General features: G+C 36.7%; 19 protein-coding genes, 1 long non-coding RNA gene, 1 other non-coding gene and 3 pseudogenes across 29 annotated transcripts; 13 read left to right on the top strand and 11 right to left on the bottom strand.

Moving 5' to 3' along the window:
* The first annotated feature begins 3,157 nt into the window (after positions 1–3,157).
* LOC103331996 (receptor-like protein EIX1) lies at positions 3,158–6,461 on the top strand. Its single transcript, XM_008234689.3, is given in 3 exon segments — positions 3,158–5,687; positions 5,690–6,012; positions 6,245–6,461. Coding segments are annotated over 2 exon segments (2,790 nt in total). The 3' UTR covers positions 5,950–6,012; positions 6,245–6,461.
* Positions 6,462–6,756: 295 nt separating this feature from the next.
* Positions 6,757–6,829, bottom strand: TRNAK-UUU (transfer RNA lysine (anticodon UUU)). Its single transcript has one exon. It is a non-coding gene; the product is annotated as a tRNA-Lys (tRNA).
* Positions 6,830–15,868: 9,039 nt separating this feature from the next.
* Positions 15,869–17,767, top strand: LOC148917295 (uncharacterized). The gene is made up of 2 exons (XM_089051921.1): positions 15,869–16,197; positions 17,462–17,767. The coding sequence occupies exons 1-2, from the start codon at positions 15,981–15,983 to the stop codon at positions 17,674–17,676; spliced, it is 432 nt and encodes a 143-aa protein (XP_088908047.1). The 5' UTR covers positions 15,869–15,980; the 3' UTR covers positions 17,677–17,767.
* A 146-nt stretch (positions 17,768–17,913) lies between these two features.
* LOC103332023 (receptor-like protein EIX2) lies at positions 17,914–21,362 on the top strand. Its single transcript, XM_089051922.1, has 3 exons — positions 17,914–18,593; positions 19,214–19,551; positions 19,707–21,362. Exons 1-3 carry the CDS (start codon positions 18,555–18,557, stop codon positions 21,325–21,327), a joined length of 1,998 nt encoding a protein of 665 aa, XP_088908048.1. The 5' UTR covers positions 17,914–18,554; the 3' UTR covers positions 21,328–21,362.
* A 1,295-nt stretch (positions 21,363–22,657) lies between these two features.
* Positions 22,658–23,904, top strand: LOC148917296 (receptor-like protein EIX1; annotated as a pseudogene).
* A 1,264-nt stretch (positions 23,905–25,168) lies between these two features.
* LOC148917297 (receptor-like protein EIX2) lies at positions 25,169–26,372 on the top strand (annotated as a pseudogene).
* Positions 26,373–31,272: 4,900 nt separating this feature from the next.
* Positions 31,273–32,195, top strand: LOC148917298 (receptor like protein 21-like). 2 transcript variants are annotated; one of them, XM_089051919.1, is made up of 3 exons: positions 31,273–31,600; positions 31,688–31,747; positions 31,862–32,195. In XM_089051919.1, exons 1-3 carry the CDS (start codon positions 31,315–31,317, stop codon positions 31,981–31,983), a joined length of 468 nt encoding a protein of 155 aa, XP_088908045.1. In that variant the 5' UTR covers positions 31,273–31,314; the 3' UTR covers positions 31,984–32,195. The 2 variants fall into 2 exon arrangements, 1 of the variants encoding a protein (XP_088908045.1); XR_016126849.1 differs by lacking the exon at positions 31,688–31,747.
* Positions 32,196–40,003: 7,808 nt separating this feature from the next.
* Positions 40,004–43,653, top strand: LOC103332021 (receptor-like protein EIX2). Of its 3 annotated transcripts, XM_008234710.3 has the most exons (3): positions 40,004–40,176; positions 40,295–43,146; positions 43,366–43,653. In XM_008234710.3, the coding sequence occupies exon 2, from the start codon at positions 40,300–40,302 to the stop codon at positions 43,141–43,143; it is 2,844 nt and encodes a 947-aa protein (XP_008232932.2). In that variant the 5' UTR covers positions 40,004–40,176; positions 40,295–40,299; the 3' UTR covers positions 43,144–43,146; positions 43,366–43,653. The 3 variants fall into 3 exon arrangements, with proteins under 3 accessions (XP_008232932.2, XP_016650056.2, XP_088908043.1); XM_016794570.2 differs by lacking the exon at positions 40,004–40,176 and having other exon boundaries at positions 40,284–43,146; positions 43,361–43,653; XM_089051917.1 differs by lacking the exon at positions 40,004–40,176 and having other exon boundaries at positions 40,284–43,146.
* Positions 43,654–44,080: 427 nt separating this feature from the next.
* On the bottom strand, positions 44,081–46,701 carry LOC103331998 (F-box/kelch-repeat protein SKIP4-like). The gene is given in 4 exon segments (XM_008234690.3): positions 44,081–44,802; positions 45,081–45,351; positions 45,354–45,572; positions 46,560–46,701. Coding segments are annotated over 3 exon segments (1,077 nt in total). The 5' UTR covers positions 45,562–45,572; positions 46,560–46,701; the 3' UTR covers positions 44,081–44,204.
* A 2,047-nt stretch (positions 46,702–48,748) lies between these two features.
* Positions 48,749–54,855, bottom strand: LOC103331993 (Acyl-CoA thioesterase family protein). The gene is made up of 17 exons (XM_008234683.2): positions 54,608–54,855; positions 54,411–54,503; positions 54,170–54,237; positions 54,008–54,089; positions 53,572–53,618; positions 53,193–53,318; positions 52,756–52,833; positions 52,005–52,092; positions 51,794–51,906; positions 51,368–51,430; positions 51,234–51,289; positions 50,198–50,302; positions 49,987–50,043; positions 49,558–49,659; positions 49,402–49,450; positions 49,254–49,322; positions 48,749–49,167 (listed from the first exon to the last, which is right to left on the bottom strand). Exons 1-17 carry the CDS (start codon positions 54,621–54,623, stop codon positions 49,093–49,095), a joined length of 1,287 nt encoding a protein of 428 aa, XP_008232905.1. The 5' UTR covers positions 54,624–54,855; the 3' UTR covers positions 48,749–49,092.
* An 856-nt stretch (positions 54,856–55,711) lies between these two features.
* Positions 55,712–59,016, top strand: LOC103331991 (alpha/beta-Hydrolases superfamily protein). 2 transcript variants are annotated; one of them, XM_008234682.3, is made up of 6 exons: positions 55,712–55,892; positions 56,732–57,442; positions 57,741–57,799; positions 57,936–58,064; positions 58,214–58,349; positions 58,485–59,016. In XM_008234682.3, exons 2-6 carry the CDS (start codon positions 56,738–56,740, stop codon positions 58,800–58,802), a joined length of 1,347 nt encoding a protein of 448 aa, XP_008232904.2. In that variant the 5' UTR covers positions 55,712–55,892; positions 56,732–56,737; the 3' UTR covers positions 58,803–59,016. The 2 variants fall into 2 exon arrangements, with proteins under 2 accessions (XP_008232904.2, XP_008232903.2); XM_008234681.3 differs by lacking the exon at positions 55,712–55,892 and adding an exon at positions 55,939–56,355.
* Positions 59,017–59,287: 271 nt separating this feature from the next.
* On the bottom strand, positions 59,288–65,330 carry BAM7 (beta-amylase 7). Its single transcript, XM_008234680.3, is given in 12 exon segments — positions 59,288–59,603; positions 59,882–60,101; positions 60,273–60,491; positions 60,801–61,061; positions 61,179–61,343; positions 61,572–61,766; positions 62,089–62,292; positions 62,500–62,564; positions 62,567–62,576; positions 63,307–63,582; positions 63,903–64,544; positions 64,941–65,330. Coding segments are annotated over 11 exon segments (2,106 nt in total). The 5' UTR covers positions 64,359–64,544; positions 64,941–65,330; the 3' UTR covers positions 59,288–59,568.
* A 526-nt stretch (positions 65,331–65,856) lies between these two features.
* Positions 65,857–70,131, bottom strand: BAM2 (beta-amylase 2). The gene is made up of 9 exons (XM_008234679.2): positions 69,667–70,131; positions 69,504–69,581; positions 68,853–69,056; positions 67,819–68,013; positions 67,393–67,557; positions 66,929–67,189; positions 66,635–66,853; positions 66,245–66,464; positions 65,857–66,117 (listed from the first exon to the last, which is right to left on the bottom strand). Exons 1-9 carry the CDS (start codon positions 69,934–69,936, stop codon positions 66,095–66,097), a joined length of 1,635 nt encoding a protein of 544 aa, XP_008232901.2. The 5' UTR covers positions 69,937–70,131; the 3' UTR covers positions 65,857–66,094.
* An 8,556-nt stretch (positions 70,132–78,687) lies between these two features.
* ATMYC1 (basic helix-loop-helix (bHLH) DNA-binding superfamily protein) lies at positions 78,688–83,259 on the top strand. Its single transcript, XM_008234678.3, has 8 exons — positions 78,688–79,275; positions 79,844–80,098; positions 80,264–80,360; positions 80,513–80,527; positions 80,872–80,928; positions 81,041–81,931; positions 82,278–82,715; positions 82,922–83,259. Exons 1-8 carry the CDS (start codon positions 79,151–79,153, stop codon positions 82,991–82,993), a joined length of 1,950 nt encoding a protein of 649 aa, XP_008232900.2. The 5' UTR covers positions 78,688–79,150; the 3' UTR covers positions 82,994–83,259.
* An 842-nt stretch (positions 83,260–84,101) lies between these two features.
* On the bottom strand, positions 84,102–85,667 carry LOC103331987 (2-oxoglutarate (2OG) and Fe(II)-dependent oxygenase superfamily protein). Its single transcript, XM_008234677.3, has 2 exons — positions 85,253–85,667; positions 84,102–84,972 (listed from the first exon to the last, which is right to left on the bottom strand). Exons 1-2 carry the CDS (start codon positions 85,612–85,614, stop codon positions 84,348–84,350), a joined length of 987 nt encoding a protein of 328 aa, XP_008232899.2. The 5' UTR covers positions 85,615–85,667; the 3' UTR covers positions 84,102–84,347.
* A 2,553-nt stretch (positions 85,668–88,220) lies between these two features.
* Positions 88,221–89,897, top strand: LOC103332020 (Calcium-dependent lipid-binding (CaLB domain) family protein). Its single transcript, XM_089052400.1, has 5 exons — positions 88,221–88,287; positions 88,566–88,631; positions 88,742–88,880; positions 89,059–89,194; positions 89,886–89,897. The coding sequence occupies exons 1-5, from the start codon at positions 88,221–88,223 to the stop codon at positions 89,895–89,897; spliced, it is 420 nt and encodes a 139-aa protein (XP_088908526.1).
* Positions 89,898–91,315: 1,418 nt separating this feature from the next.
* ROPGEF3 (RHO guanyl-nucleotide exchange factor 3) lies at positions 91,316–94,171 on the top strand. Its single transcript, XM_008234676.3, has 7 exons — positions 91,316–91,980; positions 92,085–92,201; positions 92,304–92,458; positions 92,545–92,619; positions 92,721–93,020; positions 93,318–93,662; positions 93,877–94,171. Exons 1-7 carry the CDS (start codon positions 91,596–91,598, stop codon positions 93,997–93,999), a joined length of 1,500 nt encoding a protein of 499 aa, XP_008232898.2. The 5' UTR covers positions 91,316–91,595; the 3' UTR covers positions 94,000–94,171.
* Positions 94,172–95,851: 1,680 nt separating this feature from the next.
* Positions 95,852–109,216, bottom strand: CCT (RNA polymerase II transcription mediator). The gene is given in 14 exon segments (XM_016794599.2): positions 95,852–96,708; positions 97,253–97,577; positions 98,641–100,709; positions 100,711–101,260; positions 102,059–104,472; positions 104,569–104,916; positions 105,028–105,177; positions 105,889–105,996; positions 106,130–106,183; positions 106,335–106,403; positions 106,757–106,862; positions 107,197–107,256; positions 107,678–107,904; positions 109,076–109,216. Coding segments are annotated over 13 exon segments (6,834 nt in total). The 5' UTR covers positions 107,806–107,904; positions 109,076–109,216; the 3' UTR covers positions 95,852–96,255.
* A 4,974-nt stretch (positions 109,217–114,190) lies between these two features.
* Positions 114,191–115,117, top strand: LOC148917299 (uncharacterized). The gene is made up of 2 exons (XM_089052401.1): positions 114,191–114,262; positions 114,693–115,117. The coding sequence occupies exons 1-2, from the start codon at positions 114,191–114,193 to the stop codon at positions 114,984–114,986; spliced, it is 366 nt and encodes a 121-aa protein (XP_088908527.1). The 3' UTR covers positions 114,987–115,117.
* Positions 115,118–115,213: 96 nt separating this feature from the next.
* TRM15 (GPI-anchored adhesin-like protein, putative (DUF3741)) lies at positions 115,214–121,226 on the bottom strand. 4 transcript variants are annotated; one of them, XM_008234672.2, is made up of 7 exons: positions 120,035–121,226; positions 119,633–119,846; positions 119,303–119,370; positions 117,505–119,158; positions 117,236–117,399; positions 116,597–116,783; positions 115,214–116,490 (listed from the first exon to the last, which is right to left on the bottom strand). In XM_008234672.2, the coding sequence occupies exons 2-7, from the start codon at positions 119,781–119,783 to the stop codon at positions 115,844–115,846; spliced, it is 2,871 nt and encodes a 956-aa protein (XP_008232894.2). In that variant the 5' UTR covers positions 119,784–119,846; positions 120,035–121,226; the 3' UTR covers positions 115,214–115,843. The 4 variants fall into 4 exon arrangements, with proteins under 4 accessions (XP_008232894.2, XP_088907828.1, XP_088907829.1 ...); XM_089051702.1 differs by having other exon boundaries at positions 119,648–119,846; positions 120,035–121,012; XM_089051703.1 differs by having other exon boundaries at positions 119,648–119,842; positions 120,035–121,007.
* A 5,011-nt stretch (positions 121,227–126,237) lies between these two features.
* PRD3 (putative recombination initiation defects 3) lies at positions 126,238–130,856 on the bottom strand. The gene is made up of 12 exons (XM_089052718.1): positions 130,597–130,856; positions 129,554–129,704; positions 129,183–129,336; positions 128,846–128,980; positions 128,431–128,483; positions 128,139–128,342; positions 127,811–127,882; positions 127,661–127,713; positions 127,339–127,492; positions 126,990–127,071; positions 126,716–126,818; positions 126,238–126,540 (listed from the first exon to the last, which is right to left on the bottom strand). Exons 1-11 carry the CDS (start codon positions 130,659–130,661, stop codon positions 126,718–126,720), a joined length of 1,224 nt encoding a protein of 407 aa, XP_088908844.1. The 5' UTR covers positions 130,662–130,856; the 3' UTR covers positions 126,238–126,540; positions 126,716–126,717.
* A 1,118-nt stretch (positions 130,857–131,974) lies between these two features.
* LOC148917300 (uncharacterized) lies at positions 131,975–134,464 on the top strand. Its single transcript, XR_016127497.1, has 2 exons — positions 131,975–133,050; positions 133,246–134,464. It is a non-coding gene; the product is annotated as an uncharacterized LOC148917300 (long non-coding RNA).
* Positions 134,354–135,787, bottom strand: LOC103331981 (F-box protein FBW2-like). The gene is made up of 3 exons (XM_008234670.2): positions 135,627–135,787; positions 135,162–135,538; positions 134,354–135,055 (listed from the first exon to the last, which is right to left on the bottom strand). The coding sequence occupies exons 2-3, from the start codon at positions 135,536–135,538 to the stop codon at positions 134,497–134,499; spliced, it is 936 nt and encodes a 311-aa protein (XP_008232892.2). The 5' UTR covers positions 135,627–135,787; the 3' UTR covers positions 134,354–134,496.
* A 734-nt stretch (positions 135,788–136,521) lies between these two features.
* On the bottom strand, positions 136,522–138,319 carry LOC148917301 (F-box/LRR-repeat protein At3g48880-like; annotated as a pseudogene). The gene is made up of 3 exons (XR_016127341.1): positions 137,745–138,319; positions 137,276–137,652; positions 136,522–137,043 (listed from the first exon to the last, which is right to left on the bottom strand). The product of XR_016127341.1 is annotated as an F-box/LRR-repeat protein At3g48880-like (transcript).
* Between the last annotated feature and the right edge of the window lie 1,782 nt (positions 138,320–140,101).

The following is a 140,101-nucleotide window of genomic DNA, read 5'->3' on the forward strand; positions in this document are numbered from 1 at the left end:
AATTGTGAGATTTAAATAGAAAATCTCTTTTAGTTTTTATTTTTTTAGTTTGGGGTGTATTTAAGGGTAGTTTGGGAAGATAGTGGGGTTTTCTTAGAAATTGTGAAAATTTAAATTAAAAGTTGGGGTGAACTAAGAGAAGTGTGGGGTTTAAATAGAAAATCTCTAAAATTTTCAATTTCAAATTTCAGATAAATTTAAAAAAAAAAATTGGCTGGTATTTATAGAAATTCATTAATTTTTTGGCATTTTTAAAAAAATTTCTGAATTATTTTCAGTATTTTATTGCAAAAAATTGGCTGCCGTTGGATTGGAGGAAAAATCCGATCGGAGAGCCCAGACGACGCCATGTGGTAAATGTAAAAAAAATCAAAGAGTGGGGTCGACGCCTTGACTGGCCAAGAATGACTTCACCAACCCTTGGGCTTGAGCTCAAGCCGAATCGCTTGAGGGCCCGACCTGTGGGTCCTACTCCCAACCCGGGCTTGGGCCTCACCGAATCGGGTTTTTCTCCCTAGCCTCTGGTGGGCTTGCCGGAGTTGCTCTTAACAATCAACAATGAACCCGAGAAAATTGATATTCCTCTCTCCTCCTATAGAGGCAATTCAGCGGACCTCAGCCACGCCTCAGCACGGGCCATGGCCCACACTCAACTTTTATTAATAATTAAATTAAAAAATATACATTGTCGATTTTTGAGTTTATTTTGGGTGTGTTTATATACATTAAATATGATAAGGTATCTTTATAGTTTTATGTCTAGAAATGAGTATTTAACTAATTTTGTATTATATATGGTTAGGTCTACATATTTTTTTCTAAACATAAAAATAAGCCCACACACAATTATCCATTTATTAAAAATGAATGAAAGAAATATCTAGAAAGCCACAACCCATCACGTTAAGAACTGTGTGCTGCCTTTCTCCCTATATCCCGAGTCTCTGTATTTATTATCTGTGCATTTACACACATTTAAGATAATGTTAATCATTAGCTTAATCTAATGAACTTTAATAAATCAACATCATCATAATTATATTTATCTAATAACTCTGAACAAAATAAATTTGTCCCAGCAAGCAGCAACCCTACCCCATTGCATTGGTATAAAAACGAATGTCGTTGATGATTTGATCAATTGCAATGGATGTAATGTTTTCATTAGAATGAGTTACACACCATAAGGTGATCGTAATATTCTTATCAGTTTAGTATATATATATATATATATATATATTTCCATGAATTTGCTTGCAAGACAGCTAACTTGTTGCTCATAATCTTAGGCCCGTATCCCTATCTTAGGCCGAAGAGAAGGTTTCGGGAAGAAAGAAGAAAGGGGAGGCACATATGACTATCTTAGGCCCATGATTGTAGGCAACTCCCCAAGATAAATTGGGCTTTTCTCATAAAGTGAGAAGAATTTCATCTTTTGTACTTTTTGGGGCACAAACAAGAGCTTCATTTTTCGACAGTTGCACATTCATCCCAAATTCAGTGTTTCACTTTTGAAAAAAGTGTTTTCGATTAAAAAAAAAAAGAAGACGACAATTTTACAGGTTGTGAGCCACGCATTCAGTCTTCCAATACCAAATTTCCACAAGTCTTCTCACCCATTTATTTCTAATTTATTTCCATGGCAACGTCTATAGTGCATCAAGTCCACCGTAGAATTTTCGTTATTTCCAAAAGTCTTCTCTCATCCATTTATTTCCACAAGTCTTGTCATCCATTAATTTCCTGGCTCTGTCCCTGTGTGCAACTATCTCCCTGCAGTATGTCCTTTGGAGTTTTAAGCACGGGCATGGCTCTTTGTGGGTTGAAGACTTGCACCGTATGAAAGATTAGAACGAAAATCGTAAACACAACGAAAGGCAACAACATTTAGAACCAACAATAAGAAGCCAAGAATAGCTAGCTAGGAATTCTTGCTTTTACCCAACTTTATGAAAAGACTATAAGCACGTCAATCAATTTTACGCGTTCCAAATTAATAATTCTAAGATGCATTCAATCACTAGCACAAGTGCAGATCATTGCTGTGGTCCTGTTTGGTGAATATGTGGCTCTGTTTTGGTCACCTGTTGCTACTTTTCTTTGCAGCGTGTTTTAGACGAACCCAGTTTCGGGTGAAACAATTAAGTCCATTACTTGTCTACTTCAGTCAGGGAGAAATTTGAAGCAGAAGACAATAATGCCACATCGCCCGACAGACTGGACTTTTTTGACTGTAGCAATCAGCTTTATTTCTGTGGTAGCAGTCTGCTTAATTTTTGTGATTAATCATAGATGCACTAAATGTGATCATCTGAGGTAAGATATTCATCTCTCTCAAAGCAACTTTCATCTCTAATTCAAGAGTTCACACTTTCACTTCTGAAAAACGTGGTTTTGGCAGAATTCTTTTTTGGGCTAAACAAAGGGGAACATAAGTTTACTAGGTGGAAATGTTGTAGTTTACTAGGTTGAAAGTAAGTTTGCTGAGGAGTCACCCATGTTTGGTGAATTATCTGTGTCAACCATGTCGTTTAGTAGAATTATTATACACGAGTTTAGGTTATGGTAACCACTATAAATATCATTACTAATAACAAGTTAGAACTCGAAAATTGTTACCATGATAAATTGAGATTTAGAAATAACCACACTACAATGCAAACCAAAATCGAGTAGAATTTTAAAACAAAAAATAAAAAACAAAAAAAAGGTTAAATATTTTTGTTGGTCATTAGATTTTACACGAAATTTTAATATGGTCAATGAAAAAAAATTTAACCAAATTGATCATTGAAAAAAATAAATTGTCAGAATTCTGTTTTAGGATAAAGAGTCAAGTCAACCATGTTTCGTCAATCTTTGTTGGTTTTTGCAAGGTATTGCAAACATGTTTGAATTGAAATTTGTCCCACATTGAAAAACTATAGTTCCTTGAATATCTTTATAAGGCCTACTCTTGGAAATAGAATAATTAGTTAATTATTTGAATTATTTTTTAAAATTCTGTTTTAGGATAAAGAGTCAAGTCAATCTTGAGATATCATACAAGCATATATATACGTACTTCACCAGTTTTGCATGTATGCTTACTTTGGTTGTGCTTTACATTTTTCCTAAAGAGTTTCCCTTGTTCGTCTTGATCATGACTGTACCTAACATGGCTGAAGCAAGGTGCTGCTTCAAACTCCTCTATGCAATTGTGGTGGTGCTTTTACTACACATGAGCAGCCCTTGCATTGGATGTAGCGAGAGGGACAGGCAAGCACTCCTTGCACTCAAACAAGGCCTCGTGGGTGACGACGGCGATCGCCTCCTTTCATGGGGAACAGAAGCCCAAAACAAAAATTGTTGCCAATGGGAAGGAGTCTACTGTAGCAGCAACCAAACTGGCCATGTTGTTAAGCTTGATCTTGGAGACCAATCTTTGCAAGGTAAGATTAGTCCTGAACTCATTCACTTGCAGCATTTGGAGTATTTGAACCTGAGTTACAATAATTTCAGTTGGGGCAAAATTCCAGATTTCATTGGATCTCTGAGCAATTTAATATACCTCGATCTTTCTTATGCAAATTTTGGAGGTCAAATTCCAAGCCAACTTGGAAACCTTACACACTTGCAATATCTCGATCTCAGCTCTCTTTCATCTTCTGAAATGAGCCCACTCCCTGTGAACTCTATTCATGCAAAAAACCTCAATTGGCTCCCTAATCTTTCAGGTCTGAAACACTTGGACCTAAGTTACACTAATCTCAGTGATGTTGTTGGTTGGCTGGAAGCAGTCAATATGCTTCCTAAACTAACAAACTTGATATTAGATGGGTGTAATCTTCCTCCTCCAATTATATCCTCTGTTTCTCTCATGAATTCTTCTAACTCTCTTGTTCATGTTGATCTCTTCCGCAACAATCTCAACTCTTCAATTTTCCAATGGTTGTCCGGTACTCATACCAACCTTGTTTATCTTGATATCTCTGGGAACAATTTCAGAGGTTCCTCAATTCCTGCATCTTTTGGAAACATGAGCTCTCTTGAATATCTTATTCTCCAGGGTAGCAAACTTGAAGGAGGGTTCCCGAATTCCTTTGCCAAGTTATGTAGGCTGCGAGAGTTGGACCTTTATGGAAATAGTCTTAGTGGACAACTTTCAGACTTTGTTGAAACATTGTCCAAATGCGCTCAAAAGACATTGGAGAGTTTGGATCTCTCTGACAATAACATTGTAGGTTCATTGCCTGATCTTACGAACTTCTTGTCATTGAAACACTTGAATCTCCAGAGCAATAACTTAAGTGGAAGAATACCTGAAAGTATTGGACAGATGTCCAAGCTGGAGATTATTCGTTTTGGTTGGAATTCTTTGGAAGGAGTGATTTCAGAAACTCATTTTTCAAAACTCTCCAAATTACAGAATTTGGGTTTATCATCAAACGCACTACTTTTAAACTTCAGTTTTGATTGGATTCCACCCTTCCAATTGCAATGCATACAATTGAAGTCTTGTAAGATGTGGTCGTCGTCTTTCCCAAAATGGCTTCAAACTCAAAAAAATTATACATGGCTTGATATTTCTGATGCTGGAATTTCTGATACCATTCCAAGTTGGTTTTGGGATTTGTCACAAAAATTAGCGGTTATGGAGATCTCTCACAATCAAATGAGAGGAACAGTTGGAAATATTATATCGGAGGAGTTTGCACCACGCCTAAATTTGAGTTGGAACCAATTGGAGGGTCCAATCCCTTCAATTCTATCAAAAGCTTCAATTCTAGATCTCTCCCATAATAACTTTTCAGGGCCAGCTTCTTTTTTGCGTGCAAGCAAGGATAGTAATTTAACCTTCCTCGATCTCTCAAGCAATCATGTATCTGGAGAACTTCCTGATTGTTGGATTCATTTAAAAAAATTAGTCTTCCTTGATTTGAGCAATAACTATTTATTTGGAAAAATTCCCACCACGATGGGGCATTTGTTTAGTATCAAGACACTAAGACTAAGTAACAATAGATTTGTGGGAGAGTTGCCTTCACAATTAAAGAATTGTACGAAGTTGATACTTTTTGATCTTGGGGAAAATAACTTATCATCCTCAATACCTGAAGGGTTATGGGCTAGTCTTCCAAATTTGGCTATCTTAATCCTTCGAGGTAATGAATTCTATAGAAGCATCCCGCCCCAATTATGCCATCTGACACGCATTCAAATTTTGGATTTGTCTATGAACAACATCTCTGGAACTATACCCAAATGTCTCAACAATTTGACTGCTTTGGCTCAAAAAGGAAATTCAAATCTAACTATCGAACATTCATATATGACTCAGCTGATGGGAGAAGTAAATTTTATTTGGGATTATGAGGAGGAAGCATCTTTAATATGGAAAGGAGTAAGGTCTAAATACAAAAGTACTCTGGGACTTGTAAAGAGTATTGATCTCTCAAGTAATAAGTTGACTGGGGAGATTCCTAGTGAAATCACTGATCTTGTTGGTTTGGTTTCTTTAAACCTGTCGAGAAACCAATTAATAGGTCAAATACCTCCAAGGATTGGAATGTTGCAGGAGTTAGATTCCCTTGATTTATCAAGAAACCATATTAATGGCAGAATTCCAAACAGTCTATCTCGGATAGATCGTATTGGTTACTTGGACTTGTCAGAAAACAACTTGTCTGGAAAAATTCCAATAGGGACACACTCCAAAGCTTTGGTCCATCTTCTTATGGTGGAAATCCTCTACTTTGTGGACTGCCACTCCTAAGGACATGCGATGAGGAGGAAAAAGGTCCAGGACAAACTGTGTTGGTGAATCAAGACGATCAAGATGGGCTCATATCGCAAGGATTTTACATCAGCTTGGGGCTTGGGTTTGCTGTTGGATTTTGGGGAGTTTTTGGCACTCTTCTATTCAACAGGTCATGCAGATATACATCCTTCAATTTTGGACTTGTTTAACAGATTGGTCTGTACGTGAAGGCAGAAATCATCAGGCAAAGGATGCCTAATACTAGATAAATGGTAATTACTACTATCTCTCTCACATACTATTTTTGAAATTCAATGAAGCAAGTTAGTTTTTCTTTATCCTGAAATGCATGCAGATATTACAGAACATAATTAACATTTATTTATAAGTAATAAAAAATAAAAATAAAAGGAAACATGAACTTTCTTTCTTTTTGCTATATAAAAGGAACATGCATGCATGATTTTGTTCACTGGTTATAATCTTGCTTCCCTTCGTGTTCAGTGCAGGCACCTTTGAGACGACATGCTTCCCTTCAGTTGAAGATGGACGAGACGAAAGACTGCTATTTGTACTAGCTTTCGAGTGCTTGAGTGATGATGATAAAGGATCTCACCGAAATAAAGGAACCATTATTTTATAGTAAATGAGTTGTACCGTTATTTGTAAGAACGTAATGGGAACTTCACCCATGAAGTATTTGGTATGATGTTCTTGTGTACCTCATGGTTTTTTATGGCTCGAGCATGTTATCTCAATGTAGGAAATGTAGATTGCCTTTTAATGTATTGCTAGTATGAATAAAACAATGGAATAATTTAAGTTAAGTGATTCAATCACAGAAATAAAAGGGTTGTAAATCTGGTAAATGCACTTTACTAACATTATCTTTCGTCTGTGTAAGAAAGAAAATACTTACTTTGAAAGTCCAGTATTTTTTGTTTTGTTTTTGTTTTTAAAGGTTCTCTGTATGAATACCCAAAAAAAAAAAAAAAAAAAAGTAAAACACTGATAAGCGCCCACTATGGGGCTCGAACCCACAATCACAAAGTTAAAAGCCTTGCGCTCTACCAACTGAGCTAGACGGACTATTCCTTTGCTTAAAGTCTCAGGAGATACATATAGTAAATACACAAATCTTACCACAACATCACAGCCATTCACGTCGTGTTCAAACCCTGGGGTTGTCTGCCGGTGAAAGTGTTATAAATAGCTTCACAGCTTATACTTTTTAATGAAGAATGGTAAACCAACAAATCTTATAAATAATTTCATGGTTATGAGACATCCAAATACATCCAAGCATGTTTCCAAGACTCCTTCGGCAACAATAATTTCAAAACAAATTGATAAACATTTACAGCTGATTACATCATCATCAGAATGTGGATCGCTTGAATTTGAACCTAAACCACCAATGGAATATATTTTTCCATCCAATACTTCACAGGCGAAATAGCACCCGCATGCACAAATCCAATAAAGCAAAGGCTCTTTACAATTATAATAATAACAAAGAGCAAACTAATTTGCAAGAGTTTTTACTATTCATCACGACAGCATTCAATAATGAGAAATCTATATGCTCTGACAGGTCAAAAGATGAAATCGCCAATCTTTAACATTCCATGAAATATGGTGTTTTCTCAGCAGATAATGTGATAATTTGAACCTGGGAGAAATTATTCCAGCTTTAACCCATGAATAACTCCGCAGAAAGTACAAGTGAGAAGTATTACCTAGCAGTGGATAATGGAGAAGCTTCACTCCAAGCGTTCAGGGAAACATCATAACAGTAGACCTCGCTGGTAGCATCTTCACACCAACCACAACCACCCAACAGGTAAACTTTGTTTCCCAGCACTTCGAAACCCATGCCTTTTCTCTTCAAGACGCGAGGCGGAAGTCCATGAACAAGCTTCCATGACTTTCTTGATGAGTTGGGATCCAACACATAACAGCAAAGTCGGTCCAACTTGTCTCGACACAAAGCATAGATCCAAGTCTCATCAAGTTTGTGTTTTTGACGGTAAGAATGCCACTCTTCACTGCACACTAAGTCTCTCCATCTTTTTGAAACACACTTTAGGAGTGTATGATACTTCCGGGGAACCCTAGCCAGGCAAAAGAGAGCAATGTCATCTGGAAGGCCAGATATAAGCGACTGTTGGCTCAGTTCCATTTGACTGATCCCCTCTGATACAACACCTGGCTGGTCCATTCTAATGTCGCCTGAAAAATTAAAATGGAACCATAAGGATTTTAGATAAGTAAGACTGATATAAGCCAACAAGCAGCTTGTATGTTGAACAATGGATTCACTTTCTCAATCTTAGTAATATGCAAGCCAGCTTACACCTTCAGCTATGACTCCAAGACTAGAACTAGGGACACCAAACTTTCCCTTTCCACCAATAAAGCTTGCAATTTCAATAGGTTTTTCTACAGCTGATTAATTTTGGAGAATCTATTTGAAATTTACCCTTACCATCTGCAAATCAAACACCGCCAAAACGTTTCCTACCCTCCCCCTCTCGATGAGGCATTCTTTCTCTAACCTTGCATTTATTATTTTATTATTTTATGGAATGGAAGAACTTATATGTTTCTCCAATCTAGTAGCTTAGCATATAGCATTGCATGTAATTACCATATTTTCACCTCAATGTAAGTTCTGAATAAATAAAGCCCTTAAAGAAATTGAATTGAAGTTAAAGTTTCTCTTTTTCTCATTAGTAGCAGCAGAACTCGTCAAATCCACATTAACTTAAACACTCAGTACACTACTAAAAAGCCACAATTCGACAAAATAGGCAATAGCAACAAGACCAAAAATCCAATTCGAAGTCGCACAGTTCGGGAACATTCTCTCTTTCATTTCTCTTGTTCTTCATACCAGTTTCCCATTTAAGTTATTCTCAGAATGGCCATTTGTCACCGAAGCTATGTCTTCGATCCCCGGAAATATATAGAACCCAGAAGTTTCTTCAAACCCAATAAAATTCAAAAGCAAATTCATACCAATTGTCAGGAAACAATTTCAATTCGATTTTGTTTGTAGAAACTTTTTTTTTCACAGCAACCAAGTGGATCAAATACCAAACCTAACGAGTTGAATTGAAACCCTAATTTGACCGAATCGATAAATGACCGTTCGCAAGAGAAAGAAAACATATTTGATAAGAAGACAAAAAAAGAAACGATTTGGCGGAAACTGGCCTGTGAGTCTCAGAAACGGGGATTTGATTGATTGGTTACTGGAACCACATTCTTCTTGACCTCCAATTGATTCAAAATGAACCTGAGAATGGCTCAAGAGCTGAAGAACACGTCAAGTTATATAATAATTAATTACAAAACCTTTCTGATTAAGCTCTGTTTTTCTTAATTAATAGAAAGCTTACCTTTTTTTTTTCTTTTTGGTCGAAGCTTACCTAATTCTCGGTAAGTTTAAACTAAAAGGAAAGAAATAGTGCAAAAATGCAGACGACTTGTCGTTTTCTGGAACATGGTAGAATAAAATAGAACTTATTTGTTTATTCATATTGGGAAATTTGCATAAATACCACCTGAACTTTTAGACATGTGCGCTATTATGACTTGAACTTTTTAAAGTATTGCAATTCACCACATATGTCTAACTCTGTTAAAATTTCTGATAAGGGTATTTTCGTTTGTTCATTATAACTTAAAAGGGTTAATAGTCTTATTAGTCCTTGAATTTTGACATGATATGTATTTGAGTCCCTCAATTTCTAAAATTGTTCCAATGGTCCTTTAACTTCACTTTCGTTAGGGCAAATGGTCTTGTCATCAAGTTTGTTAACTTTTTCTGTTAAATGAGGGCAAAATGGTTTTTGTATTTTAAAAAAGTATTTTTGTATTTTAAAAAACCAAAAAAATAAAAAAAATCTCTCTCTCAGGGAATTACGCAGACACTTCCTCAATCCCGGGCCATTATGTACTGTTTTGGGAGCTTTAAACCAAAGAAAAAAAAAGACCTCATAGAGCTTGACACTAATATAATGGACCAATGCTGCTCCACAGTGGAAGAATCACTAGACTCTCTGTATATGAGGTGCGCTGAGGTGCCTTTGTTGCAATTATGTTCCAGAAGAAATTGAACTAAAACAATCTACCTCTCCAATAAGCGTCGCTTCATCCATGTTCACCTCAGTGTGTTCAATTTCATAAAATGATTACATTTGCCAGTAAGTACATTCGAATTTCGAACAATATGAAAGGACATGTAAATGAATCGATTGAGAAGAAATGCAGACTGCAGACTATAAAGCAAATATAATCTGTTGATCTTCGTAACATGTGTGAATGCATTAGGAAAGTGAAATGCCGGATCTATTCCACCTCTAGCCTCCAATATCTTGCAAATCGCCTCATGACTGAAGCTACGAGCATCTGACAGTGGCTGCAAGGTCACTCATATTAACAACAAATGGCTTAATCCTTTATATATAATTGGAGAAATTTTTTTGCTAACTATGACATACCTAAAGGATTTTGTAAAATGCTTTAGTATTTGTTTCTAACTATGTGCCAAAGCATCTTATTAGTATATAATTAGAAAATTTTGGATGAACTTACAGTGCGGCCCCAGCGATCCGTGGCGTTCACATCAGCACCTTTATGAAGAAGTAGATCAACAATCTCAGTGCAGCCTTCACAGGATGCCAAATGAAGAGCTGTTCTCTTATCATAGTCAGCCAGATTGGGCTTCACACCTTTCTCTAACTCATGCATCACCCCTGCTTTGTCACCCTTGCTTGAACAATACAGCAGCCGATACGGGCTGTCCAGGCCAACTTTTTGACCCTTCTGCATGATGATAAGTAAAAAAAAATTCAAACTTTTTGCATATAACTTTGTAATAAATGAAAACTCATGCTGCATAACACTTCAATCACCTCTTTGCTTAACATCTATACCTATAAGCTAACAATTTGTTGTAACTTCAGGCTGTGAAATTATATTGGAATTTCAATCCAACCCTCTATTTGCTCTGCTTTCCAATGTTCACCACAAAAAACAGAACAAAAAACAAAACAAAACAAACAAAAAAAAAAAAAAAGCAGACTGGTTTGACAATATGAGAATTGATCACCTTGGATGACTGAGATGATGAAAGAGGTCTGCAATCTTCCATGAGATGAAATCAGGAAAACACTTTTAAGCAGAGAAGTGTGATTTTGAATATGTTTAAGGGAATGTTTAGAGTGATTAATTAGAGATAATGCTTGGAGTTGCATGTCTGAAGAGCATTTCTAATGTTGTGTCGGAGTCGACAAGGTCTCTTAAATGTCTGTTTCTGGGGTTTTATAACGAAAAAGGCAGGAGAGTCGCCTCGTAGTATTCGCTGAGTTAAAGTTAGGATTTGGTTGACTTCTTGTTTGGTTCCTGCGAAAATGGAAGGGGATAAGTTTGACCATGCTGAGTTTTCTCGGGTTCGATTTTACTAAGGTTTCTCCCTCAGAGGGCAAACGGATGAGCGAGCGAGGACATTCAGAGTTGGCGGGGTTTTCTGTTTCCCAAAGGAGGAACGACGCGGTCTCACTGTATACTAACGTTGCAAACAATATTAGCGTATAATACATTTTCAAGGACGACGAATACAAAGGTGTGACACACATAAAATTTCAATATTTTGTCAATTTTCTACAATAGTGATATTTCAAAGCATTTATCCTGATTTAATGCAACTTAAAAGGAAACAAGATAATGAAATTTAGGTAATTTTTCTTTTCTGAACAGAGACATTTTACTTTGTATCATTTCAAAAAAGGTTGCCAAACTGGGGGTACGTAAAAGATATTCTTTCTTTTCCATAAAATATTTTTTTTTTAGAGAGAGAGAGAGAGAGAGAGAGGGGAAAGGAATGCAATGCATAGCCTTCATTGGATCTCAAGCCTCTACATTTAGAATCCACCCATTTTTCTGCATTTGGCTTCATCTCAGCTGTTATAATAATCCAATGATCTACAACATGACATGGCAAGTATCATAAGTTCAATTTAATTTTAAGAGTCTAAAAGTCCAATTTTGCCCTTCCAATAAAATTAAGAAAGAAAAAAACAAACAAGAAACCAAACCCACCCCATCCCAGCATCGGCGTTGTCGCACCCACACCACCACCCCCAACCTCCCTTATTTTTGTCTTGGGTAACGATGGACTCCCTTGTGCACCAAGTGTATAGGCTTTCAAATGGCTAGAGGTCCCGAAGTGCTCTATTGCTGAGACGTCAGTTATGTTATTTTGTTGTTTCGACTATTACTGCTTTTCAATCTTTCATATTGTTATGTTTGTTTGTGGCACTTTGTTGCTTAAATTCTTTCTCTTAGAGAAGTTCTAGTGTTGCATGTTCTTCTCCTTTATGTTGGTCGTTCTTGCAACCTTTCTAGCTTTTTAGTGAAAGCATATCTTCGAACCAAAAAGAAAAAAAAGGGAATGCAATTCAACTATATGATTTGGGTTTTGATTTCTACTTGAATTGGCTAATGAATTGGATCCATGCAAACTTTTCTTGTCAAAATTCTTTTTGGATTATGATTCCTTTATGAATTGGGTGTTGATTTTGTTATTTTATGTGTTTCTAGGTATGAGAATTAGGTTATTTTCATGTGAGAAATTTTCTGGGTATGGTTTTTGTTGGGGTCTTTTGTTGAGAGCTACAATGGGCTTGTTGGACTATCTGCATCGAGCTCTCTTGCGCCTCTGTCGAGTTTATGGACCATTTAAACCCCAAAACACCCGAAAGAGTTGAAACCTTAGGGAGTGCTTTGGTCTTCTTTAATGGCTCTTCAGTACATTGAAGTTTTGATGAGAATGGTACATTAGCTACTGTGAAGCTATTGCTTAATAATAGAGGTGGAGCAGACGTTGGAAAGGGTTTGCTTGAAACATAGTGGAATAGGTGTTCTAGCAGCTACTACTTGTTTGATTGGGCTTCTGGCAGCTTGACGAATGCTTGGTCGCGCCTTTGGATTTCTCACCAAAAAGGTGATGCCCGTGATTTCAACTCGGCTTCAGAAAATAATTGTTTCATATTTGGAATAAGGTTTTTGGGAAGAGAGAGAGAGAAAGGGATATATATATATATATATATATAATGATAAGATGGAAGAACCAGAGCTTGAATCTGGTGCTTCTAATAGTGGGGGAGTACGCTTGCCCCTATGCTTGAGTTTAAGAACCAGGCCCTAAGAGTGCTTCCAAAAGCTTGTGGAGCCTTAGGAAACACTTTGGTTCCTCTCACCAACAAGATAGACAATTGTTACAGATCAATATTATGGTTTGGCATGAGAAGCTTGTGGCATGGAAGCTAAGCTTTCACGAGTTTAGCAGTAGCGGGAAAGAGCTTGAATTTCTTATGGAAGCGAAGGTTTAGAGCACGGGGTAGAGAGAAATTTGGGGGGATTTTGACTAAGGAAGAAAGAGAGATATGGAAATAAAGAATGGGGCTGTCTTGAGTAAATTTCCAGCAGCTTGACAAAGCTTGGTCACGCTCCAGGATTGTGTCTTTGCTGGGTAGAAGGTGCCTCCTTTTATAGGTGTTGGAACCCTCAATTTTATCAGGCATTTCTCTCCTTTTCCCTTCCCTTTCTTCCATTTCAACCTCATTTGGTGAAACTTCCCCAGCCTACGCACCTAGACACGAAGCCTTTTTTAGGGTTTCAAGATCTTCACGCAACTGGATTTCTTTATGTGGGTGAGGCGCCCTCCACTTTTCTCTATGGTTTTCCTATTTGAGCTTGCATAAGAAAGGAACATGGGTAGGGGCATTAGTCTAATGGGTATTCCTCCTGCGCATATGAATTTCCTTTGGTTTTTGCAATGGCTTACCATTTGACTTGGTTTTGAGGCTTTTGACAACGCTAGATTTGATGCTAGATTTTTATGAGGTGCTAGGCTGGGCTTTTTTTCTAAGGTATTGGGTCATTGACATTCTATTTCTAGCGGCCTGTGAGTTTGGTTTCGTCAAGTTGCTGGAAGTAGCTTATTTACTTTGTTTTTGACAATGTGCTAGATGTCTTAGCTGATGTATGATTTTTTTAAGTGTTGCAGACCATTGGATATTCTCCTAAGGGATTGGGTCACTTTGCTCTCTCTCTCTCTCTCTCTCTCTCTCTCTCTCTCTCTCATGCTTACCCATATGTTTGGGCTCAAGAAATAAGCTTGAGTTTTGGTTCTCCCAAGCAGCCCAAAACTTCCATTTCTTGAACATTCAATGCGCCTTATGAATACTCATAACCATCTATACTACAACCTACTCAGCAAGCCCTAGGCATTCGTGTGGCTTGGGGCCACTTAAGCTTATAGCGTGGCTTAGTACCAAAATGACGGTTTTTCGCTTGGCGTTGCACGTTACTTAGCGTGTTTGTGCTCGAGCTTTCCCATATTACAGTGGACTATAGCCAGGTTAAATGGTGCTTGACGAGACAATAAGCGCGGATTTATAGAACCAGTACATTTTACAGGCTCGTTATGGCATCTCTGCATGACGGGTTGCATGTTTGCTTGGCATGGCATGTGGACCATAACTTGCGTAAGCACATACAAAAAATTCTTGCATACCCAAGTCAGGCTTCTTTCCCGGTTAAGTGTTGTATTGGGCCAGAAATATATTTGGGCCCAACCTCGGATTTTTTGGGCCTCAACAGTTTCTACAGGTTATGGGGTTGTGTTGATAAAAAAGAAAAGAGAGGTTGTGGCCATAGTCTAAAATATCGATAGTATTGATGAAATATCGATGATATTATCTTTTTCTCGAATCACGAATATTTCGGAACGTATCCATACACATATCATATAAAGATTGATAATATCATAAAATATCAATGTTGATAATTTCGCTCACATTTTAGCAATATTTTGTCAAAACATTGCTATAATATCAAAAATATCGATGTAATAAAAAGAAAGGAAGAAAAAAACACAAAGCATACAAGTAAAGGGGATTCGAACACCTATCATTTCACTCCTCCAACGCCTAAATCACTATCTTGCTTATGTTTTTGTGAAATACGCAAAGGAGAACTCAATGTGGTACTAAGTCACTCATGTATCTTACCATGCAATGTATAAAGTGTAAAATATTGTAGTAAATCATTAATGATTATAGTGTGTTTAATCTTCTTTCATTAATTATTATTTATTTTCTACACTCAAAGTGTTTGTCAGTTCGCTATATAATCAACTTAAATCAATTAAACCTATCATGCAATGCATTTCCTTCCATTTTTGTGTGATAAACTAATAGATAATTGACTAAATAAACATCCTTCAAAGTTTCAATAAAAATTCTCAAGTTTTTCTTACAATTTATGTGGTTTTTATTTAATTTTTATTGATATTGATAATATCCCGATGTTTTCATGGAAATTTCCTTGATTTTTTACTACCGATATTTCCAATACTATTGATATTTTAGACCTTGGCTGTGACAAAGAGAAGATGATAGAAAGAAAGGAAGAGATGGATAGGGCCACCAGTGACCAATGCCAATAATGGGAGGAGGGTAGAGGCGGTGGGTCCCCGATGGGGGAAGTTTGTTCTCGGTTTGTTTTTTCATTTGGTTTTTTTTTTTTTCAAGTTTTGAATTTTTTTTTTATTATAACGACAAAATTGAACTTTAGGTTGTTTAAAAAAACATGGTGGTTCTCATAAAATACAATTAAATTTATAGTTGTTGACGTGTCATGTTATATTTATATTATAATGACGACTAAGATGAAGCAAAATATGAAAAAATGCGTAAATTCTAAATGCAGAGGGTCGGATCCATCTTCATCATGTTAGGAAATAAATAAGTAAAAACAATAGCAAAATTTCTCAATAAAAAATGAATCCCACAAGCGAAAAGTAGGAAGAAAGAATTTGGAAAATCTCAAAAATCCTCCTTCGGATTTTCAAATAGGTTTTTTAGGTTTTATATAAAAAAAATTTCACTTTAAAAGCAAAGCGCTTTTCAAAAGACAAAACCACTCAACTTTCAAATCAGACGTACGAACGATTGATTCTGGAAATCTAAAAATAAATAAGGGATTTTCATTTTTCGCTTCTTTTAAAATTTTTTCTCTCCTTATGCTTTTTCCAAAATGTCCCTTTTCAAATTTCAAAAAATCCTGACGTCGAAATAAAAGCACAATTACCCTCCAAATCAACCCCAACCTGATTTTGACTCACACTCTCTCACTCTCTCACTCTCTCTCCCTCTGGATTTGAGACATGGCGTTGAACGAGCGTCAGGTCTCCGAAAGCGGACCCGACCCAGAAGAGCTGGAGGTGCTGGAGTGTGAAGTGAAGGAAATGGCAGAGAAGATTTTAGAGTACAGAGCCACTTTACCAGATCAGCTCAAGAACACCTTCGCCTCAATTCTCGCTGCTCAGAAACCGGTTTTTCTGAATGGGTCGGATCCTGGGACTTCCGGAGCTCCGAATTCGGGTGCATTTCTTTTAACTTCTTGTTGTGTTCTGTATACTTTTAAGGGTTGTTGGATAATGAATGCCGTGGTTCTCAGATCAGATTGATATTGTTTGAAAACTTTTAACGTCTGGTTGGTAGCTAGGAAAAACGAGGTCGGGATTGAGATCGAAAAGTTGGGTCTTTTTAGACATGATTTATTTGGGTTTCTCAGAAATTTCAGAATCAAAATTGGGTCTTTTGTGAAAAGAGTGAAGTAAGGTAAAGTGTGCGTGTTAGGAAACTGAAAGACTCCCTAGCTTGGAAAATGTCAAGAATTATAACTTGAGGTTCATTTCTTTTCATATAATTTTGGTTTGCACAGAAGATGGAAGCTTAGTACGAGGAACCCCCTTTTGGGAGCCCAAGTGGGATTTTAATTTTCTTTGGTGACTGCAAAGATATTTGAACGGATTTTTATGTTTCTGTGGCAATAACGATATAAATAGGAAAGCTTGTGTTGGCATAGTGTTTAAGGCATCCATCTTTTGTGGTAGTGATCATACTAGCATTAGTGCTTTCACACACCAGACATGGCTGATTTTGATGCTGTGCCTCTTTTGCCATCTCAAGAAAGGAGGCTCATTGGTGGAAATGCTTACTTGAGAGATAAAATTCCTCTCCCTTGTATTATGCTCTTTAAGAATGGGGAAATCAGTGAACCAACGGTATGTTGCTCTGTTGCATGGCAATACTGATGGATGAATGTTATTGAAGGCAAGATTGGTGGTAGTCACCGTGTGAAAGTGGTCGTCTTAGTTGAATTAATTGTAGCACACAAGTGGAGATGATGTCTTTTTTATGTAGTTGAATATATGGCTTTTGTTTGGCACAGGCCGCAGGGGTGAATTATTTTATGATTGTGATGGTGAAAATGATGAGTCATAAATTACAATGGTAGGACTATGATAGTAAAAGCAATAGCTTTTGTTTCAACTAGGTTTCCCCCTTTCTCTATTGGTGTTGCTTGATTAAAGTTTTGAAATAACCATCTCTAAGAAACTGTTGTATGGTTTTTTGCTCATAGATTGGTGCTTTATTTACCTGGGGTAGAATTTCTTTCGTCTGTCATTAAAACCTTTTCCATGATTTCCTATATTACCTTGATTGAGTATGCCTATACACTCTTTGTTTTCAGTGCCTACTTATCCCCCAAAGTTAGAAAAGTGAGGTAGCATGGAATTTCCATTTTTAAGGGTAAATTTCCTGGTGTGGTTGAAGCACTTAACAAACTTATATTTTGCAGAGGCAGGTCAAGTGGCTTCTAATAAGGGGGCATTACTGGCTAATGGAGATCAGACTTCCGAGAAGTTGCGATTGTTTAGAGATAAACTTTCCAGCAATGTTGCTGCCTTGCCTATTGTTTTGAAGAGGATGACAGAGTGTATTTCAAAGATTGACAATTTAGACTCTGAAAACATAATCATACATCCTGCATTTAAAAAGAAAAGGACTAGTTGACCGAGTTTTCAACCCTTGAATGACTGCTGTATCACCTGTTGATTGATGTAGAATGACACATGTTTTGAAATTTGATCAAATTTGATTCGTATATGATGATGTAATTACTCAAGAAAAGAGTGCTTCAAATTTATTTTTGAACGAAAAGGAACTTTATTAAGAGGAAAAAGCCACAAACATAACAAAAAATTATTCTCGTGGTCTTCAACTTCAATTTCGTTAGAATAAATGGTTTTGCCGTCAATTTTATTAATTTTTCTTTTAAATACAGGGCCAAAATGATAAAAAAATTTTAATCAAAATTGATTAAAGAATCTGATCAGAAAAAAATAATCAGTTGGCATACCCATACGCATGCCTCTCTCTCCCTTGTTTTTTTAGTTTGATGACTAAAGAATTCTTATGCCGGCCACTCCAATGTCATACCCATTACCTTTAGTTATTAGGATAAAGAGTGTGAAAGCGGTTTTGTCAGAATTCTGTCTTAGGATAAAGAGTCAAGTCAACCCTGTTTCGTCAATCTTGAGGTATCATACAAACATATATGTACTTCACTAGTTTTGCATGTATGCTTACTTTGGTTGTGCTTTATCTTTTTCCTAAAGAGTTTCCCTTGTTCGTCTTGATCACGACTGTAGCTAACATGGCTGAAGCAAGGTGCTGCTTCAAACTCATCGGTGCAATTGTGGTGGTGCTTTTACTAAACATGAACAGTCCTTGCATTGGATGTAGCGAGAGGGACAGGCAAGCACTCCTTGCACTCAAACAAGGCCTCGTGGGTGACGACGGCGATCGCCTCCTGTCATGGGGAACAGAAGCCCAAAACAGAAATTGTTGCCAATGGGAAGGAGTCTACTGTAGCAGCAACCAAACTGGCCATGTTGTTAAGCTTGATCTTGGAGACCAATCTTTGCGAGGTAAGATTAGTCCTGAACTCGTGAAGTTGCAACATTTGGAATATTTGAACCTTCGTTTCAATAATTTGAGTCAGAGCCAAATTCCAGATTTCATTGGATCTCTGAGCAATTTAAGACACCTCGACCTCTCTTCTGCTAATTTTGGAGGTCAAATTCCAAACCAACTTGGAAACCTTACACACTTGCAATATCTCGATCTCAGCTCTCATTATTATTCTGTTATACGCCCTAGGAACTCTATTCATGCACAAAACCTCAATTGGCTCCCTAATCTTTCAGGTCTGGAACACTTGGACCTAAGTCACACTAATCTCAGTGATGTTGTTGGTTGGCTGGAAGCAGTTAATGTGCTTCCTAAACTAACAAAATTGATATTAGTGGACTGTCTACTTCCTCCTCCAATTATATCCTCTGTTTCTCTCATGAATTCTTCTAACTCTCTTGTTCATGTTGATCTCTTCCGCAACAATCTCAACTCTTCAATTTTCCAATGGTTGTCCGGTACTCATACCAACCTTGTTTATCTTGATCTTTCTCGGAACAATTTCAGAGGTTCCTCAATTGAATCAATTCCTGCATCTTTTGGAAACATGAGCTCTCTTGAATATCTTATTCTCCAGGGTAGCAAACTTGAAGGAGGGTTCCCGAATTCCTTTGCCAAGCTATGTAGGCTGCGACGCTTGGATCTTTATGGAAATAGGCTTAGTGGACAACTTACAAACTTTGTTGAAATATTGTCGGAATGCGTTCAAAACACATTAGAGCATTTGGATATCTCTTACAATAAGGACATTGTGGGTTCATTGCCTGATCTTACGAACTTCTTATCATTGAAACACTTGGACTTCTCGGGCAATAACTTAAGTGGAAGAATACCTGAAAGTATTGGACAGATGTCCAAGCTGGAGACTATTTGGTTTGGAGGGAATTCTTTGGAAGGAGTGATTTCAGAAACTCATTTTTCAAAGGAAAATGCTAGAGGCACCAACTTTCACCAACTTTGGGCACCAACTCTAATAGGGTGGAGACCCGGTGTATTGCCAATACACCTCCACTCTATTAGAGAGTTGGTGCCCAAGTTGGTGCCCAAAGTTGGTGCCTCTAGCACCACCCTTTTTCAAAACTCTCCAAATTAAGTGATTTGAGTTTATCATCTAACTCTCTACTTTTAAACTTCAGTTTTGATTGGATTCCACCCTTCCAATTGCGAAGCATATTCTTGGGGTCGTGTAAGATGTGGCCGTCGTCTTTCCCAAAATGGCTTCAAACTCAAAAAAATTATACATGGCTTCATATTTCTGATGCTGGAATTTCTGATACCATTCCAAGTTGGTTTTGGGATTTGTCACAAAAATTAGAGATTATGGATATCTCTCACAATCAATTGAGAGGAACAGTTGGAAATATTAGATGGGAGTTTGCACCGCGCCTAAATTTGAGTTGGAATGAATTGGAGGGTCCAATCCCTTCAATTCTATCAAAAGCTTCAATTCTAGATCTCTCCCATAATAACTTTTCAGGGGCAGCTTCTTTTTTGTGTGCAACCAAGGATAGTAATTTAACCTTTCTTGATCTCTCCAACAATCATGTTTCTGGAGAACTTCTGGATTGTTGGATCCATTTTAAAAAATTAATCTTTCTTGATTTGAGCAATAACTATTTATTTGGAAAAATTCCCACCACGATGGGGTACTTGTTTAGTATTGAGACACTAAGACTAAGTAACAATAGATTTGTGGGAGAGTTGCCTTCACAATTGAAGAATTGTACAAAGTTGACACTTTTGGATCTTGGGGAAAATAACTTATCATGCTCAATACTTGAATGGTTAGGGGCTAGTCTTCCAAATTTGGCTATCTTAATCCTTCGAGGTAATCAGTTCTATAGAAGCATCCCGCCCCAAATATGCCATCTGACACGCATTCAAATTTTGGATTTGTCGATGAACAACATCTATGGAACTATACCCAAATGTCTCAACAATTTGATTGTTTTGGCTCATAACGGAAATTCAAGTCTGACAATTGAACATTTATATACAACTCATCTGGAAGAAGGAGATATTCTTTGGAATTATGAGGAGGAAGCATCTTTAATATGGAAAGGGGTAAGGTCTAAATACAAAAGTACTCTGGGACTTGTAAAGAGTATTGATCTCTCAAGCAATAAGTTGATTGGGGAGATTCCTAATGAAATCACTGATCTTGTTGGTTTGGTTTCTTTAAACCTGTCGAGAAACCAATTGATAGGTCAAATACCTCCAAGGATTGGAATGTTGCTGGAGTTAGATTCCCTTGATTTATCAAGAAACCAGATTAATGGCAGAATTCCAAACAGTCTATCTCGAATAGATCGTATTGGTTACTTGGACTTGTCAGAAAACGACTTCTCTGGAAAAATTCCAACATGCACCCAACTCCAAAGCTTTGGTCCATCTTCTTATGGTGGAAATCCTCTACTTTGTGGACTGCCACTCCTAAGGACATGCGATGAGGACGAAGAAGGTCTAAGACAAACTGTGTTGGTGAATCAAGACAATCAAGATGGGCTCATAACGCAAGGATTTTATATTAGCTTGGGGCTTGGGTTTGCTATTGGATTTTGGGGAGTTTTTGGCACTCTTCTATTCAACAGGTCATGCAGATATACATACTTCAATTTCTGGACTTGTTTCACAGATGGGTTGTACGTGAAGGCAGAAATCATCAGGCAAAGGATGCCTAATACAAGATAAATGGTCATTACTACTATCTCTCTCACATACTATTTTTGAAATTCAATGATGCAAGTTAGTTGTTCTTTTTCCTGAAATGCATGCAGATATTACAGAACATAATTAATTTAGAGTTTTAAGCATAAGCTGGTTGTAATTACTACACCATAAGCTGGTTGTAATATGTCGTCCTCTGGAGTTTTAAGCACGGGCATGGCTCGTTGTGGGTTGAAGACTTGCACCGTATGAAAGATTAGAACGAAAATTCTAAACACAACAAAAGACAATAAGAAGCCAAGAAAAGCTGGCTAGGAATTCTTGCTTTTACCCAACTTTATGAAAAGACTATGAGCACGTCAATCAATTTTATGCGTTCCAAATTAATAATTCCAAGATGCATTCAATCACTAGCACAAGTGCAGATCATTGCTGTGGTCCTGTGTTGGTGAATATGTGGCTCTGTTTTGCAGCGTGTTTTAGAAGAACCCAGTTTCGGGTGAAACAATTAAGTCCATTACTTGTCTACTTCAGTCAAGGAGAAATTTGAAGCAGAAGACAATAATGCCACATCGCCCGACAGACTGGACTTTTTTTACTGTAGCAACCAGCTTTATTTCTGTGGTAGCAGTCTGCTTAATTTTTGTGATTAATCATAGATGCACTAAATGTGATAATCTGAGGTAAGATATTCATCTCTCTCAAAGCAACTTTCATCTCTAATTCAAGAGTTCACACTTTCACTTCTGAAAAACGTGGTTTTGGCAGAATTCTTTTTTGGGCTAAACAAAGGGGAACATAAGTTTACTAGGTGGAAATTTTGTAGTTTACTAGGTTGAAAGTAAGTTTGCTGAAGAGTCACCCATGTTTGGTGAATTATCTGTGTCAACCATGTCGTTTAGTAGAATTATTATACACGAGTTTAGGTTATGGTAACCACTATAAATATCGTTACTAATAACAAGTTAGAACTCGAAAATTGTTACCATGATAAATTGAGATTTAGAAATAACCACACTACAATGCAAACCACAATCGAGTAGAATTTTAAAACAAAAAATAAAAAACAAAAAAAAGGTTAAATATTTTTTTTGGTCATTAGATTTTACACAAAATTTTAATATGGTCAATGAAAAAAAATTTAACCAAATTGATCATTGAAAAAAATAAATTGTCAGAATTCTGTTTTAGGATAATGGGGCTTTATTGATTGCATTAAGTGGGAAAGCGGTTTTGTCAGAATTCTGTCTTAGGATAAAGAGTCAAGTCAACCCTGTTTCGTCAATCTTGAGGTATCATACAAGCATATATATGTACTTCACTAGTTTTCCATGTATGCTTACTTTGGTTGTGCTTTATCTTTTTCCTAAAGAGTTTCCCTTGTTCGTCTTGATCACGACTGTAGCTAACATGGCTGAAGCAAGGTGCTGCTTCAAACTCATCGGTGCAATTGTGGTGGTGCTTTTACTAAACATGAACAGTCCTTGCATTGGATGTAGCGAGAGGGACAGGCAAGCACTCCTTGCACTCAAACAAGGCCTCGTGGGTGACGACGGCGATCGCCTCCTTTCATGGGGAAGAGAAGCCCAAAACAAAAATTGTTGCCAATGGGAAGGAGTCTACTGTAGCAGCAACCAAACTGGCCATGTTGTTAAGCTTGACCTTGGAGACCAATCTTTGCAAGGTAAGATTAGTCCTGAACTCATTCACTTGCAGCATTTGGAGTATTTGAACCTGAGTTGCAATAATTCGGGGCAAAATTCCAGATTTCATTGGATCTCTGAGCAATTTAATATACCTCGATCTTTCTTATGCAAATTTTGGAGGTCAAATTCCAAACCAACTTGGAAACCTTACACACTTGCAATATCTCGATCTCAGCTCTCTTTCATCTTCTGATATGAGCCCACTCCCTGTGAACTCTATTCATGCAAAAAACCTCAATTGGCTCCCTAATCTTTCAGGTCTGAAACACTTGGACCTAACTTACACTAATCTCAGTGATGTTGTTGGTTGGCTGGAAGCAGTTAATATGCTTCCTAAACTAACAAAATTGATATTAGTGGACTGTCTACTTCCTCCTCCAGTTATATCCTCTGTTTCGCTCATGAATTCTTCTAACTCTCTTGTTCATGTCGATCTCACCGCCAACAATCTCAACTCTTCAATCTTCCAATGGTTGTCCGGTACTCATACCAACCTTGTTTATCTTGATCTCTCTGCAAACAATTTCAATGGTTCCTCAATTCCTGCAGCTTTTGGAAACATGAGCTCTCTTGAATATCTTAGTCTCTATGGAAACCAATTTGAAGGAGGGTTCCCGAATTCCTTTGCCAAGCTCTGTAGGCTGCGAGAGTTGGACCTTGGGGTTAATAGTCTTAGTGGACAACTTTCAGACTTTGTTGAAACATTGTCCAAATGCGCTCAAAAGACATTGGAGGGTTTGGTTGGAATTCTTTGGAAGGAGTGATTTCAGAAACTCATTTTTCAAAACTCTCCAAATTAAGTTATTTGAGTTTATCATCACTACGTTTAAACTTCAGTTTTGATTGGATTCCTCCCTTCCAATTGCAATTCATACAATTGAATTCTTGTAAGATGTGGCCATCGTCTTTTCCAAAATGGCTTCAAACTCAAAAAAATTATACATGGCTTCATATTTCTGATGCTGGAATTTCTGATACCATTCCAAGTTGGTTTTGGGATTTGTCACAAAAATTAGAAGGTATGGATATCTCTCACAATCAAATGAGAGGAACAGTTGGAAATATTAGATTGGAGTTTGCACCGCGCCTAAATTTGAGTTGGAATCAATTGGAGGGTCCAATCCCTTCAATTCTATCAAAAGCTTCAGTTCTAGATCTCTCCCATAATAACTTTTCAGGGGCAGCTTCTTTTTTGTGTGCAACCAAGGATAGTAATTTAACCTTTCTTGATCTCTCAAGCAATCATGTATCTGGAGAACTTCCTGATGGTTGGATCCATTTTAAAAAATTAGTCTTCCTTGATTTGAGCAATAACTATTTATTTGGAAAAATTCCCACCACGATGGGGCACTTGTTTAGTATCGAGACACTAAGACTAAGTAAGAGCATCTCCACCCACAAGGGCTAAGTCTAAGCAAGCAAGCAAGGCTGCCACTATTCACGTGAATAGTGTCAGCCTTTGCATTTGTGGTTCCACCCATGAGGGCAAAGTCTAGGGAAGTCTAAGGCAATTACTATTCATTGTACTTTATTTCCTATTTGTTTATACTTTAAACTATTAATTTTGATAAGCTTTTTAGATTATATTTTCGGTTGTCACGTGTCACTATTTATTATAAAATTTTCATTTAAAATTTAAGATAACATTTTTGAATAAAATTTTCAAATAAAATTTTTGGATAAAATTTTCGAATAACATTTTTGGTTTTGCCTTGACTAATCTATTAAAAAAAAAGAAATTGGAAATGCAAGAAATATATATATATATATATATAAAAACATTAAATTGAATAAAACGGATTTTTTTTTTTACCTCGTTGCCAAGATTTTGATGTGGAAAGTGAAAAATATTGGAAGGAGATGAGTTTTATGAAGATTTGGTGTAGAAAGTGAATAAAATGGTTAGGTATTTATAGGGAAAAAATAAAGAATTTTTAGTATTTAAAAAAATTAATTTTTAATTTTTCAATTTTTCGAATTTTTGGCAAAAAAAATCTGTCTTATGCGTCGACGTCAACTCGGGCTTCAGCCCGGCAAGACTGCCCTTGGGCTTGCTCGGGCTCGTGGGACCCGCCACCAAATCGGGCCTGCTGAGTGAACTCGGGCGCGTCAGGCGACCTTTTCCCCCTAGCCCGACTGGAGATGCTCTAACAACATGATTTGTGGGAGAGTTGCCTTCACAATTGAAGAATTGTACAAAGTTGACACTTTTTGATCTTGGGGAAAATAACTTATCATGCTCAATACCTGAATGGTTAGGGGCTAGTCTTCCAAATTTGACTATCTTAATCCTTCGAGGTAATCAGTTCTATAGAAGCATCCCGCACCAATTATGCCATCTGACAAGTGTTCAAATTTTGGATTTGTCGATGAACAACATCTCTGGAACTATACCCAAATGTATCAACAATTTGATTGTTTTGGCTCAGAAAGGAAGTTCAAGTCGAATTATCCAACATTCATATATGACTCAGCTAGGAGAAGTACGTTCTATTTGGGATTATGAGGAGGAAGCATCTTTAACATGGAAAGGGGTAAGGTCTAAATACAAAAGTATTCTGGGACTTGTAAAGATTATTGATCTCTCAAGCAATAAGTTGACTGGGGAGATTCCAAGTGAAATCACTGATCTTGTTGGTTTGGTTTCTTTAAATTTGTCAAGAAACCAATTAACAGGTCAAATACCTCCAAGGATTGGAAAGCTGCAGGAGTTAGATTTCCTTGATTTATCAAGAAACCATATTAATGGCAGAATTCCTAACAGTCTATCTCGGATAGATCGTATTGGTTACTTGGACTTGTCAGAAAACAACTTGTCCGGAAAAATTCCAATAGGCACCCAGCTCCAAAGCTTTGGTCCATCTTCTTATGGTGGAAATCTTCTACTTTGTGGACTGCCACTCCTAAAGACATGCGATGAGGAGGAAAAAGTTCCAGGACAAACTGTGTTGGTGAATCAAGACAATAAAGATGGGCTCATATCGCAAGGTTTTTACATCAGCTTGGGGCTTGGGTTTGCTGTTGGATTTTGGGGAGTTTTTGGCATTCTTCTATTTAACAGGTCATGCAGATATACATACTTCAATTTTTGGACTAGTTTCACAGATTGGCTATATGTGAAGGCAAAAATCATCAGGCAAAGGATGCCCAATACTAGATAAATGGTCATTACTACTATCTCTCTCACATACTATTTTTGGAATTCAATGATGCAAGTTAGTTGTTCTTTATCCCGAAATGCATGCAAATATTGAAGAACATAATTAATATTTATAAATAAATAAATAAATAAATGTAGGAAACATGAACTTTATTTCTTTTGCTATATAAAAACATGCTTGCATGATTTTGTTCACTAGTTATAATCATGCCTCCCTTTGTCTTTAGCGCAAGCACCTTTAAGACGACATGCTTCCCTTCAGTTGAAGATGGACGAGACGAAGGACTGCTATTTGCACTAGCTTTCGAGTACTTGAGTGATGATGATAAGGGATCTCACTAAAATAAAGAAACCATTTATTTTATAGTAAATGAGTTGTACCGTTATTTGTAGAACTTAATAGGAACTTCACACATGAAATATTTGGTATGATGTTCTTGTGTACCTCATGGCTTTTTCTGATTCGAGCATGTTATCTCAGTGCAGGAAATGTAGACGCTTAAGTTCCTTTTACTGTATTGCTCATATGAATAAAACAATGGAATAATTTGAGTTAAGTGATTCAATCACAAAAATGAAATGGTCGTCTGTGTAAGAAAGAAAATACTTACTTCGAAAGTCCAGTACTTTTTAAAGTTATAAATAAATAAATTTAAAAAAAAAATGTTCTTCTGTGTATGAATGCAAAAAATAAATTGAAACATTTCTAAGCACCCACCATGGGGCTCGAACCAACAACCACAAGGTTACCAACTAGCTAGACGGGCTGTACATCTACTTCAAGTCTCAGGACATATATATAATAAATACATAAATCTTACCACAACATCACAACCAATCACGTCAGTTCAACCCTTGGGGATGTCTAGCGGTGTTATAAATAGCTCTGTAGCTTTCAGTTTTTAGGGCTTGTCCAATATAGATCCCTACATTTTTTATTTCATAGACATATACTCATCACTCTATAAATCTATGAGTAAAACTCAATTTCAAATTTAAATGACTAGTAGGATATAAGAGGTCGTAGTATTTCTATGTTTTTACATCATTGCCACTAAACTTCATATTTTATTTATAATTTATTTCAAGCATTTCATTAACTGCCATAATTGTAATTAATATACTCCCTATTAGCATATCAATCACCCCATTTCTTTTAGTTGTCATTCCCTCTCACATCTCGCCCCCTAAAATTACAAACAAACAAAAAATCTGTAAATTACACATCCAATAATGTACCTATGAACAATATAATATAAATATATACATATAAAATATAGGTATATTATTTACCAAAAAAAAAAAAAACAAAGTCAGTTACTTTGTAATTGCGTATATTTTTCATAATTAAAAATAGGTACACAATAATTTATATAAAATATAGATACATTATAAGTAAATTATTTTACAATATACCTGTAAATCTGTATAGATACATTATTTGGAATAGATAATTGTGTACACTTTTCATACTAGGTAAATTATGTTTTTCATAAAACAAACAAGTAATAGGTACATTATTTTGTCAACATAATTAGTATGTACAGTTTTATTCATAAACAATTATAAAGTGGATTATTAGTCATGTATAATTCATAAATAGAAAATAACATAAACATTTTAGTAAACAAATCGATTACCTAAATTTGAATTTATTGTTAAATTTTTTAAAAAATGTTTCAAAATTAATTCCTACATCCATTACAACCATTTGGAGATCTTTCCAAATTAAACATATGTCATTATATACAATCTAATTAAAAACTGTTTCCATATTGATTCCTACATTAATATACAAAATGCAATAATGGCTTAGTTGGGGGTATTTTTGGAATCTGAAAAGTACAATAAATCAGATTTTATGCTTAATTAGGTAACTTGCTGAGTTGGATCCTAATCATGGGTTTTTACTTATACAAATTGGGTATTATTTATATGAACAAAAAATGAAGGGTTTTAGGTACGGCAAATTGAATTTGAAGGGTGTAAGCCAAATTTACTATCAAGAATGGTAGACCAACAAATCTTATAAATAATTTCATCACCTTTTTAGGCAGCGAACCAGTCTACTGTGGGATAACAAAGGAGTCATTACGAGCTAATGGGAGCAAAGCAACAGTTCCATAATCCTACTGTTCTGCGGTGTGGTTGAAGTACATAAGGAAGGGATATAAAATGGTCTCTCTGATTCTTTCTATCTCAATGTTGCCTGAATGGTAGGGCTAGCAGAGATTCTTAAACCATGCTCCATGATATTAGTATAAAAGCGATTCATTGATGATTTGATAAATGAAATATGGTGTTTTCTCAGCAGATAATGTGATAATTTGAACCTGGGAGAAATTATTCCAGCTTTAACCCATGAATAACTCCGCAGAAAGTACAAGTGAGAAGTATTACCTAGCAGTGGATAATGGAGAAGCTTCACTCCAAACGTTCAGGGAACATCATAACAGTAGACCTCGCCGGTAGCATCTTCACACCAACCACAACCACCCAACAGGTAAACTTTGTTTCCCAGCACTTCGAAACCCATGCCTTTTCTCTTCAAGACGCGAGGCGGACGTCCATGAACAAGCTTCCATGACTTTCTTGATGAGTTGGGATCCAACACATAACAGCAAAGTCGGTCCAACTTGTCTCGACACAAAGCATAGATCCAAGTCTCATCAAGTTTGTGTTCGTTTGAATGAGTTTGGTATGTAATATTCCGATTTCAGATCAGTTTGGTATGTAATTTTACACTTGAGATTAAGAATGAAATTTGTGTCAGTAATCCCAGAAATATAGGTTTGGCAAGTGTCTTTGCTGCGGATGCAGTACTATTTTCTTAACTCCAGGCTAATCATCTGGTAGCACATCAACTGAAAACGGTTGGGGGTGTCCAGCATATGCAGGGCCTAGGTGCAAACCCAGACCAAGGTAAGCCATGTGCTGCAATATTTCTTTCTATTGTAGCCCAATTGCATAAAGTCTTTAACAATCAATAATGAGCCCGAGAAAAATGATATTCCTCTCTCCCTCTGTAGAGGCAATTCAGGCGGACCCAGCCCACGCCCAGTATGGGCCATGGCCCACACTCAACTTTTATTACTCTCTACATATTTATTGAAAACATAAAAATAAGCCCACACACAATTTTCCATTTATTAAAAATGAAGAAAAGAAACATCCTAGAAAGCCACAACCCATCACGTTAAGAACTGCCTGCTGCCTTTCTCCCTATATCCCGAGCTTCTGCATTTATCATTCGTGCATTTACACACATTTAAGATAATGTTAACCATTATATTAATAACTTTAATAAATCCACATCATCATAATTGTATTAAACAAAAAATAACCATTTGCACCTTATTATATTTATCTAATAACTCTGAACAAAAAAAATTTGTCCCAGCAAGCAGCAACCCTACCCCATTTCATTGGATTGCATTGGTATAAAAACGAATGTCGTTGATGATTTGATCAATTGCAATGGATGTAATGTTTTCATTAGACTGAGTTACACACCATAAGGTGGTTGTGATATTCTTATCAGTTTAGTATATATATATATATATATTTTTTCCATGAATTTCCTTGCAAGACAGCTAACTTGTTGCTCATAATCTTAGGCCCATATCCCTATCTTGGGCCAAAGAGAAGGTTTCGGGAAGAAAGAAGATGGGACTTGCTGTCTTTCCTGCTTGACTTTGTCTAGTTGTTGACCATGTCGACGCCTTCTAGGTCAGATGTGGCATTTGATAACAGACGATTTGTTCACAGCAAGATGGCAAAGATAGGATTTTCTTATATCTTATATGGTAGAACAGCCGCTTTTTTAGACAGAGTGCTAAATTTTGTAAGCTATCCATCAAAAACAGGGGAGGTGCTCATAGTCAAAAGCTACTAGATTAGATGGATTCCAACTGAACTTCAACTTCTACTTGGTTGATTGATTCAAGGGCATTGCTGGAACATAATTAAGGACGACCTTCATCTCCATATGGTCATTCTTCTCTCATCCATTTTTTGCACAAGTCTTCTCACCCATTTATTTCCAATTTATTTTCATGGCAACGTCTATAGTGCACCAGGTCCACCGTAAAATTTTCATTATTTCCAGAAGTATTCTCTCATCCATTTATTTCCACAAGTCTTGTCATCCATTAATTTCCCTAAATTCAATGAAATTCCTATTCGGAGCACTTGTGGAAACAAGGAAAATTCCGATGTTTTTATTTGGACACTCTTTAGCTTAATTTTTGTGCAACTATCTCCCTACAGTATGTCGTCCTCTGGAGTTTTAAGCACGGGCATGGCTCTTTGTGGGTTGAAGACTTGCACCGTATGAAAGATTAGAACGAAAATCGTACACACAACGAAAGGCAACAACATTTAGAACCAACAATAAGAAGCCAAGAATAGCTAGCTAGGAATTCTTGCTTTTACCCAACTTTATGAAAAGACTATAAGCACGTCAATCCATTTTACGCGTTCCAAATTAATAATTCTAAGATGCATTCAATCACTAGCACAAGTGCAGATCATTGCTGTTTTGGTCAACTGTTACTTCACATATGAATGTATGGCGTCCAAATTGGCAGCTCAGAAATATCAAGTAGATTGGGAGGGAGTACCAAATTTGGTAACCACTCCTTCTTGTGAATCCATATGTAGGGAAAGACACGTTTTTCATATTCTGAGCTTGACCAATTAGTGTCCTGCCAAACCTCAATATCAAGCTTGCAATCAACAAAGACATGTTTTTAATCCTCCAGAGCACACTTATATCAATTTCTTTATAAGGCCCTATTCTTGGAAATAGAATAATTAGGCTATGCAAGGGGCTTGTTGAGTTTGGCATTTGGGCTCAATGCCAAATTAGTTGGGTCAATGGGTCAATAGTTAAATAATATATATTTAACTAGTCAAAAGATGGGCCTTGGGGCTCTGTAATTTAAAATTAAACCCAATTAATTAAATTAATTTCAAGTTAATTATTTGAATTATTTTTTAAAATTCTGTTTTAGGATAAAGAGTCAAGTCAATCTTGAGATATCATACAAGCATATATATACGTACTTCACCAGTTTTGCATGTATGCTTACTTTGGTTGTGCTTTACATTTTTCCTAAAGAGTTTCCCTTGTTCGTCTTGATCATGACTGTACCTAACATGGCTGAAGCAAGGTGCTGCTTCAAACTCCTCTATGCAATTGTGGTGGTGCTTTTACTACACATGAACAGTCCTTGCGTTGGATGTAGCGAGAGGGACAGGCAAGCACTCCTTGCACTCAAACAAGGCCTCGTGGGTGACGACGGCGATCGCCTCCTTTCATGGGGAAGAGATGCCCAAAACAAAGATTGTTGCCAATGGGACGGAGTCTACTGCAACAACCAAACTGGTCATGTTGTTAAGCTTGATCTTGGAGACCAATCTTTGCAAGGTAAGATTAGTCCTAAACTCGTTCACTTGCAGCATTTGGAGTATTTGAACCTTAGTTTCAATAATTTCAATTGGAGCAAAATTCCAGATTTCATTGGATCTATGAGCAATTTAAGACACCTCGACCTCTCTTCTGCTAATTTTGGAGGTGAAATTCCATATCAACTTGAAAACCTCACACACTTGCAGTATCTCGATCTCAGCTTTAATGGATATTCTGTTTTTCATGCAAAAAACCTCAATTGGCTCCCTAATCTTTCAGGTCTGAAACACTTGGACCTAAGTTACACTAATCTCAGTGATGTTGTTGGTTGGCTGGAAGCAGTTAATATGCTTCCGAAACCCATGCCTTTTCTCTTCAAGACGCGAGGCGGACGTCCATGAACAAGCTTCCATGACTTTCTTGATGAGTTGGGATCCAACACATAACAGCAAAGTCGGTCCAACTTGTCTCGACACAAAGCATAGATCCAAGTCTCATCAAGTTTGTGTTCGTTTGAATGAGTTTGGTATGTAATATTCCGATTTCAGATCAGTTTGGTATGTAATTTTACACTTGAGATTAAGAATAAAATTTGTGTCAGTAATCCCAGAAATATAGGTTTGGCAAGTGTCTTTGCTGCGGATGCAGTACTATTTTCTTAACTCCAGGCTAATCATCTGGTAGCACATCAACTGAAAACGGTTGGGGGTGTCCAGCATATGCAGGGCCTAGGTGCAAACCCAGACCAAGGTAAGCCATGTGCTGCAATATTTCTTTCTATTGTAGCCCAATTGCATGAAGTCTTTAACAATCAATAATGAGCCCGAGAAAAACGATATTCCTCTCTCCCTCTGTAGAGGCAATTCAGGCGGACCCAGCCCACGCCCAGTATGGGCCATGGCCCACACTCAACTTTTATTACTCATCTACACATTTATTGAAAACATAAAAATAAGCCCACACACAATTTTCCATTTATTAAAAATGAAGAAAAGAAACATCCTAGAAAGCCACAACCCATCACGTTAAGAACTGTCTGCTGCCTTCCTCGCTATATCCCGAGCTTCTGCATTTATCATTCGTGCATTTACACACATTTAAGATAATGTTAACCATTAGATTAATCTAATGAACTTTAATAAATCCACATCATCATAATTGTATTAAACAAAAAATAACCATTTGCACCTTATTATATTTATTATAAATAACTACACCACAACGCAAATCACAATTAAACAAAATAAAATAAACAAAGAGTAAAAATACTAATGCGCGAGAGATTTACAAGGTTTGACATAATCATGTGTACATACGTATTTAGACAGAATTTACTATGAGAATAATAACAGTACAAAATACATTGAGTTAAATCAACAACAAAACAAGAACTTTTTTTATTTCTTATCTCTTGCTTTGCTCTTGGATAATCTCTCAATGCAACCCGTGTTTCATCTCTTGCATGCTCGTCTTTCACATCAATCACTTGCTGCCCGTAAATAGACAGTTGGCTCAATGTGAAAACAATGCTCTTTTCGGCAAGAACAAATAAGACCAGAATTGTCTTCAATTTCAACCATCATTTAATGCCACATCTCCCGACAGACTGGACTCTTTTGACTGTATGCTTATTGTGGTAGCAGAGACCTTGCCAGTCTCTGCGTATTGTAATTAATCGTAGATGCACTAAATGTGATAATCTGAGGCAAGATATTCATCTCTCTCAAAGCAACTTTCATCTCGAATTCAAGAGTTCACACTTTCACTTCTGAAAAACGTGGTTTTGGCAGAATTCTTTTTTAGGCTAAACAAAGGGGCTTTACTGATTTCTATGCCTCGGTGAATTAGGAAATGTAGTAGTTTACTAGGTGGATAGTAAGTTTGCTAAAGACTCACCCATGTTTGGTGAATTACCTGTGTCAACCATGTGGTTTAGTAGAATTATTATACACGAGTTTAGGTTATGGTAATCGCTATAAATATCATTATTAATAACAAGTCGGAACTCAGAAATTGTTACCTTGCTAAATTGAGATTTAGAAATAACCACACTACAACGCAAACCACAATCGAGTAGATTTTTTTTTATAAAATAAAAAAAACAAACAAAAAAGTTAAATATTTTTGTCATTGGGTTTTACACGAAATTTTAATTTGGTCAATGAAAAAAAATTTAGCCAAATTGATCATTGAAAAAGAAATTTAGGCACTGGGTTTTATACTATGTTGCACGAACACTTCAAATGCTGGAGTGTCAGAGTGTCCAACACGCCGACACGCCAACACGGCTCTGACACACCCCCGACACGGTTTTGGAGTGTGTGATCCAAGAGGGAGTTGAAGTAGAAGAACAGAGGCGCTGTAAATTTCCATTTCCTGCTTTATTTATCTCTTTTATGAAGAGAAAAAGGTGGAGAGATGGATTCTCTCTTACTTTCTTGAACCTTCAGGTCGTTAATAATAATAGAATAATAGAAAAACAGATCATACCATTAAAAGAATAGTAAATTTGGCTTACACCCTTCAAATTCAATTTGCCTTACCTAAAACCCTTCACTTTTTGTTCCTATAAATAATACCCAATTTGTATAAGTAAAAACCCATGACTAGGATCCAACTCAGCAAGTTACCTAATTAAGCATAAAATCTGATTTATTGTACTTTTCAGATTCCAAAAATACCCCCAACTAAGCCATTATTGCATTTTGTATATTAATGTAGGAATCAATATGAAACATTTTAATTGGATTGTATATAATGACAGATATTGAATTTGGAAAGATCTCCAAATGGTTGTAATGGATGTAGGAATTAATTTTGGAACATTTTTAAAAATTTAACAATAAATTCAAATTTAGGTAATCGGTTTGTTTAATAAAATGTTTATGTTATTTTCTTTTTATGAATTATGCATGACTAATAATCCACTTTATAATTGTTTATGAATAAAACTGTACATACTAATTATGTTGAAAAAAATAATGTAACTATTACTTGTTTGTTTTATGAAAAACATAATTTACCTAGTATGAAAAGTGTACATAATTATCTATTCCAAATAATGTACCTATGCACATTTACAGGTATATTGTAAAATAATTTACTTGTGGGTAAATAATGTACCTATATTTTATGATGATGAAGCGTCTTTAGCATGGAAAGGGGTAAGGTCTAAATACAAAAGTACTCTGGGACTTGTAAAGAGTATTGATCTCTCAAGCAATAAGTTGACTGGGGAGATTCCTAGTGAAATCACTGATCTTGTTGGTTTGGTTTCTTTAAACCTGTCGAGAAACCAATTGTGGTCCAATACCTCCAAGGATTGGAATGTTGCAGGAGTTAGATTCCCTTGATTTATCAAGAAACCAGATTAATGGTAGAATTCCAAACAATCTATCTCGAATAGATCGTATTGGTTACTTGGACTTGTCAGAAAACAACTTGTCTGGAAAAATTCCAATAGGCACCCAGCTCCAAAGCTTTGGTCCATCTTCTTATGGTGGAAATCCTCTACTTTGTGGACTACCACTCCTAAGGACATGCGATGAGGACGAAGAAGGTCCAAGACAAATTGTGTTGGTGAATCAAGAAGTTAAAGATGGGCTCATAACGCAAGGATTTTACATCAGCTTGGGGCTTGGGTTTTCTGTTGGATTGTGGGAGTTTTGGCACTCTTCTATTCAACAGTCATGCAGATATACATACTTCAATTTCTGGACTTGTTTAACAGATTGGCTGTACGTGAACTTTCTTTCTTTTGCTATATAAAAGGAACATGCATGCATGATTTTGTTCACTGGTTATAATCATGCTTCCCTTCATGTTTAGCACAGGCACCTTTGAGATGACATGCTTCCCTTCAGTTGAAGATGGATGAGACGAAGGACTGCTATTTGTACTAGCTTTCAAGTACTAGAGTGATGATGATAAGGGATCTGACTAAAATAAAGGAACCATTTATTTATAGTAAATAAGTTGTACCGTTATTTGTAAGAACTTAATGGGAACTTCACCCATGAAGTATTTGGTATGATGTTCTTGTGTACTAGATGGTTTTTTCTTATTCGAGCATGTTATCTCAATGTAGGAAATGTAGACGCTTAATTGCCTTTTACTGTATTTCTCGTATGTATAAAACAATGGAATAATTTGAGTTAAGTGATTTAATCACAGAAATGAAAGGGTTGTCAATCTGAGAAAGGCACTTTACTAACATTATCTTTCCTTCTGTGTAAGAAAAAACAAATACTTACTTTGAAAGTCCAGTATTTTTTAAAGTTTTTGGCTTTTGTTTTTGTTTTTAAAGGTTCTCTTCTCAACGCTATAGCTGATTGGCTGCTTGGGGCCACGACATTGTCCTGGGTTACTTGGTTTCTTGAGGAAAATCCGACTTGGCTTGGGCCTCTGTTGATGGATGACTCAATAGGGGTTACCAAGATCCGTATGATTAATACTGTTTTGTTTTACCCAAAAAAAAGTTCTCGTCTTTGTATGAAGACAAAAAAATAAGTAAGTTAACATCTGTAATCGCCAATCTGTGGGCCTCGAACCCATGACCACATGGTTATGAGCCTTGCGCTCTACCAACTGAGCTGGAAGGGCTATACAACTACTTCTCAGGATGTATATATAGTAAATACACAACATCACAGCCAATCACGTGGACTTCGAACCAAGCATGTACACTGAAGAGACAAATCTTGTAAATAATTTCATGTTTATGAGACATCCAAATACATCCAAGCACCCAAGACTCCTTCGGCAACAATAATTTCAAATCAAATTGATAAACATTTACAGTTGATTACATCATCATCAGAATTCAATTTAGGTATTGAAGAACTAACCATCACCCCTTCCATATTCCCTGCATTCTCAACATCAATCATGACTGTGCTAAGCCCCTTTCCTACAACGTAAAATTTCTTCCCAATAGGTACAAGTTGACAGGGTGGCACGGTGAGCAAGGATGACACCTCCCAATAGGAATCCACTCCCCAGACTCCTTTTGCCACATCATCATCCTGGTTTCTGAACTCTGATCCAACACATAGAGGGTCCCATCTACAACAACTGCTAGACCCGCCAGCCGGCAACCATGTCGGCATCTGCATGCTGCCATGTGCCACTTGATGGTTCATAAACAACAGCGTACACATGAGAAGTTACATGTAACATCCCATATCGACCAACGGAGAGAGGGTAATGTGCCTTATATGTACATGCCCGCCTCCATCTAGCACGAGACCTTTTGGGAGCTCATTGGCTTCGGAGTCATGGGAACTTCGAAGTTAAGCGAGTTGGGGCTAGAGCAATCCCAAAATGGGTGACCCACTGGGAAGTTGCTCGTGAGTTCCCAAAACAAAACCGTGAGGGCAAAGAGGGGGACCCAAAGCGAACAATATCGTGCTACGGCGGATCCGAACTCTTTCAGGCTTCCACGTCCATCAATCCTTCCATGTTACTGAGCATGCAATCATTCACATCAATTTTCATTCAATGTAAGTTTTGATATAGGACCCAAAATTTCTACAAAGAATAATAAAACCAGTAATTTAAAACATGAAACTTATCTTCAAATAATATTTACCTGATTCAATGTCTTCAATATCATTTGTGATATCAAGAATATTAGTTTTTGGTGAAGAATGTAATCAATTTTGTGTGCAAATGAGTGCCTCCACTGTTATTGGGAATAATGAACTCCTATATGGATTGAGAATGCGACCACCAGTACTAAATGTTGATTCAGATGCTACGTAGTAGAGACAAGTATTGTCAAAACACCTCGTGCAATACAAGACAAATTCTTATCAACTCCTACACTTGCTGCCCATTGATAGGCAGTTGCTATGAAGCACACAGACAAATACGAATACAATGATACGATACTACACGACACGACAAGCAAATATGGCAAATCTCCAAAAGCTATGATACGATAAGGTCCGGGATACTGCAATTAAAAATTTATATTAAAATATAATAATAATAACAATATATATATATAATTCCAAACATATTTTAAATAACATAAATATTCAAATTCATCAACCAAATTCAAATTTAAATTCAATTCACTCAAAAAATCATCTAAATTTAGAACAACCATACTCTAGAATAATGAAAACAACAAGTCTTAACTTCAATATTTGTATTGTCTTCCCAAATTAGTATACCTACATATGCTAAAAAAAAACTCACAAATCGTATTTCTCTTTGTTAGGTAGACTATACCTCGACACTCGAACCCATTTGGTAAGTAGTTCCCATTAAAAATGCATGGGTTGTTCCTAATAAACCCTACCAATTTTGGGTTTTAATCTAATTTTCCATTTAATATCTACTTCAGAAGTCTATATTCACTTTCTTTGGTCATGTGTGTTTATCTTCAATTCCAGCTCAATCTGAGATCTTATGCACGAATTTGTCACTTTTACTAATTATTAACGATTATCCTTCTTGTGAATCCATATGCAGGGAAAGACGAGTTTTTCATATATTGTGGTTGACCAATTAGTGTCTTGCCAAACCTCAATATCAAGCTTCATCAACAAAGACATGTTTTTCATCCTCCAGAGCACACTTATATCAATTCCTTATAATTGTAATTGTAAGATATATCATTATTCCTGTTGTGCTTTTAACTATATTAAATCAAGATTCATAAATAACTACGCCACAACGCAAATCACAATTAAACAAAATAAAATAAACAAGGAGTAAAAATACTAGTGCACGAGATATTTACGAGGTTTGACATAATCATGTGTACATACGTATTTAGACAGAATTCACTATGAGAATAATCAATACAAAATACACTTGAGTTAAATCAACATAAAAACAAGAACTTTTTTTTTATTTCTTATCTCTTGCTTTGCTCTTGGTTTATCTCTCAATGCAACCTGTGTTTCATCTCTTGCAGCTCATCTCTTGCTGCCCGTTAATAGACAGTTGGCTCACCCATGTTTGGTGAATTACCTATGTCAACCGCTATAAATATACTAGAGTTTAGGTTATGGCAACCGCTATAAATATCGCTATTAATAACGAGTTGGAACTCAGAAAGTGTTACCATGCTAAGCTGAGATTTAGAAATAATAACCACACTACAATGCAAACCACAATCGAGTAGAATTTTAAAAAAACAAAATAAAACAGTATCTCAGCCTTCTACTCCTCCAGCTCTTGAGCAGTCTAAACCATTGGACCATAGGCCCAAATTGTCATCAGAAGACAAACTCGATTACATATAGTACGTGATAGTTACGACTAATTTGGGCTGGATTAGCTTAATTAGTTAGGCTTGTTGGAAGGAATCCATTTAGGCATGTTTACGTATCAAGAATGGATATGGAAGGAAAGGAATGATTTCATTCCGACTTCTCTGCGTTACTTGCAATCGTGAATGAAAAAATAAGTGGGCCCCACCTCAAAATCCGTAATCACATTCCCTCAAAACTAGGAATCAGATCAACTAGGGGAGTAGTCGATCGATTCCCATTCCTGTTTTCTCTTAATAACTTCCAAAAATACTCTTATCACTTTACCATAATTCTAAAATTAATTTGGATTCTGATTCATGCAAATTAGTAAACAATAACAATGGGAATCAATCTCATCCCATTGCTAATTCCATATGTTTAGTAAACAACTTAATGAGAATGATTCTTCCCATACCGATTCAGTAGTTCACCGATTCCTAAATTCTTTGATTCCTTAGTTTCTCCATTACTGATACGTAAACATGTCCTTAGTTATTGTTTATACTTCTAATCATTGGCTATATAAAAGCCTTTAATGTAATGATTAATTAATAAAATATTAAATATTAAATATAAAAAAAAAACAAAATATATTATTTTTTTTTTTTTGTCATTGAGTTTTACACGAAATTTTAATTTGGTCAATGAAATTTTGGAAAACAATTAATGTAGACTACCACGTCAGTTTTCATAGAGAATCTGAAAAGAAAAAAGATATGTTAGCGCTCTCTCTTGACTAAAGAATTCTTATGCCGGCCACTCCAATGTCATACCCATTACTTTTAGTTATTTTATTTTTTTTATGAGCACTTCTTTTTTTTTTTTTTTGGCAACTACATATATATATATATTTTTTTTTCTGATCATATACGTATATATAGGCTAATAGAAAATTTTTTTTTGCCCCTCTCAATCATGGGCCCCGGCCGGTGGCCCTGGTAGCCCTGGCCAAGGGCCGGCGGGCCGGCTCTGCCTCTCAATGCACCTGTGTTTCAACTCTTACCTGGTCTTTGTTCAAATGAATCACTTGCTGCCCATTGATAGGCAGTTGGTTCAATAGGTAGTTGATTCCTATTTTGGCAGCAGCAAAATGAAGACAAAATTCTCTTCAATTTCTGCCATCATTTACTGCCACGTGACTTTCTCCACCATTTACTACATAGGTCCCTTTAAAATTGCATGATGTTTTAACAAAGAGTCTGAACAGTTCTCACATTTCGCGTGGTCTAAGACTTCATTTCCGACTTCTGGATTCTCATCTCAAAGAGTCTGAAAGCCGTTTTGTCAGAATTCTTGAGGTATCAACCCTGTTTCGTCAATCTTGAGGTATCATACAATACAAGCATATATATGTACTTCACTAGTTTTGCATGTATGCTTACTTTGGTTGTGCTTTATCTTTTTCCTAAAGAGTTTCCCTTGTCCGTCTTGATCATGACTGTAGCTAACATGGCTGAAGCAAGGTGCTGCTTCAAACAACTCTGTGCAATTGTGGTGGTGCTTTTACTAAACATGAACAGTCCTTGCATTGGATGTAGCGAGAGGGACAGGCAAGCACTCCTTGCACTCAAACAAGGCCTCGTGGGTGACGACGGCGATCGCCTCCTTTCATGGGGAACAGAAGCCCAAAACAGAAATTGTTGCCAATGGGAAGGAGTCTACTGTAGCAGCAACCAAACTGGCCATGTTGTTAAGCTTGATCTTGAAGACCAATCTTTGCGGGGTAAGATTAGTCCTGAACTCGTGAAGTTGCAACATTTGGAATATTTGAACCTTCGTTTCAATAATTTGAGTCGGAGCCAAATTCCAGATTTCATTGGATCTCTGAGCAATTTAAGACACCTCGACCTCTCTTCTGCTAATTTTGGAGGTCAAATTCCAAACCAACTTGGAAACCTTACACACTTGCAATATCTCGATCTCAGCTCTCATGGATATTCTGTTATACTCCCTAAGAACTCTATTCATGCAAAAAACCTCAATTGGCTCCCTAATCTTTCAGGGCTGAAACATTTGGACCTAAGTTCCACTAATCTCAGTGATGTTGTTGGTTGGCTGGAAGCAGTTAATATGCTTCCTAAGCTAACAAACTTGATATTAGATGGGTGTAATCTTCCTCCTCCAATTATATTCTCTGTTTCTATCATGAATTCTTCTAACTCTCTTGTTCTTGTTGATCTCTCCCGCAACAATCTCAACTCTTCAATCTTCCAATGGTTGTCCGGTACTCATACCAACCTTGTTTATCTTGATCTCTCTTGGAACAATTTCAGAGGTTCCTCAATTCCTGCATCTTTTGGAAACATGAGCTCTCTTGAATATCTTATTCTCAGTGGTTGCAAACTTGAAGGAGGGTTCCCGAATTCCTTTCCCAAGCTATGTAGGCTGCGAGTGTTGGACCTTGGGGATAATAGTCTTAGTGGACAACTTTCAGACTTTGTTCAAACATTGTCCAAATGCGCTCAAAAGACAATGGAGAGTTTGGATATCTCTCATAATCCTGACATTTCGGGTTCATTGCCTGATCTTACGAACTTCTTATCATTGAAAAGCTTGTTTCTCGAGGGCAATAACTTAAGTGGAAGAATACCTGAAAGTATTGGACAGATGTCCAAGCTGGAGACTATTGGTTTTGGTTGGAATTCTTTGGAAGGAGTGATTTCAGAAACTCATTTTTCAAAACTCTCCAAATTAAGTTATTTGAGTTTATCATCTAACTCGCTACTTTTAAACTTCAGTTTTGATTGGATTCCTCCCTTCCAATTGCAATTCATACAATTGAAGTCTTGTAAGATGTGGCCATCGTCTTTCCCAAAATGGCTTCAAACTCAAAAAAATTATACATGGCTTGATATTTCTGATGCTGGAATTTCTGATACCATTCCAAGTTGGTTTTGGGATTTGTCACAAAAATTAGAGATTATGGATATCTCTCACAATCAATTGAGAGGAACAGTTGGAAATATTAGATTGGAGTTTGCATCGCACCTAAATTTGAGTTGGAACCAATTGGAGGGTCCAATCCCTTCAATTCTATCAAAAGTTTCTGTTCTAGATCTCTCCCATAATAACTTTTCAGGGGGAGCCTCTTTTTTGTGTGCAACCAAGGATAGTAATTTAACCTTTCTTGATCTCTCAAGCAATCATGTATCTGGAGAACTTCCTGATTGTTGGATCCATTTTAAAAAATTAGTCTTCCTTGATTTGAGCAATAACTATTTATTTGGAAAAATTCCCACCACGATGGGGCACTTGTTCAATATCGAGACACTAAGACTTGGTAACAACAGATTTGTGGGAGAGTTGCCTTCACAATTGAAGAATTGTACGAAGTTGATACTTTTTGATCTTGGGGAAAATAACTTATCATGCTCAATACCTGAATGGTTAGGGGCTAGTCTTCCAAATTTGGCTATATTAATCCTTCAAGGTAATCAGTTCTATAGAAGCATCCCGCCCCAATTATGCCATCTAACACGCATTCAAATTTTGGATTTGTCGATGAACAACATCTCTGGAACTATACCCAAATGTCTCAACAATTTGATTGTTTTGGCTCAAAAAGGAAATTCAAGTCTAACTATCAAACATTTATATATGACTCAGCTGGGAGGAGTACTTTTGGGTTGGCGTTATGATGATGAAGCATCTTTAACATGGAAAGGGATAAGGTCTAAATACAAAAGTACTCTGGGACTCGTAAAGAGTATTGATCTCTCAAGCAATAAGTTGATTGGGGAGATTCCTAGTGAAATCACTGATCTTGTTGGTTTGATTTCTTTAAACCTGTCGAGAAACCAATTAACAGGTCAAATACCTCCAAGGATTGGAATGTTGCAGGAGTTAGATTCCCTTGATTTATCAAGAAACCAGATTAATGGTAGAATTCCAAACAGTCTATCTCAGATACCTCGTATTAGTTACTTGGACTTGTCAAAAAACAACTTGTCTGGAAAGATTCCAATAGGCACCCAGCTCCAAAGCTTTGGTCAATCTTCTTATGGTGGAAATCCTCTACTTTGTGGACTGCCACTCCTAAGGACATGCGATGAGGGGGAAAAAGGTCCAAGACAAACTGTGTTGGTGAATCAAGAAGTTAAAGATGGGCTCATAACGCAAGGATTTTACATCAGCTTGGGGCTTGGGTTTGCTGTTGGATTTTGGGGAGTTTTGGGCCCTCTTCTATTCAACAGGTCATGCAGATATACATACTTCAATTTATGGACTTGTTTCACAGATTGGTTGTACGTGAAGGCAAAAATCATCAGGCAAAGGATGCCTAATACTAGATAAATGGTAATTACTACTATCTCTCTCACATTACTATTTTTGGAATTTAATGATGCAAGTTTGTTGTTCTTTATCCCGAAATGCATGCAGATATTACAGAACATAATTAATATTTTTTTTTTCAAGGAAAGGAAACATGAACTTTCTTTCTTTTGCTATATAAAAACATGCATGCATGATTTTGTTCGCTGGTTATAATTATGTTTCCCTTCGTCTTTAGCGCAGGCACCTTTGAGACGACATTCTTTCCCTTCAGTTGAAGATGGACGAGACGAAGGACTGCTATTTGTACTAGCATTCGAGTACTAGAGTGATGATGATAAGGGATCTCACTGAAATAAAGGAACCATTTATTTTATAGTAAATGAGTTGCACCGTTATTTGTAAGAACTTAATGGGAACTTCACCCATGAAGTATTTGGTATGATGTTCTTGTGTACCTCATGGTTTTTTCTGATTCGAGCATGTTATCTCAATGTAGGGAATGCAGACGCTTAATTGCCTTTTACTGTATTGCTCGTATGGATAAAACAATGGAATAATTTGAGTTAAGTGATTCAATCACAGAAATGAAAGTGTTGTCAATTTGGGAAAGGCACTTTACTAACATTATCTTTCCGTCTGTGTAAGAAAGAAAATACTTACTTTGAAAGTCCAGTATTTTTTAAAGGTTTTTTTGTTTTTTTATTTTTAAAGGTTCTCTTCTCTGTATGAACAAGAAAAAAGAAGTAAAACATTTGTAAGCGCCCACCATGGGGCTCAAACCCACGACCACAAGATTAAGAGCCTTGCGCTCTACCGCCTGAGTTAGACGTTATATATAGTAAATACACAAATCTTACCACAACACCACAGCTAATCACGTCGAGTTCAAACCCTTGGGGATGTCTAGCGGTGCAAGTGTTATAAATAGCTTCTCATACTTTTTAATCAAGAATGGTAAACCAAAAATTCTTATAAATAGTTTCATTTTTATGAGATATCCAAATACATCCAAGCATGTACACTGAAGATATTATACAATGGTAGTTTTCCAAGACTCCTTCGGCAACAATAATTTCACATCAAATTGATAAACATTTACAGCTGATTACATCATCATCAGAATTCAATTTAGGTATTGAAGAACTAACCATCACCCCTTCCATATTCCCTGCATTCTCAACATCAAACATGACTGTGCTAAGCCCCTTTCCTACAACGTAAAATTTCTTCCCAATAGCTACAAGTTGACAGGGCGGCCTGGTGAGCAAGGATGACAGCCTCCCAACAGGAATCCACTCCCTAGACTCCTTCTGCCATATCATCAGCCTGGTTCCTGAACTCTGATCCAACACATAGAGGGTCCCATCTACGACAACTGCTGGACCCCGCCAGCCGGCAACCATGTCGGCATCTGCATGCTGCCATGTGCCACTTGATGGTTCATAAACAACAGCGTACACATGAGAAGTTACAGCAGAAGTCCCGCAGCGAATGTAGATCTTCCCACCCATGACCACAGAATCCTCAATTTCAGGGACAATGTTTGGGTCAGAGTGAAATTTCCAACTATCCGTGCAAGGGTCATAGATGTCCCAAGAATGTGGATCGCTTGAATTTGAACCTAAACCACCAATGGAATATATTTTTCCATCCAATACTTCACAGGCGAAATAGCACCTGCATGCACAAATCCAATAAAGCAAAGGCTCTTTACAATTATAATAATAACAAAGAGAAAACTAATTTGCAAGAGTTTTTACTATTCATCACGACAGCATTCAATAATGAGAAATCTATATGCTCTGACAGGTCAAAAGACGAAATCGCCAATCTTTAACATTGCATGAAATATGGTGTTCTCTCAGCAGATGATGTGATATATTTGAACCTGGAAGAAATTATTCCAGCTTTAACCCATGAAAAACTCTGCAGAAAGTACAAGTGAGAAGTATTACCTAGCAGTGGATAATGGACAAGCTTCACTCCAAGCGTTCAGGGAAACATCATAACAGTAGACCTCGCCGGTAGCATCTTCACACCAACCACAACCACCCAACAGGTAAACTTTGTTTCCCAGCACTTCGAAACCCATGCCTTTTCTCTTCAAGACTCGAGGCGGAAGTCCATGAACAAGCTTCCATGACTTTCTTGATGAGTTGGGATCCAACACATAACAGCAAAGTCGGTCCAACTTGTCTCGACACAAAGCATAGATCCAAGTCTCACAAGTTTGTGCTTTTGACGGTAAGAATGCCACTCTTCACTGCACACTAAGTCTCTCCATCTTTTTGAAACACACTTTAGGAGTGTATGATACTTCCGGGGAACCCTAGCCAGGCAAAAGAGAGCAATGTCATCTGGAAGGCCAGATATAAGAGACTGTTGGCTCAGTTCCATTTGACTGATCCCCTCTGATACAACACCTGGCTGGTCCATTCTAATGTCGCCTGAAAAATTAAAATGGAACCATAAGGATTTTAGATAAGTAAGACTGGTATAAGCCAACAAGCAGCTTGTATGTTGAACAATGGATTCACTTTCTCAATCTTAGTAATATACAAGCCAGCTTACACCTTCAGCTATGACTCCAAGACTAGAACTAGGGACACCAAACTTTCCCTTTCCACCAATAAAGCTTGCAATTTCAATAGGTTTTTCTACAGCTGATTAATTTTGGAGAATCTATTTGAAATTTACCCTTACCATCTGCAAATCAAACACCGCCAAAACGTTTCCTACCCTCCCCCTCTCGATGAGGCATTCTTTCTCTAACCTTGCATTTATTCTTTTATAATTTTATGGAATGGAAGAACTTATATGTTTCTCCAATCTAGTAGCTTAGCATATAGCATTGCATGTAATTACCATATTTTCACCTAGTAGTTCTGAATAAATAAAGCCCTTAAAGAAATTGAAATTGAAGTTAAAGTTTCTCTTTTTCTCATTAGTAGCAGCAGAACTCGTCAAATCCACATTGACTTAAACACTCAGTACACTACTAAAAAGCCACAATTCGACAAAATAGGCAATAGCAACAAGACCAAAAATCCAATTCCAAGTCACACAGTTCGGGAAACATTCTCTCTTTCATTTCTCTTGTTCTTCATACCAGTTTCCCATTTAAGTTATTCACAGAATGGCCATTTGTCACCGAAGCTATGTCTTCGATCCCCGAAAATATATAGAACCCAGAAGTTTCTTCGAACCCAATAAAATTCAAAAGCAAATTCATACCAATTGTCAGGAAACAATTTCAATTCGATTTTATTTGTAGAAACTTTTTTTTTTTCACAGCAACCAAGTGGATCAAATACCAAACCTAACCAGTTGAATTGAAATCCTAATTTGACCGAATCGATAAATCACCGTTCGCAAGAGAAAGAAAACATATTTGATAAGAAGACAAAAAAATAAACGATTTGGCGGAAACTGACCTGTGAGTCTCAGAAATGGGGATTTGATTGATTGGTTACTGGAACCACATTCTTCTTTACCTCCAATCGATTCAAAATGAACCTGAGAATGGCTCAAGAGCTGCAGAACACGTCAAGTTATATAATAATTAATTACAAAACCTTTCCGATTAAGCTCTGTTTTTCTTAATTAATAGAAAGCTTACTCTCTTTTTTTTTCTTTTTTGGTCGAAGCTTACCCAATTCTTGGTAAGTTCAAACTAAAAGGGAAGAATCCAACAACAACAAAAATAACTAAAAGGAAAGAAATAGTGCAAAAATGCAGACGACTCGTCGTTTCTGGAACATGGTGAATAAAATAGAATTTATTTGTTTATTTATTGGAAAATTTGCATAAATACCACTTGAACTTTTAGACATATGCGCTGTTATGACCTGAACTTTTAATATTTATTTTAACCACCTAAACTTTGTAAAGTATTGCAATTCACCACATATGTCTTACTCTATTAAAATTTCTGTTGAGTTTAAGGTATTTTCGTCTGTTCGTTATAACTTAAAATAAATATAAAAAACAGAATTTTTATATATAAAGTTAACCTAATTATACCACACCTTCCCTAACCCCCTACCCTACCATACTCTATATTTCTCTGTCTCTTGGAATCTTGACGTGGGTTGTTGAAATTGAATTGCAAATACAGCAATAGACCAACCAAACTCTAGCTTGTTAATGGAATCGCAACCCATTTCTTCTATGACAACCCACACAATAAGGAAATTTAGTCTTAAGTCTCCATCTAAGAAGACAGATTTGGAGATCATAGAGAACTTAACTGCTTGATTATTTTTATGGTTTTTTTATTAACTTGCAGTTTATTATAGGCATATTCATTATAAGGACTGCACTTGTTTTAGAACTTGTTTGCCAATGGCAGATGTTTATGAACTTTTTGGGATATTTAGCAAGACTAGTACGTAATAGAAAAAAACTGATTCCTTCCCAAAATTGTGATGAAGTTATAAAATTCAAGTTCTAGACCTTAATTGCAATTAGAAATTTATATTTTTTTTCAAAATGAAAACTTTCATTGGATTGAACGACAAGCCAAGAAATGCAAGAAGGCAAAAGATTTAATGATAGGACCATGGCAGTCTGATATTAAGTGGATGGAAGAGAAGTGTTTAAATTTTCTATCTTATAACTTCTTCATCGTCATACATTGCTTAAGTATATTCCTATTATTTTGTGTAAAAAGAAAAAAGGTATATTCCTATTATTATGCATATAATAAAGAAGGAGAATCATACATTGTGGAATGGGAGGGGGGTGAAAATCGAGGGGGTGGCTGCTGGTGATGTGTTCCAAAATAAATTTTGGTTGAACATTGATGCATAGGGTTTTTTTTGTTGGTCGGAGGACACTGATGCATAGGGTGGATTAGCAGTAATGACATCTTTCTTTCCTTTTTTTAAATTCTGTTTTTTAAATTTTATTTTTAGTTATATGGAACATACAAAAATATCCTTAAACTTAACAGAAACTTTAACGCGGTTAGACCTAGGTGGTGGATTGTAACACCTTACAAAATTCAGGTGGTTAACATAAAAATTAAAGATTCAGGTTATAATGGAACACTTGCCTAAAAGTTCAAGTGGTATTTATACAAATTTCTCATTCATATTTTATCTACCATACTCGACTAACCATTTAAATAATAATAATAATCTTGTAGAAATTGGGTTAAAGTTTAGAATTTAAAGCTTTAGAAAAATATTTAAACGGAGCCAGCATACATTTGGCACCAAATAAAAGTAAGATAGATAATCCGAGCTCAATGAAGATTTTTTTTTTCTAAACTAAAAAAAATGTACTGTGAATGAGGAGATTTGTTTTTAAGAAATCTTAATTTCGTCAATAAATTGATGTGTATAGAAATCTTTAATTTATATTGTCTTTTAAGAAATCTTAATGTCGTCAACAAACTGATCATATATTTTGAAGATGAGGCAAAGCCATCATCAAAAGCATGCGTGCACGAAAAACTACTTGAAAATGGACATTATCCGATTTCCGACAAGGATCCGGATCCTCTGCTAAGCCTTTTTCTCCTCGCCCCTCAGCTTTTAGTTTGATATAGATATCTAATGAAGTAGATTCATCCATCACAAGCCACCTATCCAAAACAAGAGTAATCATAAAATTTAAATTTAAAAAAAAATTGAAGAGGTTGCTTCACTTAAACTTTTAAACATTCGATTACATGTTTAATTTCACTTCATAAAACTGTAAAACATTCTTTAGTTAATTTATGATACTTAGGCCAAGGACAACAGTTAGGAGGCTGACAATGTCAGCAATCTGGGCAACTGCTACATCTTAACAGAATATTACACACTTCTTGCAAGCATTTTGATAACAAATACTATGATTCCATTATTCTATTTAGCTGTAAAACCCGGTGCAGAAACCCGGAACCTGAACTAAAACTGGTACACCGGGACATGATCGCCGGCCGTGCTTTTAGGTGCCATGGTATACTGCAACACCAGCTCACAACTTAGATGTCGGAGCAGAAATTGGTCTAATTGGCCTATTCAGGGACTCTTGAGTCAATGAAACAATGAGCTGCCATCAAAACATGCAATAACTTTAGTGCATCACGCACTCAAGCAATGCTTGGATGAATACAAACCTAACAGCAAAGTTTTTACCTCTCCATTTCTATTAAACATTTGGCCTGAAACAAATCCGCGTGCATTATAGGCAATGGGACTTACTATCTGTTAAAAGAAGGCATGCATGCATCAGCATTTTAACAAAACTAAACAATGTGAGAAATAATATCGATTTTGAGACTACCACATAGAGTAACCAGTCATCAGCTCTAACTGGGCGGTGAAACCACATCCTGAGAGAAATTGGAAATATATATATATATATATATGTTTAATAAGAATTTTTCAATCACTACCAGCATGGAAGAAAAAAGGGACACCATACATGAAAAGGACTTACGCGTGGTCCAAACTAACTTGGGATGACTTAACTCCCCTTCTACGATGGGGATTCAAACTTACACCAGAAAATATCAAATCTGAAGCATATGCTACAACGCATCTGCAAAATAATCATACAACAACAATCGATTATATATCTACATACAGATATCAAAATATGAACAATAGAATATCTACAGAAATTAATCATATACAAAACAATCACCATACTGGAAAACAATAATCAGTAATCCATGTTGAATGCTCCATGAAATTTTACTTACATTTGGAAGTATGAAAAGGGGTAAAAGAGAGGCCCAAAATGAGCTACATTGTGAATGTATTTACTAAATGTGCTAGATACAAACATAAATAACCCGATAATTGACCCAAAAAAAAAAAAAAGGGGGTACTATCAGCTTAGCTTACTGATAAAATGGGTGCATACCTATGCAAAGCCTGATCATCTGAAAGTTTTCCTTTTGCTCTAAACCAGAACCTCAAACTGCAACGTCACTAAATTCTACTTAGATAAAGAGTTCAGTACCAAAACTGGTAAATCAACGAAACAAAAAAGAAATATTCATCTTCACATAGTGTGAAGCATACTGAGGGCACAATAAAAATTTAGATTACGAAACACAGTAAAGCAAGCAAACCTTGGTGGGGATTTAGTCTGATTGGTTGAGCTGCTAGGCTCACAAAATCGTATCTCTATAGGCCAAGGGACAAATTTCTTTGCAGCTGCCTTGATTCGGTAAATCCTGAATCAAGTAATCATTAGTATCATATAAATTTGAGATATCAATTATCCAACAAAACAAAAGCTTCACATATAACGAAAATCACGATGATGTGAAAAATAAATGATCATTCTGATCATTTAGTAAAACTATGTATAAAGTTTCACAACACTTACTATGAAATTTCTTGAAAAACTATGCACAAAGTTTCTACTACATACAGCAGCTTTTATAAAATGTTTACCAAACAATTTCTTCCTTCAGCTATCAACCAGCATAGCTTTTTGGCAACGGAACTTTTCCACAGAAGTTATAGAAACTCTCCAACAAAAGCAAAATCCCTTGAATTATACTTTCATAAAACTTAAGATTGTTGTTCACTAAATTTTGTGCCAATGGAGGAAGCCTAATACAAAAAGTTAAACAGCTAGCAACTTTTCTGAATTTTTTTATTTACAAAAACATAAAACAGAATGCTCTGGCTGTTCTGTTCAAAGCCAATATCTTGGTACAAAAATAAATCCAAATGATACTAAATTTTCAGAAAGGAAAATGACACATCCACTTGAGCAAATTCAATTTCATACAAAATGGAAGGCGCCAGTCCAGAGAAAGACATTTATTGTCCGTGGTTTCCGCCCAACAAAAGTTCTGTTCCATGAAAGGTCCAGATCCATGAACCATCCCCTCTAATTTGTCATAAAAATGGGGAAGAGCCTTTACCGTATCCGACAGGATATTCTGTTCCAGAAGGCTAAAAATGTAAAATGTATAGCTATGTGACTGTTTCAACAATACTCTAAAAACATAGTTTATATAGAAATCCCAACTGAACCCCCCAATACCCAGAAAGGAAAAAGAAGAAAAAAACAAATGAGTAAATTACAAGGCAAAATTAGAACAGGCTTGATTGCATATAGCAGAGAACTACAATGCAACTATATATCTTAACCTTGGAAGACGCGGATCAAGCAGACGTTTTTCACGTAATTCTTCCATTGACAGAAGCTGTTATGGATCAAGAGTTCAACATTTACAGCCAACATCAGCTGGAAAATTGTTAATAAATAAGCAAGAAAATGCTACCGTATCTGGATCAGGCACAGATGGCATTTTTGCTTCCTGATGGACAGACCCTTCTTCTTCTTTCTGCAAAATAAATCTAACCAATCTTAAAACCAACGTGCAACATTGCAGCAGTTCAACCGTAGCTACCACTTTAGCATACATTCAAGATAAGCAAATTTACAATATTTATTAGGACACAAGATTTATTATACAACATCATTCAGCAGGCATATCGACTCCCTGGATACCATTATTAAGGCATGGTTCTTAAGACCTTTTGCAATCTGATAAACAAATCTTGATAAAGACTTGACCTCCTAGCCACTTTGATATGCAAAATATAATGACAAGCAAAGAAAGTACTATTCAAAAGATTTTTATCCGATCATTTGTTCGACCAAAAAAAATTCTGATCATTTGTAAACTGACTAAATAAACACATACTTTAAATGAAGCCAGTATCGTGAAAATGTTAATCCCTTTTTGTATTGCGTCCACTCTTCGAGTAGCAAAGCTCTTCCCATCACGTACTCGGTGAACTTGATATATAATTGGTGCTGCAAAAGCAATATTACAGACATAAGGTTTCTAAATATATTTATATCTCCTCCACATTTAAGATTCTCATCCTCATATATTAGGCTCATATACTTACTGTTAAAATCCCCAACAAGCAGAAAATGCGCATGCAAACTATGGACAAGTTTAAGACAATCAACAGTTTTCGTTGCTGCAGCCAATGCCTGCATTTTATAGGATATATTAGAGACAAGTATGCTATGGAACTGCTTCTAAATAAATTCCCAGCCATGATACAACTTTTGTGCCTGAATGAACTCAAAACTATATGGATAAAAGAACAATCATTTCGAGTTGCAGATATTATTATGAAGCTGAAGGAAATTAGAGAAAAAGCAAATATGGCCATTCACTTAAGAAAAAAGAACATTGCATTTACAGTGTTTATAACAAATCTTGCATTATTTAAAAAATCAAGTTGAATTAAGTAGAAACTGGGTGTGTAAACATATCAATATTTTCATGAGCACATTTGAATTATTTTATAAAAAATCAAGTTGAAATCTCAATAAAAAATTATTGTACAACTGAAAATTAATATTTGAACAAACATAAATCACTGTAGAAGATTGTTAAGTAAATATAAGCAATCAATTTCAAACAAGTGCGGAGATAAACTTTGTCCACTTAGAAAGGATGTACTCTTTTGTGCTTTCCTTTCTTTTTTTTTTTTTTTTTTTGGGCAGAACTAGGAGGATCATGCATGCAAGTTTAAGTTCTACAGTTCATCACACTATTTCAATATCGTTTATATCTACTATACATTCATCGAGAAACATCCAGTAGAAAAATATTAAGGAGGAAGAGAAAAAGTTACATAATCATGCCTGTCCAACTAACTGTCCTCCAAAAACCTGTCCGAATCTTGGTGCATCTGGCAAAGTAATCCCCTTAAATATGTTTACCTTTGAAAACAAAAGGAGAACAGAATCTTATCAATCAAAATATAAAAGAAAATCACACAAGGATGCCACTGTCAACAGGCACCATGAAACGATTATTAAGTAGTCTATATTTCTAAGCAGAAAGAATCAAAGTTCCGAATCAATTTACATATGGCATATCCAGAAGAGAAATAGTGGACTTAGACATGCAGAAAAAACTACAATCGCTGAAGTCAGATAGCACTGTACAATTGGCACTATAAGCATCACATCATAACTAAACAATCAATATATCAAATCTCCTAGACAGCAGTATAGCACTGAACTGAAAATATAAAAGATAATAAGAGTATTCTCTTAAAAACTTCAAAGAAACATACTTCAATTGGTTCCAAATGCAATATATTCTCAACAAGAGAGCATGTATCATGAGCTTTGTCAGCATTCCAGATTGATTTTGGCCGTAGAAGAGTACAGTGTTCATGGGGCAGCACCAAGCATGTCAACTGCCATAAGTAACAACACATCAGAAAGCCACTATTAGCATACATACAACAACATTTAAAGGAAAACCTTGTGAGCTTGAGCAACCAAAAGATGTAATTGCCACAGAAAAACAAGGCAATAGTCCCTACAAGTGCCGCCCAATCTACTATTCAATCCCAGCCTGGTAGATTTCCATCTCCAAGCACCCAAAGCTTAATAAAAATAAATAAAAGAAATAAAAAAGCTAAACTAATATATATACATTTCAACTACCTTAGATAAAGCAATCACATCAGCCTGATGTTCCAATGCTGCAAAACCTGCAAAATTACCTTCGCATTATACTTACTTGATAATTGATGGTGACAATTACAATCCCAGCTAGATTATTGCAAATCATTGGCCAAACGTCCTAAGTACAAGATACATAATCTATATCCTCAACCAAACTAAGACTTCATCTCAAGAAAATGGGGACAACTACATGTGTCTGGTTTCATGACAACATGACACCTAAACTTAAGAAATGCATCAAGGCAACAACTCCATATACCCTCTGACAATCTCAAATCAAGAAATCCCTGCAGGCCAGGGACTGTTCCAAGAAACTCAAATCTTATATGGATAAAAATTGTTGACGCATTCTCATGTAAGCATCAGAAAGTAACCCAATTTCTTACATTCAAAGAAAAAGGTTCTCAGTTCTCACCATAACCAAAATAATCGTATCGTTTCAATTTGAACTCAGGTCGATTGCCTTCATCAGCATTAACAGAACCAGTAACTTCAGCCTGTGTAAGAAAACCACAATATAAGCTCACTCTAAGATCCAATATAAGTAACTAATAAGTAATGACACAATCAAACTAACCTCTCCATCCCATATGAAGTAAACCCCATCTCCGGTTTCACCTTCACGAACAACATACTCTCCACTATCTGCACAAAGAAACACGCTCAAAATCTTCAATACCATTACAAAAACTATACAAACAAGTGAATTCACAATTACCCAATATTACATATGTATATGTGCACATAAAGTATAAACTTTTATCGATAGTAACCAAGCTTAAATTCAGCAGAAGAAGCAATTAGATAAAAGAATTGACCGTAGTGCTTCAAAATGACGAGCTGGGCGACTTTCTTGAGAGAAGAGCTGGGAAGCCTCTGAAGCAGAGGAACGCAGCCCAGGAACTCAATCACTGCAAAATGCAAATGAAACAGACAAACGAACACAGAGAAGCAAGCTCAGAGATTAAACAGAGAATTGAAATTAGGGTTTGAATTTTGGTCTTTCGCGACAGACCTGATTCGGAATCCATGGTGCTTGCAATGGTTTCAACTGAAAATGAGAGAGAGAGAGAGAGAGAGAGAGAGAGAGGCCTATACTATACGGTTGAATTGATGTTTTTGGATCTGGTGCGTCGCGGTGTATGGTAAAAGTTTGGACTTGACGTACCTTGGCCAACGAACTGTTGGGCAGAAAAACGAGCGTGCTTAATTACGCGGAAGAGAAAGATTAGCGCTTCCAGAAAACAGACTGATCCGTATTCCGTTTTGCTATTTTCGAGGCTGACATAAGTATCAGTGATGATGAGTTTCTATAATTTACACAATCTCAATTTCAGTAATGTTTTTTTTTTGGTAAAAAATTTCAGTAATATGTTCATCATATAAATTACTTTTTCTTATATTTGCATAATAAAAATTTATTTTATTTATAATAAGCAAGTAATGAATGTGAGAAAAGTATAAATAAATTACTAGGAAACTATTATTGACTCCAAAAAAAATAATTTAAAACATTCACACGACAAGTTTTTTTGAAGTGATAATAATCATGTTTTATACCTTGTAGTTTAAAAAATATAATTTTTTTAAAAGCAATCATTATATCGATTTAAATTCACCTTACCAACTAGAAATTAATCTAATAATATTTCTTCTTAATTGAATCCCTCTTCTCAACAATAACATTTTGTCCAAAATCAAAATTTATTTTCTCCATTCAAATGCAACGAGTTTTTGTATACATTTTACAACTATTATAAATCTATCAATAATGCAGATATAGATTCAGTTAAGTAAGTTAGAGTGAATGTGTTCCTCACTTTGTACTCGAGTTCTAATTGTATTCAAAACAAAATATCTATAAATAACAAGAGATTTTTCTTTGTTTTTGGTCAAAACCCTTACTTGCTTTGAGGCCCAAAATAAATATATAAAAAACTCACAAATTTTTTATTTAAATGGTTGCAAATTATTGCAATTTTTATGACGTTGAAGTTTTGTTTTGACTCGCTGCTCTCAAGTTCAGAAGGGAAGTGTCCAAATCATAACAAAGCCCATGTTCTGATTATGTTGGGCCAAGCAATGTATAAATGGACTCCCACCCAACCACTTAACTGGCATTGAATTTCAAGGCTCAAAGCCTAATCAGCCAATGCCCAATCATCTTTTAGAATAAAATTAAGAACATAAAACCAAATGAAGAAACAATGATTAAAGATCATACAAAACCTTGTGGAATAAAAGCATTTTAGTGAGTAGATTCTTGAAGCAACCCAAAAAGATATGAGTTTGACTTGCAGGTAAGACCTCAGCACAAATTTAGTGAGCAGATCTCTTTCTTCTCTTTGGGTCTTTCTTTTAAATTTATACAGATAGATGCATGTATATATGTCATATACTTTCTCATGGAACACCAATCCAAAGTTAGCACAGAACAGAAGACTCGAACTTCACCTCTCCCAAGCCCCCACTAAACCCCTTTTGTTTATAGGAAACCCCATTTTCTTTCCATAAACATATTTTCAGAGCCTGGGTTTTAGCTAATTAATGATCTTTATGGTGGTGGTTCATTCTCAACCTTTCCCTGTTCCAAATTTTCAAAATCTGGGTTTTGTTCAGTTACAACTTTTGACTCATGGGATTTGATCCATATTGGTCTGAGACTGCTGTTCTTTAGCTGCAACTCTGTTCTGTGCAAAGTTACAGATTCTGCAAATGTTTCTGCTTAGATGCAAGCCCAGAGCACTTTGAGCTTTGATACATGTAATATCTCTGATATTTGATTCTTCCATATAGTGCCTGTTTAGCTGTTGGTATTCTAATGAAGAATGTTTCTTTGATATATAGAGATAATCTGTTTGAAAACCTTGAACTATAGATCTCTATCTTAGTTCCTAGTTTTGTTTGTTTAGTTGATATCTAAAGCTATTTCTGTTAATCTGCTCTGCAATTCAACTAGATTCTAGAATTTCACCCAAATATAGTGTTCAACGCCTATTTTCCATTTATAATTCAGTTTAATCCATTCCCAAATGTGTATCTATTGAGCTGGGCGGAAGACCCAAAATAATTGTTTGCTTTGTTTTTCCTTGATTTCACATCAAGTTTTTGATATGTGTTTACATGCTTTGCTTCATAGGCGTCCATGTCAATCTGCTGTGGGATTCCTATCCTTGAGTCTGTATACTGTCTGGCCTGTGCTCGTTGGGTGTGGCTGAAATGCCTCTACACTGCAGGCCGTGAAAGTGAAAACTGGGGTCTGGCCACTGCTGAAGAATTTGAGCCTGTCCCTCGGTTTTGTCGCCTAATTCTAGCACTCTATGAGGAAGATCTCCGTAACCCGCTTTGGGCACCCCTCGGAGGTTATGGCATTAATCCTGATTGGGTAATCTTACGTAAAGACTACGAAGAAACATTTGGCCATGTTCCTCCCTACATGGTCTATCTTGATCATGATCATTCTGATATAGTCTTGGTAGTTCGGGGACTCAATTTAGCTAAGGAAAGTGATTATGCAGTTATGCTTGACAACAAACTTGGGCAGACAAAATTTGATGGTGGCTATGTCCACAATGGGCTATTGAAGGCAGCAGAGTGGATGTTTGATGCAGAGTGTGAAGTTTTGAGGGAATTGGTAATGAAGTATCCAAATTATACCCTGACCTTTACTGGCCATTCCCTTGGGGCTGGTGTGGTGGCATTGCTGACATTGTTGGTACTTCAGGATCTGAAAAAATTGGGAAATATTGAGAGAAAGAAGATTAGATGCTATGCTACAGCCCCCTCTAGATGCATGTCACTGAATCTGGCTGTCAGATATGCAGATGTTATCAATTCTATTGTACTTCAGGTATGATTATCGCATTTGATTCTAAACTTGTGTGCTTTATTCCACGTATATTGGCGAATGCTTACACGATTTAATTTATCAATATAATGTAGTGAAACATGAATGGTTAAGAAAAGAAAACCTTCATGGACTGTACATCTAATACGTCGGATAGGCAAACTTGCCACCAATAGTAAATAAGGCTGGCCACATAAAATGATTCAATGTTCTTCACCAGGCAGGAAATAATATATGCTTTTTGCTCATGGATATGACTATAGGTCCTCAATGTTCTAATGTAGTTGCTATAATGAACCAGGATGATTTCTTACCTCGGACAACAACCGCTTTAGACAACTTATTCAAATCACTTTTCTGGTAAAACACAGTACGTTTTTTGTCACCTTTCTTGCATTTAGTAGCCCAATGCAATATATACTGATACAATTCAGATTGTACCTGTATTATTTTATCTAGAGATGCTAAGTGAGGTTGCTTTCCTTCATTTGCACAGTTTGCCATGTTTTCTTTGCATAATGTGCTTGAAGGAAACGTGCACGCTAGAAGAGAATATGCTTACAGATCCAAGGAGATTATATGCACCCGGGCGTCTCTATCACATTATTGAGCGGAAGCCCTTCAGGTATATTAAAATGTAGTTGCATTACAACTTCTGTGTGTTGATTGTGTTGTTAAATTTTAAATGGCACCTGCATCATATAATAAGTTGATAACTTTTGGGTGAGAAATAGATTGAATTACAGTCAATCATTGGGAGATTACTGGTTGCAGATTTGGAAGGTTTCCGCCTGTTGTGAAAACAGCAGTGCCTGTGGATGGGAGGTTTGAGCACATAGTTCTTTCTTGCAATATTACTTCTGACCATGCCATAATCTGGATAGAGAGAGAAGCACAAAAGGCTTTTGATGTAAGTTCTTAGACCCTCCATTACAGTTTGAATTTCTGCAAGGTTTCTAAATGATAATCCCACCTAGCTTAATCTTCAAGATCTGAGATTCTATCCTTGTTCTAGTAATGATTATTATTTTTCCCATGAGGTCAGTTAATGCTCGAGGAAGACAGAACTATGGAAGTTCCGGCAAAGCAGAGGATGGAGCGAAGAAAGTCCCTTGTCCATGAACATAGCCTGGAGTACAAGGCAGCACTTCGGAGAGCAATAGCTTTGGATATCCATCATGCCTACTCTGATTCAGCGTATGGAACATTTACATTTACTGAAACAGAAGAGGGGGAGAACTCTGGAAGATCGAACGGGGAGACGCCTTGTGAATCATTAAAAAAGAGGACAGAAAGCTGGGATGACTTTGTGGAGCGGCTTTTCGATGTAGATGAGTCTGGTGACATGGTGTTCAAGAAGTAATATCTTGGCCGATGAAAGCAATTCTTTGATTCTTGTGAACCATCCTCTTTGGGGGTTCATGATTGTGTTTTAGATTGATGGTGGGGAGGGGGCAAGAGAGGCAGCGTATGGAAGTGAAGCTGTACATAAAACGTTGGTCTGCCATGCCATCATCAATTTTAAAAAAATCCCAATGATTATATTATAAGATCTTCCGCTCATGATTTTGTGATCATTGATTCCTGCTCCTTTTTGAACAGATGCTTTGATTCCTGCCTACCATTTTTAATAATTATCTTATTGCAAATTCAATAGTGTAGAAAATTTATGTGAAGAACATTGCTGATCGGAACCAGCAGCCGGCCAGAAACTGCTTATGGGGGAGGCAGCACCCATGCCACGGCCGCCACCACAATAATCTTGAGTAAATCAGTGTCTGCTTATATACTCAAGAGAACATTGAAAACCGTAATTTGGTAGAAAAATGCAAGTTCTGCTAGCAATGCTTTCTAAAAGACTACGAGGATTTTACATTTAAATCACTTTTACATATGAATCATGGTTGGAGTTCGACTACAAAAAAGTTCAATCTCGTTGTTAGCCACTGTCCTATCAACTAGTATAGGTAACTGACTAATACTAATACCTCATCTAGAATAATGGGCACAACATTTTTTGGGGATAAAATGTTTCCTTTTTTTCTGAGAAAGAAGAAGATAATACGCTATCTGGACAAACCTCTTCCTTCAACAGCAATTAATAAAACACCATCCGGAGAGACTTCATTCTAGTTGCTATATACTTGGAGGCCAACAGCTTCCCCTGCAGTGAAATTCAAAGCTACAACTCATAACCGTATTCATCAAAAGGACAGCAACAATTATGTAAACTAATTCTGATTTTTTTGTTTATTAATTTTTTTTATGTTCTCCCAACATTAACAGTTTTTACAATTATGTGAACTGTTTTGATTCTGATTTATTTTTGTTCTCCAATGTGGAACAGAGATATCGTTATTTGCCATTACTAGATCATGAATGCATCAAGCTAAATCATAGAATAATGCATTGCTATGATTTGACCCAAAAAAAGTTCCTTACCGTGCATTCTCTTAATAAATCGTTCAAATTCCATGAAGTTGTGTCTTTCCATGAGAAGTGGACTGAGCCTAAGGTAGGTAAAAGACGACAAATGCCTTCCATCCGGATCAGTCAGGGGTTTGGCACTATCCAATATTTTCTTGTAGCTGACATGATCATGACAAGGAAGAGCATTCTCACTAGAAACTGGTACGCAAACATCCCATGCAGCATTCAGCACCTGAAACAGTATATTATAATTTTAAGTGCCAAAGATTTCCACCACGAACATGCATATTGTTCAATCGAGGGTATTTCTTTCACAATGAGTCTGGGTAATTTCCAAAACAGACAGACTTCTTATATTCAAAGAGTCCCTGTCTGCCGATGAAATGATAAATTTGATGCTTACTTGCCAGAATAAACCCTCAGAATCTCCCAGTGCCTCTTGGAAGTCTTCATGCTGGTCTAACATGTGCAATTCAGTGCACGCTAAGTTTAAAGTAGCTTCATGCTTCTTTAGCATTGTCACAACTGCAGCATAACCATCTCGATTGCATGGATTATAGAAGCCTGCAGTCAATTCAGCTGCATGACTGGCTGTTTTGTACCACCAGTGAAGACCTGATAGCTGCTTAACAATTAAAATAGCAAACTGACTGATCAATTCATAACTAACCAAATAACTTCTCATTTACAACCCCAACTCCCAAAAGGGGAAAAAACACTTTCAAAACTTAACGACATTAGGCATGAAGAACATGCATAACATTCTTCATATGTTGATAAGAACTTGAACTTAAAGGTATTCTTCGAATGCATTGAATGCTTTGTCCGCATTTTCAAGGAAAAGAGCATAATTGTCATTTTTTTACTTTAAAATATCAGATACCAAAAATTCTTCTTTCATTTATGTTCAAAATGATGGAAGCTAACTCACCTTTGCAGCAATGCAGGTGCCATCGAAAGCTAACTTTGCTAGAGAAAGCACACGATCACCATGATCAACTAAAACTCGAGAGTACCAATTAAGGAAGAACCTGCCATAGTAGCTATCATAATCACCCCCATCGCAAAAGAAACCGGTTTCATGTGGCCGGGAATTATAAGAACCTGCATTATCTGGACCTCTACCCCAGAAGGAGTGTCCCCTTGCTTCTGCCGCCTTCCTCAGACTTTTCAGCAAATACAGATCATAACACTGCATGTTTTTAAATGTTCAGAGTGAAGAACGCAACTTGCAAATGCAGTGCTCCAATTCTGCAGCAATCGACAGACTCATTCACTTGATAAACAGATAATATTTCATATAAGTTACCTGAAATTCGCCAATGCCGGGATATCTCCAACCATGCTTTACAGGACAAGATGGGTATCGTAATTCCCCACACGGACCTAGTCCAACTTGAATCATGGAGATATTACCATTTTTAAAGTACTCGTCAAACTCTACACGGAAGCTTCTCATGCAGTCAAAGTACACCTATATTAGTTAAAACATTAGCATTTTGGTGCTGCCTACACAGGACTACCCTTCAAAACATGGTTCACTAATATAGAATTACTGCCATCTGTATATGGCAGTAATGAAATTTTCCGCACACAACCAAGTCTATAGATCAATAGATGTACACAGTTGATCACTACCAGGTTCAACACCAAATTCAAACAGAAAGATTAATGACTGACTTATCATGTCTGAATGTAATACCTCGACAGCTGTTCGGCCTCTTAAAACTCGCTCCTTGTCAATTCCCCATGAAAGGCATTCAGGATTACGTCTTCCCTCTCTATCAGTGAAAAATATGTCAGGGTTGCTTCTACCAATTTCAGCCACCCAATGGGGCAGTGGAATACATACATCGTCACCAACATTGCCTCCACATTCATGAAATGACATCACAACCTGAAACAGGGAAGTTGCCCATCAGACCTGGAATAAATTTTCAGAAGAACTAACCAAAGAACCATGTCTAAATGAATAAACTATCTCCACACTTTACAGTAATGGTTAATAGTGAGCGAATCCACAGTACGATATAGGGGAGTAAGTTCCTTGATTCCCACATTGTACAGACAAAGTCTCAGACGTTTGCCAATAATTACAGGAAACTATGGAAAAGATACAGATGACCACGAAGATAGCAACTATTAACCGCACATGTTTACATGACCACTACGAGCAAAAAGATTCTGCAAGTGAAAAAACATGTCCATATAAAACTGACCTGCAGCTTCAGCTTAAGCTCACACACCATCTGAAAGAGCCTCTTGTATCCATTCCAGTTATACTCCCCTGGAGCATGTCCTTCTACTATTCCCCACCAGCAATCAACCATAACCCCATCAACGTTAACTGATTTCAATATCCTTAGCTGCTTTAGTAGACCATCTGGATCAACCATCTCACACTTCATATTAATGACACCTAGCTGCCACCAAAAGATATGACACGATATAACCATAAATATCAGAGACTAAAATTTAAAAACAACCATATCTATCAAATAAGTCTTGCACTCCTTGACATGGCAACCTCTAATGCAGGATATTGAGTAGAAAAGCATGGTACTGAAAAACTAGAAAAGAAAAATTATAACTTAGATAGCAAAAGAATAAAGTAAAATTGCACAACTCACAGGTAGCATCACATAAACAGGAATGCATGAGGTGTTGGAGTAATCACGTTCGGTAACTTCAGGGGTATGTCAACAATCTACAAGAAAGAATTTGAAGTGCGTTTAAGGATGTGACACTGCCCAACAAGGAAGCAACAACTTAACATTCAAATAATGATTATTACTAGAAATTTAAATGAGCTATATGAGACAGAATTTCACTATTTATGGGGCACTAGTAAATTCAATGCAGTTATAATCATAAATGAAGAAGGTATACATCTATTATTTGCTGCAGAGTCATGTCTCCATACACTTGTTTAGAGAAACACCTGTCAGTCTCGAACCCAGGACCTGCTGGGTTGTGTATGTAGCACAACTCCAACAGGCTACCAGAGACTAGCCATGCCTCCATGCATCTTCTAATAAAGGCTAGTGTTAAATAGGCTATTTATCGTCTTATATGTGATAGGAAAATCAACCAAGATGATACAAAGAATGACCATATACTAGAATTTGACAACAGCTTACCAAGAGATATAACCATTAAAGTCTAAACAACTTTGTTTTAGGAGATTGAATTTTGAACAACTTAGTCATAAGGAAAATGCAATGTGTACAGAACTTTACATAATTCTTTTACTTTGTAACGTGGCTACTCATATAGATTGCACACAATTCACTCACACTTGTCCCCTGAATGTGTCACACACATATCACCACGCTTGATGGCAAGACACATAATGTGTCACATTATGAAGTAAAAGATTTTTATGATATCTTTTTCTTTTGTAGGTGTGGGTTGTAGCATAGCTCTAGTCATAGTACCTGTTTGTCGCCAACATTATCCATGGAACCACCAATAAGAGGATGACTATCTGTTTGACCTCCTCCATCTCCCACAATGGATGAATTTTGAGACCGAGCACTTGAGGGGAGATCATAAGGTGATGAACTAGGAATAAAAACACCTTTCATGTTACAAGCATTAAGCTCCCCAGAGCTCCGATAGCCAGAAGTAACTCCTTTAAGGGAAGCAGGAGTTTGTGGGGACACCATTTGGGAAGATACTGCCGCAGAATTGACACCAGCAGGCCTTGGGCCCTGTAAAAGTGGAATAGAAAGCATTCCCATTCTGAAATTTGTTAGAAATGAGAATCACAATAGGATGCACCAAATGTCCTCCACAGCTATATTAAGGAGGTCAAAACCTAACATGCATTCATGATCTAAGATAAGCCAATACATGAACCACATAAGGAACATTTCAACCATCAAGTATGACAATAAAAATCACCTAAATCACCTAATAGTTCGGAATTCGTTGATGCAGTGGCTCTCTCTCTCTCTCTCTCTCTCTCTCATAAACAAAGCAAAAACTTTCAAAACAGCGTAAACAAGCTTCTTCCCTGAGAGACAAGTACCTGAGATTTTGCAGGAAACGTTGTTCCATCTGGAAGAACAACCCAGCCAGCTTCCCTAGCCAAAGCCGCAATTACATCATTGATATCAGCCCTAACTCTAAGATTATAATTTCCATGCCTCCGTAACCCTGCTAAGATCCTTGCAGTGATCGCCCTGCGCTGCCGCTCTCTTAACTTGGTTCTCTCCTTCTCCTCTATCGGTCTACACCTCCTGACTCCTCCCCCTCCTGGGGTCCCCACTTGTTCTTGAATTTGATGATGCTGCTGAAACCGGTTATTATTACTACTTCTTGTTGGCATTCCTCCATCAACCCCCGCAATCATAGAGGTGGCATCAACATGCTTCCCACCATCTTCTTCATCATCGTCATCACCCTCTTCTTTCACATCCATTTCCATTTCTTCGTCCTCATCTTCTTCACTTGTTCCAATTAACTTCTGGATATCCGTAGCCATATTCTCCTTATTCCCTTAATCCTACACTTTTGACCCCCCGATTATCCTAGTTTCTTGATCCTTCTATCATGAATGTAGAAACCATAACTGCTTAACTTCCCACACAACCACTGGAAGGATTAAATTGTTCCAAACAATGCAGAAATCATCCTACTGATTCTGAGTTCCACGCTAATTTAGAATTTTCTGTCAAAAATTGGAACTTCAAAATTAGCCATATCTCATATTAATTAAAACCAACATACCGCCCAAAGGAGGGAGTGGGGGAGGGGAACAGAGACAGAGACAGAACAGTTGGAGGTTCAAATGAACAAGAATAATTCTACTTTAGTTAAAATTACAGAGACAGAAAATACTAAAGTAACTTGGTTACACCTATCTGGCTTAAATGAGTTGACTTCCATGAAAAACCAAAGCAAAATAACAGACAGAAATTATAAGACTTCGTTCCTCATTGGTATTACTTTCCACGCACATATGCTCACAAAAGAGAAAGCTCTGAAATTTTCTCGGAAACAACTTTCTCAGTAGCCAAAGGTAGCCAAAAAGCTAAAAAAAAATCCAAGTCCTGAGCTAAATTACCTTCTCAAACCAGCTCGAAACACCGAAGTCTCGCAAAATCGACTCCCCATTGGCCGAAAGGCTCCATTTTTCCCTCGAATTCCACCTTCTCGTCCTCAGTCAAAGCTCACGCCACCATTCATTTCACCGATCCATCTTCTCATCCATTTCCAGAACTGATTCACCGGGAAATCGTGCCCCAGTTTTCCGGCGACCGGAACTGGAGTACGGCGTCGTTTAGGGGGGAGAAGGCGGGGCTCCGACGAGGAAGACTGAGGGGGTCGGCGGGTCGGGTCGGGAGAGGGATTGGAGAAGGAGAAGCGTGCGAGCGAGCGAGCGAGCATGCGAGGAAGGGGGCTTAGGGATTGTCACGCGTGTGAGCGTGTGTTGGGGGGTTTGTTTGGCACGAACGAGGCGTGTGTGTATGAGGGAGTGATGTGAAAGGCATGCGTTTCACGGGTTGGGCGTGTGGAGTGACACGTGTCGCACGTGCCCAGAGCGTGGGCTTGAGAGATCCGGAACACGAGATTTGGGTGTATCCTGATGGTGCAATCACGTGAACTGTTTTTTTGGGCGCCAGGTAGTTGTAAAACTGTTGTGAAAGTGAAATGTTGTGTGAAGGTGAACGGTAATGTCACCACGTGGATGAACAATTATGAGTCGTTTTTAAAAAAATAAAAATTTATAAATATAAGCAATAGTTTAAATTACAAAATAAAGATAGTGGTCTGTTAATTAAAATTCTTTTTTACTATACTAAACCCCATTAATTAGGAATTAAAATAATTATAATGTTTTAGATGGACCGTTGTTATTGTCAACATGTTGAGCATGCATTCTACTACGTTAACTGTAACATTGACAGGTATTGTTGTGCATTATGCAACGTTAAATATATCAATTTCGAATGGATGATTGTCAACTGTAGATAATGACGTTCTAAAATAATGATAATTTAGGATAAGGAAAGGAACAAGTTTGTAACCACAGTTTGATCAGTTTGTGACCAACACAAACTTGTAGAATGCTATACATTCATTTTAATCCTTATTATACAGTATCAAACTGCTCTGGACTTAGCAAGGGGCTTTAGCACAAGTAGTTAAGAGTAACATCCATGCACTCGAGGTCCCATGTGTCCGAATCCCTTTCATTTATTTGACTTAATCTAAAGATCAGGATTCCGGTGCGGCCTCTCCTGCGTTTGCAATTATTTTAGAAGTGAGGCATGGATAAATCATGATTTCAAAACCCTACAGAATGAGATCAGGCCAAAAGCAAAAAATAAATAAAGAAAGATTATACTAGACTGTGTGTTCTGTTACCATGCATTTTCTTGACAAATCGTTCGAACTCCATGAAGTTATGCCCCTCCAAGAGAACAGGGCTTAATCTGAGGTAGGTAAACGCTGACAAATGCCTGCCATCTGGATCATTTTGGGGCTTAGCATTTGCCAATATCTTGTTGTAGCCTTCTCTGTCATGGCATGTAAGAGCATTCTCACTGGCAACTGGAATGTTAGCATCCCAAGCAGCATTCAGCACCTGACCACAAAAAGGAATTCCGGAAGAAAAAAAAACATCAAATAAACAAAAATGCTTTACAAACAACATTTCTGTACAGAAGTATACACAAACTGACACAGAAATTTGGTTAAATTTCAAATATAAAAACCAGACCCAAGCAAGAAAGAAATTAAATCTGTGCTAGCTACCTGCCAAACTAATCCCTCAGGGTCTGCCAGTGCTTCTGGAAAGCCCTCGTGCTGGTCTAATGTACGCATTTCAACACATGTGAAATTCAGGGCAGCCTCATGCTTTTTCAACATTGCTGCAATTGGAGCATACCCATCACGGTTGCAGGGGTTGTAAAATCCAGCAGTTAACTCAGCAGGGTGGCTGGCAGTCTTGTACCACCAGTGAATACCTGATACCTGCTCATACATCAAATAAAGCAACTCCACGAAAAGAAAACATGTGAAGAACTAATCTCCAAGAAAGTGACTCACCTTTGCAGCAATGCAAGTGCCTTCGAAAGCTAAATTGGCCAGAGCAAGTACACGATCACCATGATCAACCAAAAAACGGGAGTACCAGTTGAGGAAGAATCTGCCATAGTAGCTATCATAATCACCTCCGTCACGGAAAAACCCTGTTTCATGTGGTTGGGAATTATAAGAACCTGTATTATCCGGTGCTCTGCCCCAGAAGGAGTGGCCCCTTGCTTCTGCAGCCTCCTTCAGATTCTTCATCAAGTACCGATCATAACACTGCACCGAACAAGGTCGAATCAGAGAACTGTTGCACAGTTTAGATAGAAATGATAAATTAAATGTGCTAGGCTTAAAGGTCATAACCAAGATGAACGAAGGGCTATTAACATAATCTGTGACTAATTATCATGCATGCCAAGACCTTATCAGTCTCCCAGTACTGGAAAGTGAAAAGTAGAATGGTCACCATTTTAATTTACCTGGAATTCACCAATACCAGGATATTTCCATCCATGATTTTCAGGATAAGAAGGATAGCGTAGCTCCCCACATGGACCTAGTCCAACTTCAATCTCCGAGATTATTCCTCCCTCAAAAAATTCATCAAATTCGACTCTGAAGCTCCTCATGTAGTCGAAGTAAACCTGCATCAGTTTCATTATAAAATAACAAAATAGAAGCTCAGATTTTGAGTTCTGCATCAAGCAGAGAATGTCTTAAAAAGAATGTGGGAAAGATAAGTTATAATTCCCATAGCATACAAAAGGAAAAGATTTTAGCAAAAGTTACTTACTAAAACATGAGTGAAACCTTTAAAACAAGACATATATAGATAGAGCAATGACATTCCGTAGAAAGAGAAAGAAAAAAAGAGAGCATAATTTAGTAGTTCTAGAATGCTATACCTCAACAGCAGTCCGGCCTCTTAAAACCCGCACCTTATCAATTCCCCATGTGAGACATTCATTGTTGCATTTCCCCTCTTTATCAGTAAAATATATATCAGGATTTTTTTGACCAATTTCTGTCACCCAGTGAGGAAGTGGGATATGTACATCATCCCCAACATTGCCTCCACATTCATGGAATGACATCACAACCTATAGCAATATAGAGTTAGACAATGGAACCGTATCTGACATTCATCTTCAGAGGAAAACTATAAAGCAGAAAAGCTATACCCTATATAAAATGAGATTTAACAGATAAGCAGTCTCACAAACTATTATACAAAAAGAGAACTACTGATATATTTGCTTTTCATCGATCCACTCAAGACTATAATGCTACCTACCAAGGACAGTAACCAACCATTTGCTAATGAAAACTAATCAAAAGGCTAGTTTTAGTACAAATCACCCAAATGATGAATTATCTGTATAAATCAAAGCTTTTTCAACTGTTTCAGAATAAGTATCTTGACTGAGAGACTGACAAATGTTGGCTCTAAGAATGTTTCCAAGACGATCTAAAGGAAATAATTTTATGTTTCTGGACCATTGTAATGAATGTATGTTTATAACCTTCAAGATAACCAGTATGATGAAGTTTAATTCGCTTAATTTAATTTCAAAAAATCATAGGACTTAACCTATTTAGTAACAAATGGATATCCTGAAGCAACTAAAAGCACACCAAGTCAGAAACATATGTGACACTTCCAGAACCATTTCCTCTGCTACGATGCTAAACAGTATCAGTTCTATAAAACAAACCAAAATTGTGAGATTATTTCAGGTTAACATTTGTGTAAACTGGAAATTTGGAATCTTTACCGGAATTTTATTTAAAGACCCATTCCAGATTTAAGAAGTACTGTTTTCATCCTTTAGTGCACTGTAATGACTTCCAAAAGGAAACAAGAAAACATAAGAAGCAAAGGCACATTGAAATGCACACCCAAAGTAAAAAAATGCTGGTACAATTCTATACCACTCACCTGTAACTTGAGGTTAAGATCACGCACAATCTGGAAAAGTCTCTTATAACCACTCCAATTGTATCCCTGCGGATTGTGTGCCTCTACTATTCCCCACCAGCAATCAACCATAACACCATCAACACCAACTGACTTCAGTACTTTTAGTTGATTTAACAGAACTTCTGGCTCAACTAGTTCACAGTTCATATTGATGACACCCAACTGCCACCATGAAACACAAGAACAACTGCATTTAGTCATGACTTGTAATAACATAGTATCATGCAGAAGATTATAAACAAATAAATACAAATTTAACACTGATGTTGTGAATGAGGCCCATATGATTTTGAACGGGAACCGGATTAAAGGTACATACATGAGTACCATTGTGTTGCTATACAGACACTCTGTATATTTATATTATATAGCAAGATTGTTAATCAAGATTACACATTCAGACACGATTTCACTTAATCAATAATCTCAATAACGATTGAAACCCGATAAGAATATATTTGAACGACTGAAACCCAATAAAAATATGGTTTAACTTGTTAATTAGGATCAATGTTCTTGATTGACGGTTAAAAACTTGAAAATGCACATAAGCAAAAAGTAACCACAATAAGCCAACACAGAGTATAAAAGAGTGCATCAAAAACTCACTGGTAACATCACATAGACAGGAACATAAGGTGTGCCAGTAAAATCACGCTCCTCCAATTTTCCTGGTGAATCTTCAACCTATCAATAAACCAGAAAAACTTCAAAAAGTTTCTAACTTTATATTTATCACTGCATTTAACCCTATCCCTCTAACTTTCCTCACCTGATTGTCACCAACAGTCTCCATAGCAACACCCCCCTCACTTCTCTCTGCGCTGTCCCTCACCACGGAGAAATTCCGAGACCGATCACTCCCCAAAACGCTCAAACGGCACGAATTGAACTCCGCCGAGCCCCAAAAACCGGGAGAGACTTTCAGAGAAGCTATCGGGGTCTGTGTTCCATACGACAACGAAGCCATTGTCGTTGAGCTACAAGCACTGGGCGGCCGTGGCCTCAGGCTATTCAATGCTTGGGCTGACAATTGTGACATTTTTTATTCTCCGTATCTCAGTATCTGCAACACCACTACTTCTCTGTAGGAAATTTTTTAAGGGGACCGAGGAGTCGGTGTGGAAAGTGGATTTTCCTTTTCATTTTCCACAGTTTTCTCCGGAACCAAACAGGTGGAGTGGCGGGGAGAGAACATGTGATGGGTTTATGGATCCAAGATACAGTTATTTCAGCTCTAAGATACTGAGATCACCTTTTTAACGGTAATAATCACCGGTAACGGAAGGAGTGTGACAGACCATTTTCGATCGTACACGTAAACAAATCGTTAAAGATGGTTATTAGATATGGGCTCGGCCCGATTGATCCAGCTCGTCAATGGCGGGCTCAAATAGTTATTTGTGTAATTCTATGCACGCCATGTTATTTATTGTAGACACCCAATGACTTATAACACTCATCATATTCTATTTTTCTCTTTCGTTATATGGAGATTTGAACCTGGGATCTTTACTGTCGCCTCAGTGGTTGGCGCGGTTGCCCTCTCTCCTACCCAATTTGGGCGACACCCCCTCCCATCTCATTGCATCCTTCATACATTTCTTTTCTTCCACTCTTTTAATTTTCCTTCCAAATGAGCAAACAGAGTCGTCCTAAAAATTCGCCGGCAGTGTCTTTATCAATTTGCAAATGTCAGCCCAATACAAGTTGACAACAGCCCATTGCCAACGGCCCAAATCAAATGATGTTGTTTGGAATTTGATGATATAAACCAAATTCGTAAAGTCATGAAATGGGACCCTTCTATTTTAGGTAAAAGAAAATGGACCCTTCCCCCAATATCATCTTTAGGTAGCCCACCCCTACGTACACTGGAGCTAAAAAGTGAGGACCTGCCCAATTAAAAAAGAAGGCAAATGATTAAGTTCCATGTGGTATGGCATGGATGCAAATAATTATGTAATTTCCAATTTCATATATTTATTTCTGGATAAAGCACGTGAGGCACATAATTCAACGTCACGAGATTTATCGAATAGAAGAAATGATGTGATCATCGAATTGAAGACATAAATAAATTAAAAACAGGGTTACTGGGCCGATGGCTTGCTTTAAAGTTTGTAACGCATCCCATATTAATAATTTTGTCCTATTTTCTTCAATATAATCGTTATTATAAGTTGTATGGTGCATGCATTAATATGCCTGAGCTGGTTGTCATTCGAGGCCAGATTAAATTCAATGAATTTTATCTTAAATTTATGATGCTTTGTTTATAAAAAAAATATGAAAATACGTGATTGGTTAAAGATAGTAAAATAATATTATTCTCGTGATATGCAAGGTTTTTTCTAATCGTGAATGTTGAACCACGGCTATGAGGGGCAGCAGAGGGTGGGCCATGGAGGGAGGGAAATGAGCCAGGGGTAGAGGAATAGGTAACGAGGGCGAAGAGAAATAAATTTTTCATTATGCACATATTACATTAAAATAAGATTCAAATATGAAAACATGTAGACAAGGGTTCATCATTTTGTTTTTAATTTTAATTTTTAAATCTACTGGAGACAAGGAGGGATAAGGAAGTGAGGAAAACTAATGAAAAATGTATGAACAAGTGGTTCCTAAATTTTTTTTAAAAGTACTCATTTTAGTTCTTAAACTTTCAAATCAATCAATGTACATAATTCACATATCAATTTAATTTCTCGTCGTAATTTATAAAAAAATTCCTGGTCGAGTTTAAACAAAATTTGAAAGGGAGAATTCTTCATTCCCTTGTCTGGAAGCAAATTGCTCACAGAAGAACAAAATATCTGCGAAATTCAAGGTTATATTTATTCCAACATGTTCCCAAAGGTATATTTACAAAATTTAATTTCAAATCAATCAACGTACATAATTCACACATCAATTTAATTTCTCATCGTAATCCATAAAAACAATTTCCTTAAACTACATTTGAAAGGAAGACTTCATTATTCCCTTGTCCGGAAGCAAATTGCTCACAGAAGACCAAAATATCTGCGAAATTCAAGGTTAGATTTATCCCAACATGTTCCCAAAGGTATCTTTACAAAAAGTTACTACGCTGTAATTAATTAACAAACAATTTTGCGTTGACGTTGGATTATTGGACCACAAAAACCATGCGCCTTCAAACAACAATACAAAACGCAGGGAATACTATCGCAACAGTACGACAGAGCCCTTCTTTTCAAGCCCGTGAAGGCTTCTGATTTTATGTTTTTTTTTTTTTCTCTGAAAACGAAACTAGAAAACAAACAGAACAAACCCATAGCAAAAGGCAAAAACCAGAGGATGAAGACGACGGAAGCACCCCAAGAAAAGGTACCGCTCTTTAAATTAATGGCTACCCCAAAGGCAAAAATCCAAAAACACTTTTCACCTCAGAGCCTGACTGATTTCGGCCATATTTTGTTTGCCCTCTTCCCATAATTTGGGCATAAAAGTCAAAACTCAAAACAAGCACACATGGGGAAAAAATGGTATAGTACACTATTCATTTGGATTTATGTAATTATTGGCATGTGATTACTGCTCTCTTATCATCTTTAATTACTGTAATGCTAATTAAACAATACTCTCCTTAACAACAGATAGATCTTTGATTTTAAACAGTAAAGAGAGTACATTATAATTCAAAAGGGACTGTAGAAATTGTTTGGTACTAAAAGTCATGTGTTACGTACTAACGATGAAATATATTTGTTATAGTAGGGGTGAAGCGATTTCTTCTCTCGTATCCGAAAATTCCCCTGATATAACTGAGATTTCCCCTTTATCCTACATTGATTCGACATAAAACGAAATAAGAGGAAAAAGAAGCAAGGATGACACACACAAACCTAATTGTGTTTTAAATTCCTACTAAAATCAAATCTAAACTGATTAAATTCAAGTTAATTATCATCTTTAATTACTGATATATTAACGCTAATTAAACAATATTGCATGGTACGTAGCGTACTAAAAGTCTTGTGTAGCCAACAGTAGGGGTGAAACAATTTCTTCTATCGTATCTGAAAATTTTCCCTCATAAAAGATTTTCCTTTGTCCTTGAGATTCTCCAGATGCCAGCTTTCAACATAGCGAAAATACTTGATTTGACATAGAAAGAAAGGAGGAGGAAAAATAAGCAAGGATGACACACACAACACTAATTGTGTTTTAAAGTCCTACTAAACTCAAATCTAAACTGAATAAATTCAAGCTAATCTACTCATCTATACTAACCTTGAAAAAATTGGCAATCACCCATATCGACTTATATTGGAAACGACATCGATGAGTGTGTGTATCTATAAATTTGAATACCAATAGTAACTGGATGGGCGATATTTTCATCTTTGATTATAACGTGTGAGCGACGAGTTTATATACACGTGCCACGATGAGTTTCTTTACAAAGATTGTGCTTATAATCGAAATTGTGTTGTTTCTAAAGTGTAAAGCTATAGCTAGAGTTATATTATAAAGACACACACAAAAATACAAGTGAAGTATCCGGCCCCTACCCTACGTACGCTTTTGTTGGTTTTAATATATGCATCTATATATTTGTTTTCATTTGTATGGACTTGGCTAAGCTTTTAGATTTATTATAGTTTAACCGATTTTACTAAGTACATAGACAGTATCCACCATTGAACATTTATTAGATAATGATTGTTGATTGCTTTTAAAACTAATCCAACGGTGAATACTGCCTATGTACTTAGTACATAGGTGTACTCAAGAAAATTCTCAGTTTAACCGCATCGAAAGTTTGAGGATTTTACCACAAGCATAAATTTGAACATATGACCATATATATCAAAATTCTATAATAGCAAGGAAGTGACCACTCAATGAATCAATCCACATCATATTAATTTTTTATTTTTAGAGAAGTGCAAATGAGAAAGACAACTCAATGCCCTTCTATTAAGGGTTCATATAGAGATATGGTTTTCTCTATGGGGCCATAGGAAATTGAAGAGCAATTAAAACATTAAATTCAGCGATCTGCTAATTTCCCTATGTATAGTTGAATTCACGTACCATGCATTGAGTCATTGACACCAAACAAAACCTGAAAGCCGTGAGGAGAGGGCCAGGGACAACATTAAACGTGAATATCAATAATGTACTAGTGGACACTGGACAGTGGCAAATAAATGAATGAAAGATGCCCTAATTTTATCACATCGTATAGTACTGACAAATATATGCAATCTCAATCAACTTAAGCAGCCCCTCAAGTGGGTTTTAAATGGGTTCAAATATATACTTCTAAACCTCGTTTTGGTTCCATTGGTTTGTCTAGCTTTCTAGGGTTTGTGGAGGGTTTGATGAAATGAGATTGGTGGTGGGTTCGTCTGGTCGAGGTGAGGAAGAGCCAAACAGAAGTTGGGAGCTAATTGGATATATAAAGATGTGGGGTATAAGCTAGTGGGGTGTGGTACTGGTGGGAGACATAGCAGATCGTAAATATAACCGGGAGGGAAATATGTGGGTTGGTGCAAATCTATGTGAGTTGTAAAAAAATGCAATGCTTTTTTTATGAGTTATAATGTGTATTGGGTTTTAAATATGTACAAGAATCTTTAGAATATTTTTAATAAGTGATTTTATAGAAACTATAAGAGCATTTGCATCAATGTTGGCTAACTTTGGTCAGATTTGACCTAAAATGATACGGATACACCTGTCAATGAATCGGATTTTGATTCGAATTTAATTCGAATCTGCTGCAATATAGGAGATGGATTGGACTTCTCAATCCGATAATCCGAATTTGATAATCCTATTATAAATGGATATGGATATAAATTATAGTTGATCAGATCCGACTTAATATGAAGCATAATTTAGTTTTTCTATGCTTTATATTAATATTTTATATGTGTAAATGAGTAAATTTTAGTTTTATATGCAATCAGAATACACTTAAAAACTAATTTTTATGATAAAATATCAAAAATTAATAACAAAAAGTAGATAAATACAATAAAAGGACAAGGCTACTAATGAAATTTTGAATTTTTTTTTCACATTAAAAAATAAATATGATAATAATCCGATCTGATCCAAATCCGATGCTTAACAAATATGGATTGATAGATGCAATTCAATAGTCTGAATACGGTCCAAATTCAATAATCCGATTATAAATAAATTTGTTAGATTGAGGTACATTCAATCCAAATCCGACCCATTTATAAATAGTAACACTATGTGATGTTGTGACTCTCGCATTCAAGTATTTTTCAAAAGGTTATTTTCTCACTCCTAGCAAACCACATTTGGCTATCAACTGTTGACAAGATTAAAAATAAACTTGTAGATAGCTAGTTTGTTGGAGTGATTTTTCTGAAGGAATTTCAGTCAAATATGTTATAAAAGTACATTTGGCTAGCCTGCTGAGTATGGTAAAACAATGATCAACAAAATCCAAATTCATGTACCTACTACTGCGTAGTTTCATTAGTAATTTACACGCATGAAATTTGTTAATCATTTTACAATTTCACTGATGCACCATGTTATCCTTGCATGATTTCAGCAAAAAACTTTTTACATGCATGGACAGATTTCATAATTTCATAATTTCTTTGTTTGTTTTTGTTTGTTTTTGTTTTTTTTAAAATTTTATTTTTTTATCTCTACTCTACAAAAGTCGATGATTACCTTCATTTATTGCTTCAAAAATGCTAGAGCCGTAGTATTTTTTTATCTCCACCTGCTTTATGCACCAATAGGGGAAAATATTTACCAACTTTTGTTGATTCATAATTTCAAAATCAAGGACCACATGCTGTGACGGCTCTCATTATCATTATTAATGACCAACTGTCGGATTGTGTTTTTAAAAGCTGATGATCTAGATAGGCTATTCAAATTCAATAATAAAAAATAAACTTTTTATCACAAATGGTCTTTGAGATTTGCGAAATTATTACCTTTCGTCTCTAACGCTTTTTTGTTACATTAATGGTCCTTAAAGTTAGCTTCCACACATCAAAATGGTGTCTGTCGTTAGCTTTCGTCAATTACTTTGTTAAAATATATTATATTATATTATATTTAAAACTACGTGGCTCTATACCATTGGATGCAAGAATGTATTTACAGAGGAGCAAAGGTGGTCCAGTGACCCCTACAACTCTGGAATTTGCCATTAGAGGGGAGAAAATTGACCCCCGCAAACTGCTCGATGAAAGTGCTTTTCTGTTTTCTACCCAGCGCTTCTTCTTTTCTTTTTTTCGTCGACATCAAAACGGCGTTGTCCCACTAAACTTTTTAAAAATAAAATAATAAATAAATAAATAACTAGGCAAAACAACGTTGTTTTGGCTCATATTAAAAATAAAATAAAATTAACGATACTTCTTTATCTTTTGAGTTGTTTTGCCGGATCGGTCGCTCAAGACCTTTGGTCTCTACCTTGACCCGATGAAAAAAATGGGATCACTTCTTATGGACTCGTTGATTGAATGGTTGACCCAACTCCTTGTTGTTTGAAGAAACCCTCCGCTTCAATTGGTATTTTTTCATCCTCTGTTTTAACAGAGGCGCAAGAGCAGAGTAGCAAACTTCCTCCCCTCTCCCAAATGAGTTTTAGCTAATTTCTTCATATGTCAAACCCTAAATCCCCAAATCATATTAACCAACCTTCACCTAATCCGGTGGTGGCGACATCCTCATAATGGTGGCAGCAACAGCAAAATTAAAAAGTCATTCTCAAATTCGATTTGATTTCAAAGATGGATATTGTCCCTAAATTTGAAAGTATGTTATCCTAATTTCTAATCTTTTTATGCTTTAATTAATTAGTAAATATTCTTATATGTTTTTGTTTCTCTTGATTAATTTTTTTTTTGTTGGGTTTTTATTTTGGTTAGTTATTAATAAATTAGGGTTTTTATTAGGTTGTATACGCTTAGATTATATCTTGGTAAATTGGATTAGTTTTTGTGTTTGTTAATTAACGAAGATTCTTATATATTTTTGTTGTACTAGTTGTTGGGATTTTATTTTAGTTAGTTTGAATAAATTAGGATTTTTTAATAGATTGTATTTGTTAGTTTGTATGCTTGTATCTTCTTGGAAAATTGGCTTAATTTTTGTCCATTCAATTGTTGGATTGCATTGGTTGTTCATGTTTTATTGATTATTTCTACCAATACAGTTTATGGAACGATATTTTAAGAGAAAGTTCTCATCAACTACTTCTAGTTCAGATAATGTGGGTAGTTCGAGTTCAAGAGATGTTATGGGTAGTTCGAAAGAAAGCGAGTTGCAAGATGTCTTGGCTAATCTTCCTGCAGACCCTAGACTTCGACCTCAAATGTTGGATTGTGATCCTAACATTTGAGACAAACTTAGACGAGCATATCTACAAAAGAGTCCATATCAACCTAAAGATCACATATTTACACAAACCGATCTTTCAGGAAAAATTCCTTTTAAACGTTGACCATTGCAAGGAAAATTCATGGATCCGTCCTTGATTGGATGTGTGGGTTCCACACATGAGTCACGTTAGCAATTTAAGAAAAATTTGACGGAAGCTAATGGTATGGATCATTTTGATATGTGGAGGGTAACTTTAAGGACCATTAGTGTCATAAAAAAATATTAAGGACAAAAAATGATAATTTCGTAAACCTCAGGGACCAATTGTGATTAAAAACAATATATATATATATATATATATGTTTGAGAAAGTTTAAAATTACAGAAGTTTTTTTTCTTCTTTTGATCAAATGAGGACAGGATATTCATATTTAGAGAATTTTTTGACATAGAAAATTAAATGTAACTAGAATAAAATTTAATTAGTAAAAAGACTCAAAATTATTTATAGAGATTAGTGAAAAATCAAAACAAAAAAATAGGTTCTCAAATACCTTTTAAGTAAATTTTGTGAAACAGTTTCCAAAATAAAAGCATAAAAAATCTTATCAATTAAAATTTACCAAGCTTAGTTTATTTGGGTTCGACTAAAAAAAAAGTTTATTTGGGGTGACAAAGTATGAAGTACGCATGGAAACAGCAGCAGCACGCTGGTTGGAATAATTGTAATTAGCAATAAATTTGACTGACATAAAATTCAGTGGATATAAATTTGATCACGTGTATCGGTGCAAGTTGGCAACAGTCAAAATCAGATGCCCATTCATCATTGATGCGTATGGTCCGAAAGCAGTAACTCCATCTTGTCTTTGGCTTCGCTCCAGCTTTCTTGTATAGTTTAATTCACATGCATATCCAAAAATTCCTTTTTCTTTTTCTTTTTAATTAATGGGAGTAAGTGATTCGATTATTTTATTAATACGTACGAGTTTACTGATGTGACTAACTAACCTAACTCACGTTTGTGTAAATTCAACTTTGTTTAGATATCTTTCAATATTGAAGAAGAAAATTCTAACTTATCAAGAGAGCACATACTCTTAAGAAAAGTTATTGGTTATTAGGTGAGACGTTACATCACGTGATGTTACAAATCTATCCAAATTCTATTTCCGGGTACATTCATTAATACTAACATGTTACACTCAACAAGTGTTATAATTGATATTGTTGAACCACAAGAAAATCATCATGCTCTCTTTAAAATGTAAATTACATTTGGTTTGCGTAAGTTAATTAGTAACAGCACGTGGCAACACCACATAAAGTGATGTTACTGTTCAACATTTAGTTTGTAATTATGTAAATTACTCTTTTTTGTTTCAAAGAAGTAAGAGAGAAGAGAATCCCAGAAGAACTACCACGTTGTTTCTAACTTTTTATTAATAATTTACTTCGGAAAAAAAAAAAAAAAAAAAAGAAAGAGAGAGACCAAGATTCTTGTATAATTCAAGCTTAAAAGACAGAACTCGAACGCTGTGTACGTCCCATTGCATTGAGTCGCTACTTTTCCACCTCAAGAAAGTCATAGATGTCTTTGTAAAGTACAAAACCAAGATAAACTTTTTTCAGAGCTTAATTTTCAGTCTTCTGGTTTTCTGTTGGCCTCCCAAACACTCTGGTAAGCCACTCCACTGAAAAAACTGAAAGCCCCAAGCTGGTTTGAGAGCCATGTTTGGTTGGTGACAGAATAATCATGGTTTGTTGGCAGAAATCTCTAGTAACATTCAGCTGAAACCAAAATCCCAGACAGAACCCAATTTTGCTTTTCTTGTTTGATGAGCTTGGTGGGTTTTCACATTGTGTAAGTTCAATTACATTTGTGGGGAAATATGGCTAATGGGACTCAAAACCATGAGCGGGTGCCAGAGAATCTGAGAAAACAGTTTGCTGTTGCTGTGAGAAGTATTAAGTGGAGCTATGCAATTTTCTGGTCATTGTCAACTTCACAACAAGGGTAATATTTTTTATTTTAATTTTTTGAGCATTTATTTGTACTTTCATTATATTTCTCTGGTGAACAATTCTGTCTTGTTTCTTGAGACATCTCTGTCTGGGGATTTTTATGGTGTTTAGCTTTAGTTGGAGATGAATGCCATGTTTTTTATTGTACATTTCATGGAAAAAGCTTTCAGTCAGACCTAGACTAGAAGAGGTACACTAGTTTTTGAGTAAGTAAAGTGATAAAGTTCTGCAGTACAGAAAAGGATAAGATTAAAATGGATTTTGATGCTGTTTAAGAACTCAAACTCTCAGGCAAGTAAGTTTCAGGCCAAAGATTAAATAAATTTGGAAGGAAAACTGGAAAATATGGTAGTGTGAAAATGACAGTTCGGAAACTTGGAAATGGAAAATATCCTATTTTAAGAGGAAAGCAGTTGGCTAGGAATTCAACAATTTCTACCCATGTGAAATCTATGTCCCTAAATACTTTTTTTCTTAGCTTGGTATCAGTTATTGTTGCTAGGACAGGTTTTTTGGTTGATTTTGTGTTCACCCTTTACATTATGATCACTATTTTGTAGGGTGCTGGAATGGTGTGAAGGGTACTACAATGGGGACATCAAAACCCGGAAGACCGTTGAAGGCGTGGAACTTAAAACTGATAAAATGGGTTTAGAGAGGAATGCACAACTGAGGGAGCTGTATAAGTCTCTTTTAGAAGGCGAAACCGAGCCACAAGCTAAAGCGCCTTCTGCTGCATTGAATCCAGAGGATCTCTCAGATGCTGAGTGGTATTACTTGCTTTGCATGTCCTTTGTCTTCAATCCTGGCGAAGGGTACTAAACTAATCTCTTCAACTGGTGTAAAATCTTCCCCTTGTCACTAAATGTTTGTGTTTGTGTGTGTTTATGTACTTTACTTTCATGCTCTTTTAGATTTCATATCAGTTTGTAGTTTCCATATTATGATTTTTTGACTTATTTCTCCACTTTTTTGCATAGTTTGCCAGGAAGAGCATTAGCAAATGGGCAAACCATTTGGTTATGTGATGCTCAATATGCAGATAGTAAAGTATTCTCTCGCTCTTTGCTGGCGAAGGTTGGTTATTCTTGGCTGTGATTTGCTTGAAGTTAATGATAATTTCATTTCCTGTAAATTTTCTAATATTTAGAGCAAAGTGAACTGACTGCTAGTGTTTTCTCTGTCAACTTATTTCTCTATGAATGGACGACATCGACGGTTGCTCTCAGAGTGCATCTATTCAGGTATAACAAAGAAAATATTTTGTTGCTACTCTTTTAATTTATTTAGTTATCAAATTACAAGTTATTTATTTTTAATGATCAAGGAATCATGTATTGGGATCAGGATGCATGAGTGAATCAACTGCAGCTAAGTCCTAGATCTCATATGAACTGGTTGCATCTCATGTCTTCAAAAAAGTTCAAAGATGCAAGGATGTTTCTTAGTGATATATCATCTTCTGATTCATTTCCCCCTAAAACTTAAGAAAAATGTAAATTGATCATCAAATCCATATATGTTTCAATTGTTATTTTACTTGTATGGCATCATCATTCTAATATTTTCAAATGTTTTTGCTTCTCAGACTGTGGTCTGCTTTCCCTATCTGGGTGGTGTTGTTGAGCTAGGTGTGACAGAGCTGGTAATTTCTTTTCCTGAGTTAAATTCCTTCCTTTCAGTTTCCAGTAACAGCTGTAGCAGTTTTAAGTTTTCTCTTCATTTAAGTAAATCTTCTCTTTCTGTGATATCTAAAGGTACCGGAGGACCTTAGTCTCATTCAACACATCAAGGCTTCTTTACTGGATTTCTCAAAGCCCGATTGCTCGGAAAAATCTTCCTCTGCACCTCATAAAGCAGATGATGATTCAGACCAAGTGCTTGCCAAGGTTGACCATGAAATAGTTGATACATTGGCTTTAGAGAACCTATATTCTCCCTCAGAAGAAATCAAATTTGATCCGATGGGAATCAATGATTTACATGGAAACCATGAAGAGTTCAACATGGACTCTCCTGAGGAATGTTCTAATGGTTGTGAGCACAATCATCAGACAGAAGACTCCTTTATGCCTGAAGGTATCAATGATGGGGCTTCTCAAGTTCAGAGTTGGCATTTCATGGATGAAGACTTCAGCATTGGGGTTCAAGATTCCATGAATTCTAGTGACTGCATATCTGAAGCTTTTGTTAATAAAAAAAGGGCTTACTCTTCCCCTAGACACGAGAGTGTCAACCGTAACCATTTAAAGGAACTTGAAAACCTCAATGACACAAACTTTAGCTCCTTGGATCTCGGACCTGCTGATGATCATATACACTACACAAGAACTCTTTCTAATATTCTGGGAAGGTCAACAAGGTTGACTGAAAATCCATGTTCTTGCGATGGAGATTGCAAATCCAGTTTTGTGACATGGAAGAAAGGAGTCGTTGATAATTGTAGGCCAACAGTACATCAGAAAATACTAAAGAAGGTTTTGTTTACAGTTCCTTTGATGTGTGGTGCGAGCTCCCAAAATACTATACAAGATGGGCTCTCAAAGTTGCAAAGTGATGATATTCACAAGGGATATGTTATGCCTGATAAACTGAAAGAGAATGAAAAATTGCTGGTCCTGCGGTCAATGGTTCCTTCTATCAGTGAGGTAATTTCAGATGCCTTGTGTTGGAAATCATATTTACATTTTATTTGAAAGAAATTTCATGTTCTGTACTATTGTGTAGTAGTCCTGTAAATATAGCAAACTGCTAAAGCATGCAGTCTTGATCTAGTTTTTTTTTTTTTCCCCATTTAGTTGTCAAGTAAGTCTTCATAATATTTGACACAAATCCCTTTCAACAACTTTTGCATACAAAAACGACTCTGCCCTGAAGTACTACTGCTGCATTAGTATACTGGCTTTGCAACTATTTTAATTTTACATACTTTTCTGAAGTTTTCACTTTTTTCATGAGCTCCCATGACTGAAAAACCAGTCCAAAATTTTTCAGGTTGATAAAGCATCGGTCCTGGATGACACAATTAAGTACTTGAAAGAGCTTGAGGCAAGAGCAGAAGAGATGGAATCCTGCATGGACACCGTGGAAGCGATAGCTAGAAGGAAATACCTGGACAGGGCAGAGAAGACATCAGATAACTATGATAAAATAAAGATGGATAATGTTAAAAAGCCTTGGTTAAACAAGAGAAAGGCCTGTGACATTGACGAAACTGACCCGGATCTTAATAGGCTTGTTCCCAGAGAAAGCTTGCCACTAGATGTGAAAGTCATTTTAAAAGAGCAGGAGGTTCTGATAGAGATGAGATGCCCTTATAGGGAATATATCTTGCTAGATATAATGGATGCCATTAACAATCTGTACTTAGATGCTCACTCAGTCCAATCATCCACCCTTGATGGTGTTCTCACGTTGAGCCTTACATCAAAGGTTTGTATTTCCTAGTCTTCTGACTTATCTAAAGAGACCATCATAGCATCTTTCCTTGTTTTATCCATAATTCTAACCGGTTCTGGAACATATGCGGTGAACTAGGATAAAATCCGCCATTCAATTTTAATTTTTTCTGTGAATTTATTTTCATATTCAAACACCCTGATGCTGAATTAACTGTTCTCACTATCGATTGGTTTCAGTTTCGAGGAGCAGCGGTTGCACCAGTTGGGATGATAAAACAGGCGCTTTGGAAAATTGCCGGTAAGTGTTGAGAAGTCGGCAAAGCTAATAAACTTGTATTTGTAGGATTTCTATAGGCAGGAAGAGTAATGTAGCTACTTGAAGTTAAAATTTGTAGCAGTAACTGGAGCAGTTTGATAACGTGCATCCCTTCTCTACTGTTTATCACTAGATAATAAGCTTCACCATTGGTGACTTTTGTCATGTGATGAAGAAATGGAACATCCATTGTAATTTATCTGTATCAGCTAGAGTTAAAGAGTGAGAGTTCAATAAAGTAGTAATTTTGTCTCTTTTATATTACTGCCAGCCACCTAAACATTTTCACTGCCTACCTATTCAGAGGAAATGTTCAAACAGATTAATACCAGGGTAAAAATCCTGACAGTAGAAGCTGGAAAAACCACTGTAAAATGACCCTGAATTTAAAACTTCATCAAATGAACATGCCAACCCAGTTACCCAGAGATCCTCTTTTATCACAGCAGGCGGCAGAGGATTGAAGATAATTTGATTCATTAATCAATAATTAGGTTTCTTAAGTAAGCTTTGTGGCCTAATTAGCACCGCACAAAACGAGGACATTTTTAATGCATTGCTTACAGTTCAATAGTTGCAAAAATAATGCCAAGTTGACAAGTGCCATCTTCATGTGTTCTCACAAATTTAATAATCTTTACATTAATTCTTCAAGAAACAAAAAAGTGGTAGGCAGAAGAAACCCACCACCACCTTTTATCTCTTAGACCCCAATTAATCTTCCCACTTCGAGTTATAGGAATGCAAATTAAGTGAAGTAAAGTTTATTTCATATGATCAAACAAATAGAATGGATGAGTTGCCTCTACATGAAAATACATTTTATCATTTTAGAAGAATGAAACTTCCAATGAATAATTGTATTGAGACTAATGTTATCTATACCATATTGATGACCGCCTCTCTAATAAAGGTGGGCCTCACCAGTGTATGTAGAAACACTTATATTAGAAAGGTGGTCAACAAGTAAATGTGGTCCAAATAGCGATACCCTACGAAAATTTACATGTAATAAGGACCATTAATCTTAGCACAATCATGATAACTATAAAAATTAAAAATAAAAAAAAAAGAAGAAGAAGAAGAAGAAGATAGTAGAAATTCCATAAGAACACCAATTCAAGGATTGTATAATAATAATGCAAATAAGTCAAGTACCAACAAGTCAAGGCTCCTCAAACTCAACTAACTCCTACCAATTTCTTCTCTGCATCTCACGCAAGCACACTGGCACAAACAAATTTAGCACAAACATTACAATTTTAAAGCCAGATTATTACTTAATACAATGCCTAACTATAATTACTTTAATTACAAGAGGAGCTTCAATTTTTTGTTTTTGTTTTTTCAACTGTCACATTTGGCTTGCTGTTTAATCCCAGCAAAATCCCTTACAGTAAACCCAACCTTTTCAAACTTCCCTCTCTCATTGCTCTCTCTGAATTTCAAATAGTCCAAGCAAACAAATGGCTTGTAAATCCTCACATTCTCTTCCCCCACCACATCATCTGGTGCAAATATCACCTTCTCATCTTCAAAACACCAAAAGTAGGCCAGAGAAAAGCGGTTCACCGGCTGCTTTAGAATGACTCTATGTTCTGATGACCTTAACTTCTCATTGCTCCAGGCTTGAAACATATCCCCTATGTTCACCACCAAGGTCCCCTCACATGGGCTTATGTCCATCCACTTACCCTCCTTTGATCTCACTTGAAGCCCTCCGATTTCATCTTGGTACACAATTGTTACACAGCTCATGTCTGTGTGCATTCCAAGTCCTTCAACCTCATCTTCATGATCTTCCAAGCTTTCTGGAGCTGAGTAGTTATTTATTCTCAAGTAACCATGACAATTTTGGAATTCAGATTCATAAAATTTCTTTACCAAACCATCCCCCAAGCTCATCAGTGCGATCTTCACGATTTTCTTCGATAATTCTGTCATCTTGCTCCCATATTCTTGTAATATCTCACTGTTAGAAAGAAACAGATGATCAGAAATAGCAAATTAATTATAACCTAAAATGAATTTATTGTGATACAAGCAACAGTGGGGTAGGGGAAATCGAACAGAGGGCCTCGGGAGTAAGGGTGAATATTCTTAATAGCTTGAGCTACAAGGCCCTTTCCAAACCTCAAGAAAATAAATATGAAGATAAAAGACATAAGATAACAGAAGCACATATATATATATATATATATATTTATGAGGATGACAGTATGTATATATACAATTATCTATATATATAGTACCTGAATTCAGAGTTGTGTTGGTCAAAGAGAACATTGGCAGAAGTTTGAGCAGACTCAAAGAACTTTGGGCCAGAAACTCTGAGGCTTTCAAAGAACGGAGAGGCTATGAAATGAGGAGTATAAGTTTTTGCAGAAGAGAAAGGACCAAGTTTGAGTTTAGTATCAGAAGGGAGGCTGAAGAGGCCATTTGAAAGTGAATATAGTTTTCTGAAAAGATCTTTGGAGATCCCATGATTGGTGATGTGCAAGAAGCCCCATGTTTTGAAGGCTTCAGCTAGAGAGGATAAAGAAAAAGGGTGCAATATTGGCTGAGAAATGTCTAGCATGGGAAGTTTAACAGAAGTTTGAGGTATTTCTGACATTGCCTCTAGAGTCTAGCTAGAGCCTAGAATGTAGGTAAAAAGGTTTACTTTGTCTACATGGTTTGGGCTATTAAATAGATAGCTGGTTAAGTTTAATTAATTAAATGGGGTTTAGCCTCTGCACACTGCAGATAAAAAGGTGTACAATGTTAAGACATTGATTGTATAATAGCATAGGAAAATGGGAATTTAGTTGTTTTATCAGCTAATTAAAACCATTTTTAATTAAAGCAATGTATCAAACTTTTTTTTAATACAAGCGATAGTCTAAACTATAAAAGAGAGGGGAGTTTCTTATACACTCACTACCAAGGTGTCATGGGAGTTCGAACATGAGACCACTAGTATGCAGATCAATACCCTTTTTCACTAGACTAGACTCCGTTGAGAATAATGTATCAGACTTTAGTTATAAATCATGAGCAAAAATCAACCATATAACATGTTTGACTATTAAAACTTGCAATTAAAGTATATGAATTCTTGTTTTTATGTGAAGCAATCATAAATAAGTCAATTGAAGGAAGCTGATTAAATAATTTAATTTGCAGTTACTTGGAGCCAAGACAGGCTGTAGGTAGGTATCCAGGTCATGCATATGGACTTTCTTAAATTCTGTTATAGCATGTTATGCATGGCTTCTGGGGTTTTTCTTAAAAATCCTTTATATATATATTTTCCTGGAAAACGTTTTTGACCAGCAAGCATATGCAGAAGTGTAGAAGTAGAACATCATGTGAAACCTCCTCTGGGTTTTAGAAGAATTAATGGAAATCATTATCATGTGAAACATTTATGTTCATAAAGTATTATGGCATGTTTGCCACTATAGCTTTCCACAGAGGAAAAGCCGCAAAAAGGCATGCCACATATATATCGTCCCTTGGTTCCCTTCCAGTGATTTGTGCAAGCGAAAGCAACCCCATGATGGCTAGTAATTAGTGATTAGTTTAAAAATTAATTTGGAGTAAGCGGCTTATAGCTTAAGTGGTTAAAAGTTATCACTTTTACACCTAAGATCTTTTGGCCCATGTACATAAGGATTTGGCTCCAATTATCAGCCTTCGACCTGAGTTTGGAGCTGCAAAGGGCGGAAGATGTTGGGTTTCATCGAGTTCGAGTTTAGCCGGTATGGCACCATGAATTTAGCAAATATGACGCTATGACTCTCTTCGTGTTGGTTAGGAGGATATGGAGCTGTGGTCCTACTTCTTAGTTTATTTTCGTTTAATAATTTTTAAAAACTCTTTAGGAGTTTATTGTGCTTTGTTTCTCTTTAGGATATTTTATCCCTTTTAATTTTTGGCTTTCGATATGGATCTGCGGTCGCACGGCCAATCTATAATGCAGGTTTGATTAGATTTACTTCTCGTTGTTGAATTGGGGTTTTAATCATCTTTTAAGTTGTGCTTGATTCTTTCCATATCAATCGAACAACAACAACAAAAATAGCAAAGAGGCCACAATGTTTACCAGGTGCCGTTATTCTCTCCATATCAACTCATTGCCAAGTAAATCTCCATATCATTGTCAATCTCTCAATATCTTTTGTTTTACTTCTCATTGCCAATATCTTTTACACCAATAAAAGCAAGGATAAACTAGAATGATTACCAGCTAACATTGCCAATATCTTTTGGACCAGTTTTCTTTCCATGAAACCATGATGAGCTTTAGACAATATACAATAAACAATCTGCACAAAGTAAGACACTTTTAGGTATTAGATAGATAGTGCGTTTTGTCTTTTATTTTTCTTTTTTTCCAATTTGGAAACTACACCATCATCACATTTCATTGTCAAAGAAGTGTTCAATGTATAGACCTTGTTTTAACACACACCTTTAACTTACACCAAATATGCAAATCCCACTAGGAGGCCACAATGTTTTTTTTTTTTTTTGCTCATAATTAAAATGAAGAAGTGTTCTAGCAATTCTTCTTTTTCTTTTTCTTTTTTAAAGGAAAAAAGAAATTTTTGATTGGGCCGTGTTGGGCTCAGGCCTGTAATGAGCTCATGTCGGGCAAAGCCCATAAAACTTGATAGGGTCTTACACCCCTACTTGCAACTTTACATGTCTTTGTGAAAACGACATACCGTTTTTTTTTTTTGTTGTTGAAGACCTGACATAAACGTCTATAACTCATTAAAACAAAACACTCTCTATTTACACCTTAAAACGCCCATTTAATTAGTGAATTGTCTGTCGTTATAGTCTTTTTTGCCAATTCCATATTTACTTCTGTTTTCAATATGAATTACCTTAACTCCTAAAATTCATTAGACTAGCCTCTCATGCGAGTGAAGAGACCTTTTATTAATTACACGCATTATGTCCAATCTAAAAATAAATAAACTTTTGAGACGTGCATTTAGCAAAATACAACTGCGAAAAAATAATAATTTATAGAATCGCGTGTATTATGTGTGATTAATAAAAAATCCATTGCGCGCAAGAGGCTAGTAACTCATTAAAATAAAACACCCTCTAATATAATACACCTTAAAACGCTCGGTCAATTAGTGAGTTACCTATCGTTATATTTTAGCATAAATATATTTGACCCTTCCCATCAAATGAGTGCATGCCCACATGCAAACATACATGACAGGAGGAACCCTTGAAGTACTTATTGTAGATGCTGAAGGCATTAGGCACACAAATCTTCTTGGTAAGCCTATTCCTAGTAAAATTCGTTGCACACAAATCTTACCTACAACTGTGAGTACATAATATATCCCCTTGAGTCTACACTCGCCACGTGACTAAGTCACGTAGTGAGGTATGCAGACGCAACTCAAGGAGATATGGTCCAGTAACACATCAGATCCTCTCGGCTAAAAGAACAATTTTTTTCGTACAATTCTACGTTGAGACTTATCATACAACAGTATATCTCAATTATTATTTAAAAAAGATCCTAAAAATTGCACTCAATTACTGTTATAGGTAGAGCATCCTACTACGTGATCATAGAGTGTGGCACTCGAGACTATAGAAGCAAAGAATCATCAAGTATGTTTACTTGGTTCCTTCTCTAATCTGAACTCCCAATTTATTCAGACATGCTAAGCATATCATTCTTAGGCTATCCTAGTGCTAGCTAAATGGGTTGTGTGATGCAGGCGAAGATGACAAAATTAGCTGGAATGAAAAATTCACGTTTGAATTTCCATTGTCAGATTGGAAAAACTTAACTCATCTCAAATTCAGAATTATGGACACCGAGTTGTTCAGAGATGCTGGATTTGTTGGTGAAACCATGTATTTATTTTATGCCTTCTTGGATTTTTTTTTTTTTTTTTTTTTTTTTGGGTGTATTTTTTTTAAAATTTATTTACATCGTATTCATATAGATCTCATATTCTGCTAATTATTAATATTTTATTTTTCCTAATAATAATTAGCCTTTGAAGGAATGTGCCTTGGTTCTGTTATGCAGAGTTCATCTTGGTGGAATAATTACTGAGGGGAAGGACAGAGGATTCATTGAATTAAAACCAGCTCCGTACAATGTGGTGCTTGAAGATGACACCTATAAAGGAGAGATAAAGATTGGGTTTCGATTTATCACAAACGTAAGTATGTTTATAGGGTCATGTTCTCTTACTATAAAATATCTAGCATATTATGTTGTCCGTGAATTGATAGAATCTCATATTCAAACCGGATTTTACAATCAACGATTCTGATTCACAATTTAACAACATAACATGTTAGACTGTCTAAAAAGATAACATTTTCCATGCTTAATATTGCACTTCTTCCCCTCTTAAACATATTGTTAGAGTGTGGGTTCAAGAGTTTAATATCTAAATATGGGTGTATAGTTCCTATTATAATTTGTCAATATATATATATATATATACAATGCTAAATATATGGCATGATGATTGTGCTATGCAGAAAGAAGCGCATGTGATAGAGACAAGGGAATTCTTGGCAGAGGACAAAACTAAACCAAGAGGATCAATCCGTATGAGCATTGCCAACCTATGGAGAATTTTATGGTGGAGATTCTTGTTTTGTCATAAAACGGATTCTAAAAATAAGCACAAGCATAAGTAGAGGATCATAAGGAAATCATGGCTATATTACGACCTAGAAGGCGCATTATGTATTTTTATTTTTATTTTTGGGTCAGAGAAGGTCAACTTGGAACATTTTGATTGCACCTTAATTTTCTTTTTTGGGTGCGGGGTTGTGTGTTGGTGTTACATTCTATAATGACACATTTTAATTTCATTACATTTATGTCTTGTTTTTTAGTATAAGCGATAATCTAAATTACAGGGGAGGAGGTTTCTCACACACACAAAACCAAGATGTCATATGGGTTCAAACTTGAAACATCTATTCTGAAAATTAAGAAAACCCTTTTCTACTGAGTTAGATCTCATTGGCAACTCGTTTTTTCTTTACAAAATAGTATAAGATAATGGCTTTATAGCATATAGTGAGGTTCATGCATTGATAATTATGGGGGAAAAAAAACGTTTGACCTTAAAATTTAAATATAATTATAGAAAATTCTTAATAATTATTCGATGTCAACCTTATCACCCATCTAAGCACGAACCATGATGACCAAGTTATAAGAAGCTAAGTGACAAATGGGACGCACGTCTTTCAAAAGCTATCAGAAGCTGAATTTTGCTTTAAATTCTTTCCAAGTCTTTTTATTATTATTTAATTTTCACCAATAATACAGAGTTAGGAAGAGATTTATTTTTCTCGTGGGATTAATGTATAAGTTCTACACATGCTTTCCAATCTAACCTCCGACCAGACTAACTAATATTTCATATTAAATTCACAAACATGCAACTGAGATCCCCACGTTCTACTCATTTTTAATTTATTTCCTTTTCGGTCCAACGAGATAGTAGCAACGGAATTTTCACCTTCCTCTCAAAATTAGATGAACATTGTTAATTTAGAGGTGTGAAGACTAAATCAATTTGTATTTCTTAGCACCGAACATGTCACTTAAGAATAAGAATACGCAAAAATAATAATCAAACGACTTAAAACAAGGCCGATGGAGGCAATTAGGGCATGACAGATGCTTTTAAGGTTGGTGGAGGTAATCGAGGCTTGATAGAGATTTAACAGAGTTAACTTAGGTGATGGAGATAACTGAGGCCAATTTATCTTTCTTTTTTTGTAGTTACAATTTATAATTTAATATCCAAAGCCGTTGCCCAATTATTTTCATCTTAAACTATATATAATAGAATCATATAATACACCCTGCAGAACCATTACCATATATACATGTTCAAGTCCAACTAAGATGCAGTCTACATGTCTGGTATAATTTTTCGAGCACCAAACCATTTTTTTCTCCAAGTCGAAGAATTCAGCCATTTTTGCTTCTGGGTTTGTTTGTGCTGTTTAATTTCGTAACTCTAGCATGGGACGATCAGACGGCTGAAAATGTTCATTTCCATGATCATGGTGATGTGAGTACTTAATTTCTGGGAAAACTTTTCTTTTAGAAAGAAGAAAAGTGTTTGGCGATCAAAGGCAAAGGCATTTGCTTAGGAGGGAACTGCTTCAAACGGTCTTCTTCAGCCACCTTCAATAGTTCAAATTCAAAAATCTATGCTCTTTAAAGGTAACATAAAGACTGTTCAATATACCGTTGCTTTTTCAATTAACCGTTTCCCTTTAAAATTTAAAATTTCTGTTGGTTTGCCTTTCACCCCAAGAAATATTTTCCAACCTCGCTTTTTTGCTTTAAATTTTAGCTGCATACTCAGTCAATTATTTTAGCCTGCTGATGAAAACAACCTATCATAAACCTCTTTTGCTTTTTGCTTCAAAGAAGAAGAAGATGCATGCTTTTTTATTCCTTTTTTGTTCATTTGTCTTCTAAATCTAAGATTCTAGATGGTAGAATATAAACCAATTCCCGGGTCTTTTTTTTGGATTTGAGTTCTAACATTAACCCAAGTCCCAAATGGTAACACTTAAATGGTTGAGTATGTGCAGGGTTTTGAGCAATTAGAATTTAGAACACAAGTTTTGAAGGCTCCAATGGACAATTTATCAAATTCTGATGAAAGCTATGATCTGGGATATCATCCTTCACCTTCTTCTGTGGATCAGAATGATCACTCACTGGCAGAAACTTCAACAAGTGGTGATTCCTTTATGTACCGCCGGACGAATTCAGAGACCTCAGCTTTCTCTGAGTCTGTAGATGACAGCAGCTACTCTGGTGAAGCATCCCCTTGGTTCTGCCCAAACGTGAAAACCAGATTTCATAACCAGGTTGCTCTTACCAGACTAGGAATGAAGCAGCACAACAAGAATGCCACAGATGATAAGCTTGAAGATCATGAAGCAGTAGATGCAGGTGGGTTTCAATAGTTTTGTTTCTCAACAATCTCTTTGCCTCATCAAGAAACAATTTAAAAGCAGTATGAATTGGCCAAATAACTTTGATATGAATGTTGGCAGAGCTTGAGATGATGAAAGAACGATTTGCAAAACTCTTGTTGGGTGAGGACATGTCAGGAAGTGGGAAAGGGGTGTGCACCGCGGTTACGATCTCAAATTCGATAACCAACCTCTATGGTAATTATATTTTTCTGAAATTTTTAAGATTGTTTAGAGGTCAATTTGTTGTTTCTTTATTTCAATATCAATGAGTCATTTTGTTGGGATTTTCTTCTGCAGCCACTGTGTTTGGGCAAAATTTGAGGCTAGAGCCCTTGAACCCTGAGAAGAAAGCAATGTGGAAGAGGGAAATGAATTGCCTGTTATCAGTTTGTGATTACATAGTAGAACTCATCCCCATATCCCAAAATTTGCAAGATGGGACAGAAATGGAGGTGACTGTCAAAAATCCATGACAAAAAGCTCAATTAGTTTCTGCTACCGGGGTCTGTTTTTGACATTTTGCATGTTGTTCTTTCAGTTGATGACAAGCAGACCGAGATCTGATCTCTATATCAACCTTCCAGCTTTGCAAAAGCTTGATGCAATGCTTATTGTAAGGCCAGTTTAATGTGCTAAGTTTCTTTTCTTGAAACAAAGCAATTCTGTTTCAATCAAGGCCTAAACAAGTTATGAATTTGTTTTTTATTTTGGCAGGAAGTACTTGATAGTTTCCAAGATACAGAATTCTGGTATGCAGAAGAAGGGAGCATGTCGTCAAACTCAAACCGTTCAGGTTCAGGATCGTTCCGAAGGGTTATTGTTCAGCGGAATGAGGAGAAATGGTGGTTGCCAATTCCATGTGTTCCTCCAGGTGGCCTCTCTGAGAAGTCAAGGAAGCATTTGAAACACAAACGTGACTCTTCTAATCAAATCCACAAAGCAGCCATGGCAATCAATAGCAGCATTCTTGCTGAGATGGAAATTCCAGACTCATACATGTCAACTCTTCCCAAGGTAGTCTTCAACCAACCGACATGAATTTTGTTATGCTTCTTAAATCCTTAGCCTTCTTAGATCCAAGGCCAACCCCGAAATTTCGGGGGTTGAAACGAACAGTAGACCTTTTTCCTTGGAGTTGAGATTCAACTTTAGGCTAAAATTAATGCAGAAAAGTACTTTTATCTAACTTGGTTTGGTTTGTTTCATTAAAAAAAAAAAATTAATTTTAGTAGTTTTATCTTTTTGGTTTGGTATGGTGATAGAAGTTTTTTCATCTAACTTGGTGTTTTTACAAAACAATTGGGTGTGCAGAGTGGAAAATCGTGTCTGGGGGATTCCATTTACCGCTACATGTGCACCACAGGCAAGTTCTCCCCAGAACATCTTCTCGACTGCCTCAATCTAGCAACTGAACATGAAGCACTTGAGCTTGCAGACAGGGTTGAAGCTTCAATGTACACATGGAGACGTAAAGCATGCATGAGCAATTCAAAATCTTCATGGGTCATGGTGAAGGATCTAATGTCGGAAACAGACAGGAGCGACAAAAACCATATTTTGGCAGAGAGAGCCGAGTGTTTGTTGTTCTGCTTGAAGCAGAGATATCCTGAGCTCTCTCAGACATCCTTGGATACATGCAAGATCCAATACAATAGGGTAAGCACATTTCGTGGTCGTGACTCGAATTTGAAGAAATGACACACTACCACATCAGTTGGAAATAAAATTTAATGGCTCTAGCATATTATAGAGTAACTAATCGAAACCTCAAAGCAAAAAAACTACCGGCATTTACATTTCGTCTAAATTAGATCAAAGAAAGTGTCAGAGTTGATCTGAAGAAAGCGTTTTTTATGGTTGTTTTTTGCAGGATGTGGGGCAAGCAGTACTGGAGAGCTACTCAAGGGTGTTGGAAAGTTTGGCATTCAACATTGTTGCTTGGATTGAAGATGTAATTTGTGTTGAAAGATCTGTGAGAAACCAAGGCAAATAATTAGGGACTGCAACTAAGTTCAAGCTTTCTTCTCCAGCATTTTCGTTCAACAATTTTGAGACATTTTTACTTTGGCTGCTTGTTTACTTGTATGAAGCTAATTTGTTAGTTGTACATTTAGCTCCTAGTAAAACAAATGAGAAAATTTGAAGTGTTCCAGAATTTATATTCAGATCTTAAATTAAATCCTCAAATTAATCAAGCTTGAATGAAAACACAAAAACCAAGCCCATCCCAAGTTCCCCCAGCCCCGTCAGAATGTGGGGTAACAATCCCCAATATTTGCAAAATGACCCTCTGCTTACATTTCTTCATTAAATCCTCAAATTAGATAAAGCCGTCACACTATAGAATTCTACTACATTTCATCCTTGGTAGCTTTTCTAATACGGAATTTTGTTAAGGACTTCTAAGATTAGATATGTTGATGGGTTAAATATTTTTTTAACATATACCATACATACGACCAAATAACTAAGATTAGAGGTCCTTAACTAATCTTTAATGCCGATTTTTCCTTTATCCTTTGTTTATCTTTCTCAACAAAATAGTTAGTTCCATGAGTTTCCACTGTTGCAAATAGTGAACTTGGATGTTAAGACTATAGAGTTTTAACCCTTGTCTAGATAGTCTTTATAATTAAATCAAATGACCAATGGTTATGACCAATGCGTTTATTATCATGGGAATTCAGGAGAATTCAGAGATTGTTAACGATAGGATAATTCCAGTTACATTAAAATCTCAAATGTAGTGGTTGCAATGCGACCCCTTGGTTTGTTTTTCCCTCCAAGTAAATACTCTTTTAAGTGCAAATTTGCCACAGAATTAATTGCATTGAGATGCACCAAAACGCTAAGCATTGGATCATTGCTCTGCAAGTCAAAGACGCTAAGCAAAACATGACATCCATTCCTCCCATGCCGAAGTGGAATGCCGACGACAAGATTTCGACAAGCGAAGTGCACACGCATATTTTGTTCACAGGATCAGCAGACGCATCGCACAAGAACATTCTATACTCACAACCGTAACAAATTCAAATGCTAAAGTAATGTTCCTCCGAAATCAGTAAAGATCATATCAAAATAGGCATATACAAAACCACCAGAGTATCATTGCAACCCTGAACTTCCATTGAGAGCCATTGGGAAATCACCAATTACAAATATCGACTCTCCACAGGCCATATGCTTTCCTTGAAGACCAGTTTCCTTAGAATGTACGAGCATCCATCCAATAATACTAATAACAATGAAATTGATGCATGTCCACTACCAACTGAAAATCAACTCCATATTGTGCGCTTCGATTTTTTGACAGACAAAAACTGAAGTGGATTTGGAGAATCGTACTACATGATCTCCCAAGCGAAGTCATAAGACACTTTGTTTTCAATCAGACCAGAGTAGACATGGACCAAAGATCCCATAAACCTTCAGCCATTCCTAAAGGCAATTTGTTCAGTAAGTACATGAGCAAAAAACTACAGCAGTGATGTGTAGTATTTTTCTGCCCATCTTTTCTAACATTGTGGTGCTCTCCATTCCTTTACCAGCGACTAAATTTAACCAATCAGAGCCAACGTTATGTGCTTTCATTTACAAACGGACCACTTTTCACACAACATAATAAATGGAAATGTGTCTATAATTATCAATAAAAGTGCTCATAATTTATTTTTTTAATACAAGTGCAATGTATGAAATAAGATGTACACATTTAAATACATATGCAAATATGAATGCATGTGTGTACGCGCACACGTGTAAATGCATGTGTGAGTTTGTGCAGGCACACATCCGTGTGTGTGTGTGTGTGTGTGTGTGTGTGAGAGAGAGAGAGAGAGAGAGAGTAGAAAGTATAAATTGATTATAAAGAAACAGCTACATATCATTCTGGAGATATCTTACTCAGATCAATTGGTAAAGTGAACAAAATATCTCTATATACAACAGACCTCCGAACAGCATGCAGAGGTGCACAGTTGGATGAGGGGAGATCAAAGGGTCAGTAGTCAATCAGGCACAAGCACCGGCTGTATGGACTGCGCGAGAACATCTTCACATTTCTTCCAAAAAGACCCCACGCACCCCACCAAAAAAATTCCCTCTCACCACCTTCTCCGTCATAAAAGAAAAGGACCCGCACAACAAGGGTGATCCTGATACCAATTATGCACAATGATCGTAAACATGAAGTTACCTGCTGAGGGGGCACTCCAGGCGGAAATAACAACGAAGTTAACTTTTAAACTCAGCTGTCATCATCCACCGCACCAATGTATGTGAGATCCTTTCGTCTCACCCTTACAGCCCCTTTAAGCCAGCTAGATGCTTGAAGATTTCCATGGTCTGCACTGCCTATCAAAGCACTGTTACTTGAAGATGGGCCTGATCCCGCACCATCTTCCAGCAGCGTCCATGGATCAATATCCATATCATAATCCTGTGACGGCAATGATTTAGACTTCCCTGGTATGTTAGCTACAGTTCGTGCCAGAGGAACCTGATTTCTCTGAGGTGGGTTTGAGATTCCAGAATAAAACCCAGGAGTCGATATGCTGGTTTGAAGAACAGCCAAAGCAGTATTCGGAACAGGTGGTGGTTGGCAAGAGACAAAGCACCGAATAGAAGGGACAACTACAGGCATTGCAGTTTGAATACGCCAGCGAATCCTTTCCGGCAGTTGCATGCGATCCAAGTCATTCTGCATACACAAGACAAGTAGAAAACCATTTACCTCTTTACTGAAATTTTTAACCAAATTTAGCAAATGAAGGCTCCATTAAAAACCTCAACTAATATTGAATCAGGCACAATTAAAGGAGAAAAGGTACCCAGCAATAAGTGTATTTGAGCTTAATTAATTTTGTTGGCAATCCCAACACACCCTACATTCATGCTAAATGGCATGGAATGTACCATATAATGTAATATACATCAGTTGACACAATATTTTAAACTGAGGAGAGGACTTCCAAACAATAAATTTCTTACTGAAACTGATGGTAGCAATTTGGAACTAGGACTATAGGTCCATAGCGTTTTTTCCTTTGCTGGAGTGCAGGGAATGTTATAGAATGGTTACAAGGAATTTGTTACATAGCTTATAACATTGCACCACCACTACATCCCAAAAAAAAAAAGCAGCACTTTAGGACTTTGCTTTCCCTCCTTTCTTTTCTTTCCTATTATTTTATTTTTTTAGGACAGGGTAGGGATGAAGGATATGAAGGTTACAAAGACCGAACCTGTAAATGGTCTGCCATTTCACGATCAAATGCAGCAAAATCTTTTCCACTCTCATTTGTTGACTTAGTAGGCCTCAACCAACTTGGCTGGCAACTGCTTAACAGCCCATGCAGAACCAACAGTAACTGATCAAAGAGACTTTCACTTGACAAGTCTGCAAAAGCAGCAGAGGCAGCCTCTGTTGAAGACTCTGCCTCCCTCTTGGAAAAAGAACTCTGCATGAGATTGACGCATAGCTCTGCATCCTCGTTCACAACTCGGTTTCCTAGAAGACGTAGTACTACAGAGGCTAGCGCATGCCTCATGTTTCGCCCAGATGGCTCCCTGACAATTCCAATATGTTCAAATTAGTCAATTGCCGATCTGCTGAAACGTTTTAACAGGACAGAATGGCCTTGCTATGAACATCTTCAACATTTTTTTATCATGTGCAACACATATCACTAAACATACAACATACAGATGTTGAAAAGGTAACAGAAATCCAAGCCAGTATTTCAGAAGCATATCTTAGTATCTTACAAAAGAAATGTATTTAGGTTAAAATAACCAAGAGTGGCAACAAGTGGAGTGCCTGAAAATATACAAAAAAAATTGCTGCAATATAAAATTATAAATGGCAGAGGAAAGAAAATTTCATGCTACTCATTTTTCATTATATAGACAACAGGTTGATATTCCTTTTAGTTTTATATCTTATTTTACAATAAGTTGGATTCCAGGAGGTTACAGTACAAATCAATAAAATTTAGAAGAAAAAAAAATTCAAGTGATGATCATGTGTCCAAGTTCCATCCGTTTGAAGGATAGAGTATTGACTGAAATCACACACCCAAAAAAAAAAAAAAAACAGAGAGAGGGCATTGCATCACAAGTGAACTCCAAGTTAACTTACATAGATCCGGACAGAGATTCAAGGATCTCTTTCCTAGAACATGAAAAGAAAGTCTTCAAATTAAATAGTTCAGATCAAAATAATCCAAACAGAAATGTCACCCTTTTTTTACCACCAGATGCACCCACATATATGTCGGTGCATCAATATAATCAAAATTCCCATCTGTTTACATCTTTACACAACAACCAAAGACAAAATGCATCAAAAAAGAATGCTAAGTACACAGTTCAACTGGGGTAGTTAGACAGAGATTGAGACTATGGTAGAAATAAATTAAATTAACTGATTGATGCATTACACCTTAACTGGCTCTCAACTCTCAAATCACAAATATATATGTAATCAAATAAACAGGTGTATGTAAAAATAATGTTGAAACGAATCAGCAGTGATGGAGATACAGGCAACTAGTAATCCAAGAAAAACAAGCAAATTCTCATGCTAACAAAATAAGTACAATATTTCAACCAAAAAAACCAGTAGAATTACCTGTCTGCACAAATGATAGGAAGCAATCTTAAGAGTAACTGCAATCGCAGCGACATAGAAGCTCGCAAAGCTGCAGGGGATGGTGGAGCAGAATCTGCTGCTACTGTTGCACGTCTAGCTAACCCAGGACTCCCACCCCTTATACCTTTGCGATTATTTCCTTTGCTTGTGGGACCTTCAACGCCAGAAGGAGCTGGCCCTGCTTGCTTATTTGTCCCACGAGTAACTGCACTAATATGTACCTCAATATTACTCAACTGCTTGATCAAATCATTCGCAAAGGTATTGCGTGAGTCATCGGAGCTTTGATCTATACAAGGAAGAAGTAATTCAATGAGAGCCCTCTCTGTCACACGCTGCTGGGTGACATTGTAGCTTTCAATATCATATGTTGGAGTGAGCCCTTTCCCGTACTTTTTTGAATCTATTCCCTCTTCAACCATCTCACCCTCTTCAAGGGAGGTGACTTCAAACTTCTTCTTATCTCCCCTGTTTGTCACAGGATCAAAACCATAACTACACCATCCCCAAGGCTTCCAAAACTGGGTCTTAGTTGAGAGACCTTTACTCTCAGCAATATTGAGAAGACGTTGTCTAATGGTTTTTCGTCCAAAAAGAACATCTGACCCACCCAAGAACCACTTCACCTGCAACAACATAGAATCTGCTAGTGACCTCCCGAAAAGATGAACCACATCTGAGAAAAGAGGTGCAGCATCAGGTCTAACCAATAATCTCGTAAGGATGATTTCAATGAAATATTTCTCATTCTCAGAGGCAGCAGCCTTTTCAGGACTAGGGGAGGACGAACGAATGGCATCCACTAAGGACATATCCTGAGTCTCAAGCTTTTCAATGAGTGCTTGTTCGTTCAAGAGGAGCCTGAGCTCTACCCACTGCCAATGAAATTTTGCAGGTTGCAGGGTATCTAAGATATGTACAAGCTTATCTACAAGCTTTGTTTCACGTTCTGCATATTGAACCTTCGATTCGCCATGTCCAGAAACCTGATTTCCTTCACACTGCATAAATAAAGACTCTGGCATCTTACAATCCATGATAGCATTTAGAAACAGCCTTGCACGTAACGGAACAAAAGCCGTGGATTTTAAAAGCATGTCTGAACCATTCAACTCTAGTATGGCTGCAAATTCAGCATCACTGCCATCTGCAGCTACGAGATCATAGAAACCCTGACTATCTCTCAAACACACATCACGAAAAGGCGAGTGCTTTACAGCATCACCTATAGCTGTTGTTAAAGATTGATATAATTGATTAAAATCCTCCCGGGCCGCAATGCCAGTGTTAAGAAGGAATGGCCGCCATACAACAAAAGCAAATATTGAATAGGCCGGTGGAAAGACCAAACCAAGGGGGAGCATACGCTGCATCCTTGAAAGAGCTATCACAGTGGGTTCACCCAAGAGTTCCACAACCAATCCATCAGAAACAGTTCTGCAGTTTCCGACAAGCAGTCTAAACCAATGCACATAAACTTCAAGCGAGATATCCCCCTTAAATGCCCCAGAAGACCGAGCATTACCATTAGAGTTGGATCTACTACTCCTTACAAACTGAATTATATCCAACCTTTCCTTTAACTTGAATACAGTCACCAATCTCTCCAGGCTAGTAACCCCTTGAGCAACTGCCCCAATAATTAGCGCAGAAACTGCAGCTGCAACTTTTGTTGTTCTCCCAAGACCAATTTTTGTAGAACTGTTCAAAATATCATTAGAAGCATTAGTGTTGGAATCATGGGATTCAGGAGATGACTGATATTGATTTCGAGATGCCTTTCCAGGAGAAAAAACCCCAGCAAGAGCAGAACAAGCTTCTGTCGCAAGAGCTACCTCAAATACACGGGTTTGGCGCTCTCCAAGAGCTTCCTTAAGGAGGCATAGGCAACTTATATGGATGCGCAAAATACGCCTTGCACAGTTCAGGGAATCAGTGGCAGCTGGAAAACTTGAATAGCTACCCCCTGCTCTAAAATCATAAACTTTTGCTATAATTAGTCCTACATTACCCACAATAGCAGAAACAGCAGAAGACACCAAAGAGGGGTTCCCCTTCTTGAGCAGCACCACCAGTCTGCCGAATGCAGTCCATCAGTTCTGTAATTACTTTTTGAGCTATCTGATATCCATCATCCCATTTTTCAACAGGAGGGCCTTTATGAGCACCAGCAGCAAAGAGTTTTCTCTCTTTGCCATAAAAATAATGAAAGGCATCCTCGACATTCACATTTCGTTGCACTATTTCTCTCATGTTTAAACCCGCCCTGGACAACCGGACACCACTAATCTTTTGGCGGAAAAAATCATCAAGATCTTCAACCCCTGCTGGAACACCAAGCGGAAACCCCAACTCTCCATCCACTGATTGTCCAGACTCGAGTTCAGAAAGAAGTCTCTTATCACATGTTGCCTTGAAATTCTTCTCCCATTCAATGACACTAGCCACATTACTATATCGCTTCGACAAATACCGACTGTATGCTAAGGCAGGCGACCCTGAAAGCCTTCCATTAGATGCCACTACTGCTGAAGCACGGTGCATTATAGCTGACAAGACTTCTGGAATAAGATCTGTAGCAATAACTATGTTCTCATACCTGAACCAAATCCATTGTCAGGAAATGCAACAGGATCTAAAAAAATGCTCAAGGAAAGTACCAATATGAAGAGAAAAGCAATTAAGTAGTCGTGGACAATTAAAAAAGTGGAGGGGAGAGATCATATATGAAAGTAACAGCAATTTCTTTATGAGAATCAAGCATGACTAATTAGTATATGCTGGTTATCAATTGTGTGCAACAATACAACTGTGAACTAAATTGGACAAGAAGAGTCTGTCGATGCAATGAATTTATGTAAGTTTATTAAAGAAGGAAACAGACTACTCCCAAAAGATGAAGGAGAGTTTGCTGTTCGAGGAAACTATCTCATACACTATAAATAAGACTCTGTTTCTAAACTAGAGTTAACCAAATTGCAAGGTGACATACTAAGAACAGTTTCCCAATTTTAGTTGAAGAGAACAAAGCAAATTTGTTCTCACTGCCTTATACTTGCGAAACAAATAATTGTAAAAAAAACAAAAACAAAACAAAAAGTTAACAAAGGGGATAGACTAATCTTAATATGTTGAATGTGGTTTGTGCAATGTGCTCTCAAGACTGTAACTCCACTATAATCAACGTCTCCCTACTTCCAAGAGAATCAAAAGTCAACCTCATAAATGATAAAAGTATTTGTTAAAGGAGAGAACAAAAAATTCATTAGTCCCTGTACATTTCATTCTTCTCCTAATTATATTGTCAAACAAGGGATAGATAAGTAAAATTGTGATTAGAGAAGCAGCAGAACTGTCAACAAATTTTTGAACATATTTATAGAGATAGAAAGTGCACCTTCGAAGGGATGATATAAGAAATGCCTCCCCCACTTCACACACTTGGCTTTCAACATTTTTCGGCAACAGCAGAATGTTTCTCCCACTATGGAATGTAGAACTGGGGCTACTAACCTTTGGCAGCAACCAAAGCAGAAACTTGACTGCTAAAACTAAATCATTTGAAACATCCATCAAATACAGTGCAGCAGAAAGTTCATCTTCACCGAGCTTCCACCGTATGGAGCTCCTATCATCAACAGAAGTGAAAGTCCTACCAAATTGGCCAACCTTAGCAATAGTCTTTTCAGTATCTTCAACAAGCTGCCTAATAACAGTCATCAACCAAACCGTAATAGTCCTCTTCTCCATAAATCGTAGCCGCTTTAAAGCTTTTCCAATTGAAACAATATCTCCACCATGGCTCACTTTGGTTGGATCTGTAGACTTCGGAGTTTCTCCCTCCAGTCCAGTTCTATGATGAGGACAGCTTACTTTATTATTGCAGACATGGCTTGTAGATGCCCCCTGGCTACCCTCAATCCTAGCAGCTGCTAGTTGAGCAAGACTTTGAGTTTTACGAACTATTTTCTGCCGATTCCTAGACACCTGTTTGGTTGACTTAACTGGTGGATCAACCTTCATTGGCTCCAAGGATTTAAGTCTCTTCCTCATCCACCAGGTATCTTCATCGTCAGAAGGAATTGGAGAATTTCCTTGGATGTATGAGCTCCTTTCATCACTCACCTTTTGCCTCTTTGCCCTTTTGCATTCTTCACACCCAGGGGTGCCTTCTCCCCGATCCATCTTATTATAAATTGACCCAAAAGGCCTCTTCACACTCCCCTGGGATTCATCAAGTCCTGTTTCTGTTGATGGGGATGAACTATTTGGGAGTTGCAACAGAACTGAGATTGCTTCCTTTAGTTCTTCAAGATCAGCATCAGATTTGCCACCTTTAACAGACAATATGTTGGATGATGACTGAACCGCCTTCCACTGATCAACAGAAACTGGCAAAGCACCGTCCTTTCCAGGGATAGGAAAATGCTTTTGCTTCAGAGCAGACACAATCATATTCGCATTTTTATTTTGATCAGAGAGAAGCCCACGAAGTATTAGGCGGCGCTCAGTTGAGTATAAGTTCATAGCCTCTGAAAGTTGAGGCTCTTCAGCAATCCCTGCTTCTTCCAAAGCATCACGCATCAAGAGCCCAGGCAACAGCTTCAAGATTCGATAATGCCTCTTCCGTCTGTCTACTTCAACCACCGGTCCATCCGTATCCATAATTCCACTAACTATCAGCTGCCTAACATAGGCATGGGGGTGAAAAATACCAGATCGTATGAGTTCAATTACAAGTAGTTGAAGGCGCTTGAAACCTTCTCCTTTTCCTGCTTCATGTTGATCAATCCAACAGACTATAATATCATGTAAAGGACCTGGGCTCTCGAATATATTTGACGATTTTGTACTTCTTTGATCACCATTTTTTGATCTATTCTTAGTTTCATAGGAATTTCCCATGGATATTCTGACAGGAAAATTATTATGCTGGGTGGAACCTTTTGCAACACTACCGACTCCAAGGAAGCTGTCATTCTTACGTTGAGGTGAACATTGTAAATCTCTTATCTTGAGTTTCAAAAGCTGAATTACAACATGTACCTGAGAAAAATCCTTTCTGCCGGTAAACTTCAGCTCACAAGGTGGGGCAGTTCGAAAATCCCTGAAATCACATGTTGCCCATTCACAAAGGAAAAACACAGAGCAAACAAATGACAAGTTCGCAGTCCCAATCCACTTCAACGATGTTCTCAAGCATGGACTAACTCCTGTGATCCAACTTTCATTTGCGACTCCATCACAAGGATCTTCAAACAGAAATCTATAAGCCCCTCGAACATCTCCCTGAACAAGAGATCTATCTAGGGCCTGTACAGCTTTAGCAATACTATGGACTGGATAACTAGGGCTTGCAGCCTTTGCAAGATTGTCAGCACGTTTCTGAATGGATGAAACAACATGATCAAAGGCCAAGGACTGATATTGGGCATCAAAACCTTTACTTCTGAACGCAGAAGCAACTTCTGCCGAACCATTTCCAATCTTTCTCACATCCTCGGACATCTTTGATAATCCATCATTTACTATATAAGAGACTACACAAGATGGTAATGGAAAGCAGTCCAAAGCTACAAATGTATCAGGTACAGCAAGTATTAAATAACGAAGCATCTCAACCACAGTAGACACTGTATATGCCCTACGAGAGTTATCCACAACATCTGACCCTCCTTGAGAAGGTTCGCGAATGAAACGAACAGCTACCCCAACAAGATTGCGCACATATGTTTGAGATAAAACAACAGTTTCCAGAACACCATATACAATAGGCAAGAGCAACTGCATAATCTCAAGCAATTCTTTCTCCTGCAAGAGCACAAATATTAGTTTAGAAGCATATTAAGATAATTTCAACATTGGTAAATAGTCTTTAAACAATAAACATATAAAAAAAATTAATACCTGCAGTTGACTAAGAACCCACTCAATAATAAGAGTAGGAAGAAGCAGCCCCTCGGCATGATGCCATTGCAAGAGCCGCACCACATACCACCACTTGAAATGTAGGGAAGGCTCCTCACCGTCAAGGACTGCTGATGTTGAATCACTCCTTTGTGGAACTGACCCAGCATAAAGCGTTTGTGGCGAACGATCTCTGTTGTGTGAAGTAGAATGCGAATTATTTCTCGAGAATAACTCATCGAGAAGGTACTGCAGGTAATCGATAACATCTTTTGTCCAGAGCTCTGTGCGGGACAACTGAGCTTTATCAGGTGCCCCAGAAGAAATAATGGCAGAACCTGGCCTGACCTGCAAAAAATGCAGCAATAACATGCTACTGGAAACTTCCAACATGAAAAGCATTGACAAACAGGTTAAGATCAGAACTCAGTTCTGTTATGAATGTGCGAGCATATATACCTGATTAAGATAAGTTACTTTAATAAACCAAGTTGCTCTCAGCAATGGAACATTATTCCTTGTAAGAACTTCAAATAGGGATCTTTTCCTATACCCGTGAGGAACATGATCAGCCAACGAACGCAAGCGCTTGTGTTGTTGTGATAGACCCTGGAACAGAATGGGAAAAAAAGTACATAATCAACATATAAAGAAATAAATGGCATGAGTTATCAACAGCAGAACTTCTTATCAGTTATTCCTAAACCTCTAGGTATGCCCAACCCAGTATTTCACAGGTAGACCCTCCACTAGCACGATGACTTCCTGACTTCCTTTCATTTCTATTTTCTTCATATTTTGAGGGATACCTCTCCATCATTGTCAAATTCTCACTCACCAACTTGATGTACCTTTTTGTTTGAAAACTTTGGACAAGTTCATCGTTTGAGAGTGATTTTCCTCTTAAACACTCAATATTTGGCAATGTGGATAAAATTCCAAACAACTAATTACAGAATACCCGAATAGCTCAAGATTACTCAAAATTATGCCATTTTGCAGAAAGCCATGGAATATATAATAATAACTGTGGTCCTCATTTTTATGAGAATAAATATGGTCCTCATTTTGCTGCCCTCAGCATGATGTTAAGATGTTTGGGATGAACCACAGTCACCATACCACAAAGTTTCCTATTTACACAAGTTAACAGAGCAACTGAAGGGGCAATAGCGCCTAGCTGTTTCTATGTTTCAGAGTTTCTCAAGCATAAATGGACAACTGGAGAGGACAGCATGGCTACTGCTTTGCTCTTTTTATACAAAAATTAGGTTCCCATTATTAGAAACAACTGCTTAATTGAGAACACAAAAGGCACACCTCGATCCATTTTTTTCGTAAGTCTTCACCGAGGTGCCTCTGTTCAGGAAAAATGCCTGGCTTGGACAATAGTGTATCAGCAAGAGGGGCACCGTACACTTGACCAGCCTGCCATGGAAAAAATTAAACATATAATACACCATAATGCGACACCAATCATATAACATCCACAAAAACCAAAAAGTTTTACGCAGAAGAATTTCCACAAACATCAAAAAATAGTTGAGAAAGGATAAACTACCTTCCTCTTTTGAGCACGAGATTCATTGATGGCCCTAAAACGTTTTTTTATGGCCTGAAAGGTAGGAAAAAACTTAAAATTCATATAATCTACTTCATGCTTTTCAATGGAAAGTACTAAAAGCCAAAGAAAGAGGTAAAAAGAACTCTTACATTTAAACCAAAATGGAGATCTACCTAATAACTATACAAATTAAGTGATTTACCTCTTTGCATCTGAAGACGAGAGGCTTGTTAAACACTTGAGCCTGGCTCAGCGATATCTCTCTAGTTTCCTGGAAAATTCACCAAGTCATCATAAAAACCCACTTGTGATGGACCCACAAAAATTTGAATCTCAAAAGACCTTAACAAGATATATGATAATCCAAATTAAGATCAGGCCATAAAAAAAAAAAAGATGGCCTTGATAAAATATGCTTTGATATGGATTGGAAAATAAAATAAAAGAAAAGAAACAAGACTCTTCAGAACAGTGCAGAGGGACGTGCACAAATGGTTATTAGGAGTAAATTTCTATTCCAATGTTTTTGGATGAAGAAAGAACTACATGGGTGTTTCAGATTGATAGTCTTTCTTATGAGCCTATTAAAATATTTCTGTAGATTACTTGATTATAAAATAGTACCTCAATTCCTTCAACAGTCTCTCTGTATCCAAACTGCACATATTCTCTGGTAAGAGTCTCCTCTGGGCAATTTGGAGTTTGGGGGTGAAAGTCAGGTGGCCCAAGTCTGAGATTATACAAATTAAAAAAGATTTTTCAAAAAACAAAAAATATATATATTTTGAACTAAGAACCATAGTCAGCAGAAATAGATTTATGATGCAAAAAAATATAACAAAAACATAACATATTAAAAAATAACACATTAGTTAATAAATCCAGCAGTAAAACCTTATAGCAACTTATGCGCCTGTTTTCTTTTGGTCGGTATGATAATGAAATAAAACAAAAGAAACCCAGACTATAATGGCATATGAATGTCTCTTCTCTACAGATATTTAAAGCCTCTTTTCTTTACAGATATTTTAAGCAAAAGGACAATAATCAGTTGCAAAAATTACCGGCCGTTCAAAGGGTCTTTTTCGCACTTCAACTTGTAAGGGTTTAACTGCGATGTGCGCCTACACAATTAAGAACAATTTGCCACATTTTATGACAGAGGAAACACTCAATTTATAAATAGAATAGTCAAAACATTGAATAACTCCCCCACGAAACACTTTCATAATACAACCATTATAGAGTCAATATAATCTTGGAAATATTGGAAGTTACAAAATTGTGAGCCAAAATAGTCTCTAAGTGATGACACAATAAAGATAATTTAAGTTATAATTACAATATGACCAAAAAAGGAAATGGAGATGATATTGCCACTCCAAAATGGTAATCCTACATTCCTCCATAATAATAATAAATTATAATCAGAGAGGAAGGAGTGCAGGATGACTATTTTAGATAAAAACAATTCCCAGAGGAAAAATCAAAATTTTTTTCTCCACAAATGAAAGGTAATACAACATACTTGTGGAACCTAATTACCTCGAAGCTAGAGATAAGTTAGCAGGCAATGCAGCTGAATCAGCTCGCACAGAATCCCTCCCTGATGTCCCACCTATGGCGTTGTTATTAACTGCACTAGTGCAGCCGGTGGCATGATACCTTTGCATTTCTCCCAACTATCATCGGCATACTGCCCCCAGCATTGAACTGCTACAAGAAGCTGTCACGCTAAACAACTTAGTTAAAATATCGTTGCCCTGTGAAGTCTGACAAAAGCCATCACCAGAAGAAGTAACAGTCAAATTAAGTTGAAAGCAGTTTGAGATAAGAATATACGCAACACATAAGGATTCAGAAGCCAGTCCTCATGAATATAACACACACATCAAGAGCTACATAATGCAAATTGATAGCAGGCAAAACATTTAGCTAGTAACCAGGATATAGTTTTTGTAACCCTAAAATGTATTGCATGGAATGCATAACATATGAATTTCAATACGCAATGCTAGAATATACAAGCGAAAACTTGCTTTTTGGGGAACAAGACAGGATGGATGGAGTATGGAGCAAAAGGATTTCAGCTCTCACAAACAACCAATACGGAGCATCCAGTAAGTGTGATTCAAGTAAAGCAACGTCTTTGTTTTTATATTTATTATTACAATCTATTGTAAACCTATTCAACATTTTATGTTGAAAGTTTGACTTCTAAAGTTTCTGGGGCTAAACCAATCCGGTACAAAGTGATACTTTGCTCAAGTCTGGATTTATTCTACTAGCTACTAACATATATAATTTTACACACGCATGTTCAAGCAAATCGTGTCTAAGAATTGCCTGAAAGTTTGATTCTCTATTGTTTAAAACAATATTAAATTTACTCAGGGAGGATTCAAAACTAAAATAAAAGACATAAATAGCTAGTAGTTTCCAAATTTGATATCATAAACAAAACGTTAAGCTCTTAGGACAACTAATAAAATTTGTGTCCTGATAATTCGCAACACCCAATTTTTTCCAGTTCATATCTTTTAGATGTATATATTCCCTAATTTTCATACGACGTAGAAAAAGCAACAGAACTTAACCAAATCAATTTGATCTGCAATACGTTATCTAAAACGCAATAGAATTCCCAATATTTAAACTCCAAAGCTAAACCACTCAGGAAGCTCCAATCAGTTCAATGCCTATAAAAAATTAAAAAATAAAGGGCCAAACTTTCAAACAAAAATAAAATTAGCGATACCAAACCTGAGCACTAACACAACCAAATCTGCTATTCAACCTACAAAATTCACAGCGCCCTAAAATCCAGCTATATTCCCAACGGCACTAGATAAAATTCGCACACCAAATCATCGAATCTTACATTAAAAGCACCATAAATTGAAGCAGGAAATTTGGCTAGGGTTTTGAAAGAAAAAAATATACCAATTTTCAGACAGAGAGCTATTGCGAAGCTTTGAATTGGGTTTTCAGCGGCAAGTGAGGCTAGGGTTTTTTTTATGGCAATGGTGTAAAAAAGGCGAAGACTTTCGGACAAAACTGTAAACAATAATAAATACAACGATTTGAGATTGCACAAGCGTGGCTTTGAAAGGTTTGGGATTTCGAAGAGATAGAGATGGGTTTTAGAGAAACAAATGGGAGAATTGAGAAGGCGAAGAAGAACTGAAGAAGGCTCTCTCTCGGGCTTTTGGACTTTGACTCTTAATCTTCGCTGATGACGACGATGATGCCTCTGTTGCTTCCTCTGTTAGAATAAAGGGCAAGGGTGGGCGATCTGGGACTAGTAAATTATTATAAAATTATTTTCTGTATTTTCCTATTTTCTTTCCGATTTGGCCCTTCTTTCTTCTTCTTTTATTTTGGTAGAAAGCTGAAAAATGGCAACTTTTGTGGGGGTAGATTGGGGATAAAACTGGGATACCCTAATTAAACAGGATCAGATTTCTTAGTGTTGGTATGAAGTGTGTCTTTCTGTGCTTTTAAAGGGGAATTGGTCATCTCATTCCTGGGTAAAATTGGTAGGGGAAATTATGGGTGGCATGTGCAAATTCAAACCCATTAATGTTTTAGGATTTGATTCCTCATAATTTAATGTCATTTTTTCATGGTAATTTTACTTCTGTTTTTTAAGGATTGGTTGATCAGGACCGGCAAGTGAGTTATTTGATTCGTTTAGTGAGTTGTTAAACACTTATGAACCGCTTCAAACTTAAAAGAGAAAAGACAATTTCAAGCAATATTTGGTATATTTTATTACTTTTAACATTCTCATCAGGTGTTATGCATCTAAAATTTTCTATTTATAGGGTTCCACCAACTTCTTTTTTCAGGGTAGAGGATAGAAAGTATATACTATATCTTGGACTTAGTTATTCCCAAGGACAGTATCTTGAAGGTTTGAGCCATCAGCTAGGACACTATACAACTCTGAGGCAGTGATGTAGCTGTCCATGCCCTCCTCAGTAACTATGGCCCATTTTTGGATATGCATGCATTTGTTTAAAGGCATGCCATTATCTCTAGCATACTTCCACTATTAGGACTAAAACCTTTAAGACTTCCTTCTCCTTTCTAGAATGAGAACTTACCTTTAAAGTGCAATGCAAAGTTCTGCATGCATGCATGTACACACATATTGGGGATGTTGGATTTGAATATTGCACAGTACTTAACACATATAGTTTTTTTTACAAGTGTATTCAATTAAGTTATCTTTTCTAATACCTGATCACGTAATCGAGACTAACACGTGAAAAGAATGAATGCGAATAATAATTGATCGAAACAAAAAATACACGTGTTGTATACAGTGATGGAGCTAGGTGTCCCCAAAAACCTACATATAGCTCGATGTACTCTTTTAAGATATTTGTAGTTATGGGCAATTTTGGACAAGAAAATAAAAACAATCACGTAATGACTCCCAAATTAAGATATTTAGCCCTCCATAAAAAGTTTGGTGACTCCACCCACTGACTTTGCGGAAAATTTTATCCAAATATGGCAGATATTTGCACGCACCAAAATTAAAACTAGTTGTCAAAAGTGTATCTCATATATCACGGTCGCAAAGTCAAAGACTCAAAACACCCAAAATTTATTTGAACTTGTGTTGATGCTGTTTCAGTTGTACAATTTGGTCATTTTGCACGTTCTAACCTAACCATCAGTGCTACAGAGGCACTCTTTTGCACTGGGAATATTTGAATATGCAGCAAAGCATAAATACAACCAATCAGAAAGTGACAAGGTGGGGTTTTGAGTTCGAGGGCAAATGGCCTATTCATCAGTGTAAGCTGTCCAATGCTTTATGGTTGGACTTTGGACTTTGGACCTTGGTAGGTTGGGCCAGTGGTTTCAGTTAAGCAATCAGTTATCTGATCGGATATTTAGGACTCGAATCCAACTGCCAACTCCTTTATTATATAAGCTAAATTATTACAAAAATTAAAAGATAAGTTATTGGGTGTATTTGATGCTTGTCCCATTACTTAGCGTAATACACGTTTATTCTTTGAGTGAATTTCATATACCACATTAACATGTCACGTGGTGTATCAGATGCACACAATAACTTTTTATATTGAAAATCTAGAATATGAACGTAGTAGATTCATTAATATGAGAGGCAATTACAAGATTACACAAGAAGAACACTGCTCCATAATAAGGTTCTTGCAAACAAGAAAATGGAAAATATACACAATAAAATACAACTAGTGCAAGAATAGTGAGCTCCAAATGTATTTAAATCCCAGCTCACCCAGAATAGAAGATGACAGGATTCATAAAACTCAAAAACCAGTTACCACTCACGCAAATTTCACCTTGACATCTCAAAAAAGTCACAATATCTACATCACCGCTCATGATTCCACAACACCAAAGGATAGTAGATCCCACCAAATTCATCAACTCCACTTCCACATAAAAGAGATCTTACCCATAAATAGAATAAGTTACGCAGCAATATTTGACATAAAAACAATGAAACTATTTTGTGGGCTTAAGTTATGAGCTTCAAGGAGCAAACATTGGTAAACTAAAGAATCATTACAGTGCGAGTCTCTCATATTGAAGTCAAATAGATTATATAGATACATAGGTAGTCAAACTTTTCTTTCCAAGTTTCAACAACTCCATCATCAAAGAAATTGATGATGATGAGAGAGACATTTGAGTTAAAGTATGGCAAGCCTTTTCGACAAGAGTCATATCAGAGATCCCAACTTATTATCTAAATTATCGACATGTCTCAAAAATTTATAAATTTTTTTAGTACAAATGATACTGAGGGAAGTTGGAATCGAGTATAGACTTGGGTATACGTTCAAGTGCTCTTGATTACTTGGACTATAAGTCCATCTCAAAGAATCTTTGATATTTAAATTAAAGGATGATGCGTGTAACAAAAAAAGTGTAGTTAACTGCAGTATAGAAAAATCTTTATCATATGGTCTCAAAATTTTCTTTATTAAGCAAAAAAAAATTATCATGCCTTATTTGAACCAACAAAAATACATTGCTGTGAGAAGAGTGGTTTTCATTAGGATAGGAATCAAAGTCATCGAAGTCCAAGTCCTTCTTCAGTTGCAGCCCAACAAAAGAAAACTTACAAGAATCAATCTCTCTCTCTGTTTTTGAAAAATCCTTTTCCTTCTCTTGGAATCTCAAACCTTTCAAAGCCACTCCTTTGCAATCTCAATTTCTATCTGGCTGTTTTTCACCAGTTTCGCCCTGAAGTTTTCGCCTTTTGTACACCATTGCCATAAAAAACTTTGGTCTCAGTTCCTCCTCAAAACCCAAATTCAGAGCTTCACAACAGCTAGCTTGTCTGGGATTATGCTCTTCAAAACCCTAGCTTTGTTTCCTACTTCAATTATTGTGCTTTAAACTTTTGGTCTGTGCGGTTACTGTTGGCCTCTTAATCTAGTATGAGATATGATCAATCAAAACCCTTTAATTGTTTAGCTGGTGTTGATATGTTTGTGTTTATATATACTATTTGGTGTTTCATGGTATGATCCATGGGCTAGCTAATTTAGTTGTTAATGGAGTATATTGGTTTGAGTTTGATTAAGTGTCACGCCTAAACAAGGGGTAGGTAGAAATTCTGCGCAAGGTGTGTGAGAAAATAAAATTAAAAATTTAAAAAAAAAAACAAAAAGGTAAAACATGGGTTTTAAAATTTACTCATCTTAAAAAATAAATCCAAGGTCTTACAAGTGTACAATAAATGTATAAAGTTCTATAACTCTCATCTAATTCAACTTTAGCTTGCCTATCCTCCGTCTTTTGGGTTTTACATCTACAACGTCTATAAAGGGGTGAACGAAATCACAGCTCAGTAGGACATGAATCTTTTCACAGTAAATTAATATAACTAAATTAAGTGACATGCAGTCACTCAGTCAAATATCATATCAATAATAATAATGTATGTATGCTCTTCATCTATTCTCGTTAATTCATATATTTGGACAAGCAAACTTGCATGTCCTATACCATGCTTATACCACTTGGTCTCGCGTGCTCATTTATATGAACCAACACTTATCTCAATTATCCCAAAATTCCCCTTTTGTTAGTCGTCTTGATTAACTCTTTGTGGCCAGTCCCAAATCATCCAATAAAGCATGTGCATTATGGAATCCTTGAGACATGGTACATACCAAGAGTTAGACTCAACTCCACAAAATATCATTTCCTTTACCAGCTTTTCCAATAATTATTTTCTCAACCCAAGAACTCCAATTAATTTCCATAACATGATAATAATTATGCCTTTCATTTATCTCATGTATCAAAACATAACCACACCAACTTTGATTGAATAATTAATAACAAGTAAACACCCAATAACAAAGAATACCAACCAAACTGTAATACCACGCATAATAATTAATATAATGTTCATGAAATTTAATCAAATCAATCTCTACAAAAGACTCCCCAAAAAACCTTACCTCGATTCCAAAGCATTGCGCAAAGTTAAGAAAACACAAGCTAAGCCTATATGCCCTCCTAGAATTTCTTCATCATCATCATCTCTCTTTCTCTCTCTCACAAACAGATAACTTGGTTGCCACTCTTTTATATAAGCTGCTATGTATCAGCCTCAGGAGTTTTATTTCTAAGGGTGGTGACACCTATTGAAATTGTAATCTCCACCTCAAGCTAAGATAAAGCCTAGTCACCAAATTGTAAGCATGAGTTGTCCAAATGCATGGTAATGCATCGACTAATTGATAACTAATTTAATGGAAAAAGCCACCTCCAGCATACTAACTACGTTCAAATATATTTCCAAATGAAGATAAGAGAGAACACTCTCTCTCTCCAAGAAAACAATGTAAGGATGCCACGTCTAAACTCTTAATCCATGTTATTAATTTATATATATAATCAATTTAAATATATAACTAAATATGCAGTAAAATATTTAATCCCCAAATTATTAATACATATACTTTTAAAAATACGGGTCTTCACATTAAGACTCTGCTGTATTCTGCAGTCTGTGTGTAGGAAGTTGCAATGAGCACCAACAAGACGCCACAGAAAAAGAATCGTCCTCAAGTAGTTAAATTGGATGAAGCTTTGGAATTGGTATGATAGTTTTGTTAGTTTTCTTTCATTGTGCTATGAACAATAAACTGATTTATAGGGACTCCTAGCAAGTCTGGTCTATATGGCCTAGAATAGCTAGAACTGTTGCAATGAACATCTAGTAGCATTTGAGATATGATGATATGAAGTGATAGGTTTCTTGAAGGAGCTATCTTTGTGTGTGTGTGTGTGTGTGTGTGTGTGTGTGTGTGTATTCAAGTGAATGAACTTGAAATATAACTGTTGTTCTAAAAGAATGATTTGCGATTGGATTGTGAATTGCCGCAGCATACCAACAGTGAGGAAAATTATGGTGTTGGAATTTGAACTAATTTGAAACCAAACTAGAGTGCTTGTAAATTTGATTGTGTCACCATATGATAACTATGTAAAGATTATGTGACTTTTATCCGGTGATACAGATAAATAATATTTACATCAATGCAGACTCTCTATTGGTTTTCTCAGGCTTGGACTAGGTGCTAAAGTTCCCTGGCCATCCAAATTTTCACCTTCAGATGATCCCCTTGAAAGGAAATTACACAAGAAGTTGGATGCTGGAAGAAGAAATGCTGCCAAAATTGCCGAGGAGTCTGCATCGGCTGCTGCTAGAGATGACGGTGACGACGATGAAGATTTAGACAGCAGAACCAAAGCGTTTGAGAAGATAAGACCAGCAGCTCCGGTGACCCCATCTTTAGGGGGAAAGAAAAGGAAGAAGTAACCTTTTCACCTTGACTTGTAACCAAAGAAAGTTAACCATCTCACCCTTGTCAAAAGTTAATTTTAGAGCTTTGGTTCTGTTGTTCTGGTAACTTCATACAAGTTTTTATCTGTAATTATAGATGTTCAGTCAACAAATCAAAGCTTGTGAAAAGGGGGTAGGAACAAATATTCCACATTTCCAAGTGCAAGTTTATTGAATCAAAGTCACAGCTTGTTCAGTGCATATAATAAACCTAACATGAACTTCTTTTATTTTCTTTGTAATTACAACCAGTCAGTCACCAGACTCAAAACTCACAACTCGTTGAGCTCTAACCTTTGCAAATACAACATAAAATACAAAGGGGAAAAAAAAGGAAAGAAGAGAACAAGACAACACAGTTATGAATGAATGAAATCAAGAACACCCTCAACTAACACAAAGCTCGAACCCTCTACAAGAATCTACATTTATAAGAACAACTCTACATTACAGCCTCAGTGCTTGAAATGGACAATGACTCTCAGAAATGGTACTTATCAGTTTTGTATAATCCATTTGTGGAGAAGCGCCCGAGTTCTTGCAAGGAGCATTTGCAAACCCTATCCATTAAGGATGTTTCATGTGATGACTGTTGCCCAGAATTCCCAGTGATCCATAGTTTTCCGATGTGGCAGATTCTATGCTACCTACATGATTTCAGTTGACAAAGTTGCAAAGCCAATTCATCTCGGATCCAGGATACTCCAGGAAAGCTAAGAAGATCTCTTGGTGAAATGTTGCTTCTCTGGATGCACATATATGACTTGCTTTCCAACTGCCTCAATAAGAAGGTGGGTTGGTTTTCGGCATGGACAAATAAGCCAGATTGTGTTTTACAAGTTCAAAATGCTATCTTTTTCATTTGACTCGGCCAAAACTAAAGCATTTTCACTTTTGGGACTACCATCTACATAGCTTAATATGGTATCTTCCATCAATTCTTGGAGAATGGCTTCACCCATGTCAACACCGATGGTCTCAATATCAAATCGAAGGTCCATCCACGTTCCAGTTCTTGACATGTCTTTTGTGACAATTTGATCCAAAGTATGAGGCAATGGAAGCGGAAGGAGATGCCAATAAACTCCTGTCCAGACCTCATGTATAGCAGTTTTCATGTCTGGTACTAGCCTTATGCTAGGTTTCACAGATGACACCCAAGGGAAGCAACCATAACAACGCCCACAAACCTCCACTAGAACTTCATTAATACAGTCAAAAAGGAGATTCTGGTCATAGCAAAGCTGGTTAGGGAAAAGCTCTACCTCATCACACAATGACGGCTCAATAAGTTGGTCAGAAGACAGCCACTTCACACAGATGTCATTCCAATTGAAGCCGTAGGCTTGCATCACTGACTTTACAAAATCAAATATTACTTCCTTGTCTTCTGTACAAGTTTTTGCATTATTACTTTGCTCTGTGGCTGAAGGGTCATGATCTTCAAATTGGATCTGTAGTGGTTGTATTGGCAGCTCTACTGCAAATCAGTGAGTGAGTTAACATTAATGAAGAAGCGCTATGAAAAAAAATGAAAAAAAATGAAAAAAAGATTCCAAATCAATTTGTATTATAATGAACCATACCTCGTCGAGAAATGGTTTTTGCAGGGCTGATGTCATCATCTGTGAATAGTGGCTCAAGAACTGAAACAGGGCTTGGCCGCTCTGCTATATCAATAGCCCTTTCTAAATCTTCAAAATGCTTGGTGGTTGAAGAGCTGGAAGGGGATGCTAATGAAGAAGATTGCACTGGGTTCTCTTCATTTGATTCCTGGAAGATGAGTAAGAATGATTATCAGGATAAACCCTAAACATGATGGATATAAGCAGCAGATCCACCAAAGAAAATGCAAATAGACATAAGAATAATACTTGGGTCCTGCCCGGCTCATCCCATCATCTTTACATGTTGATATAGACGATAGTCCCATAAGATATTATTTGCATGAGCCAATTTTTGTAAACCAAACTCTTTTAAAGAGTTCAGTTATTGGGTTACTGTGTTAGCAAGAGTATGACGAAAACATTCTTGTGAGTGCCTGACTTAGCTTTGGGAAAAAATGAATTACCCCATGGCCTTCATAGGCAGGGAATGTATCACCTCTAATTATCTATGTTGATTTTCAAATTGAAAATCATTTTAACACATTTTTTTACATGTCATGAAAATTTGAGTACAAAAAGAAAACAAATTATATGCACAAACAAGTAAGAAATTGTTACCTGTCTTGAGCATTCAGAATATCTTTTATCATCAGAAATTTCAGGCATGTCACCAGTTTCGTCATCTCTGGCAATTGAAGAGCCACTTGGTTCAGAGGGAACATCCACAATAATTTCTTCTTCCTGAGCTACAATTTCAATTTCTTTTTCAATCTCTAAATCACCTACAGAAATTTTGTAAACGCTAAATATCAAAGAATTTAAAAACAAGCGCAGGGACTTATCAAAATGTTTGTCATTGAATATTGAACAGCTGAAAGAATCAATACCTTCAGGATTCATCTCATCTACGATGGTTGGATGGGTTTCTTCTACTTCATTATCATGAACCAGATTATCTGAGTTACTTGGTATTGAGTTAGGAGGCTGTACTTTATAATCAGGGTTGCTGTCAGAAACAGATGGCAGACTCTCTAAGTTGGGTGCTACATGACTGAGAGGGCTGGCATTTTTCTCTTGCTTAGGAGACCATGTATTCTCATTGGCCTTCCAAACTTTGTCATAGGCGGATAATCTCATATGTGCAGTAACAAAGCCATTCTCCAAGTCCCTTCCAGGACTGCCAAAAGGAGAAATGTTGTAATCGGGGAGGGAGAGAATCCTTCCCAAGGTTTTAGGAAACTGTCGTCTCGAGATATCTACCACTTCATCTCCATTGCTCAGCATCTCAGAGAGATGCTTTTTGGCTTCAATGTAGATGTTAGATACCCTTTGATCCAGAATACCATGATTTTCATGCTCCAAACTTATTTCAGATTCTTTCACTTTGCCAGTCTTGTCTACCCTCTTGATACCACTGGGAGGTTTAGCAATTCTTTCGATGTAGAAGTGCTCTTTACCAGGAGAACTTCCAGCTTTTTCTTTACCAACTCCTCTGTCACTATCTTCCAAACTCTGACGTTTATAGGGCAATCTGTTTGAAATTCCAACAGTAGATGCCCCATGCTGTTGCTTTCCCATAGCATTCTTCAATTTCCTTTTTATTTCAGATAGAAAAAAGTGGGAACCAACTCTTTCAGTTGTCCCTTTATTCCTTGCAATGTAATGGGATTCTGGGGATGGGCTATTTTCAGTTTCAGAGTTTCGTAAGCCTGGAGGCCCAGGCTTCAGAATGACAATTCTCTTTGAAGCTTCAGAATTCTCATTTGCCTTTGTTGGGTTTCTTTCCTGAGGCTTGATCTTTCTCCTGAAAAAGTAACGATGTTTACGGATGACAAGCTCCTCAGGTTGCTTTAAATCGCCAAGCTTCTGTTCTGACAACTTAGACTCTGCAAAGGACTGGGATTCTTCATCTTTCTCTATCTGAGAATCCTGCAAGTTTTGGACATATTTTGCCAACAGTGAGTTTGGATCTCGCAAAAGTTTCAGAAACAATTCTTCATCTGAACTTAAGACCTCAAGTGCGTCCATTAGTTCTCTGAAGTGGTGGATTTTCTGATCTTCTGTGAGATGTTTTCCATCAGTAAACTTCTGGTTCATGAACTCCTTGATTGCCACACATAACTCTTCAAAATCAGAGTGCTTGTAGTTCGATTTTTCAGGAGCTTCACCATTCACATCATGATTCGCACAATTAATATATTTCTGATGGATCTGGCAACTTACCTCTTCCCTTATCTCATCTATGCCAAAATTACTTCTAGTTTTCTGCTCTGGATTCTGATTGCAAGAGCATACAGATTCCGAGTTCTCAGAAGCATTCAAATTATGGGTGTCCATGTCACGGCTTTTCTTGCGAGTCTTCTTTGGTTTCTTGTGGTCCTTTCTGATCTGGCTTGAATCAGACTGTTTAGTTTCTGCTTCATCATTGCTTATCTCCTTTTTTGTGTCTTGCTCAATGGACATTTCTTCTTCCATGAGTTTCTTCACACTAGGCTTACAAGCATCGGCTGTCACTATTGCTGTTGTGCTCACATCACCGTCCTGAAGACAATTTAGTGTGGAATTATTAGTTATATAATCACTACGGTCTATTATGCGGTAAGCTCCCAGTTCCTCCCCTCCCTGTCACGGAAACTAGCATATTAATTTCAAAGCACAAGTTCAGTTGGATATGCCCACACTTACAAGGGTGCCTTGGAAGTTTTTATCCAAATTACTCAACATCTCAAACTGATTCCTTGAAAGTCCAGTACCTGCAAAAAGAAAAATAGAAATTCAACAACAATCTGGAATATTGTCCTTTTGATGATTCCAAAGCAAATCTACTAAAAACCAATTCCCAATCATAGGTCAAACTGAGAAAATCTCGTTCAGGTAAGTGTTAACTATAAAATCTTGCTGCAGAATGCCCAAGAACACAATCACTCACTGCATACTCATTTCAGCCTGAAGAAATTTGGCAATAAATGGCAGAAAAGCACCATTTCCAATTGAAAAATAATTCAGAGTTCTTACCAACAACATGCTTACTTCCATGCCTCCTATCAGAAATCAGCTTCCAGGTGGGGCGACCGTGCCGGAAGTCAAATATACTGATAAAACCCGACATGCAGCCTAATTGATCTTTTTCAAATCGCACAGAGCGTTTCTGGGACTTCTTTGCCATAACTAATGGGTGAATGTTTAACTTTATTTGGCTTTCTATATCCAAAATCTGTTCCTGGCCTGGCTGCAAGAAACACCAACGAACATAAAAGAGTCATTAATAAGTAGCAGTTACAAGGACACTACAGAGGAATGCAGTCATCTTGATTAGGAAAATCAGTCCATACAAACATAATTTTTATTTCACTGAAATCATAGCAAAATTTGACTCTAGAAGATCAAATAAAGACATGACATGCATGAAGCTATTACCTCAACTTCAGAGCCTTGAATTCGATATGGCGAAGATAGAAATGCAGCTGGATAAGTCTATTGCATATACAACAAATTCCAATTTCAACCCCTCAAGTTTTCTAACAGAGTGAAGCTCAAGATACTAAACTTTCTGTGGATGGCAAGGTATCAAAGCCTTCTTTTTACATTCATAAAAGCCTTAACCAGCACCTCACATTCTCCACAAAAGGCTCAAAGCACTTGCAATTTGGTATTCACTTCAAAGAAAAGACTAATCAAGGCAATTATACCTCCTCAATTCCCATGATCACAAATGGGTCAAAGGTAAAAAAATCCACCCTCAAACTTATATGAACAAAACTAAGCAATGATGTCGAAAATTGATCAGAAGCTTCAGATACACAAAAGCTTGATAAATCCAAATATTCTTTACAAAAATTCGATCCAGAATTCATGAGTTGTACACAATGGAATTGATAATTCAGATAATCCACGCATGCGTTTGGTTTTTTTATATTCAAAATCCTCTCTCAAAAGGTCAATGCTTGACACAACAAAGCATGAAAAATTCAGCACAGTACAATGCAGCATCAAAGACCATTGAAAACGACCCTTTTGAAACACCCAAAATAAGCTCTGCTAAATTCTAACATAGCTATTCACATGAGCAAAAGGTTTTTTTTTTTTTTTGGTGCAAAGTTCTCTTCAATGGCAAAGCTTCAAGCACCCAGAACCTCCAAAGCAAAAAATATCACAGGTGTTCACAAAACCCAGACCAAATTCAGGCAAATTGTACGAAACACATGGTGAAAAATAAAGACTTCTTCCAAGTGGGCATCTTTTTTGACAGCCAAAAAGAGAGGTCCAAATGCTTATCTAGCACCGACCCACTATTTTTTAAGCAGAATTCTCAAATGGGCAGCCATTAAAGACTGAGGAAAGTGGAGGGAGAGAAGGAAGTGATGGTGAGAAAGTGAAAGACAAAAACTTTACAATGCTGTTGGTGTTGGGTGGGAGATTATAAGAATACGTGACATTTGGGTTTGGATTGATTTTGATGGGGTCCATTGAGAGAGCTTTGTATTGAAGAAAAGTTTGGCCTGTCTCCATTTTCTCTCCTCTGCTCTTCCAACCATCATCAAAGTCACCACTCACCACCATCCCAATTCTCACACCTCTCTCTCTCTCTCTCTCTCCTCTCTTTTCGCTCTCTCTGACTTTCTCTCCTCAAAAACCTTTACTTTGCAGCTGTAGAGGAAATGTGTGTGCGAAGTTGCTGACGTGTACGCTTTTGCAAGAGAGTTCCTGAGCGTTGAGAAACACAAATGCGTGATCGAGACGAGATTAAGGGTTACAAATGTAAATATAACATGCGAGGCATAGGGTTAAAAGTGTAAATAAGTGAAGAACAGGAGGGATCATTCATCTGGAAATGCACTTGAAAAAAAAAAGGAATTAAAAAGAAAAAATTTTACGAAATCTTTTTCTATATTATCTACAGTAAATATTATTATCAGACTTATCTAGAATGGTTTTTTTTATTATGACAGCAACCAAAAAAAAAAAAAAGTTTTTTACCCTTTTTTTATAAATGGGTTTTGATCCTTTTGAAGTGATGTTTAGTTCATGGGAGGCAAGTCCATGATGACTTCCACTTTTTTTTGACAGCTACTTCCAATTTTTTCTTTTTGTAATCTTAACAATATGTTTAGTTACTTTAAGTTGAGTATTGGAATTATCTCAATTTTTTATTTTATCTGCGTTAATTGATACAAAGGTGTTACAATATTACAATATACAATTTCTTATGTGTTTGTTAACACAAAAAATCAAACTATCGTTATTCAGTATTTAGAAATAAGGAATTGTCTTAAAGAGAATAGTAGTTAATTCGATGCTCATTTATTCTTTCCCAAATTCCGACTGCCGTGATTCATAACCACTCCCATTTCAAATAAGTTCACATGATTATTCATCCATTTATATTGTATGTCATGGATTTAGTATAATCCCACAAGTTTTTTGTACACATATATGCATAATTCCGCTTTGCAGTGCAAGTAAGTAACAATGTCATTTTCCCATGCAAAAAGGAAAAAAGTTACTTTGAGTTGAATTGTAAATGAAGGAATGATAATAAACGAGTCAGTGGTTTGGTGGTAAAACACTCGTCGTGCAGTCTTCTTCCACATTTAATGTAAAATTCATAGACATCCATGTGTGGATTCAAGTCGTTATAAATGGATGCATGCAGTAAGGCCTGCTTCTGAAACTCCTCCTACCAATTGGTATATCCATGGTCCCATCCCAGGGATGAGGGGTCAAGAATCCCTCACCCTATTATTATGAACAAAAAGAAAAAAATAGTAGAAATTGATTTAAATTCAAAACTGCCTCCTAATTATTCCCCATAATCAAGTATTTTTATAGCAATGATGGCTGAAATTTGAATTCAAAATCAAAAACTGCCTAATCAAAGGTGCATGTGTGTGAGGATTTCATGGACACCAATTTAGCAGTCTAGTGATACTCTTGTCATAATATTGAAGAAAGTTCTTGATTCGATTCTCTCCTCCACTCGGAAATATAGTTTATTTTTTATTTTTTATTTTTTTACGAGGGTTAATTTTAAATCGAATTCTTAATCTATTCTAACTCAAAACACATTTTTTTGATATGCTGTCGTCATCACGTGAACCAACTCCAAGAGCTGCATACTTTACCAAATTTAATAAGCACGGTTTTAAAGTGAAAACAAATACCCTCTGAATTAAATTTGGTGCAGGTAAGTAAGATCATGAACTCACTCCCCCTTTGAGCATAAACAAAAAACAGGACAAGAATTTGCATGGGAAATGCATCTAACTGAGATGACAGTGAAATCTGAGATACCAAAGCTTTGTCTATGGTGGTGGCATGTGACTTTGGGAGGAGGAGCAGTTGGGCCTCAATGCAAGCTCACTTAGGCCCCTACTGCATCAAAGCAGTTGGGTCCACCAAAACCAACAGAGTTTACCAACTTCAATGCTGATTGATTCATTGTCTAATCACAAGGCCCATATGAGACAAAGAGCTACCTTTGCCTCTACCCTAATGTCCACTGAATCATTTGATGCGTCACATACAAACTTATGAATGTTGGGTAGGACAATTAATTAAATTAATACTTAATTAATACTATTTAAACAAATTTGATTAAGTGGCAATTTTGTTTGTTTATAATGGTAGGGAAGCCAATAGCAAAGGAACAACGGCTTGGAGTTGAAATGTTTCTTTTATTATTATAATTTATTCATTGTCATTTCATTAGGTTGGGGTGGGTAAAAAACTTCAAGTCCAATACCTTTATCTGATCATAATAATAACAATGACAATGCCAACAAACAAACAAACAAACAAATGCATGAGATTGTTTATTGTTTGGACAATGGAAGTTGCGCCTACTGAGGACAGTGCCCAAGTTTTGGAATTTGTTGGGAAATTTTTGTTTTTGTTTAAAGGGACCACTAGCTAATATGAAATTTTATCACCCAATTTATTGTTAATTACGATGTAATCATAACACCGTTATATAATATTATCAATTCATGTGTTATAATATGAGTGAATTTATAACCGTATGTGACACGTTCGGACATAACTATTACACATGTAGAAGCTATTCATGAGGGTAGTGGTGGAGACTGATGTATATGATTCTCTCACTCTTGTATGACATGCATAAGGCCAAACAAAGTAACACATCAGAAGTTTATTATTATTGTATTATATATATATATATATATAATAGTCAGATACAGGATGGCAGAAAAGGAAAAGGGAGAGCGAGCTTGCATACAGACAATGGGGCAGCTTTTGTCTTGCTTGCCCTTGAAGATATTCCAGAAAATTGTGGGTAGTGGGAATGCAAGGACCACAAGAAAAGCACTTATTCTAATACAATCATTTTTCAAACCCAATCTCCTTCTTGTTAAATGCAAATGAACACAAGATTGGGTGCATTTCATTTTGCATTTACCATTCATCTTACACTTAACCTTTGTATTTGAAGGATTAAAAAAATATGGATGCACCAAACGTTCGAACCTCCCAGTCCCAGAAAAGGACTAGGGTTTCCATTTCATCATTTCATGGTTGCTTAAAGACCTAAATGATCAGTTATTTGGTGCAACTTATTTATTTCTTTGGTTGGTTATTTTGGTGAAACTTTAATTATGCACATATAATTTTCGTTTTTCTTTTAAGGTTCGCAATTTTGTTGAGAATGAGTTATCAAATTTGGTCATAATCATATTGCAACAGCCTAATTTAATACTTACGTTTGTGTTATTTCTGGTTTGGAGAGGTTATAATGGAAAGCTCTCACCAAATTATGTCACCTAGTTGACCCTTAAATGTTCCATCGGTTATAAAAAAAATTGGTATAAAATAATCAATAATTGAAAGCTTTTTATATGACAATTTATGGGATGTTGATGTTTATTGGGAAAATTTAGACTTCTAGATTCCCTTTCTACTAGTATATACTTTGTACCAAAGCCAACGGGTATGGCTATCGGTGAAAAAAGACATTGACTTATAGATAGTAGTCTCAAGTTTGAACCATGTAGTGTGTGTGTGTGAGAAACTATCTCCCTTTATAATTTAGACTATCGCTTATACTAAAAAAAATACATTTGTACTAAAATGTTAAATGCTAAATTCTTCTTCTTCTATCATAAAACCTAACTTTGCTCACATCACCCACCTATTTTAGCACCGACAATAAGAATGAGTCAGTATCAATATATAGATGCATTCAGGACCATCTCTGAACATGGTCACCAAAGTTGGGTACTTTTATTTAATTTTGTTCTTAAAATTACTTTCATATGGGTAGATTAGATTTGTAAAAAAAAAAATACAGATAGAATGAGCAGAAATCTGTGGCAATAATAAATGGTTACAAGCTTGGGATGAAACTACAGTCTGGTTGTGATTTTATCCAGCTGTAACTAAAGTACTGTGTCATTGTGGCAGTACCTGATTGGTTTGCGATATTGCCACAGTAACATCCCGTTATGTTTGTGGGTGGGGCTACTTCTTCAAACCTGGGGGGATCTGGACGTTCCTAATCTAACGATTCTCTCTTTGAACATTGGATTCTCTCCATCCTTTTGAGAATCCAATGTAATAAAAGTTAAAAGTCTCATGGATGAATTGCATCACGCTCAACAAGAACAAGTAATCAAAGATTAGAGGGTGAAATGATCCTACATAGTTTACAACTAATATATGTGAGCGGTGATGAATGAGCCACCATTGGAAGTAGCTGAGTGGTTGCATTGCATGAGGCGAGCATTTCAAGATGAAGAGGTGGGTAGCTTTCTTGTTTCGTCACCAAAATATAAAATAAGATAAAAGGGGGGAGAGTATATTTAATGGTGTTTGAAAGATTCTTATAATGACATCATGTAATTGAAATGCAATCTTGTCAACTATTTTTTTTTCTTCTAAAAATTCCTATTAAAATTCGAACCTACCTAATAAGACAAGTTATTAGTCATAAAAAACCTTCGTTACTATAATATTCCGTTAAAGTTAGTCTAAATAAGCAGCCCCCCAAGGAAAATTTTCAGATAAGAACTCTCACAATGATGTTACTTTGAATGAAAAAGGAGGATGGGGAAATGGCCGTGTGACACCTTGGTCCTTGGAGGGCCCCACTTCTATCTATGGATTAGTATAATTATGTTTAACTTTCATCAGTTTCTTAAATGACAATGATGATTATGATTATTTATTGATTATTGTGTAGGTTTTGCAAAGGTCGTGCACCGACAGAAAAAACATGGGTATCTCTAGTTTATGGTACGAGTTCAATTGAAGAAGATAGGGACCTTACATGGGCATTGAACTTGTGCCACGCTTCAGGCCTTAGGAGGATAGGGGCTTGGCTTTTGCTAAGCTGTTCACTTCCGTGTCGACGACGACGTTGACTGTACTCAGACATGAGGTGGGTGATAGTGTCCTAGGATAATGTCGTGTGTGTGTGTCGATGATTGTTAGCGGTTGATGAAATGTACATATACTCACGTACAAAGACGAGTGGCTTGCATTGACGGTTAACAATTTCCCGCGCATGGCAAATCGATGAAATTGTGGGCTTTGAGAACAATAAGCAGTGGGAAAAGCTCAAACTGAGCCCAAGTTTACCCAAACACACCAGGGATATATGGGCCTGGACAGAACTGAGAACTGACATATCTAACATTGTGTATAGTTTAGATCATTCGCAAATTTTTACAACTATCATGGCTTGAACACGAAGTTCTTAGCCAATCTATGTGTCCCCAATGGACATCTATTTCAGTCATCTGATATATATGCTAGGCCTCAAGTGGAAGGTGTAAGTATGGAAAATAAAAAACGAGGAAGGTGAGCAATTGGCATGGCAAGAAACATACCAAAAGTAATCAAACCACTTAACATTCAAGTTATGGGTTACGTCCTCAGGCCCCAGCACATGGGGAGACATCAAACACCTGTACAAATAGCAAAAAGGCACAAACAATGACTTGGTGATTCACAGGCAATTGAAAACTGTTGATTAGTGTGAGCTTCATAATGAGATCCTATTTAATCAAGGACTCGCAATCATTCAAAAAATGTGTGGACGACTGTGTTTAGCAAAATTCTTATTGAATATGTAAAGTGTACCTTCAATTAATAATTATAGTGTTGCATAATTTTCTCTTTCGCCTCCTTGCCCTCCTCAAAATCCGTTGTGTCTCTTCCTTTACCTCCTCAGCCATGTCTACGTCTTCCTCAAGGAAACAATTACACTTGAGTTTTGTGGAAAATGATTATATATACACATACAGTATAAACATAAGTGGTACAGTTTTTACTGTCACACCTTTTTTCCCCAACAAAAATGTGTAGCCAACAGTCAAAATTAATAGATACTGCAAATGCTACTTTCACAAAGTACCTGTTTCTTTCTCGTCAAGCAAGCAGGAAAAGGCTCCATCAATCTCCTCATCTGATTCAATGACAACTCTGCATTCTCTTTCCTGCATCATGTATTTTCATCTCATCTCGGCCACGAAACTAGATACATAACTTATAATACCACAAATGAGCAATCAAAAAGCTTTTCACGCAGCACATAAGATAAAACCGCAACTTTTGCTTCAAGTGCATTAAACTCAATTCACACTTGTTATTAAGCCAACCACCTTAATGCCACAAACATACTTAAAATGAGAAAGCATACTGTCTATCCAATCAGCCCGAAAGATAGGAAAAACGAGAACCAAAAACCAAAAACTCAGGGATACCTTTCGGATGGAAGTAAATCTATTAGGTTTTTGCACTTTCCGGAACCCGCTGTCACTAAATGTAGCTTTTTCTGCCTTAACAGTCTTCCAGCCCCCTGTTTCTGTCTTTGGAACTACAACTGCTTGCACACAAGCCTTTGGAGGCACAGCTGAGCTGGAATCAAGAGAAGGCTTTTTAAATCTCTCCGAGAGCCAAACACTCCAATGACAATATATACCCAAGTATGGTGCTACTGGAGCCGTCTATCTCAACGAAATAATATAAAGAACACATTACTAAATACCTATCAAATAAACAATGGAAATAAACTTTGTTGCATACCTTTTAATAGGCTGTGGCTTTCCTTGTGGAATAGCACGAGAGGCAGCAACACCCTGCAACTTTCCAGACATAAAGGCTTTCCGGCAACAAATCATAATGTATGAGTGATTGACTAAGTTAATTGACCACAATTAGGGAAGTTTAAGTCACCTTAGGTGAAAGTATAGAGGATATTTCACATTTTTGGATGGAGGTATTCTGATTCTGGCTGCAAATCATTTTCTGCAAAAAGTGAAAAGACGAAGAAAAAAAAAAGGATTCAGAGACCTCATGGAATTTTATAACTGAAAGTTCAACTGTTCAATAGAAAACACCAGGAAATAGGAAAGGTCAACATTTATTATGTCATAAAAGAATTGCAATTCTTAAACACTTTCTCTGCCTCATCTCAAAGAAAACATAAGAGTTCAAATTCATGATCTTGATGTCTTAAATACTTGCATGTGCCACAGAACTATCCATTATTCATCATACAGACCTGCATTTCCTTGATGAAGGAGTCGTGCAGCTTATTCTGTGATTTCAGTAGAGATGCTTCTATGATTTCTATTTTTTCTGGTAAGGCTGAAAGCACCAAGAACATCTCCTGTAATTTGTCTTGATAGGTATTTTTGCTCAGTTGTTCAGACATAGACTTGATGCCCCCATCAAGGCTAGCTTTGAAATCTTCTTGCCCCTTACTCTGCGTTACCATATACCAGTTAAGTTAGAAAGGCCAGAATCATTGACGCTTGAAACAACTAAGTAGGGACTTTACGTGTTACTATTACCATTAACTGCAACGAGTTATCCTGAGCTGTCAACTTCTGCCGCATCGCTTCCACTGATTTAAAATTGAAAAAAGAACATAATGTTTGAGTTAATTATGATCTGAAACTTTTGACATTGTGTGGAGTAAATTAGTACCATTTTACAATTCAAAAATGAGCCTTAGTTGTACTATGTTTGACCAAATCTCTTCAAATTATGAGAAAATGGAACATCCTACAGACTTTCTGTTTCAATATGCCAGGTTGGTAACTTAATCCGTCTTTTAGCTTTATATTTCTTGGTTCCTAGATCAGATACTCAGAATGATAAAAACATCTTATGCTGATTAGCCAGTAGTACAACTTCAAAATATTAAATTTACATATTTTATCTTCATCTCCTATATCTCAATGTGTAGAAGAATAGATTACTCACTCTCCATAGATACTTCCTTCATTCCTTTGTTTACTTGCATGACATCACTCTGTACTGAATCCAAGATCATTCCAAACTTATTCAACGAAGTTTCCATCATTCCAATCCGGTGTTCAAAGTCCTCACTAGTCTGACCTGCTCAGGCAAATAAAGAATTCAGTTTCTCTTATTAGACATATTACTCATACAAGAGCAATAATTTAATTGACCTGCTATTCTTACCCATTACAAATTAAACTTAAGGACCTTCCCTAGCACATTTTTTTTTAATTACTACCTATACTTAGAAGCCCTTCTGAATACTACTTATTCCTTTCAAACTTTGGAGGAAACTTACATCGATGATCTGAACCAGACGCAGAACTCCACTTGCGCATGAAGTTGGTGGAAGATCTTGAGATTTGCATTTGACTCTCTTCACGTGCATGACTAATTGGTGGTAAGCAGGCAATCTTCTTCACAGAATTCTCTCGTTCTTGAGAGCCAAACCTCTGCAGAGATAATATGAACAAAAAGTTAATGAACAAACCTTTTAATGAGAATCAATTTCACTCAGTTTGAGACATAATTTTTATTTATTTAAATAAATGCTTTTTCCAAAGGGATAACCTACTTATTTGAATTGTTTTGTCATCAAAATAAAATGATGAAAACACAACTTAGGCTTTCTTTTCCTACACTAGGCTCAAACCTGAGACGAGATTTAACCTGATCATTGGTCAGAACGTCACTAAGAGAGTTCTGAGAGAGCTGAGAAAACATGCCATGCTGAGATGAGAATCCCTGAGAAAATGACTGCTCTGATGGTTGAGATCGAAGCTGCGATGCTTGTGGTCCATTTGGCACAGCATTTGGCCTCCTTCACATGAATTTAAAAGGAAAAAAGATACACAAATAAGAATATGAACAAGAGAATTCAGGAAAATCCACTGTATTAGCCTCATCACAGTTGACATATAAAATTAAGTTTTCCTTTTCACATATTTGCTAAAGCTTCACATAGGACAAAAACTTGCTCCCCCATAAACAGACTAAATTGGCAAGAGCAAGAAACATAGAAAGCAGAAGCAAATCTGAAACTCTTTCACTTAGGTTAGTTTCTTTGATTACGTTTGAAAGAAAATGAAATGCTATATTTCCTTTTCCTATGAGAAAGTGAAATCGACACCTACATCAAAAGGCAAAGTTCGAACAAAATCTTTGAATCCAATCATCTTAATCTCTTTCAGTTTTCTATATTTTCTCAGCGATCAAACAAAGCCTTTTGAATTGGAACTGGAAGCGATTGAAATACATGTGGTTCACAGGTCAAGACTTATTTTTCTAAGCATAGTCCCGCACACTTTGGAAATCAAACAAAACATATTCTGAAAGAGACACAGAACCTTGCATGCATGGGGAAGAAAATTTGAAATCGGCCTCTGAGTGACTCAAATAAGTGAGAAATCCTAGATGATACAAAGCTTAAGATTCAAAAGTTCATTTTCTCAACATTTTCTCGTGAGCCAAACAGAAAGCTCGTGCATGATTGGAAGAATAACTGAGATCGATCCTACTTATATTATCAACTAAATACAAGAAGTAGAAGAGAAAAACAGATCTAAGAAGCTAGATTAAGCTAAAACTTTCTAAAACATTGAGAATTTCAAATTTCAAAAACTTCGATATTTTTGTGAAGCATTTTCCTGCGTTTTCTCATGAACCAAACCGAGCACACAGCGATTGAAATTTTAGAAATAAAATAATCGAACCTTGTGTGTGGAGGAAGGACCGAGATGGAGCTGAGATCGCAGGCCTTGTTGATCTTTAACTTCATTCGTTCGATTCAGTGACTTCGAGGTCTTTTTCGATGTACGGAGCAAATTGAAACAGACTTGAGACTCTACGAGTTAGAAGAGAGATTCGACCCTCGATTGAAGAAGACGATCGATTTGACGGTTTGAATTTGAAGAGAGACTCAGAGCGGAAAAGGAAAGAAAGAGCGCGTTGCGAGACTCGTGAGGAATCTTATACGGAGCCTGGCGGGAAAGGGATTTGAGAATTGCTTGATTGTTTAATGGGCCGAACTAAAAGTGAGGCCCATTTATGATCCAACATTTTGAGCTTCGCTTAAACCCTAACTAAACTGTGATCTCACTTTGGAAGCCCATTATGCAGGCTTAGCTTAAACGGGAGCTTCTACAATGATGAGTTAAAGTGAGGAGATTATTTGAGGAGACCGATCCGACCGTCAAAACATTTAAAATATTTAAGTCCCATGATTTCTTTACATTTGTTGATTGTGAGATTTGATCTCCTCAAATAACCTCATCACTTTAAACCCTCATTATAGTCTTTCCGTAGCTTAAACCTAGCTAGGAAATAGCGAATATGGACGAGTTAAGGTAACAAAGTAGAGTTGTAAGGGCTTTATAGTTTAAGTGGTTAAAAATATACATGTATTCATGTGTTCGGATCTCCACTCTGTAATATCGTTCCTACAAAAGATAATAAAAAGAAAGAAAATGTGTAGAATTCCAATAGAGAAAATGCCAATTGACTTATTAAAATTGAGGTCAAGCTTGGGTTGGTAGTTTCGAGCAAACCTATGCTCAATCCAACTATGCCCTCAAAATAATTTATTTGTTAAACCTACAAGTTCGCTCGCAAATTGAACTTGTGTGTTAAGCTAGTGTGTTGAACTTGATCCAAGTAACTTGGTAAACTCGAGTTTTCAAAATTACTTATGAGTTAAGATTGGTTGAGCTTATTCTAATATAACCGGCTTTGACACCCCCAAAGTTTTGATGTCTTTGTGTACTTTCATTGAATAGTAGGCGAGCGTTATTTCATAGGGACCCAAAACTTAGTGGTTTAAGCCTTCGGTTTTTTTTTTTTTTTTTTTAAATTTTAAGAATTAATATCGATGAAAAGAATCGAATTTGAAACATCGTTCAATATTAGAAAAATACCATTAGACAAGTGCTAGTTAGTACTTAAGTTTTCGTTTTACGCTCGAAGTCTTGTGCGAAGTGAACTTCGCCCTCCACTTATGTGGAAGTCTTCATTTTCTTTGGACTTGAATTTGATTACTGCCCTTAATTGAATCATAAGTGTTGACATACGGTTTTACCTCACTTGGGCGGGCCTCTAATGGGCTGCCATGTTGGCAGGCCCAAGGAGAGAAGTCAGTTGTTGTTCTCCTACAAAAGGGACTCTCTCCTCTTGCTGAAGGGGGACCCTAAAAAAGACAAGGAGCCAAGAGAAGAGAGTGCTCTCGGCAACTCTCTCTTTTTTCCTCCAGATCTCTCTTCTCCCATTTGGTAAAGGCTCTCAAGCCTATCTCAATGTAATACAACTCTCTACACATATATACAAATACAACTAATGGATGTAGCCCGGATTCATGAGTGAACCACTCAATCTCTTCGTTTTACTTGTATGATTGCGATATTACGGCTATTCCAAGATTATGGTTCAACATTTGGCGCCGTCTGTGGGAACCGGCACGAAAGACATGCTGTTCTCATTTTTCTTAACACCTGGAAGCTCATCCTCACCAAAAGCAACCATCCTCATGGTCCCAGCACTCTTAGCCAACCAAGACAAGCAGAAAAGGTCACGTTCTCCACACTTCAAAATCTGCCCAAGACACCCATGTGTCTCCTTGCCTCATTCTCTCCCTCTTATCATCTCACGCTGACTTCTGTGGACCAAGGCAGACTCACCGACAGCTCAAGTCCCAACCTCAAGGCTTGGAGTGGGTCAAGGTCTTCAACTCCAACCTGACCGTGCTCCGAACTCTCGTTGGGTTCACCACCGAGGCCTTCGCAGACATTCATGACACCACCAGGTTCCTCATCCCTACCATGAAGAAAAAAGAACGTTATGCAACTCTCAACCACTTTGACATCCACTCCACCATCGAAGTCTTACCCATTCTGATCTCCCATCCTTGGAAACAAACATGAAACAAGAAAAGAAGGCAGCTCTCTACAATGCTCTGTTTCTCTAGAAACCAGAGTCGCCACCTCCTCACACTCCATTCTCCTCTCGAATGAGATCACCCATTACCAGATATCTTCATCTCAACAAAATATCTGTTTGCATAATATCTATTTGCATAAATATCCAAACATAAATATCTAGGTATAATATCTCAACATGATTACGAGATTACTTGTTGAAGGACCCGAAATTTCATGCTCCAACAATTCCCTAAAAATGTAAGCTTTTAGAGTAAAACTGTTGTATTAACGTTGACACATCCTTTTTGGTTCTTTTTGAAGAGTTTTTTCCTTTTCAATTAGGATTTGGCTAAGAGAATAATAACATGTCTTGTTGTTTGTTTGCGTATGATCAAAACTTGATTATGTTAGCAGATGGACATTTGAACGTTGGTGAACTACGCTATTTTGCAGATCGAAGAAAAAGCTTGATGCTAGATTGGCCCAAGAGCTTTGACATTATTAATGGAATTGCTAGGGGGCTCCAAAAGCAGCGATTCCATTCCAACTTTATCCAACACTTTGACCAAGCAGTCCACTTCTAAGTCCTTCCATCTTCGTTCGTACATCCGCAAGAAAGAATTAATGACATGAAGAAATACAACTACATCTGTATACAATATATCAATTAAACCAAATTTTTTTTTAATAAAAAAAACCCATAAATTTCAAAATAATAGAAAGAGGATAAACCTGGGAAAACAAGCATATGGTAATCCTTTATAATAAGAACTCCTTCGTTGTCGGAGGCAACAAGACAAAAGCGATGCTCAATCGCTAAACATGAGAACATAAAACACAGAACAATCTTAACAACTAGCTCTTCCATCTCTTCACAATGTTAGAAGAGGCCGAAGATCGAATCTCCCGTCTCTATTACTAATAATAATTTTTTTTTTTTTAAAACTACAGTTAGTATAGAGTGCTTTTGTTGTGCCAGTAGAAATTATAGTTCAACTTTCTGATTTGGCCACTGTGAATGTCATTCTTGAAGGTAAATGTCCCCTGTCTGAATGAATGTTTAATATATTTCTGGCTCATCATCTTTCTTAGATGTTTCATGTTTCCATGTTTTTCATCACTTTTTGTGATACTTATTTTATAGATGCCTGAATATATAGCAATAGAAACTTCATTTTGATGCCTTAATAGTGACTGGTTGAAGGGCTTGCGGACGTGTTAAGCTGCCACACTTTTTTTGTTGCAGTGGAGTCTCTTCAGGGGACAAGTTGAAATTGAAGTTGCTGCGGTATAGAGGACTCAACTGTAGTAGACTCGTAGGATATCTTAGGATATCTACTGGTTGTGCCTGTTGTTAAGCTGGTGCAGCCAACATTCTTGAACCTCAAAGAAATTTAGCTAGGAAAACCTTTGGTGGGCAGGGAAAGTTAGGATAGATATAGAGGCAGAGGCAAGGCTGAAGACAATCACGAGCACATGTAATATTACAGAAAATGTAGAGAAGGAATTTAGAACGGCCATTTTCCCAATTAAGCAAACATCTTATAATGAAATCAAGATAGGAACTTATAACAAGCTCTCATTAGAGTAACAATGTCCAAAAACACAAGATGAACACCACACCACACTCAACACACACAATTGCTCATTAGCGTTGTAAATACAAAAAAGATGAGATATTACTTAGTACAATCAAATAGTTCTTCATTCCTCGTTGCTCAAATCATTGAATGCATTGCTCAAATCGTTGAGCATTTCATCCCAATTCTCCTCCACATTCTGTTGAAATGAGAATCCATCAACAGGAAGAACAAAATTGTCCATACCACGAAGAAATTCAGGAAATTCAGAACCCTCGCACATAAATTTACTAATATGAGACGCAAGCTTTGATAATTCATCGTCGTTCTTATCAAAACCAGAACAATCTCTGGCGTCCAACATCACTAGATCTTTGCATCCGCACAGCAATGTGACAAGACTATCCCGACTTACTTTTGCACCCTTCAAATTTAAGTACTTGATATTAGGCACCAACTTCACAATTGACAATGCCTCACGTTCATCAACAAAGCCTTTGGACAAATCTAAACCATAAAAATTCTTGCAATGTGTTTGTATAATTGCAAGTATTTTCGCTAAATTTAAGCATGAACCCAATGATAACACCTCCAAATTTTTCCACTTGCCAATCAGCTCTAGGTTCGTGTGTTTGTTGTCTAATACATTTCCTGGTAAACTCAAAGTCACAAGGCCAGGACACCTGCACACATTCCACAACAGCAAAAATGCTACATTTACATTTACAAGGAAAATTAAACTACACTAGGTTTGGAATTTTGAAAATTAACTTAAATGAGAAAACTTACACATTTGCAGCAAATTCGAAGGCTTCTACTGTGCAGCATTTGGGAAGCTTGAGCACAGTAGCATTTCCACTGCTCCGATTGATCACAAACTTTAGAAAAGCAGTGACAGAGCAACGATCCCCATCAATTTGATACTCACTCGCAAATCTGTCCATAAGATTTTGAAAATTCGGACATTCAGACACATCCCAAGGCCAGACTTCAATACATTCGTTGTCCGGGGAAATGAGAGATTGCCAGCATGAAGGGTTGAGGGTTGCCTTGTACCATGACTTGCACACAAAAGGGACATCCAAAAGCAGTGACTCCATTCCAACTTCCACCAACACTTTGACCAAGCAGTCCATTTGTAAGTCCTCCCATCTTCGTTCGTCCATCTGCAACAACGATTTAATATAACTACATATGTATACAGTAAATTTAACAGAAAAAAAAACCATAAATTTCAAAAGAATACAAAGAAACCTGGGAAAACAATCATATGGTAATCCTTTTCCTATATAATAAGAACAAACAAGAGAATTAATTGATGGAGTGTTGGATAATTGTTCATTCAACAAGCACTTTCTGCATTCCAACAAACAACAAACAGTAGGAAACTAGTTACAGTCCAGCAATAATATAGAGGCAACTGCTTCACGAGGAAGCAATTCTAGTATTTCCTTTTAGAAAGGCAAGTAGGGTCCTTTAAAAAAGAAAAAGGAAAAAGCAAGAGACTCTTTGGCACCATCTGCTAAGCTAAAGCTAAGGAGTTACCACAGCAAGGCAGACCATAATTGTCCTATAACCAAAGAAATTATCCTTATTTTTTTGGTAAAGAAATCATCCTTATTTAAGCTTCTCCTTACTTCTCTTTTTGGGCTTTAATCGAATTCAGATTTGAGCCAATTAAAAAAAAAATTAGGAAACTAGTCCAGCAATAATAGAAGCAACATAATATAGTATTTCCTTCTGGAAAAGCAAGTAGGACCTTTTTTTTTCATAAGCAAGGGACTCCTTGACACCATCTGCTGAGTTAAAGCTAAGAAGGAATTACCAAAGCAAGCGCGCATAATTGTCCTATCACCAAACAGATCAAACTTCTAGAGGACTAAAAGAATAATGCCCCTAAATTGTTATGCATTTTTGTGGTGTTTGAGCCATATCTACTTTCTATTAGACTTCACAACAAAATTAATTATTTTTCAGTGGAGAAAATTTAACGAACAAGAATTTGTAGTTCCAAGTAATTAAAATCTATAATTATTTCAACATTACACTTTCCACAATATCAATTGAACAAAATAACTAAAAGAAAGGAAATAATTTAAATAAAATATAGGAACAATTACAAGCCCTCATGAAAATAACAATCAAATAGGTCTTCATTCCTCATCATCTTCAAATTCATTGAACATGCCAACATCGAAGGGCATTGAACCTATTTCACAAACCAAATCATCCGTAGAAAACCACCTACAAAGAAATTCCGGAAAAACAGAACCTTTACTCATATGAGATGCAAACTTTAATATTTCATCATCGTTCTCATCAAAACCAATACAATCCCTAACGTCCAACATCACAAGATCTTTGCAGCCGCGCAGCAATGTGACAAGGCTATCCCGACTAACGATTGCACCTTGCAAGTTTTAAGTACTTGATATTAGTCACCAACTTGACAATTGCCAATGCCTCACGTTCACGAATTAAGGTCATGGACAAATCTAAACCGTAAAAATTCTTGCAGTGTGTTTTTATAAGGGCAAGTATTATCACCAAATTTAAGCTTGAACCCAATGACACCACCTCCAAATTTTTCCACTTGCCAATCAGCTCTGGGTTCATGTGTTCACTCTCCAATAATCTTAGGGGTAAACCCAAAGTCACAAGGCCAGGACACCTGCACACATTACACAATAAAATGCTACTTTTACAGGAAAAATTAAAATATACTTGGCTTGGGCAGTTAGACAGAGCAGTGAGCAACCCACCCTTGCATCCAAGTTCATATAATCTTATCCGTCGTTAGATTAATTTAAAGTAATTTAAATATAAATATATAGACTTATGAGTTTCGAAAATTAAGTTCGGTTAAACAAGTGAAAATGAGAACAAGTTAAAAGGAAACTTACACATTTGCAGCAAATACAAAGGTCTCTACTGTGCAGCATTTGGGAAGCTTAAGCAGAACAGCAGTTCCGCTGCTCCGATTGATCACAAACTTTAAAAAAGTGGTGACAGAGAAACGATCCCCATCAATTTGAAACTCACTCGCAAATCTGTCCATAAGATTTTGAAAATCAGGACATTCAAAATCATCCCAAGGCCAAATCTCAGTAAGTTCGTTGTCTGGAAATATGAGACATTGCCAGCATGAAGGATTAAGGGTCGCTTTGTACCATGACTTGCACACAAAAGGGACATCCAAAAGCACTGACTCCATTCCAACTTTCTCAAACACTTTCACCAAGCAGGCCATTTCTAAGTCCTGCCATCTTCGGTTGTCCATCTGCAAGAGTATGACAAGGAATTAAAAGAAAGATCGAGCACTAAGACAAAAAGATTACTAAATAATAAACAGAAACCTGGGAAAACAATCACCTTAAGTTGAAGAATGCAGGGCTGAATGCATATGGTAATCATTCATAATAAGAACCAACAAGAGAAATAATTGATGGGGTGTTGGAAAATTGTTCATTCAATAAGGACTTTCCGCATTCCAATGCAGTGCATGCTCTGGATGTTCAAAAGGACTTTTCCCATTCCAATGCAGTGCATGCTCTGTAGATTCAAAAGGACTTTCCACATTTCAATGCAGTGCATTGGTTTCGGAGGCTGATTAGGGCTACGCACAGTTTGATTAACCTGACCAAGTGCTTAGAACTGCCTACCAAACTGAAACCGATCAAGTCGATGAAGGAAATTATGGGACCAACATCGACCCGCCATTCTCATCTACCGACCACACAGTCGGTTCATGACCAAGCAAATGGTTTGATGCAGGTCGGTTTCAGCGAAGAAAGAGAGGGAGAAGAAAGAGGAAGAAAGGTTGAAGTACTAATAATGCATTATTGCAATATTTAATTGAGAAGTTTGTATCTGTACAATTCAATGTAATAGCAGAAGCTATGATTAGTGACAAAAAATTCAAACTGATGTAATAGCACAAGATATGCTTAATTACTAGATTTATCAAGACATTCCTACAATATGTATACATAATGAGATAAGCAATGCCTATTGCTGTAACATGATCTTGCATTAAAGAAATAAATGCTAGTGAAATATAGAAGAAGATTACATCGTGGGGTATTTTGATTGCATGGAAAATTCCTCTGGAGGCAATTCAATCCAGGAAGACTGTAAACACAGAGAACAATTATTATTTATAATAATTAAACTGTAGTGGAAGAATCCATTAAACTGAAAAAGTGTAATAGCAATCACTTTATGTTTGAACTATCGGTCCAAAAAAAGGGTATTTCGATTCAACTCACATTATGTTTGAACTGTCAAATGTGAAGTTGTTGACCACTAAATTCTTGCATAAAATCATTAATCAATCCACATATGAAGATGAGAATTTTGTGTTCAAGATCTCAACATATCAGTACTTCAAATCCATCCCTTCTAATTTATTGAATTTCATTCATGTGGTATTATATATGCACAATGAAGGTGATTTGGACCATAAAAATGAAGGTGAAAGATAGAAAGGAGACATACATTTGCGATATTGTGGTTACCCATAGGGGAAAGCTTCCTGAGAAATAGTTGCAAGACAAATCTCTGCACATAACAATACAGAATGAGAAGGCACAAAAATGCATGAAAGTTCAAAGGAATTTAAGTAAGAAAAAGGCTGCCAGAATGCGTGCACACAAACATAGAGTACTGGTTTCATTGCCAGTACATATAGCATACTTTTTTGACATTAGTCTGAATTGCTCTTTTGGATTGGAAGAGGTCCAGACAGACTATTGCTTCCAAGAAATCTGGCCATATCAATTGTAGGAGGCACCCAGAAAAAAAGAAAAAAAAAAAAAAGAAGAAACAAAGAAACAAAGAAACAAGAAAAAGGTGAGATGAACGACTAAGTTTCTGAACGGAAATTCAATGGCATAAGTACAGAAAGGGGAATAATGAAGGCAGGCCTTATTACAAATATGTAAGAGAACTCATGTTGAACAAAGAACTTGGGAGTTCGCCTGTTAAATTGTTGAAACCCAGATCCCTGCAACATGAGTGATAAGTTAGAGGAACAATTAGAATGATAAGAAAATTAATTGGTATCTTTGGGATTCAAGCTTATATATCTGCTGGAACGTACAGTATCTGTAAACGTTGATATTCTCCAAAATCAGTGGGGATGCTACCATTGATTAATGTATTCCGTAGAACTCTGTTACACCACCAAAAAAAATTAGTGGACAAGTAAATGGAGTAAGATTTTCAATTGAAAAGGAAAACGAAGTTTGATCACAGTGCGTGAATGAATGAGGTGTTAACTTACAAATCAGTTAAGAGACGAGCTCACATAATATATATCACTGATTTGCCTTCATTATCATACACAAACATAAATGATGCCCAGTAAATGGAAGGGGGGAGGGGGAGGGAGGGGAGAGAGAGAGAGGCAGGGCGTGCATGTCCCATTGCTTGAATATTGAGATCAACGCCGTCACTGCATTCTCAATTCAATCATTGCGTACACATCACATAACGTATTTATGCTATACCTGAAAGATGGCTAGTGACTTCAGATGGATCGATAGTAGCATTTTGAACCATGGACACATGAAACCAGAAGCAGCTGAGAAAGCATAGACTGCAAAAGAAGCCAAAGGACGCTGAAAGAGGCCATTGTTGTTTCAGACTTTCAGTCAATCGCAGTGTTCGAAAAATCGGCATAGGCGGGTGGCTAGGTTCGCTAGGCAGGCTCGAGGCGGATAGGCTGT

The sequence above is a fragment of the Prunus mume genome, linkage group LG5 (genome assembly GCF_029339155.1).
Source record: "Prunus mume cultivar Tortuosa linkage group LG5, ASM2933915v1, whole genome shotgun sequence".
Taxonomy (NCBI): Eukaryota; Viridiplantae; Streptophyta; class Magnoliopsida; order Rosales; family Rosaceae; genus Prunus; species Prunus mume.

Coding starts and splice junctions, on each gene's coding strand:
- ATMYC1 (XM_008234678.3), top strand. CDS start 79,151: ATGGCTAATGGGACTCAAAACCATGAGCGGGTGCCAGAGAATCTGAGA. Junction 80,929..81,040: donor AGCTAGGTGTGACAGAGCTG/GTAATTTCTTTT, acceptor TGATATCTAAAG/GTACCGGAGGACCTTAGTCT. Junction 81,932..82,277: donor TGGTTCCTTCTATCAGTGAG/GTAATTTCAGAT, acceptor AAAATTTTTCAG/GTTGATAAAGCATCGGTCCT.
- LOC103331981 (XM_008234670.2), bottom strand. CDS start 135,538: ATGGACGAACGAAGATGGGAGGACTTACAAATGGACTGCTTGGTCAAA. Junction 135,056..135,161: donor TTCGAATTTGCTGCAAATGT/GTAAGTTTTCTC, acceptor GAATGTGTGCAG/GTGTCCTGGCCTTGTGACTT.
- LOC148917298 (XM_089051919.1), top strand. CDS start 31,315: ATGACTGTACCTAACATGGCTGAAGCAAGGTGCTGCTTCAAACTCCTC. Junction 31,601..31,687: donor TGGAGACCAATCTTTGCAAG/GTAAGATTAGTC, acceptor GCAAAATTCCAG/ATTTCATTGGATCTATGAGC. Junction 31,748..31,861: donor CTCTTCTGCTAATTTTGGAG/GTGAAATTCCAT, acceptor CTAATCTTTCAG/GTCTGAAACACTTGGACCTA.
- ROPGEF3 (XM_008234676.3), top strand. CDS start 91,596: ATGGTTGAGTATGTGCAGGGTTTTGAGCAATTAGAATTTAGAACACAA. Junction 91,981..92,084: donor TCATGAAGCAGTAGATGCAG/GTGGGTTTCAAT, acceptor GAATGTTGGCAG/AGCTTGAGATGATGAAAGAA. Junction 92,202..92,303: donor TTCGATAACCAACCTCTATG/GTAATTATATTT, acceptor TTTCTTCTGCAG/CCACTGTGTTTGGGCAAAAT.
- BAM2 (XM_008234679.2), bottom strand. CDS start 69,936: ATGTCACAATTGTCAGCCCAAGCATTGAATAGCCTGAGGCCACGGCCG. Junction 69,582..69,666: donor AGACTGTTGGTGACAATCAG/GTGAGGAAAGTT, acceptor GTTTATTGATAG/GTTGAAGATTCACCAGGAAA. Junction 66,118..66,244: donor ATTTGTCAAGAAAATGCATG/GTAACAGAACAC, acceptor TTGCAAACGCAG/GAGAGGCCGCACCGGAATCC.
- LOC148917299 (XM_089052401.1), top strand. CDS start 114,191: ATGAGCACCAACAAGACGCCACAGAAAAAGAATCGTCCTCAAGTAGTT. Junction 114,263..114,692: donor TGGATGAAGCTTTGGAATTG/GTATGATAGTTT, acceptor ACAGATAAATAA/TATTTACATCAATGCAGACT.
- LOC148917295 (XM_089051921.1), top strand. CDS start 15,981: ATGGCGTTGAACGAGCGTCAGGTCTCCGAAAGCGGACCCGACCCAGAA. Junction 16,198..17,461: donor TTCCGGAGCTCCGAATTCGG/GTGCATTTCTTT, acceptor TATATTTTGCAG/AGGCAGGTCAAGTGGCTTCT.
- LOC103331993 (XM_008234683.2), bottom strand. Junction 51,907..52,004: donor GCTTGTTGGGGATTTTAACA/GTAAGTATATGA, acceptor TTGCTTTTGCAG/CACCAATTATATATCAAGTT. Junction 49,168..49,253: donor TGTTTAATAGAAATGGAGAG/GTAAAAACTTTG, acceptor TTTTGATGGCAG/CTCATTGTTTCATTGACTCA.
- LOC103332023 (XM_089051922.1), top strand. CDS start 18,555: ATGTTGTTAAGCTTGATCTTGGAGACCAATCTTTGCGAG. Junction 18,594..19,213: donor TGGAGACCAATCTTTGCGAG/GTAAGATTAGTC, acceptor CTTATTCTCCAG/GGTAGCAAACTTGAAGGAGG. Junction 19,552..19,706: donor GGAGTGATTTCAGAAACTCA/TTTTTCAAAGGA, acceptor CTAGCACCACCC/TTTTTCAAAACTCTCCAAAT.
- LOC103331987 (XM_008234677.3), bottom strand. CDS start 85,614: ATGTCAGAAATACCTCAAACTTCTGTTAAACTTCCCATGCTAGACATT. Junction 84,973..85,252: donor CAACACAACTCTGAATTCAG/GTACTATATATA, acceptor TCTTTCTAACAG/TGAGATATTACAAGAATATG.
- TRM15 (XM_008234672.2), bottom strand. CDS start 119,783: ATGGCAAAGAAGTCCCAGAAACGCTCTGTGCGATTTGAAAAAGATCAA. Junction 119,159..119,302: donor AAAACTTCCAAGGCACCCTT/GTAAGTGTGGGC, acceptor AATTGTCTTCAG/GACGGTGATGTGAGCACAAC. Junction 116,784..117,235: donor ATTCTGAATGCTCAAGACAG/GTAACAATTTCT, acceptor CTCATCTTCCAG/GAATCAAATGAAGAGAACCC.
- PRD3 (XM_089052718.1), bottom strand. CDS start 130,661: ATGAAGTTAAAGATCAACAAGGCCTGCGATCTCAGCTCCATCTCGGTC. Junction 128,981..129,182: donor GTCTGGTTCAGATCATCGAT/GTAAGTTTCCTC, acceptor TTGCCTGAGCAG/GTCAGACTAGTGAGGACTTT. Junction 127,714..127,810: donor CCTCTATACTTTCACCTAAG/GTGACTTAAACT, acceptor GGAAAGTTGCAG/GGTGTTGCTGCCTCTCGTGC.
- LOC103332020 (XM_089052400.1), top strand. CDS start 88,221: ATGACAGGAGGAACCCTTGAAGTACTTATTGTAGATGCTGAAGGCATT. Junction 88,288..88,565: donor TAGGCACACAAATCTTCTTG/GTAAGCCTATTC, acceptor TTACTGTTATAG/GTAGAGCATCCTACTACGTG. Junction 88,632..88,741: donor TAGAAGCAAAGAATCATCAA/GTATGTTTACTT, acceptor TGTGTGATGCAG/GCGAAGATGACAAAATTAGC.
- LOC103332021 (XM_016794570.2), top strand. CDS start 40,285: ATGACTGTAGCTAACATGGCTGAAGCAAGGTGCTGCTTCAAACAACTC.
- LOC103331991 (XM_008234682.3), top strand. CDS start 56,738: ATGTCAATCTGCTGTGGGATTCCTATCCTTGAGTCTGTATACTGTCTG. Junction 58,065..58,213: donor ATTGAGCGGAAGCCCTTCAG/GTATATTAAAAT, acceptor TACTGGTTGCAG/ATTTGGAAGGTTTCCGCCTG. Junction 58,350..58,484: donor AAGCACAAAAGGCTTTTGAT/GTAAGTTCTTAG, acceptor CCATGAGGTCAG/TTAATGCTCGAGGAAGACAG.